This window comes from Balaenoptera physalus, assembly GCF_965194825.1.
Source record: "Balaenoptera physalus genome assembly, chromosome: 16".
Classification (NCBI taxonomy): domain Eukaryota; kingdom Metazoa; phylum Chordata; class Mammalia; order Artiodactyla; family Balaenopteridae; genus Balaenoptera; species Balaenoptera physalus.
Window position 1 is genome coordinate 85,928,955 of NC_138898.1, and position 113,441 is coordinate 86,042,395.

The 113,441-nt window shown below is 44.3% G+C and overlaps 5 protein-coding genes and 1 pseudogene across 19 annotated transcripts; 2 read left to right on the top strand and 4 right to left on the bottom strand.

The window, feature by feature from the left end:
- Positions 1–7,566: 7,566 nt before the first annotated feature.
- PPP1R35 (protein phosphatase 1 regulatory subunit 35) lies at positions 7,567–9,012 on the top strand. The gene is made up of 4 exons (XM_082430903.1): positions 7,567–8,106; positions 8,187–8,439; positions 8,520–8,656; positions 8,762–9,012. The coding sequence occupies exons 1-4, from the start codon at positions 7,579–7,581 to the stop codon at positions 8,933–8,935; spliced, it is 1,092 nt and encodes a 363-aa protein (XP_082287029.1). The 5' UTR covers positions 7,567–7,578; the 3' UTR covers positions 8,936–9,012.
- Positions 9,013–9,500: 488 nt separating this feature from the next.
- MEPCE (methylphosphate capping enzyme) lies at positions 9,501–14,251 on the bottom strand. Of its 2 annotated transcripts, none has more exons than XM_082431254.1 (4): positions 11,982–14,251; positions 10,521–10,739; positions 10,217–10,343; positions 9,501–9,944 (listed from the first exon to the last, which is right to left on the bottom strand). In XM_082431254.1, exons 1-4 carry the CDS (start codon positions 13,662–13,664, stop codon positions 9,868–9,870), a joined length of 2,106 nt encoding a protein of 701 aa, XP_082287380.1. In that variant the 5' UTR covers positions 13,665–14,251; the 3' UTR covers positions 9,501–9,867. The 2 variants fall into 2 exon arrangements, with proteins under 2 accessions (XP_082287380.1, XP_082287381.1); XM_082431255.1 differs by having other exon boundaries at positions 9,501–10,100; positions 11,982–14,249.
- Positions 14,252–14,448: 197 nt separating this feature from the next.
- ZCWPW1 (zinc finger CW-type and PWWP domain containing 1) lies at positions 14,449–45,279 on the top strand. 13 transcript variants are annotated; one of them, XM_082431266.1, is made up of 18 exons: positions 14,943–15,627; positions 18,030–18,139; positions 21,617–21,676; positions 22,491–22,744; positions 23,231–23,309; positions 24,426–24,516; positions 24,813–24,970; positions 25,181–25,303; positions 31,016–31,132; positions 31,862–31,982; positions 32,607–32,682; positions 33,091–33,195; positions 34,127–34,210; positions 34,818–34,884; positions 35,297–35,412; positions 43,570–43,630; positions 44,103–44,237; positions 44,778–45,279. In XM_082431266.1, the coding sequence occupies exons 3-18, from the start codon at positions 21,649–21,651 to the stop codon at positions 45,095–45,097; spliced, it is 1,935 nt and encodes a 644-aa protein (XP_082287392.1). In that variant the 5' UTR covers positions 14,943–15,627; positions 18,030–18,139; positions 21,617–21,648; the 3' UTR covers positions 45,098–45,279. The 13 variants fall into 13 exon arrangements, with proteins under 13 accessions (XP_082287383.1, XP_082287392.1, XP_082287387.1 ...); XM_082431261.1 differs by having other exon boundaries at positions 21,617–22,744; XM_082431262.1 differs by having other exon boundaries at positions 18,033–18,139; positions 21,617–22,744.
- Positions 45,280–45,816: 537 nt separating this feature from the next.
- Positions 45,817–62,109, bottom strand: LOC309645745 (paired immunoglobulin-like type 2 receptor alpha). Its single transcript, XM_082431270.1, has 7 exons — positions 60,268–62,109; positions 59,564–59,953; positions 49,875–50,096; positions 47,530–47,560; positions 46,569–46,618; positions 46,320–46,351; positions 45,817–46,147 (listed from the first exon to the last, which is right to left on the bottom strand). Exons 1-7 carry the CDS (start codon positions 60,320–60,322, stop codon positions 46,025–46,027), a joined length of 903 nt encoding a protein of 300 aa, XP_082287396.1. The 5' UTR covers positions 60,323–62,109; the 3' UTR covers positions 45,817–46,024.
- A 12,039-nt stretch (positions 62,110–74,148) lies between these two features.
- Positions 74,149–74,924, bottom strand: LOC309645775 (pancreatic progenitor cell differentiation and proliferation factor pseudogene; annotated as a pseudogene). Its single transcript has one exon. The product of its transcript is annotated as a pancreatic progenitor cell differentiation and proliferation factor pseudogene (transcript).
- A 22,735-nt stretch (positions 74,925–97,659) lies between these two features.
- Positions 97,660–100,514, bottom strand: PVRIG (PVR related immunoglobulin domain containing). Its single transcript, XM_082431338.1, has 5 exons — positions 100,228–100,514; positions 99,789–100,139; positions 99,578–99,701; positions 99,431–99,491; positions 97,660–99,326 (listed from the first exon to the last, which is right to left on the bottom strand). Exons 1-5 carry the CDS (start codon positions 100,286–100,288, stop codon positions 99,030–99,032), a joined length of 894 nt encoding a protein of 297 aa, XP_082287464.1. The 5' UTR covers positions 100,289–100,514; the 3' UTR covers positions 97,660–99,029.
- Positions 100,515–113,441: the final 12,927 nt, after the last annotated feature.

Genomic DNA, 113,441 nt, shown 5'->3' on the forward strand with positions numbered 1-113,441 from the left:
ACTAGGGATTGTGGGTAAGAGCCTGGGCAGTCACGCAGACCTGGGTGTAGACCGACACCTCACCCCTTACTAGCTGTGGTTCTCAAAGTGTGGACCAGGGGCCAGCAGCATCAGCGTCTCCTGGGAGTTTATTAGAGACACAATTACTAGGGCCCCACTCCAGACGTACTGAATTAGAAACGCTATGGTGGAGCCCATCAACAAGATCTCCAGGAGATTCTGATGCGTGCTGGAGTTTGAGGGCCACTGTCTTAGACTCCTCAAAAATGTGCATGACAGCACTCACAGCAAACACACAGTGTGATTGGTAGGATTAAACAAAGCTGTGTCCCCAGAGGACTTAACTGCAGCCCTAGATTTTCAGCGTAGGTGCTCAGTACATATTTGTGGGATGAATGAAAGAGCTTTACAATGAGTAATGGAATACAAGTGGTGTGGTTTTCATTCACTCAGCAAACAATTACTGAGTGCTAGGTCCTGCCTGGGGCAGTTTTGAAGGTGATTCACTCCAGCCCAGTACACAGCTGAGAGAAGGTAAATTGATAGTCTCAATGCGGGGTGAGAAATGCCCCAGCTGAGGGATGGTCAGATGTGCTGAGGGAGCCCAAGGATGGAAGGAAGGAAACCATTGTTGACTTAGGTGCTTTCACACATGCATTATCTTTTAGATCTACGAAAAGAGCCTTAGAGTGTAGTCCCATTTCCTATACCTACTTGCTGTGTGACTTTGAGCAAATCACTTGGCCTCTTTGTATGCGGATGTATTTCCCCATCTGCAAAATGGGGATGATAATACCACACAGGGTTTTGTTTCAAGCAGTTAGCGTAACCCCTAGCATATAGTGGGTTCTGAAAGATGTTAAATGTCTTCTTGTAATCCTCCCAGCAATCCTGTGATGTAGGTGTTACATTTACTTTTTAAAGTCTCAAAGGAGCTAAATGTGCAAGAAACCTAGGCCAATGTCAGTTACTGCAATCTGGCCCAACTTTAGCATTGAGCTCCCTGGCAGCCACAGAAAAGGAGGAAAGGTGATGGTTACCTGGAGAGCTGCTTAATTTACATAACAAAAGGAGACCACCTGGCTCCTTGGGGGACCCTCAGCAGGGCTACCCCCAGGCTGGCCGTCTCACCTGCCCTCCCTCCTGCTCCAGTTCCCAGCTAGTGCGGTGGTTGGCTTGTGGGAAGCAGGGTTGTTTCAGTGAAGGCGCACCTGAGTCACACTCAAGGGGAGGGGACGTACACTGCGCCTCTCAATGGAAGGAATGCCAAAGAATTTTGGGCCAAGTAAAAAAAAATCATCATATTAGTCAAATCCTAAATTGTCAGAATCAGGGATAGTGTTTAAATCCTGAAAAGAATACTTTTTTCTTATTTGGCAAATATTTATCTTCTCTCTCTGTGGTGGGCCTGTGCTGGGCTCTGGGGAACATGGCCACCGTCTTGCCTGAGCATAAATGGCGGGTGGGGAGAGGAAGGCTGGGCACCACACAGAGGAGGGTGCCTTGGGCTCAGGCCCTGGCTCTGCACCTACCAGCTGCTAGCCCTGGGTCAGTTTTCTCATAGACTCTAAGATCCCCTCTGCATTGCAGGTCCTGGGAGAGGGCTCAGTCTGTGCCTGGGCACCTCTTGGGGGCAGCTTAGGGGAGGTGGGGAGAGTGTGAGGGCAGAGACACAGGTTGAGATAAAGGGGAAGAGTTTGGGAAGCTGGCTCAGGCTTTGCCAAGGGAGGGTGGTGGTCTGCGGAGGCTGGGATCCCCCGTCCCAGTAGTTTTTGGGGAGGAGAGTCCTATTGCCCCACCCGAGCTTCCCATAGCCTCAGCAGCGGTGAACACCAGTGGGCTCTGAGCCAGGGTTCCTTCTCCACCATCTTGGAACCCCCTGCAGCCTCAGGACCAAGGCAGGACCTCAGAGCTTCAGTTCCCTCTCAGGCCTTCTCCCTTTTACCCCCGGCCCTGGTCCCTCCTCAAGTTTCTGCACAGCTGCCCAAGCTGAGGTTATTGCTGGGGAACGTGGCCCCCGCCTCTTGGTCACTTCGTGATGTCCCAGCCCCAAATACCTTGTCTCTGCCCCCCTTGACCCCCCGTCTCGCCTCTTCGCCTAGAGCACCTCTCATCCCTACCTGGAAACTTTCTGTTTCCCATCCCTTCCAGCATTCCCCCTCCTCTCCTTCCCCCACCCCACCCTGTCTTTTCCTGTTGTGTTGGCATTTGGCAGATGGTCCTGGGACCACTGCAGAGAGTGGAGTCAGAGGGACTCTGATCCTTCTCTTCCACCAGCCAGCCTCGGGCTGTGCAAAGACCTCACGCCAGCATCTCCCTGTTTGATCTAGAGGTTTCCGCGGAATCACCCTTCACCCTAGGGATCCCCCAGCACATCCTGTGTGCCCACCCTCATTGAGTAACAGACTGCCCCCATCCCATTTTTTTGAGGTGCCAACTCTCAGCCAGGCAGAGATCTGTTAGGACCTGTATCCCAGGGTAAGGCCAGCAGTTTACCATGTGTCCCTCTGCACAGTTAAATTTCCCCTACCCATGGCTCCATCTTCCTGGTTTATGGCCATATGTTTTGTGGCTCTAACCCCACCCACCTTGCTCATGGCCTCTATCCCCTTTCTTGTAGCTCCAGTGGTTTTTGACCAGCCTCTCCCCAGGCTCTTTTAGGCCCTAACCAATGGGCATCAACTTCTGTTCCCTATGTTGACATCAAGGACATCCCTTCCCCAGCAAGCCCAGGCTCGCAATCCAGTACTCTCCCCTTTGCCAAGCCCAGCTCCACTGAATTCTCCATACCTCCAACCCTGAAAACCTGTTTCTGTTTTCCTAGTTTCATCCAATTTCCCCTTCTTCATTCCCTACCCCGCCCAGACTGTGGACAGCTTCTTCCGAATGAGACCTTATTCCCTACCCTCAACTCTCCTTCATCCCAGAAGCTGGTCTCATCCCGTATCCCTGGAGACTCAGACATAAGGGGTGCCATCCTGGCCCTCCTGTTCCTTTCCCTGCTTCTGGAGGGGCCAGGCCGAGGGGCTCAGAGTCAGTGCGTTGGCGGGCAGCCGGATCTGTGCCCTCGCCTCCAGATGTCGGTCTGTTCCTTCTGGGTTGAGAGAAAGGAGTGGAGGGCTCAGGCCCTCTGCTGGGGGGTGGTTTACCCTGCCAACCTCTGAGATTAGGTAGGATGGGAAAGTACATTGGGGCTGGGAGCGTGGATGTGTGTGTGGCTGGGGGGTGGGTTACAGCTGTTGAAGTGCAAGGTCAGCCACTCCCATCCTCCAGCACCCCCTGTGTGACAGGGACACAGTGTGGAGGTGTCTCTGGGTTGACCCTTCGGCAGCAGCCAGTCTGGGAGTGGGAGATGGGAAGTGAGGGGTCCCTGCACATGGGGTTTGCAGAGGGTGGTGGCGGAGGGTTGCTGCCTCATCTCTTTGACGTGTCTGGGCCCTATTGGAGGCGCCTTCCTGGATGGAACCTTGGCTCTTCCCCTGCCTTCTCAGCTGGGGCGGGTCTTCCTAGCTGCCTGCTGCCATGGTCCCAGTCACACCACTGTGCTGGATGCATGCTGGTGCTACTCAACAGCATGGTCCCTTGAAGGACCTCTGACCCTGTCCTGTCTGCTGTCCCACCTTAGCCCACCTATAGTGTCTGGCCCAGCAGAACCTCAGGGATGACCCTGAATGACCCCTTCCAGCACCTAGCCTTGTCTTTCCCAAGCCAGGATCCGTGTCTGGGATTGCCTGTCCTAGATGAGTAAAGGGAGCACCACTGCCTGGTGAGTCTAACCCACCAAGACAAAACCCAAGAGCACGAAGCATGACCTCTTCCTGGGGGTCTTCTTGTGCTCCTTTCCCTCTTCCTTCAGCATTGTTTCTTCTCTCCTCTCCCACCCTTCCCAGGATGGGAAGTGATGCAGAGGTGGGACCTCCCCAGCCTGGAGAGTGGAGGGAGGGGCTCGTTGATGAGGGCTCGGGCAGGGCCCCCTCACTTGGCAATCTCAGTTAACGGGGTTCGGGGGAGCTTCTCTGTCTCTCCTCTCCTTTGCTTTGAGTAGGTGGTGGTGGTGGGGGGGTCAGTTCCTGGACCACATTTACGATCTCTCTCCTCACTCCCTCCTCCTGGGTTCCCCCTTCGCACCTTCTACTGCCCCCAGTCAGGGCTTGGTTTGGTGTGGTGTGTAACTGGAATCCATCTTTGCAGAAGAGGGTACAGCTCTAGAACATGCCGCCATGAGGGGACTCTGAAGTTCAGGATAGAGAAGGAATCTTCCTTGCTTATCAGTTCCCTCTTAAAGGGGGGACTTTTTTTTTTTTTTTAGAGAGGAAGAGCAACATCAAATTGTATTAACATAAATATGTACATGATAATTAAAAAAAAAAAAAAAAAGAGCACAAGCAATTCCAGCCAAAAAAATCCTAGGCAGAGTGGAGGTTGGACTGAGACCCCTCATTCCCTCACCTCCACTTACCCATCCTCATATTCATATTGTTTCTTTAAAGTTGTTCGGTGAACTTTGCACTTCTTGGAGGCCCATAACATAAGCTGGCAAACAGAATGGCTTGTTTTTTTTTTTGGCCCATGCTGCGTAGCTTGCGGGATTTTAGTTCCCCAACTAGGGATCAAACCTAGGACCCCGGCAATGAAAGTGCCAAGTCCTAACCACTGGACCGCCAGGGAATTCCCGGTAATGGCTTGTTTTAATCTCTGTATCCAGGCCTAAGAAGAGGTAGCGGCCAGATTTTTTTGTTGTTGTTGTTTAATTTTTATTTATTTATTTATGGCTCTGTTGGGTCTTCGTTTCTGTGCGAGGGCTTTCTCTAGTTGTGGCAAGTGGGGGCCACTCTTCATCGCGGTGCGCGGGCCTCTCATTATCGCGGCCTCTCTTGTTGCGGAGCACAGGCTCCAGATGCGCAGGCTCAGTAATTGTGGCTCACGGGCCTGGTTGCTCCGTGGCATGTGGGATCTTCCCAGACCAGGGCTCGAACCCGTGTCCCCTGCATTGGCAGGCAGATTCTCAACCACTGCGCCACCAGGGAAGCCCAGCGGCCAGATTTTTAAAAAATGTTTTATAGTTATTCTTTTTGCTTAAAACTTAATTATTTAATTAATTATTTTAAACAAAATACAGTTGATTTACAATGTTGTGTTAGTTCCAGGTATACAGAAAAGTGATTCAGTTATACGTACATTCATTGTCTTTACATTCTCCTCAATTATAGGTTATTGTAAGATACTGAGTATAGTTCCCTGTGCTATATAGGCTATACGGTAGGTCCTTATTGGTTACCTATTTTATACATAGTAGTGTGTATATATATATATATTTTTTAAGTCTTTTTTTTAAAATTTTATTTATTTATTTATGGCTGCGTTGGGTCTTCGTTTCTGCGCGAGGGCTATTCTCTAGTTGCGGCAAGTGGGGGCCACTCTTCATCACGGTGCGCAGGCCTCTCACCATCACGGCCTCTCTTGTTGCGGAGCACAGGCTCCAGATGCGCAGGCTCAGTAATTGTGGCTCACGGGCCCAGTTGCTCCACGGCACGTGGGATCTTCCCAGACCAGGGCTCGAACCCGTGTCCCCTGCATTGGCAGGCAGATTCTCAACCACTGCGCCACCAGGGAAGCCCAGTAGTGTGTATATTTTAATCCCCAACTCTTAATTTATCCACCTCCCTTTCCCCTTTGGTAACCATAAGTTTGTTTTCTGTGTCTGTGAGTCTATTTCTGTTTTGTAAATAAGTTTATTTGTATCATTTTTTTAAGATTCCACATATAAGGGATATCATATGATAGTTGTCTTTCTCTGTCTAGCTTATTTCACTTAGTATGATAACCTCTAGGTCCATCCATGTTGCTGCAGATGGCATTATTTCATTCTTTTTTATGGCTGAGTAATGTTCCATTCTGTATATATATATACACCACATCTTCTTTATCCATTCATCTGTTGATGGACACTTAGGTTGTTTCCATGTCTTGGCTGTTGTAAATATTACTGCTATGAACATTGGGGTGCATGAATCTTTTCCAATTATGGTTTTCTCCAGGTACATGCCCAGGAGTGGGATTGCTGGATTATATGGTAGTTCTATTTTTATTTTTTTAAGGAACCTCCATACTGTTCTCCATAGTGGCTGTATCAATTTACATTCCCACCAACAGTGTAGGAGGGTTCCTTTTTCTCCACACCCTCTCCAGCATTTACTGTTTGTAGACTTTTTGATGATGGCCATTCTGATTGATGTGAGGTGAAGTGGCTAGATTTTAAGACTGAGGAATTGAGTTTACTGAATTCATGGCTAGCGTTCCTGTAGGGCATTTATATCCATCATCACAGCCCAGGCCTGAGGGTTGGGGGATAGGGTGCAGTTTCAAGTTTCAGCTCCAACACTTCCTGGGTGCCAAAGCTATCTCAGCCTCCTTTAAAAAAAAAACCCAAAAACCCAAAGTTTTTTTTTTAATCATAGAAATGTTCTAATATATACAAAAGTAAAGAAAAATATTATGATAAACCCCCATGTACCCATCACCCAGCTTCAACAATCACCCACATTTGGCTGATCTTGTTTCCTCTATACACCCACCCTCATACACTGCCCTTCTTCCCAGCCCCAGCATTACTTTTAATTAAAATTTTTATTGAGATCACTGTAGATTCACATGCAGTTGTAAGAAATAATACAGAAACATCCCTCGTACACTTTCCACAGTTTTCCCCCATGGTAACTGCTATAGACTGAATATTTGTGTCCCCTGAAAGTTCCTATAATGAAACCTAATCCCCAAAGTGTTGGTATTTGGAGGTGGGGTCTTTGGGAGGTGATTAGGTGATTAGTGCCCTTACAAAAGAGACCCCAGAGAGCTCCCTTGCCCCTCTCACCATGTGAGGGCACAATGAGAAGATAGCCACCCATGAACCAAGAAGTGGTTCCTCACCAGACATGGAATCTGCCAGGACCTTGATCTTGGACTTCCCAGCCTCCAGAACTGTGAGAAATCAATTTCTGTTGTTTATAGCCACCCAGTCTGTGGTATTCTGTTAATAGCAGCATGAACCGACTAAAGCAGTAACATTTTGCACAACTATACTATACTGTGACAACCAGGATGTTGCCATTCACATAATCCACCAATCTCATTAACATTTACCAGTTTTGTACTCGTGTGTATGTGTATGTGTGTGTGTATGTATTAAGTTCTATATAGTTTTTAAAATTTTTTAAAAACTGTACTTATATGCAGATATTTATTTTTTATATAGATGAATATTTTAGTGGATCTTCGAAGGGGAAAAAGTCACAAAAGGCCGCAAGGCGGAATGAGGCTGCTGTCGCCCAGGCAACTACGGTCGCCTAGGAGGGAGCCCGAGGCTGGAGTCAGCGAGCCACGCCCCCACTCAAACTGGGGAGCTCCGGTCCGAGTTCGGAGGCGACGGAACACCCGGAGATGCTGTGGAGGCACGGAGTAGGGAGGTCCAGTATGGGGACGCTGGACCGTTAATAGGGAGGACTGACACACTCCGGATTCCAGCGGAGGCCAGGTGGTGACGATTGGATAGGGCAACGACGCCGTACCGCAAGTTTCTAAATGAAAATGGTCCTAATGAGGACCCGTAGAGCTTCCAAGGGCTTCAGCTCTAAAACCCAGGCCTGGGGGCGGGGCAAGGATTTGTGGGCGGAAGCCTGCCGGGAGACGGGGACCGGGGCAACGGAAGTGACGCTTAGGCGCACCAATAGAGCGGGGCGGGCGCTAACGGTTTTCGGTAGCCCGGTCTTAGAGGGGCGGGGGAGAGGAGGTGGCGAGTCCGTGTCCCGTGACCCTTGGCCCCTAGCGACCCCTCACCCCTGCAGACACCCCAAGATGATGGGCTGTGAGGAGTCAGAGCTGGAGTCGGTGGAAGGGGGAGAGGCCGTGGCTGACCCAGGGCCACCCCCAGAACCCCGAGCTCCCGAGCCCGGAGCCCCAGTGCCGGAGCCCGGCCTGGACCTGAGCCTGAGCCTGAGCCTGAGCCTGAGCCCTCTGTCCGAGAGCCCCGGGCGCGGGCGGTCCAACTGCAGCCCGGGACGGCGGAAGGGGCGGGCGGACCGGCGGGGCGGGGCCCGCAAGGGGCGACAGGTGAGCTAGGGGAAGGCCTGGCCGCCAGCCCGCCGACGACCCCGCGCCGACCTCTTCACCGCCCCGCTCTCTGCTTCCAGGTCCGCTTCCGCCTGGCGCCGCCCTCCCCGGTACGGTCCGAGCCGCCGCCGGCCGCCGCCGCACCGAGCGAGAAGCCCGCGGCGCCGCAGGACCTGGGGACGCCCGCGCAGCAGAGTAGCCTGGCCTTGAGCTTCGAGCTGCAGGCCGCGCGGGCCGCAGCCGTGGGCCAGTTCGATGCCGCGAAGGCCGTGGAAGAACAGCTGAGAAAGTCGTTCCAGACCCGCTGCAGCCTGGAAGAGAGCGTGGCCGAGGGTGAGGGGGGCAGGCGGCCGGCCGGGCGCGGGAGCGGGGGTGCGAGGCGCCGCTCACTTCCGCTCCTCCTGCGATCTCAGGGCTGAACGTGCCGCGCTCCAAGCGGCTCTTCCGAGACCTGGTGAGCCTGCAGGTGCCCGAGGAACAGGTTCTGAACGCCGCGCTGAGGGAGAAACTGGCGCTCCTGCCGCCGCAGGCCCGAGCCCCGCCTCCAAAGGTGAGGGACCTGGGCTTGAGTCTCCCCTACTCCGTCCCCCCTCCTCCCCAACTGCCAGGGGTTTTGTCCCCGCCCCGAAGGTAACCTTGCTTTGTGCTCCAACAGGAGCCACCTGGGCCAGGGCCAGACATGACCATTTTGTGTGATCCAGAAACATTATTTTATGAATCTCCACACCTGACCCTGGAAGGTCTGCCCCCTCTCCGGCTTCAACTCCGGCCCCGCCCTTCAGAGGATACCTTCCTTATGCATCGGACACTGAGGCGATGGGAAGCGTAGACTTGGAGGCTCCCTGGATTGCTAGTTCGTATTTTTTTGTTTTTAAACTATGAGAATAAAGTGGTTTTGCTAACAAATGGGACTCTTCTTGGGAGCCTTGAGATGGGGTCAAGCCTCAGGTTGGAAGCTGCCAGAAAGTCAAGGTTTTGGCCCTCCTTTAAAGGAACTTGGTAGTGATGAGAAGTAGAGCAGGCAGGTGGTCTGGTCCTAAAAGTGCCTTTTTCTAGTTCCACTTCGACTCCACGGTTAACTCTTCCAAAGTTAGCCTTGTGCCAAAAGCTTACGTAAAAAAATTCTGTCAGTGTGTTTTTGGGGGAGGATAGATGGATTCTTAAAGTTTCACATCAAAGTTCACATACCCCTTTTTCCTGGCCTAGGGTTCTGTACACTTGTGTGTGGGTTTCGTTAGCATTCAGCAACCTTCCCAACCATTGAAAAACCTTCCCTCTTCCTTAAGACTATAGTTTGGGCAGAGAGGAAGCACAGGTTCTACCAGGAGGCACCATCCCCACCCCACCACCCCCCTCCCCCATCCCCCCCCAAACTAGAATGTGCCAGACACAGGTGTGTGGGCCACTGCCCTAAACATCAAGTTTATTGTGCTGTTCTCACATTCCAAACCCAACCCCCTCTCCCAGTGAGGGACAGCAGAGGGAAGGATTTTCACAGTACCTGCATGCCTCCCCAGCAACGTCCCCCTCTTAACCCTCAGTCCATCTATCCGTGGTCCACTGAAACGCAGCTAGGGACAAGGGCCGAGGAGAAATAGGAATCTCTCCTTGGGAGAACAGGAGGAAGAGGCTAGAGAACTTGATACCCCCCACCTCCCATGCCCTCGGAGAACAGAGGGCAGCAAACAGTCCATGCCATCCAGCCCAGTGGGCTAGGGGAGAGGAAGATGATGGTGACTCCAGCACAGCTGGGCTTGCTGCTTAGGTGCCAGAGGTGGAGGGAAGAGGCTGGGGCAGCAACACAGGAAAAGCTTTCTCTGCAGATCCAGGAGAGGGAACTATTTTTGGAGGCAGAAAGAAAAGACCTTGGGATACTTTCCTTTCCCCCCCCAGGTCCTTTGGAGCAGCGGGCAGCTTCACACTTTCTGTTCAGGGGGCCACTTAGTGGCTGGGGGAATGGGCCTTGTGGAACAGGTACACAGGACGCTGGAAGCCTGAGGGAAGAGTGTGCAATCAGGAGGGGTTGGCAGGACCTTAAGACTCCACAGGGTCTGCACCCTGCACCAGGACTGGCCTCCCTTCCTCCCCCAACAAAATAAGCCAGCCTTACCTCTGGAGGTGTTGTGGGGTGTGGCCACAAGCTCATAGCTGGAGAAGCCCACCTCTGGGGATGTCAGGTAGGAACTGAACTGCTCTGGCTTCAGCTGAATTCGATAGTAGTTCTTGTAGATTGTTTCCTAGGGAGGAGGGCAAGGGATCACTTTAGCTCGTTGCCTTCTCTGCTGGTGGAGGCTGATGCCCACCCAGGGGGCCTTTTCACCTTGTTCAGAAAGTCCTCTTTCTGCTTCTTTGAGGCCTTCCTTGCCTCAACTAAAGGAAGGAGAGGCCCAACTTCCACAGAAACCCCAACTCACCGTGAGAGTCTTCCTCCTGCCGTAGGATGACCAAGGCTGAGGCTCCAGGACCAGGATGCCCCCAGGATGTAGGTGCCGGTAGATTCGGCGAAACATGCGCTTCAGCCCCTCGTCTCCCCAGTTGAGATGCACCCATTTGGTGAGGCTGAGGCAGAGCACCACATCATACTCAGGTTTTTGGGCCTCCACCAGCTCATCTCGATCCAGCACGTAGTTACCCTGAGGGCAAGAATTGGGGGTGAGGTCAACAGAGGCATAAAAGAACCACTGCCCCCTCACAACCCACTCTGCAGCCTCACTTTAGTCCTTGGCCACAATCTGCTCTGACACTCCTCAAAATAACTCCCAAATGGTGCCCTGTTTGAGTCTCATTTTCTTGCTTTCTATTGGTGGTAAGCCAATCAAACATAAAAAGGGAGCTTGGGTAACTTTAAATTGAGCAAATTATCCATGAGATCACAAAGGCGGGGGTCAAATTGCAGAGAAAGAATGGTGGGGTTCTCCCAAGACCCTGTCCCCTACTTATTCCCACCCCACAGTCATTAAGCTGAGAGATTCAACGTTATGCAAAGGGCCCCAACCCAGGTTTGAAAGGGGAGACCTGTGGGTTCCTTCCCTGTAGTTGGGACTGGCGAAGTTTCAGGCCTATTCTTTTTCTCCCAGAGAAATGGAAGAACCCCATCCCTCAGGAAACCTTTTCTAGATGATAAGATCATTACCACCCTCTGCAAAGTCCATTCTTCTAGGTTGTAACCCAACACACTGCCAACTATTTCTGTAGCTGGCCTAACTGGAGCATTTTATGGGAATCCACCTGCAGTCAGGGGACAGACACTGAAGACATGGTACTCTCTCCTGCTTCCCCACAGTACTCTTTCTGACGCTTCCCCATCCCACCATCTAGGGTCAGTATGGAGATGACCTAAGGCCAAGCCGCTTAGGTTCCTGGCCACTGACACTCAATCAACTCTGCATCTAATGCAAACAAGGTCCCTATCAAAGGACAGAAACTGTAATTAGTCAGCCACTACCCTAATTCTCCCCCCCCCCGCATCCCAAGACATTCCATGTCTGAAACCCATCCCTTCATGCACCTTCAGTAGGTTGGAGGACAAGTCTTCATCTGGACCACATCCTCTAACGGGGAAGGTCGACAGGTCTGGATTACAGTACTGGCCAAGAGCAGGGCAAGAGGAGTCTGCCCCAATTCTGGGGCTTGCAGTCATGAGAAAGGACTCCAAGTAGAGCCACCCCCCGCCATCCCCCCGACCCAGTTATAGGGGGGGAGACACACCCTGTGGAATCAATCGCAGATTCAGACCCTTCTCTCGAGGACTTGGTTTTCCTAGGGAGGGGTGCATGCACAGACACCCTCTGGGTCATAACCTTTCCCTGCCATGTTCCCATTTAATCTCATCTTTATTCCTGGCCCCTATCCCAAGAGCCTGTGAACCCTCTTACCGTGACGAAGACAACATTGTGGGGGAAGATGGATGTGTCTGCTCCATCCAAGGGCACTTGGGGTGCAGCAATGGGACCCCGGCTGGCTGTCAGTGAGGCTGGGAAGTAGCTTCTCTTTCGGACGGTTGTGGTTCCTTCCTCACTCTCTGCTCCTGGGGCCCCGTCAGAAGTCTGGGGTGGCAGACGCAGCTCTTCGGACAGGTAGTGTCGGATGTTTTGGCGGGCCGAGTGGATGAGCTGGGCATCAATATCCAGGCCCACCATGCGGGATGGGCCCCACTTACAGGCAATGCTCAGGGTCAAATGGCCCACATTGCAGCCCAGATCTAGGACGTCCCGACCCCGAAACCACTCAGGCTTCAACACCCGAAGGCGCCCATCCTCACAGGAAGGATTGCGGTACCCATAGTACTTGCAAAAATTCCCATACTGGAACTTGCACTGTTGCTTCTTGAAGCCCGCAGCAGGTAGTGGGTGGAGGTGGTGGCGGCCTCCCCCACTCCCTCGGCCCTTTTCCTTGGGACCCTGGCCTCCACCCCTAGCCCCTGCCTCTGACTTGCTGGAAGTCCTGCGACGTTTGCGATGTCGTGAGGAGGAAGACGGGGGTGCAGAGGTAACTGAGGCAGCTGGAGGGGCTGAAAGGGAGCCTGAGGGACCCTGTAGGGCAGATGGAAGGGGAGACACGACCTCATCCCTGCAGTTGATGGCTGTGTTGAGTTCATAGGGTTCGGGGGCGTCCCGGTTCTGGCCTCCATGCTGCTGCTGCTGCTGCTGCGGGGTGCCCTCCCCATGGAGTGAGGAAGCGAGGGGGGCTGTCGGCAGCACGGAGTGGCTATCATTCCCTCCAGCTGCCTGCTGCTGCTGCTGCTGCTGCTGGTGGTGCTGTCCCCGGTGTCTATGCCGCTTCCGACCAGTCTTGAGTGGCGAAGCAAGGACTACTTGGCCCTCATCAGTGCAAGTATTGAGACTGAGAGGGTCTGTAATATCTTTGGGGATGAGGATCTCCACTGGATCTCGCCCCTTGGCCGGAAGTGGGGATGACTTTGGGGTCTCCGCATTGAGTGCGCGGCTCACTTCCTCATCCAGGAGACTATTCAGGTTCAATGGATCAAAGATATTGCCCCCCAGGAGGAAGTTGGAGGGTAAGACAGAGTCACAGTCCGAATTGACCCGCCTGCGCCTCTTGAAGGCCGGATGTTTGAAGCCTCCACCGCCTCCCCCTACATTACAGCTATTTCTCCTCTTGCCCCCACCTCCCCCAGGGGGCCGGTGGGGCTGATAGCCATTACGGGGTCGAGGAGGAGCAGGGGGGCCCAGTTCTGTTCCGCCCCCTCCCCGTCGCTCCTCCCCCACGTCCGGGGGAGCGGCTCGCCCGGGGGTATCCGACAAGCGGGCCTCCCCGTGCGACTGCGCCTGGGGGCCGCCCCCTCGTTGCTGCTGCGACTGACCGCCCCGAGGGGTGGATGCAGCCCCGGGGCTCTCCTTGCCGGCCCCAGAAGCCGGGGATCCCGCCGAGTGTGCGCGCGGGCCCGGCCCACGCTGTGTTCCGCCGCGGAGCTCCCCGGAGGCTGCCTCTTGGTGCGATTGCACAGTGGGGCCGCCCCCTCCGCCCGACTCATCTTTGAGCGGCGGCGGCGGGGCCGGCACCAGAAACGGCTCCTTCTCCGCCGCCATCTCGATCATTTCCTCCCCTTATTCCGTCCCAGTCGAGGGCAACCGGGGGGACCGGGGGCTTAACCCCCCTTCCTAGACCCCGCTCGCTTCCCCCCCCCTTTCGCGAGTGCGCGCGCAGTTCTGCTTCTCTCCCCTAGTCTCGCGCCCAAGCGCCTCCCCCGAAGCGCGCCCTACTCGCCCGCGAGACCAAAACAAGATGCCCGCGAGACCCGAACTCGAGGAATCAACCGCGCGTGCGCCGACCCCTTTCTCCACTACCACTACCGCTTCGCCGCGAGCGCGCACTGCTGGGGCGCGTTCCTCTCTCCCTGGAATCACGCATGCGCACTCCGCCACCACCCTGGTTGCGCGCGCATCAGAGTACGAACCAACTTAACGGCTCCGGGAGTTTAAATATAGCCCCTCTCAGCCCCCACAAAAGCCCACCACCCCAAACTGACACCCTACTTCCCTTCGCAGCTATGTCCGTCCCTACTGATATCCTTTGTCTCTGCCGCGCGATCCCACCCACCGTAGGCGGGGGACGGGGAGCTGGTGTGAAAAGGTCTCCTTGACACCCGACCCTTGCTCCTGAGGAATGAGTCTCAGCGGTCTCCGCCCGGCTCTAAACCAGCAACCTCCCTACCCCGCCTCCTTCCTCCCCCTAGTGGGCAGCGCCTGCGCACACCCTTTTGGGCTTGCGCGGGTAGATGCAGCACGTGCTGGAGATGACGCCCCGCCCTCCGTGCTAGGGGCGGGGACTGTTACGTTGCTTCCTCAGGTTTGGTACACGCATCATGCGTCAGCACGACTCGGAGGGGCGTGGCTAAGGAACGGGGCGGCCCTCATGAATTATTCATTACCTGGTTGCCCCCTGTGTCCACCTATTTAGAAGGGCTTCCGAGGGAGCGGAGGGGTGCACCTAAAAGTAGGGGAGGGGAAAGAGCGGAGCGTACTGCCCGTCTTCCTACGAAGTGTTCTCAGTAAAATACGACAGGTCATTTTAACTCACCCCCTGGAAAATACTCTCTGCTGAACTGGAAAAAAAAAATACTAAAACAGGCAATGTTGTCCAACTTCCTCTTCCCCCGAAATGGCCGAGTAGTTCTCTCGCTCCTCCGCCTTTCCCCAATCGCAATCACCTGGGGACACTACGCCCTCCTCTCCGCCTCCCCACCCACCTCCCGGACACCAAAGCCTCCGCCCACCACCCGACGTCTGCGCACGAGCCCCCCAGCCCGCGGAGAGCGACCCCGACGCCCACCACAGCCACCAATAGCAGTACACCCACCACCACCGCCCCCTCGTACGCAGGCCTTCCCGAGCACACGCTGCGGCTTCGCGCCGCCTTATATAAAAACGAATGTGGGCGGAGAAGAGGCTTTGGCCTGCTTTGGGACCCCCTGCCTCAGTCAATGGGGAAGAAGCTACTCGACGGCCTTTCCAGAGGGTGCTTGGTGGCTCGTTCTCCTTGCCAACAGCGCTTGGGGTGCGGGTCCTGTGGCTGAGAAGAGGGAGGAAGAGGCGAGAATGGGGTTAAGGAGAGTCTCAAAATAAAATACCAAAATAAGGGCATGAAGGAGAGTAAGAGGAAGAATGGGAATCAGTGCACGATTCCCAGAGGAAGGAAAAGGCAGTCTGGGGCACAGAGAAAAGTTAGTAAAAGGAAGATGTGCATCTTGAACGATCAGGCGCTATTGCTGCCACCTAAAAAAAGTGAGGCCAACGAGGATTATGGGATTTGTAGTTTTACAGGGCGTTCTGTTGGAAGATGGCGGAAATAACTCAGCTGCGCAGACGCAGAAGCCGATTCCAGTTGCGCATGCGCCTTAGCCCTGCGAGCACGCCGCCGGTGGGGGTGGAGGTGGAGCTTGTGCGTGGCCTCGCGCCTTTCCCTGGTGGCGGGAAGAGTGGCTCGAGGTTCGAGGTGCTTGGAGAATCTCTGCCTTAGCCCACTGTGCTCCTCGCCCTTAGGTTCTCATCTCTCCAGAAGGTAGCTGGTGCTTCTCCGCTTGCAGCTGAAGGTGCTAGGCGTGGTCAATCCTGGCACCTGTCGCCTGAGAAGTTTTCTCTTCAGGGTGCCGTCCAACTCTTAACCCCTGTTCTCAGAATCTCTAACCGCAAACTTACTCCCAACAAACAAACAAAAGTAACTCAATATCACGGCGGGCGACGGCGGGCGACGACGGACCTGAGCGAGAATGCGGGTCCTGGTGCCTCCGCGGGTTGGGGGTGGGGAGGGGGAGCTGAGGGGAAATTCTCTCATGGTGGGGGAGTTGTTGATGGGGAAGAGAGGCTAGAAAGCCACTGTTTTACCCTTTGAGGGGAGTCAAGGAGTTTTGGTTCTGTGGTACCTCCGGTTTTAAATGCTGTGCTTAAGGCAGAATTGGTGAGGGAAGAGAGAGGGAAAAATGTGGGTCCGTCAAAGTTCTTCCCTCTGGTTTTAAGGTGGAATTAGGCCTTTTATTGTTACAGACGTCGCCTTGGTGCTCTGTGAGGCAAAATGCTGCCGGAGTCTGGGAGTCCATGGGCATGACCCCTGTAAGCGAAAACAACACAAAAGGCTAGTGGGAGGTCGGCAATAGTTTGGGGCAAGTATGGAAGCTTTTCGGGAGTTAGATAGCAAGGGTCTGAACCAGGATCAGGGTCCTAAAGAAAGAGTCTGTTCCGGTGATAAGTGCCCGTATCTCTGTGCTTCCTTGCACTCTCTGAACCGAGAAGCTTTAGTCACCATTAATTTATTTATAAGATTATGTAAAAGGTTTAGTTCAGTTAGTTATGACAGGAAATGTCTTGTTAGGTAGTCTGCTATGGGCAGTAAGCGTAGCGGGGATCATTTTTTCCTTCTGTCTTGTTAAAAGTTTTAAATCATGCTTGCTGAGTGCACATGAGAGAAAGAAGGAAGAAAGAAAGAAGGAGACAGGAAGGAAGGAAGAGAGAAAGAGAAAAAAACCTCTTACTGACGGAGGAATGATAATGAGCAGGGATCTACATGCCGTTAGACATTAAGACAAAAAGAAATCAAACTCCAGCTTAAAGGATATTTAAAATATAGTCCTTATTTATTTATTTATTTAAGAGTTATGTTTTATCTGGTGGCCATACTGAGGACTTCAAGCCTGGGAGGCAGCATCTCAAGTAACCCTGAGAAAACTGCTCCCAAAATATAGTCTTTATTTATTTTACAATATATATTTACTTATTTTTGTTTGTGTCTAACTACTCCCACTAGAATGTCAGCTCAGTGAGAACAGAAACTCGATCTTCCTTGTTCTCTGCTCAAAATATAGTCTTCTTGTTTTTTTTTTCAAAATATAGTCTTTAAATACAGTTTTTTGAGGCTCACGGAGTCTGTGTTAGAGGACAATTCTAAAGGGTTTCTTTTCTTTTAGACCAAGGATTCCAGGGACAATATAAAGAGGGAATAATTGGATACTTAAGAGGGGAGAAATTTGTGAACATATTCTAAATGGGGGGAAGGGGGAGGAGGATTAATGCTTTTTGAAAAATATTGACAAGACTGAATTTATTTAGCTAGATCAATTCTCAAACATTTTGGTCTCAGAATCCTTTTATACTCTTAAAAATTATGAAGGATTCCAAAGATTGGTTTATATCTATTTATGGATCTATTGATACTAGTATATTAGAAATTAAACTGAGAAAAAAATTAAACATTTATTTATTAATTTTAAAATAACGATAATAAACCCATTACATAATGTTAACATAGATAATATTTTAATGAAAAATGTATTTTCCTAAATGAAAGAAAATTTAGTATGAAGAATGGTGTTTTACATTTCTGCAAATCTCTTTCATGTCTGGCTTAATAGAAAACAGCTGGATTTTCATCTGTTTCTGAATTCAATCTGTTACGATATCTTGTTTTGGTTGAAAAGTATGAGAAAACCCAGCCTAACACAGATAAGTAGTTGAAAAAGGGAGGGGGCCCTCAGGGGTCTTTGGATCACACTTTGAGATCTGCTGAGCTAGGTGATTTCATTCTATAATCAGTGTCATGATTTTTAGTGTTCTAAATGAAAGAAAACTATTTTTTGGAACAGCTCATTCACCTTCTCTTGGTTCCCTTTATTATTTCTAAGTTATTTTCCCCTCCTTATTCACCCTTCTTTCTTATGTCAGTTCAGTAGTTAGGATCTGGTTATGGAACTTTCTGTTACTTTCACACTTAAAGCTTTATTGGATTTTTTGGTCTCTCTTTTTTCATCTAAGGTCAGAAAAAAGAAATTAGAACCTCAAATGTTATTCCTGGGTCTAGAGCCCCTATTCCTGGGTCTAGAGCCCCCAGTCATCTCATAGCTGGCCAGGTGAAAGTTGGTGGTATTTTGTATATTTATTAACTTCCTTAAAATTGTTTTTCTCTCTCTGAAGTAGATTTCAACATTCATTATTGTGGGAGAAAATACTTCACCTGAAACAGAGGAGCAGAGACTTGGCTTGTCAGACAGTGACTTCCAGACTTTCCCTTCTCTATTGATCAGGTTAGAGATTTTATTTAAAAGTAATGTTCTTCATCACACCCTCACTGTAGGTTAAGGAAAACCAGTATTCATTGCTGCTTGTATATTTACTACATCTTATTAACTCAACAGTGATCCACAATTTTATCTAGTTGGTTGGGGCTCCAGTAACACACTTTTGCCTAGAGAGGTCAGTATAGGTTTAGATAATGATTTGAACCTAAATATTGGAAAAATTTTGCCATTTTAGGTTGATTAAAATACTCTTTTTATTTTAAAAATAGAGTTTAAAAAATCACTTTGAAATGGTGGTATATGTATAAAATGCTAGAGTTACACAAGAGGGTACAGTAGAGAGCTCATTTCCACCCCCAGCCACCCGTTTCCAATCTGCTGAGACACTTTTGTCAGTTTCTTGTGTATTCTTCCAGAGATAGTTTATGGATACACAAGCATCTTATATAGATGAACATTTTAAAAAATCAAATTTTGTCATCTCAGGTACACTAATTTTCATTTTGTTTTTCTCATTTAGTATAGTTTTATAATTCTGATTGTCTTCATAGGGACTTCTCAGGATCATTTTTGGAATTCTAGAGTCTGGGAGAAGATATGTTTGTCATTTATTATTATTATTCCTTTTGCAGCCTAATTTTATCCAGTTTCTGGCTTCTGTTTAGGATTATCATAAAGAAGGGACCAGTTTGCTGCAGTGATTCTCCCCCAATGTCCCACTTGCTTTTTTTCCAGAGTCAAATAAGTTTGGGAGTTGGTGGTGAAAAGTTAAGATGGAAACAATGATAAAATGTGCTTCTTAATATATAGGAAAAGTAGTTACTGCAGAATAGCGCATATCAGTTATTCGCATTTATGGAATGAAGAAAAGGAACAGAAAAATACCAAAAAAAAAAAATTTAAAATACTTTATATTCAGCCATGCTGTGGCCACACTAAGTCAAGTCTCCAGTACCTTTTGAATTCATCTTGGGATCTGGAGGGAGGAATTCTACACCCTGAACAACTGAGTGTTTAGCTTGGCCATTTGAGGGTCGTAAAATTTTCAGCCCCTTTAGAGGGAAGACTGTATGAACCCAAAGATGCATTTTATGCTGCTTTTGGATCTCTTTATAGTGGCAGACGGCAGAGTTGGAAGATTGCGTTTCAGGTCCAGGGCCTTCAAAGCACTCAAAACCAACAGCCAGAAATAAGATCACTGAGAAGAACAAACATGTTATTAGAATTTAGAAGCCAAAACCTGGGTTCATCTTGACTCTACCATGTATTAACACTGAGGTTTTGGGCAAACCACAGCTGGGTAGAAATAATATTAATGGTGGAAAGTGAAAACTGGAAAAATGTACAAGTTCTTGGAACATCACAAGATGAGTCTTGGCACTGTGCTGGGTCACAAATGACTTATAGCTGTGTAGAGATGTTAACCTCTTCAGCCTTTAGTGTGGCTGGAGGCCCCCCACTCCCATCCCTCAGTTTTATATGGATGTGGGCAGCCTGGTCCTTTTACCCTGGAGTACCTAGAAATATTTTCTGTGTGTTTCAATGTGTACTTTTAATGTGTGCTTTACATGTGTGCTGTGATATTAAAATTATTGTGAAGCACTGAACCACTGAACTAGATGATTGGGATGTAGAGTAGCACAGTTCATAACACAAACTTATAAATCAGACAGATTCTAATCCTGATTTTTACCACTTTATCGATTACTTAATGTCTCTAAATCCCTCTAAGCGTCAATTTCCCCAATTGTAAAATGGTATCAATCTCATAGATGTATTGGGAGAATTAAATGAGATGACATATCCAAAGTTTATAGTGAGTTCTCAATAAGTGTTATTCATTATTATTAGTCACAATTTTGGTAGAAATAATGAAGCATGCTGATATTGTATAGAACATCTGTGAGTAGATAGCTACAGATAAACTATGGATATAGAGTGAATATGCTAGATTCTTATTACTAGCTTCTCTGGGGACCTCTGCTGATTACTAAATATTTCTGAGCCATGAATAGAAATTGCGAGAATCCAGCACATTCGGAAATTTATTAGACTAGAAGATCTAGGTAAAGGGAAGATATACATTATAGTGATGTTAATAAAGGGGGTTCTCTATGCATAGGGATGTCTGAATTAGGTAGGAGAATTTATAGGTTTTTTTTTTTTTTCTAAGTATTTAGGAGAACCTTGTGAAATGAGGTTATCCCTCTGAAGAAAACTCACTGTTTAACTCCCAGGACTGTCCACACCCTACTACCACTACTCTACTACTATTTATATTTCTGGCTGTTAAAAACGTGTCTTGTTTTAATAAGAGGCACCAAATGGGGTTGCTTATGCTAAGCTCCACGTCACTAAACCAAGACAACTTAATTACAATGTTAGGTCTCCCAGAAATGGAATCTTAAACCAGTCAATCAGGAATTGCCTGATCAGCACTAGTTGGGTAATCTGCCTGATAGACTCCAATAGTCCCTTAAAGGAAAATAACCTTGTATGACCAACCTGCTTTTTTTTTTTTTGCCTAGTATTACTTCCTTGTTCCTGCTCCCTTCTGCCTGTAAAAGTCTTTAATTTTGTATAGCTCCTTGGAGCTCCTGTCTATCTGGTAGATTGGATGCTGCCCAATTCGTGAATTGTTGAATAAAGCCAATAAGATCCTCAAAGTTTACTCAGTTGAATTTTTTTTTTAATTTTTTTTTTTTGGTTGCATTGGGTCTTCGTTGCTGCGCGCGGGCTTTCTCTAGTTGCGGTGAGCGAGGGCTACTCTTCGTTGCGGTGCGCGGGCTTCTCACTGCGGTGGCTTCTCTTATTGCCGAGCACGGGCTCTAGGCGCGCGGGCTCAGTAGTTGTGGCACGCAGGCTCTAGAGCACAGGCTCAGTAGTTGTGGTGCATGGGCTTAGTTGCTCCGCGGCATGTGGGATCTTCCCGGACCAGGGCTCGAACCCGTGTCCCCTGCATTAGCAGGCGGGTTCTTAACCACTGTGCCACCAGGGAAGCCCCTGAATTTTGTTTTTTAACAAATCACTACCACTATCATTTCTACCTACTTACAAGTGCCTACCTCATGTTGCACATGGTTCTAGAAACTTAAAACACTAAAGATTGTTGCTGATCTTTAAAACAGCAACTCTTATTATCCTCCAGCATGTAACTGGCACTGCTGAGGAGTAGAATTGTAGTCAAGAAGGCAGAAAATGTAGTTCAAGTGTCCCAGGCAAAGAGACCCTGAATCCAAGAAGACAGGGAGAGGAACAAGTTTAAAATCATGTTCGATCAGCACTGTATAGCACAGGGAACTATATTCAGTATCCTGTGATAAACCATAATGGTGAAGAATATGAAAAAGAATATATATAAGTTTAACTGACTCACTTTGCTGTGCAGCAGAAATTAACAGAACATTGTAAATCAGCTAGGCTTCAATAAAATTTAAAAAATCATGTTCAGAGTCATAGCAGTTCATTTCTTTTTTCTAACAGAGGCATAAAGAAAAGTGTAGCTTCTGAGCTGAATGATGACAACCTTGCAGAGTAAAGACGGTGAGTCAAGAGTCACTTTCCTCTTCTTTCTCAGCCCTTGGTCATCTGGACACCTTTACCTCCAAAGGGAAGCTCAATTCACATGTATTTCATGTCCACTTTGTTAAAGTTACTACTTTTCTAGACACTTTGAGTGAAATATATTTGACTTAGAAACAGTCTTATTCAAGAAATGTATGAACTCGTAGGGAAAGAAGAGACATTTAGATATTTAAAACATGAATTTAAATGTGGTAAATGCCACAGGACAGGTACAAAGTATTATGGAAGCTTAGAAGAAAGATACATTACTTATACCTGGGAGGATCAGTACAATTTTCATTGCATCGTTTGTAGATTTTGACTAGGTTTTTAAAAATTTCTCTAATTTCCCCTAAAATTTTGTGCAAAGTTAAAACAAGCAAATTAAAAAAAATTTTCACATTTGAATAATTCAGTTTCCTGCATACTTATATTTATCACCTTTGACTTACTCAGTGGTTCTTAAACCTGGTAGTGCATCAGAATCATCTAGATAGCCTTGTAAAATTACAGATTTTTGGGCCTCACTTCAAACTACTTCATCAGAATCTTAGGGCAGGGATGAGAGGGTCGGGGGCTGGGAGGGTTGGGGAAGGAAGGCCTAGGAATCTGAATTTGTTAAATAATTATTATTTTTTCATATCATAATATTTCATAATATAATATTATAATATTATAATCAATATTTCATATCCAGATAATTCTGATATGGTCAATCAGTGGCAGTGTTTGGCAATTTCTGTGTTAGATTCTATATTTCATAAATTCCATTTGATGATCACATTTCTTTCAGAATGCGGGAAGGGACCAAAGAAAACCTTTGCCCCACCTGCACAAAAACTGCATAGCCTGATGCCCTGTAACCTTAACTCATCGAAGGAGGAGATCCTGGGGATCAGTTCCCCAGAGGCAGAGACCAGGCCAAGCCTGCTAAAGGCCAGGTTAGAGAAGAAGAAGGAGAAAACAACCAAAGAGAATGGTACAGGCAGTGGCCAGGAGATAAAAGGAAGGGCTCAAGACAACAAGAAAGCAGAGAAGAAGGAAAAGGTAAAAATCACAATGATGGGCTCTAGTGGGACAGTTTCTCCTAGTCACCCAGCCTGGGCAAACAGGATCTTTTCATTTCAGAAGACATTTAAATATTTATAACATAAATTTGAATGTGGTAAATCCCACAGGGAAAATTCATCCTGTAGTTTCAGTTTTTGATTTCTTTTTGGGGCTTCTATTTTCTTCTCTAAGAGGTAAAAAGTGTTTTGATGAAAGCGTTTAGCAGGGCATACTGGGCAGGGAGGGGCTGAGGTGGGATGGAGGTGAGAGTAGAAGTAGACAGAAATTTTATAAACTTTTTCCTTTTCTTTGACTCCTTTACTCCCAGGAGATCTGGGATAGAATTTATGGAATCCTTAGGTTGACTTTATGCTCTCAGTCTTGTGAACTTACTGCCTCATCTAAAGGAGGCTTCCTTGACTAGTCACAGAGGAGGACTGGGGAAAGATGAGCAGTTTTTCTCCCCTACCCTTCTCTCTGCAGGGAAAATCAACTCTTACCAATGCAGAATTTGAGGAGATTGTCCAGATTGTGCTACAGAAGTCCCTCCAGGAGTGCTTGGGTATGGCTTTTAGTGAGAGAAAAAGAGTTTCAGTTTGGCAAAGAAATTGTTATCTGAGTGGTAGAGTAAGTCGATAGCTTCTCTCCTTCCTTCCATCTTTCTAAGTAAGGAAATACTAGATGAGACTTTGAAATATTTTTAAATACTTCATCTTCTATCAACAGGACTATAGCTAAACCACCTTAGACAGAGGGTACAGACTTTTAGAAAAGTAGATTACATTGACTTCAGAATATAAAAATAGTCTCATCTAGGTTTTTTAAATGTAATTTAAATTTATTTCTATATGTTTACAGTCTTCATAGAAAAGATAAATTATTTTTCCCAGATTTGAAGAACTTAGTCTCCATTTACCCTTGTATATTTCTGTTTCTAATACTGCTTTAACATATGCTCAGGAATTTGATTTTAGAATAAGGAACTCTATAGCATAGGTCGTGAGGCCTTCTCCATAAGGTCATGAGGCTAAGGACAGTGGTTTGACATTTTCAGCTATTCTTAGGTATACTTCCATTCCTAGAGAAAGTTTGAGGAACAAATGATATAAAACATGGCACATAAAATTTCTGTTATGTACACAAAATAAAATTAATATTACCTGGCTATCCTAGAATAGGCACATCAATCTGGAAAGGCTTGCAGAAGGATATAGATTTGTAGTTTTTCCTGAGAATTAAAAAACTTGAAAGTTGAAACTTCCCTGGTAGCACAGTGGTTGAGACTCCACGCTCCCAATGCAGGGGGCCCGGGTTCGATCCCTAGTTGGGGAACTAGATCCCACATGCATGCCGCAACTAAGAGTTCTCATGCCACAACTAAGGAGCCGGTGAGCTGCAACTAAGTAGACTGTGAACCACAGCTGAGGACCCCGCCTGCCGCAACTGAGACCTGGCACAACCAAATAAATAAATAAATAAATATTAAAAAAAAAAAAAACAAACTTGAAAGTTCTATGGTGTGGCAAAAGTCCAAAGGTAAGCTCTTCCAGGCAACTGACGGGAGATATTTTAATGAAAGTTTACAGTTGGAAATAATGGAGTAGTTGTTTTCTTTAATTGCTTCTCTGCTTATAGTATTTTGTTTTGGGAGGGATGGAATCTAGCCTTGATTTTGCAGAGACTTCCTGTGCCCAGCCTACAAGATGTACCCAGTTAGACAAGGAACCAGGAATTGCGTCTTCTACTACTGATAATAATAATGCTGATGGGTAAGTTTATCCCAGTGAGGCGAGTTGATCACAGGGTAGACTTAATATTGATAAATGGTTATCCATCTATCTATCTATCTAGTCATTTTTCATATCTCTGTAGATTTCTCTCATCTCAGGAAAGACACTTGAGTTGAGTTGGGAAAAATAGGCCAGTAGATGGATAAAATGACCTCAGGAGGCCATAGAGAGCTTACAATTCTTCTGTCCTCCTAACTTTTATCCTTGGGTTTTTTCAAAAGAGGGGTACTACAAATTGCCCTTTTATACCTTTTAATTAAAAATCTTATTTGCAGAGAGAGGGTAGTGGTACCGCATATTCTAGAGATTTCAGCCTCTCAGGAAGGTGGAGTAATCCCTGAGATAAAGACATCTAAGCCAGGCCAGCCAGATCCTGCACCCTCTGAGAAGAAGTTCAATAAACTCTCCTCAAGCAAAAGAAAGAAGGCCGCTCGTAAGTATAGTCAGATACACTTTGACACCTGGCTCAAGTACTTACTCCATGAAATTAGGGAATTGGACAGTGGGCATACTGAGAATTTTCAGCCCAAGACTTGAAACTGTTGAGCTATGATTCTTCTTCCTTCTTTAACTGGTCTTTACTATCTACAAAGATTCTCTTCTTCATCTCCCTACCCTACAATGTTTTCTTTTATCTTCCCAGAAGATGAGAAAATGGAGAAAGCCCAAAGTGGACATGAGCACAAACAGAAAGACCAACTGAAGAAAACAGTTCAGGATCATTCTCAGATCAGGGACCAACAAAAAGGAGAGGGAAGTGGTTTTGGTGAGTTCAGCCATGGTTTGAAAAACCTACTTGGGCTTGAAAATTGGAGGTGGAGGACAGAGGTAAGGGTTAGGATGTTAGAGGAAATTATGCAAAGACTATAATTTATCCTTCACAGCTGCTTGTTAGAGGATATGGTGCTGAGGAAGAGAGAGAACTATTTCATTCATTCAATTATTCAGTCATATAATCCACAGGTGTTTGGTGCTTGCTAAATTCTAGGCATTTTAGGAGGTACTGAGTAAATGCAGAGGAAACAAATATAAGCCTGTCGTGCGAGAGCGAAGCTTGTGAGGAAGGCCAACAAGAAAGCTACAAATTGGGAGTAGTCCTGGAAAAGTTTCCAAGAAAAAGATATCATTTGAGCCAGATCTTGAAGTATAATTTAGTCAGACGAACTAAGGTGGGGATGGGGGTCAGAGTGATAATTATTGGCAGAGTAATGGAGGAGAGCTAATGTTTGTAGCTTTTGGGTATTTTGGGGGGTAGGAGGTTGTAGGGATGGGAAAGATAAGGCTAGAGGCAAGTAAGCACCAGATGTTAAAGGACCTTACAAGTCAGGCTAAGGAAGTTGGATTTTATTTTAAAAGTAAAGAGGAACCATTGACATTAAGTAGGCAAAACTTGATAAGATTTGCATTTTAGAAAGCTTGCTCTGGCACTAGCATGGAAGATGGATTGGCAGGAGAAAAACTAGACCCATAGAAATAATTATCCAGGCAAGGAAGACAGACAATAGCGGTGAAGAGGAAGAGACAAAATTGAGATCTTTAGGATGCAAGATCAATATGATATGATTGCTGCTGGATATGAGAGCTGAGGAAGAGTGAGGCCTCTAGGATGGTCCTGTTTTCCGGCATGAGTGACTGAGTGGATGAAGAATCATGATCTGAAGTGGAAAATATAGAAGAAAGAGCAAGTTGAAGATGATGGATTGAGCTTTGCATGAGTTAGGGGGTCTGTGATGAGCTTTAGAGCTCAAGAAAGGGGTCTGGGCTCTCGGAGATACAGATTCGGGAGTCATCTGCATCAATAGGAATAGATGAAATTTTCCAAGAAGAGGGTGTAGAGTGAAAAGGGAACATTGGATAAAAACACTGGGGGAACATAATGTTTAGGGTTGAGCAGAGGAAGAGCTACCGAGGGAGAAAGCTAAGAAGAACTAAGAGAAAGCTCAGAAAGGTAGGAGGAAAACTAGGAGAGTGTGGTATCACAGATTCCAGGGGAGGAGAGAATGTCAAGAAAGAGGGAGTGTTTAGCCATGTTAAATGCTACTACAGAGATAACAAAAAGAATAAAGATTTGAAAATGAACAGATATCACAATTAGGAAATCATTAGGGTTGATTAGAGCAACCATAGGGGTTGGTGAGGGTGAATGGCAGGTTATTGTTGGTTGAAGAATAGATACTTTTTTCAATTAGTTTAGATGTGAAAACTAGGAGGGAAAAAATAGTAAATAAAGGGGAGTGGGTATAAAGTAGATGGGAGATTTTTCTTTCTTTTTTTTTAGCTTTCTTTTAAAAGAAAGACACTTGACCTCTTTATTGTCGGCATATTTATATGCTGAGGGAAAATTGTTTATAGAGAGGGAGAGATTAAAGAAGAGAATGAGAAGAGAACCAGAGGGTTTATTTTGAGTCAGAAAGGACACAGCCTTTCAGATTGGATGGAGGGAAATAAGGATGCATATAGATTTATTTATTCTTTTAACAATAGTTTTTAATGCCTTATATTATATGCCAGGCATTGTGCTGGGTACTAGAAATATATTAGTGAACAAAATAGATAATCCTTGCTGTCATAGAATTTACAGTTTTAGTGTGCTAGATAGATAACAAACAAATACATTGTGTGAAATAACCTTGGTAATATTGGGAAATTTTAGTATGATAAATAAAATAGATCATGCAATATATTAGTATGTTTAAAATTTTGAAAATAAGTAGACTTAATCTGGGGGAAAACAGGCTTGCACCAAAAAAGAAAAAAAACCAAAAACCAGAACCCGAAGATTAAGGAACAGTGGACTAAACAGTCAGCTGGTGTCTAATAAGCATGCGTATATATATAATTTGGATTATAGAAGAATAATATGGTTTGTACATACTTGAAAGAAAACTCTAGGAAGACTATGCAGGTACGAAACAAGGTAGTCTAGGGCAGTAAACCACTCCTTGTGTTGTAATGACATGGCAATCAGTATAAAGAGCTGGAGGTATAAGTCTAATGTGGGCAGTCGGCTGGTCTGGGTAGTAGTGTTCCCTCTCCTGTAACTCTCAGTATTAAGGCGAGGGATAGATTTTAGCCTGGGAGATGGAAGTTCACTCCTTTGGCAGTGCTCGTGAGTTGAATTGTGGTTGTAGTGACTGTGTAAGCCTCTTCCTATTAATGATCCACTCTTCCTGTTTTTCACAGTTGCCAAGGAGGGGTGGGTGCTCCTGGAGCAGGAAGTAGAAAGGGAGTATCCAGTAAATTTGCATTAAGTTCTGTGAAGGGTAGGAAAAGAATGTCACGAGAGGAAATGGTGGAGACCTAATTAAGATTGGGTCAGCTAGAGAAAGCATTTATGAGGAAATAACATTTAAGCTGAAACCTGGAACAAGACTAGAAGTTAGCCAAGTGAAGCGTAGGAGAAAGTTTTAGGTAAGGTGAAGATTGTCGTACTCCAGGTACTGAAAGAAAGCTGGTATAATTGGGATTCAGAGAGCAAGGGAAACAAGGCTGGAAAGTGGCTCTGGATAAATGTAAGGAGGTAGGCAGTGGCTAGATCAAAGACCATGTTACAAAGTGAGAATTTTATCTTAAGTTTAGTGGGAAGTCCCTGGTGGGTTTTAACCAGGGAAGTGACATCATCAAATTGATGTTTTAAAAGGATCCCTTTGGTGATTAATTGGAGAATGGAGTATGGGGAGACAAGAGTAGACCAGCTAGGAAGTGCTAGGATTAGATGTTTTGGTGGCTTGGATTAGGATGATGAAGGAGACAAGAAGTGAATGGTTTTAAGATATGTTTTAGAGGTAAAATTCTCAGAACTTGGTAATGAGCTGGATATTGGGAGGTGAGAGAGAGGAGAGGGTTTGTCAAAGATGATTGGCTTCTGGCTTGAGCAGTTATGTGAAAGGAGGTGGGACAAAACAGTTCTGTAGGATAAGATCAAGCATTTGGGTTTGGGCCCATTAGGTTTGAGATCGTTGTGAGACATCCAGATAGAGATATCAAAGAGCAAGATGGCTATAGGAACCGGGAGCTCAGAACAGAGGCTGTTAGCGTACATCTGTGTGTTGTCAGGTGTGAAAATGGATTTCAAAGCTGAGGGAGTGGATGAGCCGGCCTCAGGAGAAAGTGCAGCATGGGGAGTGAAGACCCATGATTAGGCTTTGGAACTCCAACTCAGAGATTTAGAGATTGGACAGAGAGCGAGGAGAACTCAGTAAAGGAGACTGAGGAGGGAGTTACCAGAAAGACGGGATGGGGAAACGGGAGAATGAGGGATCACGGAACCCAAGAAAGCTAGTGTTTCAAGAATGAGCGGTCAACTGAAATGCTCTTGACCTGTGTCTATGACATCAGCCTTCATTATCACAGAGCCACATCATGAGCCTCAAACACAGTTTTCAAACACCTCTTCTCTTCTTTGTAAGTTGCTTGAAAGGAAACTTTAAGGAACTCTATGTCTTTAAAAACTGTCATTGGAAAGTTCATCCTAAACCATAAATATCTAGTTTTATAGCATTAGGATGATTTTCCCGCACTCATTTCCTCATGAATATTCATTATTTTTACAACCACCATTTATTTGATTGATCTCTGTTCACTTTTATGGTCCCTGGCCCTTTCCCCCACTCTTTTTTTCTAGTCTTCCCAGGTCACCTCTGTAAACATCCAAAACTATCATTGGAAACTATCTTTTCAGACTAATATATCATTCTCAACCAGTACTTAATTCTTCAAAATAAAGCAGTTGAGAAGGTGATCCATAATATGAGATATTGTGAAGGGACCCAAATGTAAGCCAGCTGCTTCTCTGAGGGATGATTTTGGTGGGATGGAGGGCATCCCTTATGTTTCGGCATTCAAGGTAAAATTTGACAGTGGGAGAGTGAACTTACTAGAGAAACGTATTGGTTGATATTGTTAGCTGTGAATATATAGTATACCTATGTGGCTGGTCAGTGATTTTTCTCTAGCAATGCTCAGTCAAATGAGTATAGGCACAGAAAAAGTAGAGTGGGTTCATTCAGAATTGTGTTTGCTAGCTGGGTGGGAGGAAGGACAGAGGGAAAGGGAGTTGTTGATGTCTGCAAGAGAATCTAAGGAAATTAAACCTGCGTAAGTACAGAGTGAAGAAAAACAATTAATCTTAATTGCTACTAGATTGAGAGAAAGGTAGGGGCCAGTGGATTGGAGATCTAGATAAAGTGAAAGTTGCCACAGGGGTCTTGGAGCAAGTAAGGTGGAAGGATGGGGCATTTTTTATCAGACAGGGGTTTAGATAAGTGGTTCAGGGGAGTGCGTGGTCCCTGCAGATGACTGGGTGTGGCATGCAGGGTGGGAGTGGGTTCCTGAGGTGAGGGGGTTACCGAGGTGGCATGGAGGAGAACATATGGGGTGCCTTGTGAGTTACCCCTGTGACTGTAGTGGTCATCTACGAGGGCAGGAGGTAGAGAGGAGAAGACTGAACCAGATGCCAGCATCGTGACAAGGGTGATGAGAGGGCAGTGTAGTCCCATGGCATAGACCTCGAGTGAGGAAGGGTTTTATAGGAGGGAGGATAGTAATGGTCTGCACGTGTCAATGGGGAGTAAGGATGATGCTGACCCCACTTTCTGGCGTGGGGTATGTGAGAAGGACAGGCTCTTCTTAGAGGGCTTCAGCGGTGGGGTGGGGTCGGGTTGGGGCAGTGTCATTAGCGCATCACCAGATTTCAGAAAGGAGGCAGAATTTCAGAGAAGAGATTGAAGACATGTGGACTTCTGTTGCTTTTGTTTGGAATCCCAAAGACTATAGTGGAAGAGTTTGGGAGGGAGAGAGGAGAGGCTTTGTGGGACGTTGGGTCAACTTAGAAGATGTGGGGGTAGAGAAAGGTGGAGATGAGAGTTTGGAAGGTAATGGATAAAAGGAGTGTTTGGCCATTGAGCACAGCCTGAAGTAAATAGTTTGAGAAACGATAGGCTTAAACCTGTCTTTTGGAGAGGGGTGAACTCAGGGCTGTTGGTCCCAAAGGCTGCAACTTGGTGATTTGGTGTCTGGTTAATTTGTTGAGGTTGAAACAGGAACTCCGGATGCTGTGCACAAAAGAGGTGCTGGTTAGTCCTTCAGAAGAACTTTTTAGTAGAGACATGCCCTCAGAGAAATGAGGCACTAGCCAGAAATATGCCAGACATCCTTTTTAAGAACTGTCAATACAGGAAACACTGCTTTCTGCCTTGGGGGAGGAGAGATGACAGCATGGTATAGGAGAAAGATTGAGATGTGAGACCTGGGCTCTAAGTTCAGCTTTGCCACCAATTTAGACTGATCTTTAGCAGTCAGTTATCTCCTCTGAGCTTTTGGTTTTACCATTTATAAGTTAGGGATTGAATGAGTTGATCTCTAAGGCTATGTGATTCTGGCAGAGGTGGTGGTGGCAGGGAGTATATTGATTTTAATTAAATTGAAGAAGGAAGAACATATTTTTGAGTCTCTTATATCAGGCTTTTTCCTGTGACAGGTCAATGTCTAGTCTGGGTCCAGTGTTCCTCCGCAAACTGTGAGAAATGGAGGCGGCTACGTGGGAACATTGACCCCTCAGTCCTCCCAGATAATTGGTCCTGTGACCAGAATACAGGTAGAATGGAGTGGAAATTTTTTTTTTCAGTTTTGATTGTTTGTCCCTTTCTTTCCCTGCTTTCATCCTTTAGATTAAATATGACAAAAGTGTAGTTAGGACTCCAGGGGTCCTTATAGTTAGTGTTTGGGGAGAGGGAGGGATCTTGCTGTCATGTCAAGATGAATCTGGCATAAAGGGCTAGAGGAAGACACCATGAAGAGCTATGTTGTGAGGAGAGCCCTGGAATCTAAACGTATGTTCTGAGTGAATTCCATCTTCTTCAGCATTGGTTTGAGCCTGTCAATCTGATTAGATTGTTGGTATTGGGTTGGCAGATAGGAAGGGATATGGGATGTATGGGGAAAAGCCAGTGAGAGAGATTCAGTGGCTTAGAATTCTAGAATGTTTGAAACTACTTGAAAGAGATTATGAAGCTCTAGTCTAGCCCAACTATTTTACAGATGAGAAAACAGAATATCAGAGAAATTACCTTCATGATGTTACACTGATGGAAGCAGGGTCAGACACGTGGGATATAGGTAGAAGTTTGGAGTCTCTTTCTACAGAGCATAACGAGGCAGCGCTCCTACTTCTCCAGGCTCTGGCTGCATTTCCTTCATGGATCTCCCAGGTGTCCTTTTGGTCCTACCTGCTGCATATACCAATTTCTTCTTGTCCTCTCCTCTGCCCTCATCCAGATTTTCACCTTATGAGGCTCTTTCCATCCCTTCATTCCTCTTTTGGCAGATTTGGAGTATAATCACTGTGATATCCCTGAGGAGACCTGGACAGGGCATGAGAGTGAAGTGGCCTATGCCTCCTACATCCCAGGATCCATCATCTGGGCCAAGCAATACGGTTACCCCTGGTAGGGCGCTATGGCAGAGTCAGAGCATCCTTCATGAACTTGGGAGTGGTAGATTCAAGCAGGGAAGGAAGGAAATGGAAGGGATTTATAATGGAAATGGTACCTGCCTTAGAAAGAGCATGGGTGAGGGAGAATATAAAGTGCTAAGCTTGGAGGCTTTGAAAGAACCTGTTTTCTAGAGGTTTCACGATGGAGATGGTATCTCCCCGGAAAAAAGGGTTGGACAGTTCTACCCTGGATGGGTAGAAAGAGAAGAGTGGCTCTAAGATATTTTTTTAGACATTGGGAAATGAGAGCTATACAAAGTAAAGAGAACAAGGAAGGGTGGAATAGCTTCTTTTTTGGAGATGTCCTTAGTCAGAAGATTTTGTTCTCAGGGTTGCCAGAAGGCCTAGAAGGATAAGATATTTTTACTAGGAAGATTCTGAGCTTCTTTGTACATTGATGGAAGTCACTTCAATCATTTGGTAGTGACCACTGTGGAGGGTTGACAGAGGGGTGTATTTTGGGGGTCCTTTATTTGCGAAACATATTGCCCTTTTATGTACATGTATATTGATGAGTTTGTGTTCTGTTCACCTGACCCCTTCTCTTCCATCCCCTACACCCATCTGTCTTCTCCAGGTGGCCAGGCATGGTAGAATCTGATCCTGACCTGGGGGAATATTTTCTTTTTGCATCTCATCTTGATTCCCTGCCGGTGAGTTCTCCTGATTCAGGGTGGGTAGGTGCTCAGGCCAAAGTAATGAACAAATCCATCCTAACAGATGTACAGAGTTAGAAATATAGACATAGCCAGCAGACACAAGCAGAAACAGATTCTTAGCTAGAGTGACAAAAAGATATAGAAACAAACTTGTATCTAATTAAAATTTATTCATTACTAGGACATTTATGTTTTGATAAATATGCTTTGGTTAGGACTCCTGAGGTCAGGATGGAAGAACAATGGAATGAGGTGGGATATGTGGGTCAGGTTTAAAGGAACAGACAAGGCCCAGCCCCTCCTTCCTTGTGAATCCTCAGTTCTTCTCCTGCCTTTTCTGGCTAGAGGGCCAAAGCAAGAAGAAGGACAAGAGGCTATAACAGAACCATCTTTTTATTACAGTCCAAGTACCATGTGACATTTTTTGGAGAAACAGTCTCTCGTGCTTGGATCCCAGTCAACATGCTAAAGAACTTCCAGGAGCTATCCCTGGAGTTAGCTGGAGTGGTGAGCAACCCTCAGGGGTCAGTTGTGATACAGGGAACTTGAAAAACTAAATCTTCCCTTTATTAAACCTGATTTCTCCCAGGGGAAGCTGTGTCAGGAGAAAGTACATATCTGACCAAGTATGCAAGGGTGAGGTTATTCATGAGGTACACTTCTTTCTACCAGGATTGCAGCAGGATAATGATTTTTCTTAGTCTCCTTCCCTGTCTGCAGATAGAGGGCCTTCCTAAAGACCATGGTTTTCTACAGTTTAGCCAAAGCAGGTGTGATAGAAATGAAGGCACAGATTAACTTAGGGTTTCTCAGTCTCGACACTTGACATTTTGGGCCAGATAATTTTTTGTTGTGAGGGGATTCCTAGGCATTGTAGGAGTTTTAGCAGCATCCTTGGCATCCTACTGGCATCTAGCCGGTAGGACCCCTAATCCTAGCTGTGACAACCAAAAAATTGTCTCTAGACATTGCCAAATATATTCTGGGGGGGAAAATCTCCCCTGGTTGAGAACCACTGAATTAACTAAATAATATTTCTTCCCTATAATCACTTTGGGCTTCATGAGCCTTGCAAATGAGCAGAGGTTTAGGAGCTCAGGGACCTTAGAAAATCAGGCAGTGAGTACTAAATCAAGCAGCTGGATCTAAAGAAACTTGTGAGAAGCTTAGAAGTACAGTCATCTGAACTCCTTTAATTTTGCCTTTACAAATTTCCATGGGCTTTACTTTGGAGAGGACACCAAAATGTTGGTTGAAAATTTTGCTAGAAATTGATGAAAAGTTTGTTTGGGTATAAGATGGGATTGTGTCTCTGAGCTCAAAAGATTAAGAATAGGAGTATCATATCAATACCAGAAACTGGAAATAAATGTGAAGATAATGTCTGGTGAGTAGCAGTATGTTAGAGTCACTTTTCTGAAATCTTCTTTCATTTCAGAAAAAGTGCAGGAGTAAGGACTGCAGCCAGAAACTGGGGGCAGCCCTGATGATGGCTCAAGAGGCAGAGCAGATCAGTATTCAGGTGGGAACGTTTAGATCACATACCTGCTTCTCTTTGGGACTTGGGACACAAAGCAAGTTATACATTTCCTACTGTGGAAAACCGGCTGTCCTTCCCCATTACACAGTCTTAGTCCTAAAACTAGTCTTTCCTTCCCAGGCCAGCTTCCCTTGATGCCTTAAATCATCCATTCTTTTCCCTACCCTTGGACAAATGGGATCTTTTCTCAGTCCAAACAGGGACTGTTGGTAGGGGGAATCCCACCAACCTATTTAACTTCGAGTCTCAGGTGTATGCACCTTATCTTCTCTTTTATGTGGAGTCAGCTTTTACCCTCAAATTCTGCTTTTGGGTGGGGTAGAGAATGACAGTGAATCTCCCCTTCCCAGTTATTAACTGAATTATAAACAAACTGGAAAAAGAAGTTATAATAATATTGTATATTATAATATTATAACATATTATAATAGTTAAGCTCTACAAAAATGTAGATAGAAAGTATGAAATTTCAAGTGAAAATGGTATGGAATATGAATACAAATTCTATAACTAAAAACCTTGAAGACAGAGGACAAAAATAGCCCCTGGGAGAGTAGTAGATGATGCTTTTGTTTCTTGGTTCCCTCAGGAGCGGGTTAACCTGTTTGGTTTCTGGAGCCGATACAGTGGATCTGACAACAGTGGGGAAGGAAAAGGTAGGATGAGTAGGAGGTTAAAGACTAGAGAGAGATGGAAGGGATTCCTTCTTGAGGGCAGCAACTGAAGCTTTTATTTTATATCCAATATTATCAACCTAGTTCTGGATTCTATAATAGGAGGCTCTCCATGAATGCCATTGACCAAGTGTCCAGGATGGATGGATGCACAGATGGGTAGAGAGAGGAATGGAGAAAAAAAGGGAGTAGGGAGGGAGGGTGCATGTTGAATAGTGACAGGACTTTGAAAAGGGTGGAACCATGATAATCTAGGATCAGATTTCGTGGAGAAAATGTGACTTGGATCTGAAAGGCAGAATTAGAAGACTGATTCTCTGGGATCAGCTCCACTAACTCATCACCTATTTTATCAGATAAATTATTTAGCCTTTCCTTCCTATTCCTGTTCTAGACGTAATGCTCTCTGGGGCTAACAGCTTAGATTCCTGCTTGGAGAAAGAAGAGGAAGAGTCAGAGTTAGAGGAAGAGTCAGAGTTGGAGGAAGAGGAGGAAGAGCAACAGAAAAAAGTAAGATTGATCTTGGGGATTCCTTTTAGGAGATTGCTGTAGGGCGTCTGGTTAGCATGGATTTATATTTTCTAAGGAACCGTCCTGTCCCTGCGTCAGAGTAGCCCTGACTGGCTGGCTGGTTTTATCTCTTAGGGGGTCTTCAGGGAAGGAGAGTCTCCTCTCTCCTCAGTTATTCTCTCTAATATCTCATATCTCTAGGAACTTATTTTTTGATTATAATCTCAGTTCTTACTGTAGTTCTTTGGTTCCTACTGGAGCAATTTCAGAGAATAGCAGGTTGCCTCTCTTCACTCTCCTTTCTTCCCTGTGTGAACACTTAGGATATTCATTATTTTATTTCCTTAGTCTGTTTTCAGGCATATGAAATACGTATATTTTTCATATTTAAAGACTTTTTAAGAGCAGTTTTATGTTAACAGGAAAACTGAGAAGAAGGTACAGAGAGTCTCTATGTACCTCCTGCCCCCACACATGTATAGCCTCCTCTGTTATCAACATCCCACCGGAGTGGTGCATTTGTTTACAGTTGATGAACCTACATTGACACATCATAATCACACACAGTCCATAGTTTACATTAGGACTCACTCTTGGTGGTGTACATTCTCTGCGCCTGGACAAATGTATAATGACACATATCCATCATTACGGTATCATACAGAGTATTTTTACTGCCCTAAAAATTTTGTGTGTTCCATTTACTCATCCCTTTCCTCCCATACCCCTCAACCACTGACAACCACTGATTTTTTTTTACTGTCTCCGTAGTTTTGCCTTCTCTGAAATACCATATAGTGGGAATCATACAGTATGTGTAACCTTTTCAGACTAGCTTCTTTCGCTTACAACTATGCATTTACGATTTCTCCGTGTATTTTCATGGCTTGATAGCTCATTTATTAATTTTTTTTGGCTGAATAATATTGTATTTTTCTGGATATACCACAGTTTATTTATCCATTCACCTACAGAAGGACATCTTGGTTGCTTCCAAGTTTGCGCAATTATGGATAAAGCCACTATAACTATGGTTTTGTGGGAACGTAAGTTTTTAACTCCTTTGGAGTAAATATCAGGGAGCTTAATTGCTGGATTGTATGGTAGAGAATGTTTTGTTTTGTAAGAAACCATCAAACTATCTTCCAAAGTGGCTGTACCATTTTGCATTCCCACCAGCAATGAATGAAAGTTCCTATTGCTCCACATCCTTGCCAGCATTTGGTATTGTCAGTGTTCTGGATTTTGGCCATTTTAATAGGTGTGTAGTGGTATTTTGTGGTTTTAATTTACATTTTCCTGATGACATATGATGTGGAGCATCTTTTTATATTCTTATTGGCCACTTGTATATCTCCTTTGGTGAGATATCCATTAAGGTGTGTGGCCCATTTTTAAATTGAGTTGTTTATTTTCTTATTGTTGAGTTTTTTTTTTTTAATTAATTTATTTTATTTTTATTTTTTTGGCTGCCATTGGGTCTTGGTTGCTGCGCGCGGGCTTTCTCTAGTTGCGGCGAGCAGGGGCTACTCTTTGTTGCGGTGCTCAGGCTTCTCATTGTGGTAGCTTCTCTTGTTGTGGAGCACGGGCTCTAGACGTGTGGGCTTCATTAGTTGCAGCACGCAGGCTCAGTAGTTGTGGCTCACGGGCTCTAGAGTGCAGGCTCAGTAGTTATGGCGCACGGACTTAGTTGCTCTGTGGCATGTGGGATCTTCCCAGACCAGGGCTCCAACCCGTGTCCCCTGCATTGGCAGGCGGATTCTTAACCACTGTGCCACCAGGGAAGCCCTCTTATTGTTGAGTTTTATGAGTTCTTTGTATATTTTATTTTATTTTTTATTTTATTGAAGTATAGTTGATATATAATGTGCTCATTTCATATGTATAGCACAGTGATTCAGTGCCATATATATATATATATATATATATATATATTCTTTTTCAGATTCTTTTCCCTTATAGGTTATTACAAAATATTGTGATATATAGTAGGTCCTTGTTGGTTATCTATTTTATATATAGTAGTGTATATATGTTAATCCCAACCTCCTAATTTATTCCTCCCCCTTTTCCCCTTTGGTAACCATAAGTTTGTTTTCTATATCTGTGGGTCTATTTCTGTTTTGTAAATAAGTTCATTTGTCTTTGTTTATTTTAGATAATAGTCCTTTATCATGAGTCTTTTTTCCTTAGTCTGTGACTTGTCTTCTCACTCCCTTGACATTGTCGAGGACAGTGTCACAGAGCAGAAGTTTTTAATTTTAATGGAGTCCAGCCTATCAATTATTTCTTTTATGGATTGTGCCTTCAGTGTTATACATAAAAACTCATTGCCATACCCAAGGTTATCCAGATTTTCTCCTGTGTTATCTTCTAGCAGTTTTATAGCTTTACATTTTACACTGAGATCTATAATACATTTTGAGTTTATTTTTGTGAGGGGTGTAAGGTCTGTGCCTAGATTAATTTTTTTGTAGTTCCACCACTATTTGTTGAAAAGACTATCTTTGCTCCATTGTATTGCCTTTGCTTCGTTGTCAAAGATCAGCTGACTATATTTATCTGGGTCTATTTCTGGGCTCTCTAGTCTGTTCCATTGACCTATTTGTCTGTTCTTTTACCAATACCACACTGTCTTGATTACGGTAGCTTTACACTAAGTCTTGAAGTTAGATGGGGTCAGTCCCCCAACTTTGTCCTTCTTTTTCAATATTGTATTGGCTATTCTAGATCTATTGTTTTTCCATATAACTTTAGAATCAGTTTGTTGATATCCACAGAATAACTTGCTGGAATTTTGATTGACGTTACATTGATTCTATAGATCAAGCTGGGAAAAACTAACATCTTGACAATATTGAGTCTTCTTATCTACAAACATGGACTGTTTCTCCATTTACTTAGTTCTTCTTTGATTTCATTCACCGGAGTTTTGTAGTTTTCCTCATATAGATCTTGTATATATTTTGCTAGATTTATACCTAACTATTTAATTTTTTTGGTGCTAATATAAATGGTATATAAATGTGTTTTTAAATATCAAATTCCATTTGTATATTGCTGGTATGTAGAAAAGTGATGAACTTTTGTATATTAACCTTGTGTCCTGCAACCTTGCTATAATCACTTATTAGTTCCTAGAGTTTTTAGTTGATACTTTTGGATTTTCTACATAGATAATCATGTCACCTGCAAACACAATTTCATTTCTTCCTTCTCAGTCTCTATACCTTTTATTTCCTTTGTCTTATTGCATTAGCTGGAACTTCCACTGTGATGTTGAAAAGGAGTGGTGAGAGGGGACATCCTTGCCTTATTCTTGATCTTAGTGGGAAAGCTTCTAGTTTCTCACCATTAAGTGTGATGTTAGTTGTAGGTTTTGTGTATATATTCTTTATGAAGTTGAGGAAGTTCCTCTCTATTCCTTATTTACTGAGAGTTTTTATTATGAATGATTGTTGGATTTTGTCAAATGCTTTTTCTGCATCTATTGATAGGATCACATGATTTTTCTTTTTTAGCTGTTGATGTGATGGATTACATGAATTGATTTTCGAATGTTGAACCAGCCTTGCATGACTTGGATAAATCTCACTTGTTCATGGTGTATAATTCTTCTTATACATTGTTGGATTTGATTTCCTAATATGTTGTTGAGGATTTTTACATCTCTTTATCAGACATATTGATCTATAGTTTTCTTTTCTTGTAATGTCTTTGTCTGGTTTCGGTATTAGGGTAATGCTGGCCTCATAGAATCAGTTAGGAAATACTCTCTGCTTCTATCCTCTGAAAGAGATTATAGAGAATTGGTATAATCTGTTCACTAAATGTTTAGTAAAATTCACTGTTAACCCATCTGGACCTGGTGCTTTCTGTTTTAGAAGGATATTAATTACTGATTCAATTTATTTATTAGATATAGGCCTATTCAAGTTGTCTATTTCTTCTTGTGTGAGTTTTGGCAGATTGTGTCTTTTAAGGAAGTGGTCCGTTTCATCTTGGTTATCAAATTCGTGGGCATAACATTCTTTGTAGTATTCCTTTCTTAGTCTTTTAATATCCTTGGGATCTATAGTGATGTTGCCTCTTTAATTTCTGATATTAATTTATTTCCTCTCTCTTTTTTCTTAGTTAGCCTACCTAGAGGTTTATCAATTTTATTGATCTTTTCAAAGAACCAACTTTTAGTTTTGTTGATTTTTTCCTATGGATTTCCTGTTTTCAATTTCATTGATTTATGCTCTAATTATATTTTTTCTTCTGCTTGCTTTGGATTTAACTTGCTCTTTTTCTAGTTTTTCTGGTTTCCTAAGGTTGAATCCTACATCATTGATTTTAGATCTTTCTTTTTTTCTAATATATCATTCAATGCTATAAATTTCCCACTAAGCACTGCTTTCACTGCATCCTACAAATTTTGATAAGTTGTATTTTCATTTTATTTAGTTCAATATATTAAAAAATTTCTCTTAAGGTTTCTTCTTTGACCTATGTGTTATTCAGAAGTGTGTTGTTTAATATCCATGTGTTTTGGGATTTTTCCAGTTATCTTTCTGTTAATTCCATTGTGGTCTAAGAGCAGACATAGTATGATTTCTATTCTTTTTTTTGGGCGGATTTGGGTCTTCATTGCTGTACATGGGCTTTCTCTAGTTGTGGTGAGTGGAGGCTACTCATCATTGTGGTGCGCAGGCTTCTCATTGCAGTGGCTTCTCTTGTTGCAGAGCACAAGCTCTAGGCACGTGGGCTTCAGTAGTTGTGGCGAGTGGGCTCTAGAGCACAGGTGCAGTAGTTGTGGCGCACGGACTTAGTTGCTCCATGGCATGTGGGATCTTCCCGGACCAGGGCTCAAACCCGTGTCCCCTGCATTGGCAGGCGGGTTCTTAACCACTGCGCCACCAGGGAAGCCCCTGATTTCTCTTCTTTTAGAGTTGTTAATTTGTATTTTATGGCCCAGTGGTCAGTCTTGGTGAGTGCTCCATGTGAGCTTGAGAAGAATGTGTATTCTGCTGTTGTTGGATAAAGTAGTCTATAGATGCCAGTTATATCTAGTTGATTGATGGTGTTGTTGAGTTCAGCTGTGTCCTCACTGATTTTCTACCTGCTGAACCTGTTCATTTCTGATAGAGGGTTGTTGAAATTTCCAGCTATGATAGTGGAATCAACTATTTCTCTTTGCAGTTCTGTCAGTTTTTGCCTCATGTAGTTTGGTGTTCTCTTGTTAGGTGCATACACTTTAAGGATTGTTATGTGTTCTTGGAGAACTAACCCCTTTATCATTATGTAATGCCCTTTTTTTATCCCTGATAACTTTACTTGCTTTGAAGTCTGCTCTGTCTGAAATTAACATACAGCTACTCCTGCTTTCTTTTGATTAGTGTTAGCATGGTATATTTTTCCTCATCCATTTACTTTTACAATCTATATGTGTCTTTATATTTTAAGTGGGGTTCTTGTAGGCAATATATAGTTGGATCTTCTTTTTTGATCCATTCAGACAATCTGTGTCTTTTAATTGGTCATTTTAGACAGGCATTTAGACTGTTGATGTTCACAGTAATTATTAATACAGTTGGATTATTATCTACAATATTTGTTACTGTTTTTTATTTGTTGCCCTTGTTCTTTCTTCTTACTTTTGTCTTCCATTCTTTTTCTGCCTTTTGTGGTTTTGATTGAGCTTTTATATGATTCCATTTTCTCCCCTTCCTTAGCATATCAGGTAAGATTTTTTTTTTTCCTTTGGCTTCTTTCAGGACTTTAATTTTGTGTAGTTTGAAAATAATATGCCTTGGTGTGGCTGTTTGGCATTTATCCTTCTTGGTGTTCTCTGAGCTTCCTGGATCTGTGGTTTGGTGTCTGACATTAATTTGGGAAATTCTCAGTCATTATTGTTTTCAATATTTCTCTTTTTCTTCTCCTTCTGGTATTCCCATTACACATATCTATACATTCTGTAGTCATCCTACAATCTTTGGATATTGCATTCTTTTTTCCAGTCTTTGTTCTCTTTGCTTTTCAGTTTTGAAGGTTTCTTTTGAGATATCCTCAAGTTCAGAGATTCTTTCCTCAGCTGTGACCAGTCTACCAGTAAGCCCGTCAAAGGCATTCTTCATTTTAGTTACAGTGTTTTTGATCCCCAGCATTTCCTTTTGATTCTTTCTTAGGATTTCCATCTCTTTGCTTACATTGCTCATCTGTTCTTGAATGCTGTCTACTTTATCCTTTAGAGCCCTTTGCATGTTAATCATATTTGCTTTAAATTTCCAATCTGATAATTCTCTAGCATGTTTGGTTTTGATACTTTTTTAAAAAATTTATTTATTTAATTTTGGCTGCCTTGAGTCTTCATTGCTGCACGCGGGTTTTCTCTAGTTGCAGGGAGCGGGGGCTACTCTTTGTTGCAGTGTGCAGGCTTCTCATTGCAGTGGCTTCTCTTGTTGCGGAGCACAGGCTCTAGGCGCACGGGCTTCAGTAGTTGCGGAACGCAGGCTCAGTAGTTGTGGCTCGCGGACTCTAGAGCGCAGGCTCAGTAGTTGTGGCTCATGGGCTTAGTTGCTCTGTAGCATGTGGGATATTCCCGGACCAGGGCTTGAACCTGTGTTCCCTGCATTGGCAGGCGGATTCTTAACCACTGTGCCACCAGGGAAGCCCCTGGTTTTGATACTTGCTCTGTCTCTTCAGGTTGTGTTTTTGCCATTTGATATGCCTTGTAGTTTTTTTCTTGATTGCCAGATATGATGTTCCAGGTAAAAAGTACTGCTGTAAATATACCTTTAGTAATGTGGTGGTAAGGTGTCAGGGGAGGGGAAGTGTTCTATATCCTGTGATTGGGTCTAAGTCTATTAATGAACTTATGCCTCTGGACTGTAAACTTCGCAGTGTTTCTTAGTTTTTTCCCACCCCCTTAGGTGGGACAGGATGATTAGAGTGGGCTGAAGTTGGGTGTTTCGCTACCCCCAGGACAGTTAGGCTCTGTTAACACCCTAGTAGGTTAGGCTCTGGTTAACTGGTTTCTCCTGAGGGTAGGTTTTGTTAAGAAGAACAGAATGCTCTGGTATATTTCAAAATGGTTCTTTCCCCCTCTCCCTGCTGGAAGCATGAAGGAGTTTTTCTTTGATATTTTCTGTGAGAATCTGGTTGAGCTCCTGGATGTAAAACTCATAAAAAGTCTGGAAGTCCCCCATGACTGGGTATCCCTGGAGTTTTTAACTCTCAGACTTGTCCACACTGAGCAATTCCTTTATTACTGTTGAGGTTTTCCTATCCTGACACTAGTTCTCTTGGTGCTTTCTGCTTGTGAGTGTATGTTCTGATAAGCATGACTCCCTGTATTTGCCTGTGTATCTTCAGTTTTGAGGGCAGAGGTTTTCCCTGTGTCCTCACCGTTCTTATGGATTTAAGAAGAGTTATTGGTATTTCAGTCTGTTCAGCTTTTTAGTTGTTAGAACACAGTTACAGCTTCCAAGCTCCTTGTGTGTAGATCTGGAAACTAGAAGCTCTGAAATGTAGATTTTTCACTTTCTCTTTTAATTTTTAATTTACCAGTTTTTATCATGTTTGTGGCCTAATTTTATTTCCTTCTCTTGTGCATAAAGCCTTGCATTGACTAATAACAAATAGAATGGGAAGGATGAACATTTTTATCTCTGTTGTCATTTATTTATTTATTTTTAAACATTTAAACATTATTTATTTATTTATTTTCGGCTGCGTTGGGTCTTCATTGCTGTGTGGGGGCTTCTCTAGTTGCAGTGAGGGGGGCTACTCTTCATTGAGGTGCACGGGCTTCTCATTGCAGTGGCTTCTCTTGTTTTGGAGCACGGGCTCTAGGCGCGTGGGTTTCAGTAGTTGTGGCATGTGGGTTTTAGAGCACAGGCTCAGTAGTTGTGGCACACGGGCTTAGCTGCTCCGCAGCATGTGGGATCTTCCTGGACCAGGGCTCGAACCCGTGTCCCCTGCATTGGCAGGTGGATTCTTAACCACTGCGCCACCAGGGAAGTGCTGTCATTGATTTAAATTGTATCAGACTCACAGAACCTAATTTGAACTCCCTTAAGTGCACTCATCATTTCTGTAGCATCCCACTCTATTAAATCACAATTATGTGACTTCATTTATATTTTCTTATTTTTCTCTCCTTATTTTTCTCAGGATCCAACTTTGCCTGGTCCCAAGCCAGCCAAAATTCAGACCAAAAAACCCAAGGAAAGAGGTAAGCAAGTCAGCTGGAAATGAGGCATGTACTACAGTTAAGGCAAGGCAGAAGCAGAGTGGGAGAGTCTGCATGTGGCTGGGCCTTACTGACGTCTCAGCTCCAGAACCTGAGAAAATGAGCAAGACTCATGCTAATGTCGTCAGGGAAGCTGTAGCCTTCTCACTTCTGTGAGTTGAATTATAAAATCTTAGGTTAAAGGTGGAATGAATGTTTTCAATTCTTAGCCAAGAAGGATGACTTCTTGGAGGAGGCGGGTTCTGAGGTGAACTGTAAAGAGAAGAAGACCCGGGGGAAAAATAAAAGAAATATTTGGGGAAAAGAAAGGAACCAAGAGGACTTACTAGATTGAAAATGAGCAGAAGATGCAAGGCGGAGACCAAATGTGGGGAGTCTATGGACCCTAGCCATACTGTCACTCAGTGAGAAATAAACCAGTGTCCTTCACGGTTGGGGGTTGGGGGTGATGCAGGTGGAGCACATGGACGAGATGGGACCCTGCAAAGGAAGACAATGAAGAGATCTCTGGGAAATGAATCTGCACCTCCACCTTTACCCATAATGGGAGGGAAAAAAGGGCATGGGAATTCAGAACCTGAGCAGCCAGGTAAGGCTCAAGACTTGGGGAAAACTGGGGAAATGAGGTTCATGTCTGCATTTTCCCTCCTTTGATCATTTTTTAACAATTTCACAGCTTTTCATTACTTAAAAAAAAAAAGTTTGGCCAAAAGGGTGTCATCCAAATTGTAGAACACAGCACACACTGTAGAAACATTTGATGGTTATTATTTGATTTGATTCAGGGACATTCAGGGATAAGAGAATGGTAAGGAGGTGGGAATTAACATTTTTTGATATTTCTGTGGGCCGGCTAGATAGATACTTCTATACTTGTTCTCTTTAATTCTTTCAGTATCTCTGTGACTAGATAGTTGCCATTTTAAAGATAAGGAGACTGAGGTTTAAAGGGTTTAAAGTTTGCTCAAGACCCGTGTCTAGCCTGTGGATCCAAGTCTTTCTGACTCCAAACCCCATTTTCTTTCTATTAAGAAAGGTCATCTTTTCCAGAGATTGTTTTGGAATTAGAAATTTAGGGATTTGATATGTAAAACTTAAAGACTCTCAGTTTTGTCACTTTTTCATTTAGGCCCTAAGAAAAAATTTAAAGCTCCCCAAAGCAAGGCCCCAGTGAGTGACTCATCTGAGGAAAAAGAAGCTAGAATAGTGCCAGAGGTCCTGACCCCACCAGCTCCTCCCGGGGCCTGTCCCATGGTGGGGAAAGAAGGGCCTGCACCCCAGGAGCCACGGCCTCAGGAGGCTGGAAGTGTCCCCTCTGACGATGGAGCCTCCAGTGACCTGGACCTGGACCAACTCATGGCGGATGTTGGAGAAGAGCCGGAGCAGAGGGAGGAGCCACAGCACAGAGACGACGCAAGGGAGCTCGCCGTGGCCTCCTGTGAGGAATAGCTGTGGGCTCGCACCTCCTTCCTGCTCTCTCATCCCTTCTGTGGGAGCAGGAGGCAGAGCCTCTCAGAGGATCCCCGAGAAGCTGATAAATGTTGGGCTTGTTCATTGGCTGTGAGGTTGGTTGGCTAAGGTCAGAGTTGTGCAGTTTATGTTAATAAACCAGGTTACTGGTTTAGTTGGTTTGGTTCGTCTCAACCACTTGCTTTCTTTTGGCTTCTCTCCCTCCTCCTCCGTGTCACTGTGGCCCAGGAGGCCTGTCAGTATAGGGATCTGGGAAGGTGATGACACCCGAGTCCTAGGAGAAGGACACTGAGAAGGGCAGGTCTGGGTTCAAATCTTGCCTCAGCCTCCTATTAGCTACATGACCTTGGGAAAAGCACCGTAACCATTCTGGGTCTTGTTATCCTGCCTCAGATGGTACCTCCAGTGCCATGTAGGGTGCTTGATGATGCTGAAATGAGGTGATGCACGTAAGGCACTGACACAATGCATGCTAGTTATCTTCCTAAGGAAAGTAGAATGGTTAAAGTAGGGGGACAAACCTTCACTTCTGGACTGACTACCAGTGTTTGGGGATTTATTGGTCCCTGGCCTGAGGCAGTCACTGAACAAAAGGACTAGGGGAGGGATCTGGGTGTGAGCTATCTATTATGGTTCATTTATGGCAAGAAGGACAGAAATTGAAAGTGATGTCAGCTTTCTCCTTAGATGCATTCAGGCAAATTGTACAGGGACTTTTATTTTTGTGGTCAAGGGCTAGGAAGTTGAAGAGGGAACTGGAGCAGGTGGCTATGTGTCTCTCAGGTCCTTGGTGGCCTTCAACACCTGCTGGCTTCTGAGTCGTCTGTGTCTGTCCAGGGTGATTATGAGGAACTGAGATCCCTGTGTGCAGCTGACTCTAAGCAGGTCCTCACTCAGTCCCACTCCTTAGGCCTTTAAGACAGAGTATAGCGTCTCTTCCTGGGGGCCCCCTTGGGGAGGTGGGTGGGGAGGCGCTGCTGGTGAGGTCAAGCTGGAGAGGGCGAGGGAGGCATAGAAGATGTCATCATCCTGGGGGAGAATGGAAAGGGGAGGGGGTTAGGCAGCAGAGGGGGAGCTGTCCCATCTCAGAGCCGCAATCCCACAGCTGATGCCCTGCCGAAACCACAGTCCCTCTGTTCTTCCACCCCACCTTCTCCAAACTTCCCTTTAATTCTTTCAGGACCTAATCTGAGCCGCTTACCTTGGTGTCCAGCTTGGGGCCTGTATGTTGTCCTAGAAAAAATCAAGATGTGCCAGGGTTAGGTGGCCTGGCAGCAAGGGTAGAGAAGTGGGCAGGGGGCTCCAGTAGTGAGGTCATCTTTAGGGTCTGGGGGAGGGTGGGTGAGGCAGGGGAGAGAGGAGGATGCTGAGGGCACGTGTGTGGGGAGGGGGTGTGTGGGGAGGAAGGAAGGCCCAGGTGGAGAGCGGGGATGATGGCGGCAGGACCTACCTTTATTCCCAGTGTTCTCGTATTTCTCCTCCGGGTTTTGGAAGGATCCCCTGTGTGGGAACAGGAGGGGGACGATGTGTCAGAGGCTGGACAGAAAAGAGTTACCACTTGCATCGGGCTGGTTCTCTTGGTGGGGGCTCTGTGACCTGCCCGGACACACTTGGAAGATGAAGGCAGAGGTTTGAGGCTCTCAGAAGGAGGCCGCCTGGATGGGGTTGAGGGGTCATTTGCGGTGTAGCCCTGTCCCTGAGTGCTGACTGAGGTGGATTGTTCTGGAGAAGCGGCTTTACTGCAGGGGCACAGGGAGGAGAAGCAGGAGGGGGAGCTCCTGTCCTCTCTGCCGCAGCACCTCAGTTAAAACTGGAGCATGAGAACCAGGAAGCTAATCTCAGGTCCCCTGGGCGGTGCTCAGGCCTTGGTCCCTAGAGGAGACGCCATCTCCATGGGGAGGGGTCAGAGGAGGGCAGCTGTCAAGAGTCAGGAGGGAGAGAAAGGAGGGAGGGGCTGCGAGAAGGAAGAGCCTGGAAGTGGAAGGAAAGATGGAGAAAGGAAAGGGGGGCCATGAGGAGGGTAAGAGCTCAGGAAAGGAAGAGGAGCTGGGGCCCGAGGAGAGGGAGCCAGGCTGGGAGGCGGGAGGGAAGTTGCTCTGAGAAAAGACAGAGGGCGGAGCAGCTGGAGGTCGCACGTCACAGGGGAAAAGGACAGATTGGATGAGGAGCAAGAAAGAGGACAGAACGTGGAGGTGGTAGGTGTGTTCAGGAAGGATGAGGTGGAGAGAAACCAGGATGAACTGGGGATGAAGGAGGAAAGGGGGAGCCAGAGAAAGAGGGAGATGTGAGGGTGTGGATGGAGAGTCCAGTCGGGGAGGGGCTGTGAAAGGCTCCCTAGTGCTGTTCCCAGAAGGAAACTTCCTGCTTCACAAAACAGCAACCCCCTCCCCCCTTGGAGGAGAAGCGCTCACCTGGCTGGGGTTCTGGCTTTAGTCTGCAGACCTGTAGGGGGACCAACAGTGTGTCAGTGTGTCATCCATGGAGGCCTGTCTCCTGCCTGCCTTCTCTGCCCCGTCCCACCCTGAGCTCATCCTTGGAGAGACCAGAGCAGCGAAGCAGCTCGGCTGAAACCCGCCTGGGAAGGGCCTGGGACCTGAGCCTGCACCCAGCAGGCACCCTGAGGCTGCCCACACCTGTCCTGCCTTGTCCTCAACACCCATCAGGAGAGCAGCTCTTCCCTGCACCCTGCGCCCCTTCACCTTCTGAACACATTGGACTTGCCCACTTCCCCCAACTCCAGTGACCTCTGCTCCACTCAGCCACACCCTGGGCCTTTTTTTTTTTTTTAATCACTCGAGCTGAGACCTCTGACCTAGTAAATGCTAGTATCATTTTTATGCTACTACTGTCTTTCCTTCCAGCTCTCTTTTGTCATCATCCCTCTGTACCTGTGCTTAACCTCACTAACTCTTGTCTCGTGATGATCCACTTTCTTTCAGGTTATCCAGGCTCCCTGCTGAGCCCTCTACTCTCCATCTCTGCCCTCTCACTGGCTCCTTGACCTCCTTCCCCTGCCCTTCTGCCACACTTGCTGACACATCTTCAGTCCTGGATGTGTCCTAAGGCAGGGAATGCTATTTGCTTCTCTCAATATCCACTTGCTTCTTCTTATTCAGTTACAGAACTTTGATTTTATTTGGAGTGGCAGTGTGCCTCCCTACAGATAGATGTGGGACCTATGACTAAATATAGCCAGTGAGATATAAGGGGAAGTTGTAGGTAGGACTTTCAGGAAGGCTCTTTAAAAGGAAGCCAGACAGCTGGGTCATAGTCTTTTTGTCCTTTCCTCCTACATCCTGTTTCCTGTTTAGATTCACAAATAATGCCTGGAGTCCTAGCAGCCATCTTGCACCATAAAGCAGCCTTCAGGATAGAAGTCAGTATCCAGCACAGTGAGCAGAAAGGTGGGAGCCTGAGAGCCTAAGGACGGTGTCCTCTGCTTTCTGGCTCCAGATCCTTTTAGATGAGGCAAAAAATAACCCTCTGTGTTACTTAACCCACTGTTACTTCTGTTCTCTGATGCTAGCAGCTAAACACAACTTCTTTTTTTTGGCCGTGGCACGGCTTGCGGGATCTTGGTTCCCCAACCAGGGATCGAACCCAGGCCCTCGGCAGTGAAAGTACAGGGTCCAACCACTGGACCGCCAGGGAATTCCCTGAACAGAACTTTTAATCAGCAATTCCTAAAGGTTTCTAAACCTGCATGGTTGAATACTGCTGAAAAAAACCATAGTCATGTGCAATGATGCTTGTACAGATTTATGGCTTCTCATCTGAGTTGATCCTCAAATACCATCTTGCATTTCCTCAGTGACTATGTCACATTTTCTCTACATCTTGAAACTTCATCCTCACTCTCAGGACACAACCACTGTGGTTTTTGCTCTGCAGAGCTAAAATAACAATTTTAGAGTGACCCCAGCCTGGCCCACCTCTGGCCCTTCCACTGCAGACTCTGTATGTGCAAGGCCAAGCTGAGGTTGCCACATTGCTTTATCACATTGCTGCTGGGATCAGAGGCTCTGGGGTGTGATTTCCAAGGTCTTCTTCTCTCATTTCCTGCCTCCTCCACAGCTGTGAGCTACTTAGAGTTGCCAGCATGGTTTCCTTCCTCTGGAAGGACAGTGACCTCTACAGCACCCTCACCACCTGCCTAATTCTTTTTCATTCTTTGAGACTTTTTGCAGGTGTCATTTCTTCTGGGAAGTCCTCCTTGATTACCCCTCCTTCCTCCCAACCTACCATAGCTCTTTGCAAATGAGGCCATTAGCCCTTGAGGCAACTGTCTTCCCCATATCCTCCTATCCCCCAGTTCCTTGAAAGCAGGGCCTATGCTTTATTTACTTTTGCATCTCCAATTATAACCCAGACCCTGGAAAATGGGTGTCCAACCAGTGCTTGCTGAGTGGAGCCACCTTCCTGTCCCTTCTGTTCTCTCCTTAAATTTCCCAGGGTAGACCATCCCTACCCTTGCACCAAAAGGTGGGGACAAATGAGAAATGATTAAGTCAAATAAAAAGAACTGGAAATGATCAGATTTGTGGAGAGGGATTGGTCTTGAGCCGTGGTTCCCAAACTTGACATACAAATACCACCTGAGGAGGCCATTAAAAATGCAGATTCCCAATTTCAGATCTCAAGCCCAGCAGGAATCTGCATTTTTAATGGGCACCTGTGGTCATTCTGATGCAGGAGGGTTCTGAGAAACACCCAGCTGGGAATCTTGGGGAGAGATTGGGGGTCCCAGACCACTTACCTTTGCTTCTCTTCCACCTGAGGTACACAATCAGTCCCACAATTGCAGTTATGAGCACAGCGCTGGCCAGTGCCAACCCGACTGTAGCTTCAGTACTCAAGGGCCAAGACCATGAACTCCTTTTGCTCTCTGGGACACTGAGGCCAGCTGTGGTGGTGATGGTGGTGGTGGGGCCTTGAATGGTTGTGTTGGTGGTGGTGGGGCCTTGAATTGTTGTCTTGGCTGGGAAGACATGAGAAATATGCAAATTCTTCACTAAAGGGCTGGAGGTATCTGGGTGAAGCTGTCACATCTTGTTCCCTAGTTTGGGGAATGTGGGGGGGTGGGGAGCAAGTCTCTGAAGCTCTCCCACAGGGAGGGGAGTAGCAAAGGCAGATGCTGGAAGCTTTGAATCCTCATCACTGTTTAAATCCTGACCCTACCACTGATCAGTGCTGTGAGCTCAGAACCTCATTTCATCACCTACAAATAGGGACAACTAAGTCACAGGATCAAAAAAAAATTACTGTGGTAAAATACATGTAACACAGATTTACCATTTTAACCATATTTAAGTGTATAGTTCAGTGACGTCAAGTGCATTCACATTATCATGCAACCATCACCACCATCCATCTTCCGAAATTTTTCATCTTTCCAAACTGAAACTCTGTCCCCATTAAACACCAACTCCCCATTCCCCCTTTCCCCAGCCCCTGGCACTCACCATTCTACTTTCTGACCCTAAGCATTTGACTACTCTAGGTACCTCATAGAAGTGGATTCAAACAGTATTTGTCATTTTACATGATTGTCTTAATAAGTGAGAAAACATCTGTAAAGCACCTAATGTATATTGGAAATATATTATTACAGTTAAATTAATATGTATTGAACTTTAGTTCCTACACACAAGGATATACAATGGAGAAAAGACAGTCTCTTCAATAAGTGGTGCTGGGAAAACTGGACAGCTACATGTAAAAGAATGAAATTAGAACACTCCCTAACACCATACAAAAAAATAAACTCAAAATGGATTAAAGACCTAAATGTAAGGCCAGGCACTATAAAATTCTTAGAGGAAAACATAGGCAGAACACTCCATGACATCAATCACAGCAAGATCCTTTTTGATCCACCTCCTAGAGAAATGGAAATAAAAACAAAAATAAACAAATGGGACCTAATTAAACTTAAAAGCTTTTGCACAGCAAAGGAAACCATAAACGAGACGAAAAGACAACCCTCAGAATGGGAGAAAATATTTGCAAATGAAGCAACTGACGAAGGATTAATCTCCAAAATATACAAGCAGCTCATGCAGATCAATATCAAAAAAACAACCCAATCCAAAAATGGGCAGGAGACCTAAATAGACATTTCTCCAAAGAAGATATATAGATTGTCAACAAACACATGAAAGGATGCTCAACATCACTAATTGTTAGAGAAATGCAAGTCAAAACTACAATGAGGTATCACCTCACACCAGTCAGAATGGCCATCATCAAAAAATCTACAAACAATAAATGCTGGAGGGGGTGTGGAGAAAAGGGAACCCTCTTGCACTGTTGGTGGGAATGTAAATTGATACAGCCACTATGGAGAACAGTATGGAGGTTCCTCTAAAAACTAAAAATAGAACTCCCATATGTCCCAGCAATCCCACTACTGGACATATACCCTGAGAAAACCATAATTCAAAAAGAGTCATGTACCACAATGTTCATTGCAGCTCTATTTACAATAGCCAGGACATGGAAGCAACCTAAACGTCCATCGACAGATGAATGGATAAAGAAGATGTGGCACATACATACAATGGAATATTACTCAGCCATAAAAAGAAATGAAACTGAGTTATTTGTAGTGAGGTGGATGGACCTAGAGACGGTCATATAGAGTGAAGTAAGTCAGAGAAAAACAAATACCATATGCTAACACATATATATGGAATCTAAAAAAAAAAAAAAAGGTTCTGAAGAACCTAGGGGCAGGACAGGAATAAAGATGCAGACATAGAGAATGGACTGGAGGACATGGGGAGGGGGAAGGGTAAGCTGGGACTAAGAGAGTGGCATGGACATATATACACTACCAAATGTAAAACAGATAGCTAGTGGGAAGCAGCAGCATAGCACAGGGAGATCAGCTTGGTGCTTTGTGTCCACCTAGAGGGGTGGGATAGGGAGGGTGGGAGGGAGACACGAGAGGGAGGAGATACGGGGATATATGTAAATGTATAGCTGATTCACTTTGTTATACAGCAGAAACTAACACACCGTTGTAAAGCAATTATACTCCAATGAAGATGTTTAAAAAAATAAATAAAAAAAATAAAAAGATAGGTGTAGATGTATATGTGTTGAAGTGGAAAGATACTTGAGGTCCATGAAGTAAACATAGCAAGCTGAAGAGCAGAAAAGTATGCAGTTTGATTCTATTGTGTTCCATCTCTATATATCTGTAACTATATCTACATCTGTAGAGAGAACATTTCTGCAGAAAGAGGTAATGGCTGAGACATAAAGTGGAGAGAGGAACTTGTTTTTCATTTGATTCCCTCTGTGTGACCATTTTTAAAACTATTCACAAGTATGTATTTCCAGTACTTTTATTATTTTTAAAACGTAATATTTATTTTTATATAAGTTGTATAGGCGCATAATTTAAAGAATCAACAAATTCCCTACAGGTTTTAAAAACAGCACCCTCTGCATAAGCCTTCTCACTCCTTTCCCACTCCCCAGATGGAACCACTTTCAGCAACTTTAGCTATTTTTTGGCATTAACCTCATATTTCTAAGTCACTGGCTTTTACTGCTATTGTTTGATCTTTTTGTTTTAGGTAGTATCTAGTCCTTCCTACTATTGAAATCCAGGATTTAGATCTCTTACACCCCCTTTTCTTCAACTTACTCAACATCTCAGCGTTTGATATTCTCCCTTTCATGAAACATGTTCTTCACGTGGCATCTGGGACACCATCTCTCTTTGTTCTTCTCCTCCCTCGCTAGCAGCTCCATCTCAGTTTTCTTTGTTGATTCCTCCTTGTCTTCCCACCTGTAACCATCAGGGTTCAGTGCTGGGACCTCCTCTCTCTACACTCACTTCCCAGATAATCTCATCCTGCCCTATGGCATTAACCACCAGCCATACGCAGAAAACTCCAGAACTTACACATCCAGCCATCTCTCCCCCTGCACTTGGAGTCATATATATCTCACTGCCTCCTCACACCTCTTGTTTGTCTGGTAACATCTCAAATTTAAGATGTTCAAAACAGAGCTCTTCATTTCTTCTCAAACCTGTTCTTCCCTCAGCTCCCCCTCTCAGTAAATGGAACGCCATCCTTCAAGATGCTCAGGCCAAAGGCCATAGAGTCATCCTTACTTCTTTCTTTCTCTTCTCCCATCATCTGCAAATCCTGTCTGCTCTGTCTTCAGAATATAACCAGCATCTGGCAACTTCTCACCTGCCCTGGCTGTCACCCTAATCAAGCCTCACCATCTCTCACCTTTTCCCTCTTTGACCTTGGTCATCTGTGCAGTCTTATTCTCCACACAACAGCCGGAGGGACACTTCTACATTGTAAATCCAATCACGGTGCTCCTTTGCAGGAAACCCTCACCTGCTCCCATCGCTCTTGGAGTCAAAGCTCTTTCCTTGGGCTTCCCTGGTGGCGCAGTGGTTGAGAATCCAGCTGCCAATGCAGGGGACACGGGTTCGAGCCCTGGTCTGGGAGGATCCCACACGCCGCGGAGCAGCTGGGCCCGTGAGCCACAACTACTGAGCCTGCGCGTCTGGAGCCTGTGCTCCGCAACAAGAGAGGCCTCGATAGTAAGAGGCCCGCGCACCGCGATGAAGAGTGGCCCCCGCTTGCCGCATAGAGAAAGCCCTCGTGCGGAAACGAAGACCCAACACAGCCAAAAATAAATAAATAAGTAAATATTAAAAAAAAATAAAAAGCTCTCTCCTTGGCTTTCAAAGCCACCCGAAACCTGCCTGTTCTGCCCTCACCTCCTGCCACCCTCAACCTCTTCCTCTGCTGCAGACACGCTTGTCCCACCTCACGGCCTTTGCCCTTGTTGCTCCCTCTTGACTGGAACCTTCTTCTCCAGACCTCTCCCTCACTTCCTGCACATCTGTGCTTAGGCTGGATTTTTTTGCTCATTTCTCCAGATCCCTCCCCAGCTCTTCTCCACCCTGCTTGGTGCCTTTGGAGGCTGGTCTTAGTGGACTCCAGCCGTGGGCTCAGGGGGAGAGGGGAGTGAGTCAGGGCATAGCCCTTGGGTCCCTCCCTAATGGGCACTGTATTAGTCAGTGTTCTCCAGAGAAACAGGAACCAATAGGATATACAGAGAGAAATAGTTTTAATATGAGGGATTGCCTCTTCAATTATGATGGCTGAGAAGTCCCACACTCTGCCATCTGCAAGGTGTAAGATTCAGAAAGCTGGTGGTGTCGTTCCAGTCCAAACCCAAAAGCCTGAGAACTACGGGGGCAATCGTGTAAGTCCCAGTCTGATTCCAAAAGCCCGAGACCACGAATTCTGATCTCTGGGTGCAGAAGAAGATGGATGCCCCAGCTCAAGTGGAGAGCAAGCTGGTCCTTCCCCTACTTTTTTGTTCTACTCAGGCCCTCAAGGGATTGTCTGGTGCCCACCCACTGCTAATCTCCTCTGGAAACACCCTCACAGACACACGCAGAAATAATGTCTTAGTAGGTATCCAGTCAAGTGGACACAGAACTTACCATCACGGGCATGTGGACTCTCTCTCCCCAGAGGCCACAGCTCCTCTCTGGGTCCCAGTACCTACTTCCTCCCCTGCTTCTTAGGCCTGTGGCTGGTCCCAGGTGTCTCACTGTCCCTGACTGGTTCCCTACCCTGTGCCCCCCTTAAAACTCTCCTCAGTTACCCTGTTTGAGCAGCTGCCTCCTGCCGAGACTCTGGCTAATATCCCCACGGCCTTCCCTGTCCCATCTGAATAAAGCAGCACCCCCAGCCCCTCTATCCACAGATTCTGCTCCATTTTCCTGCTTTTCTCTTCTCACCACCACCTGACACACAGAATTAATTTGTTTGCTTTTTTTGTTGTATTCTCAAGCGTAAGTTCCATTGTTAAGGACATTTTCATTTTGTTTTGTCTTAACTGCTTTATCCCAGTGCCCAGATTAGGACCTGACATATAATAGGGACTCAGTCAGTACTTGTTATTTCATTTGTTAAATGAATAAATGAAATAATTTTCCCTTGGAATTTCACAACATTCAACCACTGTCTTCCAGCTTCCTCTATTGCTATTGAGAGAGTCAAGCCACTCTGATTCCTGAATCTCTTTAAGTGGCCAGTTTATTTCCTCCTTGGAAATGTATTGGATCTTCCTTTATCCCTGGTGCTTTGAAATTTCATGTTGCAGTGCCCCAGGGTTGGTCTCTTTATTTTTATCCATTTTGCTGGGTTCTTTCATTCTGGAAAATTTCTAGAGTAATTTTGTTGATAATTTCTTCCCCACGGGCTTCTTTTTTCTCTGTTTTTAAAACTCCTATTATTCAGGGGTTGGAACTCTTGGACCAATTCTCAATTTTTCTTATCCTTCCTTATAACTCCTATATTATATTTCTATGGCTGCTATGACAAAGTGCCACAAACTAGGTGACTCTAAACAACAGAAGTTTACTCTCACAGATCTGGAGGCCGGAAGTCAGGAATCAAGGTGTCAGCCATGCTGCGCTCACTCAGGAGGCCCTGAAGGGGAACCTGTTCCTTGCTTCTTCCAGCTTCTGGTGGCTGCTTCATTACAGTCTCTGCCTCTGTGGTCACACTGCCTTCTCTTCCATCTGTGTCAAATCTCCCACTGCCCCTCTCTTATGAGGACACTTTTATTAGTATTTAGAGCCCACTCAGATAATCCCAGATAATCTCATCTCAAATTCCTCAACTGAATCACATCTCCAACAGTATAAGGCATTATTCACATTATTCAGTATAAAGTTCTGGGGATTAGGATGTGGACATGACCTTTGGGGGGCTGCTGTTCAACCCACTACAATATCCAAATCTTTGAATTTTTTTCTACCTTCTGAGATATTTCCACAAACTTCATCTTTCAATCATTTATTGAGTTTTCCATCTTTGCTAGTATACCTCTAATTTCCGAGACTTCTTTTTTTGTTTCAGAAGCTCCTTTGTAAAGCACCCTTTTGTGTTATATACATGAAATTCCTTAACTTTCTGAGGATGATAGTTGTTTGAAAATTTTAATCTCCTTTCATTATTTTGGATTCTTCCAGATGCCCTTCCCCCCCCCCCCCGATTGTTCTGTTCTCTGCATTTCATGGGAAAAGCATTCTTTAAATGTTTAGTTCAATCATTTTTAAAACAGCATCTCTAGCCTCAAGCAACCTGGGCACAGCTGAGGTGAGGGTACAATCCTTAGTGCAGGGGATTTGGTGCAAGGCCGAGACCCCAATCACCTTACCCCCTTGGCTCCCAGCATGCAGGAAGCTGTGTGTGTTATAGCAGAAAAGGCATGTCAGTTAGTGGGCTGTAGAGTGATCTGTTAGATTTCTAGATCTTTTCAGGCCCATCAGATAGATATCCCAGAGAAGAGTCTCCTAATATTCTGCCCTTGGTGGATGGGTTGTGGGTACCAGCCTGGCTACCTGCATCCTGGGAGGCTCCCACAGGGGTCAAGTTGTTTAAGGTCTCATCAGTTCACCAAATCTCCAGATTTAAGAACTAAATCCTTGTCACCAGTTAGGGCCCAGGGTACACCCCCCAGACTCCTTGTGGATTATCGTAGAAAGCAAATATCCACTCTTTGGCTGGGGTGGTGGGTGGGGGTATGGAGGTGTCTCTGCTTCTTAAATACATTTCAACTAGTCCTCTAGTTTTCAGACCCCCTTCCATCCCCAGTTTCACGAGTACTAGGAGCTGCCATTCCGGACCCTTTAAAGGGTTTTGCAGTGTAAATCGCCTTCCTTCTGGGTGTCCCTGCTGGTGGCTTAGGGTTTAACTCCTCTGGTCTCCTGAGCCAGTTACATTAGTCTATCTGTTTCCAGCGTCCCAAATTTTGTTTTTGTTCACCTGGATTGCAAATACTTTGTCCTTGTGGGTTTTTGTCTTAAAAAATTCCCTTTGCTGTCATTTTAGTAGATTTTGGGAGGGAGTGGAGGTAAACATGGGCATATAACCCAGCATCTTGGCCAGAATTTATGCATTACTTTTAAAATGAAAATTATAACAAGTATATATTTTTTCAAATGTTGCACATTAATAATAAAAGTAGAGACTAGGAAAAAGTCTTGTGAGGCATTTACATGATCTTTGGAAGAACATTACAAAGGTTTACTGAGGGATATAAAATAGGACCCGTTCCTCAGTGAGAAGATTGCACATCGTACTGATTTCAGTTTCTGTCAATTGCTTTATAGGTTTAATGCAATTCTTATTTAAAAAATCAACATAAGCGTTTTCCTAGGTACTTGGCAAACTTATTCTAACATTTATGTGGAAGAATAGGCAGGCAACAATAATAAAGTTTTTGAGGAAGAAATATGTGGTTGTGATGGAAAAAGTCTTAAGAGTCATTGAAACATGATAAAGTTATAAGACTAAAACAGTGTCGTACTAATATAAGAAAACACAGACTAGTGAAACAGAATAGACAGACCAGAAATGGATGCTATTCTACAAAAGAACTTAAAAGCTAGGCCTATGAATCAATGGAAAAAAGAAAAAATATTCAATAAATGAAGTAAGGACAACTGATTTGTTTCTTGGTATAAAGATCAACTTAGTTCTTTATCTCACACCATATACCAAAATAAATTCTCACTATGTTGAAGAATTTTATTGTGAGAAGTAATCAAATCTTACAAAAATTAGGAAAAAATATTTTCACCCCTAGTAGGATGTGGGGTTTTCGGCTTAGAAATAAAAGAGAAAAACTACAAATGAGATTAGATAATTAGATTTGGCTAGAAAAGTAAACCGTTTGTAAAAAAAAATTAATAAGCCAATCTCAAACTTATGAGTTATGTTTGCTACAGATATTCCTTTGGTGTGATTTTTTGCATGGTGGTACTTCACTGGGATTAAAACATTTCTTTTTATTACTTTCTTGTATCTTTTAAAAAGTAATGAGCATGACCATCCAATTAATTGAATTAATTGAAAAAAATTAACTTACTGATGAAAAAACTCAGAGTAAATGTGACTGAAACACAGAAATGAGAAAAAGAAGGAAGAATTAGGAAAGGAAGAAGAGGGATTTAAGGAGAGACGAAGTCCCTCAAAAAAGGCCATTTAAGGAAATATGGAGGAGGTGCAGGAAATATTAATCCAAGGCTGTCTTGCTTAATTCAGGTTGTCAGTCACTATCTATTTGCTTTAAAACCAGCATAGTGGTCAAGAAGGGGCAATGGTTTTCCGAGGGGGAGACACGGGGAGTGTCCATCCCGGCTGGGAGCAGAAATTCATCACTGATACTGCTTAGAATTGCCAGCACAAGTGATTATAAAAAGCAAACAAATGTAGACGATTTTCAAAAAAATAATCTACAGACAACACACCCCTTTATTGCCTGTGCCTGGGAGAGAACCCCTCACCTCTGCCCTGGAGTCAGATACACTGAGGTTCAAGTTCCAACGCCCCACTGAATGAGAGAGGGAGATCCGTCGATGTTACACGTCCATTATTAGGTGAAAAATAGTCAAAACGAGATGATCAGGTCAGTAGCTGAGGCCAAGCGGCTCATGGTTAAGAGAAGAGGCTCTGGGGTTAAACTGGGGTCAAACCCCACCTGCACCAGGAGTGACTTCGGGCAGGTGTTTGCTGTGCGAGCCTCGTCTCCCTTACTGTAACAGGAGGATGGCAGCAGGGCCGACTGTTACCGGGGTCGTGGGGAAGGTTAGCTGGGGTTTAGCTGGGCTGATGCTGCCAAGGTGTCCAGCCGGGACGCAGGGCACAGTCAGCGGGAGCTGCCGTTACCGCTGCTGCTGCCTCGTCATGACCAGGACAGAGGAGGGAGATCAGGGTGGACAACGGGGACAGTGTGACGAGAAGCACACAGGGAGAGGTGGGGGGCGGCAAGGAGGTAAAGAGGATGGAAGCGGGGGAAGAGGAGATGGGAAAGAGATGGGGTGGGGGTGGGAGCGTTGAGGGCCGTGTTCTGGGGAGCAGAGCAGCAGAAGGAAGGGGGAGATGGGAAACAGGTGATGGGGACACGGGACGCCTCGGGCCACCATTGGTGGCCACCACACACCTACTGTGTGTGTGTGGGCTGAGCTCATGGCCGTGGGGAGACAGACATGGGGTAGCTGAGCCTCCACACATGGACACATGACAAAGGGGAGGCGGCCGCATCCCAAAGATGTCAAGTCACCTGGAGGACATGGGGTGAGGACAGGGGAGGGTGCAGCCCCAGCTTGGAGCAAGAAAGGAGAATAGCTGGGAGCCCAGAGGGCGGAGGCCTGAGGATGAGGGAGGGGGCTGGATCTGGAGGGCAGAGAGGAGGATGGGCAAGGGAGGCAGCCCAGGGCTGGGAAGATTAAGGTGAAAAGGGTTTGATAGAGGCCTGGGGAGGAGTAGAGGGGGCAGGGAGAGGAGTTTGAGAGAAGAGAGGAAGAGGGGGCCTGGGCCAGGCCTGGGAGACAAGACCGCAGTGGCCTCCAAGAGCCTCAGGCAGGACAGCTGGACTCACTGGGGATGACGGTGAGTGTGGTTCCCTCGATGGACTGCCACGTCTGCTTGCCTTTTCTCAGCGTGTCCACCTCTACCCGGCAGAAGTACCTAGACTCATCCTCCCACCGCAGTTTCGAGATCTGGAGGGAGCCGCTCTGCCCACCTTTTGTCCAGTTCAGGAGGAGCCGGTCCTTGAAATGCTTGTGGATGAACGGCGGGGTTGTGTTGTAGATGAACTCCCAATGGAAGTGTTTCCATCTCCAGAATATTCTCACGTTGGGAACCTTGGCTGATTCCCAGGAGTAATAGAAGGAGAAGGGAATGTGGATGGAGCCACCCTTGGGGGCTGAGAGTTTCTTTGGTTGGTTCATCCCAAAGTCAACGTTTGGATTGGGTTCTGCCCAGTGACCTAGAGGAGGGAGGGAGAGGGAGAGACTTTGAAGGTGACCCCAGACCGTCAGCCACCCTCACCTACAAGGGGATGTGTGACAGGTGGTAGGACTGGCCCTCTGGCCTGGGTGAGCCCCTCTCCAGGCTTGGGGCGGGGAGGAGGGTGAGAGGTTGGGGGGACCCGGCACTGTGGGACCAGCTCTTTGTTTGTTAGGGGTGGGAGGCCTGGCCGGCTACCCCAGGGGACACTTCTACGGACACGCAGCCATAGCCCCTCCCTGGGGGGGTGGTCCCTGCGGCCCTGGGCAGGGCAGGACAGTCCCGGCCTCTCACCTGCCTGCAGAGATGCCAGGGACAGCAGCAGGGACAGCAGCAAGGGCAGACCCATGGCCTTGCCCTCCTCCCGGGATGAGAAGACAAGCAGAGCCTTCAAGGCCAGAGGGGAGGCCTGTGGAGGGGCCGCCTGCGGGGAATCTCAGCACCAGGAGAGCGACGACCAGGCTCCTTCAGAGGACTGAGGAGGGTAGGGGCCTTCCTGAAACCCGCCCACCCCTGCCGTGACTGGCACTTCCTTTATCAATGTGGCTTCTTTTCCTATATTGCAAAAGGGCCTCTCTGTGGTCAGTGCAAAGGGAACCATGATCTAGGGCTCCCTGCCCCCCTCTGCACACTGAGGGGCTGGTCCTGACCTGGGCCAGCTGGGGCCTCGCCTCTCTCCCTCAGCTCCCTGCCTCTGCCACCCCCTTGGCATCTCCTTAGGAGTCAGTCTCTGTGTCTCTGTGTGTCTCTCTCTCCTTTTCCCTGCTTCTCGGAGTGTCTCTCTCCTCCCAGGGAAAGGGGCGACAGCAGGACCAGTTCAGGCTCCTTCAGGGAGAGGTCCACGGCCCTGAGTCCCTGCCCAGCTACAGCCCCTTAGAGAGGAGGAGGAGGAGGAGGGAGCTGCTGGTGGTCAAGCCTCAGCCCCCAGCCCAGGCACCAGGGGCACCCAGCATGCTAGTGGTCTCTCTCTCTCCAGGTAGGGGACACTGCAGTGCCCCCCTTCAGTCCCCAGGTAGAACCAAGGCCCACCAGGCCCCTCCCGCCCTGCTCCGCTCCCTGTGTGCAGTCTCACACCCTCCCTGAGGTGAGGAGGTGAGGGTGGGCGCAGGTTCCCACCTACCCAGAGGGTGGGCCTTCTGGAGGCCGCGCCTCCACCCACAGAGGCAAGACTGGATCTGCAGGGCCCTCTGTCCTCACACTCTACAAGCAGGACACCGGGGCTCCGACACGCCCTGCACCACGTCCAGGACTCTGAGGTGGCGGGTCCAGGACCTGAACTCCAGTCTTGCTGAGCCCACAGGGCCTTCTGCTCCTTCTGGACGCGTCCTCCTGGCTGCACCACAGAATCTCTGGGCCTCACCCTGTGAGTGCGGAGCTCTGGGGGTGAGCCCGGAGGCTGTATTTAATAACGCTTCTCAGGGGGTTCCATCTGCAGCTGTGCGACCCCGGCTCATCCAGAGCCTTCGCTGGACAGAGGGGATGAAGGTCAGAGCAGTCATGAGCCATCCTGGTGACAGTCCCTGGGACCCTCTCTGATGGAGGCCCTGCCTGCCTGTGACTGGTGGTGGGCGGGGTGAGAGATTGGGAGCTGGGAACTTTGGTGACCCCCCAGGGCTGGCTGGGATGGAGGCTCTGCTCACCCCCTCCCCAGGATGACGTTGGCATTGGTACTGGGTAGAAGGAGGGCAGGGGAAGACATGATTTCATTAGGAAGTGGCATTAGTTCTCTGGAGGTGGAAAAAAACAGACCAGCTTCCCTTCTCCTTTTCTTAGTTTTCCCCCAATTCTAATAGTTTTTTCCATAATTTTCCCATAGCCAGCCAAGCAGCCTCCACCCTGCCTTTGCATCTATTTTTCTTACCTCTCCTCCCAGGCCCGAGAAGAGTGATTCTGCACTTTCATGGAACCCTCTTATCTGAGTCAGGCCTTGAACATCCATTTTCTCTTTTTCAGCTTTACAACATTCTGTGATGAATGTATTCCTATCTCCATTTTACCCAGGGGGAAAATGAGGCACAGAGTCTTAATATCATGGAGTCCTCTGGGCTGTGAAAGATGCTTGGGCTGAATTGGTAACAGCTGGAAAGGGGGGCAGAAGAGAGGAAAAGGGACCCACTGGCTTCTTGGCAGTGCCTTCAGAGGTACCTGCCCTGTGTGTGGGGAGACATCTGGGTTCTATTCCTGCCTCACCCCACTAGCTTGGGACCTGGAATGTCTCCTCCTTGCCTGGCCTCCGGAGGAGGGGGCTGGACCCCGCCAGGGGGCGGCACTGCCCATTCTCTTAGGCAGCACAGAACTTTTACAAAACAGGCTCTGGGGAACCTTTGCAAACACCCACTGTCCAGGTGCCCTCAGGCCCCGCTGCTTCCACAGAAGTTCTCCCTAGATGCAAGTTGCACATTTCACATCATGTTCAGGCCCCTGGACCCAGTTGGAGTCCCATGAGGGTAGGATTTGTGAGGTGTGGTTTCTGCTCAGGGATGGCACGTGGTCTCTAGGTTTGTTCATCTTCCCTTCCCCAGTAGGCATGGGAGGGCCTGGGATGCAGCCTGGTGCTGTGGCTCTACTCACAGAGGAGGCTTGTGGGAGGAGGAGGGCCTGGAGTTTTGTGATTCAAAGATGGGCAGAGCCTAAATGCAGCCCTTTAGCCCAGGTGGACATGAGGGAGACATGAGGGAGAGGTCAGAAACTGTGTGATAGCAGCAGGGACAGGTGAGGGCTATGAGCCATGGACCACACGAGAGAGAGAACCACTGCCTTAGATCTTCCCCACTTTCTCCCAAGTTTCCATCCTCCCTTCCTCATTGGCCACGTCCGTCACTGCCCCAGCCTCTTCCCCTTCCATGGCACCTCACCCTCCTCTTGCTTTCCCCCCAAGATTAGTGATAAGGCAAAGATGTGCATTCTCACTATCTCCATTCGTTGTGCTGGAAGGTTCTAGCCCGTATAATAAGGCAAGAAACAGAAATAAAAATTTTCTAGCTGTATTTTCTTAGATTCTGTATTTATCTGTTTGGCATCCATTTATGACAGGGCTAATTGTACTAACTCTGTTTTCTTACTTTCTGTATTCTTGATGCTCTGACATCTGGGAGACCAGGAGTTACTGCCCATGGACCGGGGAGTTACTGCTCCTTCCAGATCTAGCTAATTCTTAGAGATAGATAGCAAAGGGCTTTCTTGGGAACACGCCTTTCATATACAAACTATCCACTCCCGGCCCCATACTCTAAACCATCTCCTTTATCTAACTCTCACACAGCAACCCAATATTTCCCCTGCCCTAAATCAACACAGGGCCAGGTGCCAGACAACTAAGGAAAGCACCTATAGCCCAACACCCACCAGAATTATTCAAACTAGCCAATCTTAAACTGTTTTTTGTCCTGCCTTGTTTTTCCTGCAGAAAGCGTAAAAGACTGTTTTCTTTATCCTCATTCTTTTTTTAAAAAAATATTTATTTGGTTGCAGTGGGTCTTAACTGCTGCAGGTGGGCTCCTTAGTTTGGGCATTCGAACTCTTAGTTGTGGCATGCATATGGGTGGGATCTAGTTCCCGGAACGGGGATTGAACCCGGGCCCCCTGCATTGGGAGCGCAGAGTCTTAACCACTGCATCACCAGGGAAGTCCCTATCCTCAATCCTTTTTCTGCCTCCTGAATGACTCTGGTGCTTCCCCACCTATAAGGGGGTGGTGTACACCCTCCCCTTGGGAAATATAAGTAATGAAAATCTTCTTTCGGGACTTCCCTGGGGGGACAGTGGTAAAGAATCCACCTTACAAAGCATGGGATGCGGGTTCGATCCCTGGTCAGGGAAATAAGATCCCACATGCCGCGGGGCAACTAAGCCCACACGCCACAACTACTAGCTCCTGCGCCTCAACTAGAGAGCCTGCGTGCCACAAACTATAGAGCCCATGCACTCTGGAGCCTGCGCGCCACAACTAGAGAGAGAAAACACGCATGCCACAACTAGAGAGAAACCTGCGCGCTGCAATGAAAGATCCCACATGCCTCAGTGAAGATCCCGCATGCTGCAACTACGACCCGACGCAGCCAAAAATAAATAAAATAAATAAATAAATAATAAATAAATCTTTAAAAAAAAATCTTCTTTCAATGACCTCTCTGAGTTGTCAGTCAGTCACCTCCATAATTTAAAATCCTGCAGGTATAGTAATTGAGACAAAAGCCACCCAGATTGAAAAGGAAGAAGTAACACTGTCTTTATTCACAGATGACTTGGTTATTTATGTAGAAGATCCAATGGAATCTACAAAAAAACTACCAGAACCATTAGTGAGTTAAGCAGGTTTACAAGATCAATATACAGAAATCAATTTTATTTATATATACTAACAACAAAGAATTGGAAATTGAGATGAAAACGATGCTATATACAATATTATCAACAATGCCAGATACTTAGGAATAAATATGATGGAAGATGTGCAAAATCTGAACAGTGAAAACTACAAAGTATCGCTGAGAGAAATTAAAGAAGACAAATAAATGGAGATTTCACACATGAGAGGACTAAATACTGTTATACGTCAATTCTCCCCGGATAATATGTAGATTTAACACAATCTCAGTCAAAATCCCAGTAGGTTTGGGTTTTTTTTGTAGAAATTGACAAGCCAATTCTAAAATTCCTGTAGAAAATTAACTACCTAGAACAGCCAAAAAAACTTTGCAATTGAAGAACAAATTTGGAGGATTTATACTACCTGACTTCAAGACTTATTATTACAAGGCTACTGTAATCAAGATGTATTGGCATCAAGGAAGACAAATAGATTACTGGAACAGAACAGAGGGTACATAAATAGACCCACACATTTATGATTAATTAATTTCCAACAAAGATGCAAAAGCAATTCAGTGAAGAAATGATAGTCTTTTAAACAAATTGTACTGGAACAATTTGATATTTATATACAAAAAAAAAACCAACACAAAAAACAACAGAACTTACACTATGTTCAAAAATGCACTAAAAATGAATTGTAGGCCTAAATATAAGTCCTAAAATTATATAACTGAAGAAAAAAACATAGGAGAGAATCTTTGTGACCTTGGGTTAGGCAAAGATTTCTTAGATTCAGCACCAAAAGCATGATCCATAAAAGAAAATATTGAAAAATTGGAGTTCATCAAAATTAACAACTTCTGTTCTTCAAAAGAAACTGTCAAGGAGGTGAAAGACAAGATACAGATAGGGAGAAAATATTTGCAAATCATGTAACTAACAACAGACTTGTATCCAGAATATATAACGAACTCTCAAAGATTAATAAGAAAACAAAATTCCAATTAAATGAGCTAGGGCTTCCCTGGTGGCGCAGGGTTAAGAATCTGCCTGCCAATGCAGGGGACACGGGTTCGAGCCCTGGTCCGGGAAGATCCCACATGCCATGGAGCAACTAAGCTCGTGTGCCACAACTACTGAGCCTGAGCTCTAGAGCCCGTGAGCCACAACTTCTGAGCCTGCGTGCCACAACTACTGAAGCCCACGTGCCTACAGCCTGTGCTCTGCAACAAGAGAAGCCACCGCAATGAGAAGCCTGCACACCGCAACGAAGAGTAGCCCCACTCGCTGCAACTAGAGAAAGCCCGCACGCAGCAATGAAGACGCAACACAGCCAAAAATAAAAATAAATAAATTTATTTTTAAAAAGAACATGAGCTAAAGATGTGAATAGATACGTCATCAAAGAAGATACATAGGTAACAAATAAGCACATGAAAAGACGTGTAACATCATAAGTCATTAGGGAAGTGCAAATGAAAACCACAATGAGATACCACCATACATCTATTAAATGGCTAAAATTAATAGACCAACCATACTAACTGTTGGCAAGGACATGGAGCAACCAGAGCTCTCATCCACAGCAGGTGGGAATGTGAAATGGTGCAACTACTTTGGCCATTCCTTAAAAAGTTGAACATACATCTACCGTTTGACATAGTCATACCATTCACAGGTATCACAGTGTTGACCAGCAGCATCAACCTGGGACTTGTGGGAAATGCCAATTCTCAGGCCCCAGCCTGACCTGCTGAAGTTTGAGAACCACTGCCCTGGGGCAAGGACTGATGCTGGGAACCTGCTTTGTGTGTTACATTTACTTTTCACAGCAATCCTGTGAGATAAAGGAATTTGATTCCCATCTGACAGAGGAAGGCACTGAGGCTCAGAGAGGTGACCTCACTTACTCTGGTTCCCTCCAGGTCTGGATCTGGACCACACTCACGTCTGTCTGCCTCGTGAGCTTGGCGCTTACCCAAGATTGCCCCGATTGCCCCTGCACCACCAACCACCCCCGTTAACCTCCCCCACTTCCCCTTCCTTCCACAGCCCATCCTGAAGGGTCATTCATTGTACTTCATTCAGCTGGACACTTCTCAGGGTCTGGGGAAACAAAGGCAGGAGGGATGTGAGTGTGGCCCCTGAGGTGAGGCAGGACACACGAGGCAAAGAAAGAGCACAGGGAAGGGGGAGGGACGAAGGGCAAGGTCTTGGTCTCTGCTCTTTCCCATGGGCTGTCCACGGGCCTCTGCTGACATCAGCACTCTGTTTACTTCCTCTTGTTTTGCAGGCAGGGAGGGGCCCAGAGAAGGCTTCTCCTGCCCTGGTTGGGTGCAGGCGTGCAGTGAGCCCTCCAGAAACTAGAGTCCAGCTGGGAAGGGAAGACTCTCAGCTTGCTTCACTATGTGAAGCAAGTAGAGGGAGACCCAGGCCCCACAAAGTTGAAACAGGCAGGGGTGACATCTCCCACTTCCTGTGTGTAGGGTGCTTTGCACTCATGTTGGCTATGTTTCCTTATTTGCTGTATTCTTTTTTTTTTATTTTTATAAATTTATTTATTTATTTATATTTATTTTTGGCTGTGTTGGGTCTTCGTTTCTGTGCGAGGGCTTTCTCCAGTTGCGGTGAGCGGGGGCCACTCTTCATCGCGGTGCGCGGGCCTCTCACTATCGCGGCCTCTCTTGTTGCGGAGCACAGGCTCCAGACGCGCAGGCTCAGTAGTTGTGGCTCACGGGCCCAGCTGCTCCGCGGCATGTGGGATCCTCCCAGACCAGGGCTCAAACCCGTGTCCCCTGCATTGGCAGGCAGATTCTTAACCACTGTGCCACAAGGGAAGCCCGAGAAGTTTGCAACCATTGTTTGTTCAAATATTGTTTTCTGCATTGATCTCTATCTCCTCTTCTTCCAGAATTCCGATGACACGTATGTTAGACCTTTTTATTTTGTCCCCTGGGTCTCTAAGGCTCTGTTCATTTTTATAAATCTTATTTTTCCTGGCTGTTCAAGTTGGATAGTTTCTTTTGATCTGTTTTTAAGTTTACTGACTCTTTCCTCTGTCATCTCAATTCTGCTACTGAACTCTTCCAGTTAGCTTTTTGTTTCAGCAAGATCATGTTTGTCAGCTTTAAAGTTTTCATTTGGCTCTTTCTTATGGGTTATATTTTCTGCTAAGATGTTTGTCTTTCCATCCATTTCAAGACTGTTCACCTTTATTTCATGGAGCAAGGTTGTCATTGCTGTGTTAAAGTCTTTGTCTAACAATTCCAACATTTGTGTCATCTCGAGGTGTGCGTCTTTTGCCTTGTGGGTTGTTGAGATTTTCCTGTTTCTTTCTGTCTCAAGTAATTTTGGATTACATCCTGGACATTTTAACTATTGCTCTATGAGATGCTAGGTCCTGTTACAATCTTCGGAGAATGTGGATTTCTCTGTTTTGGCAGCAAGTTGAGCTGACTAACTTCAGCCCAAAGTCCCAACATGCCTTCTATGGGCTGTGATTCCAAAGCCATTTCCATTTTCAAAAACTTGGCTGTGGAGTTTGTATCTGTCCTGTGTGTGCATCCCACCCCCGCTTCCTCTCCTTCTCCCCCTGCCCCTCCACTGCTCATGGGCCACCCTGGGACTAAGTGGGGATCTACAGCACAGTTTAGTTCTCGAAGCCTTTAGTATGTTTTTAGGATCAGTTCCATGTATGTCTTGGACATGGGCTCCATATGCAGCTGATGGAATTCCTCTTTCAAGCTTCCTCCTCTTAAAGATAGAAAGCGGAGGTTTTAGCTTCCTCATCACTTCTTGCATGCCCTTCCTGTAACTGCATCTGCCTTTAGGAGAAGCAGTGAGAGGGAGGGGAGAGAGAAAAGCAAGGGCGGTGCCTCCCAGGCTCTTTCAACAACAAGGGCTCTCTTTCCTAGTTTCTGTGGTCAGGGAGAAGGATTTTTTTCTCTCTCATAGTTTCTGTCAGTGTGAGCATGGCTGCTCTGCAGCTGGGTTGCCACTACTGCCGTGAGGGTGCATCTTTGGGTCTTACCTCAGGGCAGAGCTGGGTAGGATTACAAAATAAAACCAAGGTTCTCCTCCTTGTCTCTCTGTAGTAGTCCTCTGATCGGAGAAGGAGGGTTTTTGTTGGAGCTTTTTCTTCCTGTACCTGCTATGCAGTTCTGGGATTCAGGATGCGCTGAGTCTGAGCTGAGAGATATGGGAGGAAATCAAACCAAACCAAACCATAAACTCACTGCCATACCCTTCCATGAGTTTTGTTTTCTCTCTCCAATCTGTCTGCTAGTCCTTACTTTTCAGGGTCCTCCAATTGTTGCTTCATGTATTCGTCCAGGGTTTTATTTGTAATCAGTGGGGGAGATATAGGGTGGAGTGTATTTACGCATCTAAACCAGACCTGGAACTCCTACCTTGATATTTTCTTTTTTTTTTTTTAACATCTTTATTGGAGTATAATTGCTTTACTACCTTGATATTTTCAATTCCACAAATTAGACATCGTTGTTACTGTCTTATAAGCTCAGTATTACTTTTTTTTTTTGAATTTTATTTTATATTTTTTTAATTTAATTTAATTTTTTTTATACAGGTATTTTTTTATATTGCCACCACTACCCCCCCCACACACCGTTTTCCCCCCTTGGTGTCCGTACATTTGTTCTCTACATCTGTGTATCTATTTCTGCCTTGCAAACTGGTTCATCTGTACCATTTTTCTAGATTCCACATATATGCATTAATATACGATATTTGTTTTTCCCTTTCTGACTTACTTCACTCTGTATGACAGTCTCTAGGTCCATCCTCATCTGTACAAATGACACAATTTCGTTCCTTTTTATGGCTGAGTAATGTTCCACTGTATATGTGTACCACATCTTCTTTATCCATTCTTCTGTCGATGGGCATTTAGGTTGTTGCCATGTCCTGGCTATTGTAAATAGTGCTGCAATGAACATTGGGGTGCATGTGTCTTTTTGAATTATGGTTTTGTCTGGGTATATGCCCAGTAGTGGGATTGCTGGGTCATATGGTAATTCTATTTTTAGTTCTTTAAGGAACCTCCATACTGTTCTCCATAGTGGCTGTATCAATTTACATTCCCACCAACAGTGCAAGAGGGTTCCCTTTTCTCCACACCCTCTCCAGCATTTGTTGTTCGTAGATTTTCTGATGATGCCCATTCTAACTGGTGTGAGGTGATACCTCATGGTAGTTTTGATTTGCATTCCTCTAATGATTAGTGATGTTGAGCAGCTCTTCTTGTGCCTCTTGGCCATCAATGGAACAGGATAGAAAGCCCAGAGATAAACCCACACACCTATGGTCAATTAATCTATGACAAAGGAGGCAAGGATATACAAAGGAGAAAAGACAGTCTCTTCAATAAGTGGTGCTGGGAAAACTGGACAGCTGCATGTAAAAGAATGAAATTAGAACACTCCCTAACACCATACACAAAAATAAACTCAAAATGGATTAAAGACATAAATGTAAGACTGGACACTATAAAACTCTTAGAGGAAAACATAGGCAGAACACTCTTTGACATAAATCACAGCAAGATCTTTTTTGACCCACCTCCTAGAGTAATGGAAATAAAAACAAAAATAAACAAATGGGACCTAATGAAACTTAAAAGTTTTTGCACAGCAAAGGAAACTATAAACAAGATGAAAAGACAACCCTCAGAATGGGAGAAAATATTTGCAAATGAATCACCAGAACAAGGATTAATCTCCAAAATATATAAACAGCTCATGCAGCTCAATATTAAAAAAACAAACAACCCAATCAAAAAATGGGCAGAAGACCTAAATAGACATTTCTCCAAAGCTCTGTATTACTTCTGATTTACCTACATCCTTGCTTCTTTTGTCTCACCATTCCCTTTTGCACCTCAGACCTTACTTCTTTCTGTTATTTTTATTTTGTCTGGAAATGTGTTTATTTTGCTAGTGTTCTTGAAAATAATTTATCTGTGTAAATAATTCTAGGTTGACTTATTTTTCTTAACAGTTTAGAGATAACACTGCACTGTCTTTTGGGTTCCAGTGAGGAGGTAGCTGGCTCATTCTGTAGATACTGATTTTTCATTTTGCCTGCTATTAACATCTCCTCTTTGTCATTGGTATTTTACAGTTAGACTAGAATGTTTATAGTTGTGGACTTCTTTTTATTTATTATGCTTGCTTGGTGAATTTATTGGGCTTCCTGAAAATTCATTGTCTTGTCAAATAGTGCTTATTTCCTATTTTCTCTAATCTCTCTTTCTGAAGTCGTATTATTAGACACAGCAGAATTTTTAAAAAAATTTTATTGGAGTATAGTTGATTTACAATGTTGTGTTAGTTTCAGGTGTACAGCAAAGTGAATCAGTTATACATATACATATATCCACTCTTCTTTAGATTCTTTTCCCATATAGGCCATTACAGAGTATTGAGTAGTGTTCCCTGTGCTATACAGTAGTTAGACACATCAGACTTTTTTACTCTTTTATGTTTGACTTTTTTTTCCTTCATATTTTCCCTCCCTGTGCATCCATGCTGCATTCTGACAGTGTCTTTGGACCTATCTTAAGCCAACCCACAAATTTTGTCTCCAGCTGCATTTAATTTGCTGTTTAATGTACCCATTTACTCTTTTTTTTTTTTTTTTTTTAATTTATTTATTTATTTTTGGCTGTGTTGGCTCTTCGTTTCTGTGCAAGGGCTTTCTCTAGTTGTGGCAAGCGGGGGCCACTCTTCATCGCGGTGCGCGGGCCTCTCACTATCGCGGCCTCTCTTGTTGCGGAGCACAGGCTCCAGACGCGCAGGCTCAGTAGTTGTGGCTCACGGGCCCAGTTGCTCCGTGGCATGTGGGATCTCCCCAGACCAGGGCTCGAACCCGTGTGCCCTGCATTGGCAGGCAGACTCTCAACCACTGCACCACCAGGGAAGCCCCCCATTTACTCTTTTATTTCAATTTTTATATTTTACATTTGTAGAGTTTCTATTTGTGATTTTTTTCCCCCAAATCTGCCTGGTCAGTTTTACATTCTCTTGTTTCATCATACTTCCAATATCTTCTTTTATTTCTTTAAACCTATTGATTTATGAACGATGCCATCTAATACTAATATCAGCAGTCTTTGAAGACAACTTTGCAGTTGTTTCTGTAGTTCTTTTGCTCATGATCACTTGTTTTGTTGTGTTTGATGGTTTTTAAATTGATATTTCATCTTACTTGGAACCTAACCTGTGGGAATTCTTTGAGACCTAGATGTAAGTGCCTTCCTCCAGAGGGGATCTGTGTTTACATCTGCTGGGTGCAGGTATACTACCTATCGAGGGTCACTTTAAATGAAAATTTCAGCTTTGTATTTTTTAAGGCTCACAGGCATTGTGAATTCTGGCCTAAACCCTTGAGAGTGTGAGTGAGGGTTAGGGATGCTCTGAGGGAAGATATTTTTCATGCTTTTCTCTAAAGCTATGGCTGAAGAATCAGTCTCCACTAGCTCCCCCTTCATGGCAGTTCTTTTTCTTCTGGCTCACTGTCAGAGGGTCAGTGATTTAGGGGTCCTGGCTTTATGCAGAGGTCTCATCTGATCTCCATCCTGCTCTGGCCCAGGCTTTGTCTCTTGTCACCAGAGATTTGGAGGCTGGCTAAAGCCCAGGCTTTACCTTTGGGCCCCTGGGGACTGGATGATTGATGCAAGGTATCTTCCAGGATACATTCATTTGCAACTTGCCTCTTATTCTTGCAATATTGTGATTGATAAGAAATATATATATTTGGTCATTTGGATGACCAAAACATATTTCTCATATATATGTGGTTTTCCTCCACACTTCCTGACTCACAGCTCCCAAAACCCTTGGAAATTCCTGAGCCGTAAGAGCAATAGGAGCACTTTTTGTTATAATATTTGGTCTCTTATCCTCAGTTCTTGAAATTGTTTCAGAGCCATAAAGGTGAAATGGGCATCTTGTTATTCATAACAAGCACCTTTTCACCACAGCTGGGTTTATATTAATGAGGTGACTTTTAGAAAGCACCTCAGGATGGGGGCTGGTTGCCAGGGGAACGAATCATGACCTCACCCCCTGATTTCTGTGGCGACCAGAGGGGTTGGAGTTTGAATTAATCACCAATAACCAAAATTTACTCAATCATACCTATGTAATGATTGCTCCATAAAACCCCAAAAGGATGGGGTTTGTAGGGCTTCTGGGTTGGTGAACATGTGGAGGTGGATGGGAGAGTGCTCCAAGAGCGCATGGGAGATACCTGCCCTTTCCCCTACCTTGCCCTAGCATCTTCTCCATCTGGCCATTCCTGAGTTATATATCCTTTTGTAATAAACTGGTGATCTAGGAAGCAAAATGTTTCTCTGAGTTCTGTGAGCCGATCTAGCAAATTAATCAAACCTGAGGATGTTGGCGCCTCTGATCTATAGCTGATGGGTCAGGAGCCCAGGTGACAACCTGAACTTGTGATTGGCATCTGAAGTGGTGGTATGGTGGGATTCCTTACCCTGTGGAATCTGACCCTGTCTCGAAGTAGTGTCAGAATTGAGTTATTCTCAGCTGGTGTCTGAGCATTGCTTGGTGTGTGGGGAAAACCCTCACACCACACTCATTGGAATTGGGGTCAGAACCGTTTTTAACTTTACACCATGATTTTGAGAGGTTTATCCAGTGTTGATAGATGAACTGGAGTTCATTCATTTTAAATGCTGTTAAATATTTCAATGTGAATATTTACCATGATCCACTTATTCATTCTCCTATTGATGGACATTTACGTTATTCTCAGTCTTTGACTATTGTAAATAATGCTGTAATAAACATTTTTTTCCCATGTTTCTTTGGGTACATGTGCAAGAGTTTCTCTAGTGTATATACCTAAAAGTGGAATTTCTGGGTCACAGAGTATGTGCACTTCGAAATTTTGGAGATTATATTTAATTGTTCTCCAAGCAGTACCAAGACACGCTCCCACCACTGTTCACTTTGCCTCCAACATTTAAATTTTTACCAGTCTGATGTGTGTGAAAATGACTGTTTTCATTGGCATGTCCTTGATTGCTAGAGAGAAGAGCATGTCTCATGTTTCGCCCATTTTGGTTTTCTCTTCTGTGAACTGCCTCTTTGTATTTATCTTGTGAATATTGGAAACCAAGGGTAATCATTAGTTAGATCCATTACACCTGTAACCTGCGCTCACTGATCAAGTTCACTTTAACTGTTGCTGCAGAAGGTTTGCATGTCTTCCAAGCTTCATGCAGCCTAAATAATAACGATATTTGCCCAAGTTGTTTTTTTGGTAACTTGGAGTCAGCTGTGTCCAGTTCGAGCTTGAGCCAGATGAGACTGACTACTGACCCTCCAACTGGGCATGCGTGAGTGTCTACTCAGGGACCTTTAGGTGCCAGAAGGCCCAAAACTCCACCATCAGAGCATGGTAACACCATCATTTTCTGGACATGTGTCCCATGAAGAAGCCACAGCTTAGTTGCACCTGTGCAGAAGGACAATTGCCTCACTTTTTCTTTTCTCCGATCACCTTATCACCTTTCCCTGTGCCCTCCATGCCTCAGCTTTATCCCATCAATATGCTGTGCCCCTCCCCTTCCGGGAGACAGATTTGAGATCCATTCTCCCCTCTCCTGGCTTGGCCGCCTCGTGAATATAGTTTTTCTCTGCTGCAAACGTTAGCGTCTCAGTGTTTGGCCTGTTGCCTGTCCAGCGAATGAACCAGGTTTGGTAACATAGTTTCCTATTTCTAAATTGGTTTGCCATTCATTAGATATTTGAAATTCGAATTCTTTGTCAATCACATATGTTACAAATGTCCTCTTTCTGTCAGTGGCTTGTTATTTCTCTTTACTTTTTTTTTGTTTGTTTGTTTTTGTTTTTTTGCTGGCTGCTTGGAGTTTATTTTCTACTTGGTGCAAGGCACAGGTTAGGGGGTGCCGGGAAGGCTCTCATGTGGCTTGGATAGTAAAGAGTGGCGTTCTCTCAACTTCCTTTTTGGTGTTTTGCTGTTTTGATATTAAAAACCCAACTGCTTCTGTTGGCTGCAGCCTGCTGACTCTCAGGGAGGGGAAGGAGGGGGGGCTCTGATGAGCCTAGTGCCTTGGGAGGAAGCCCGGCAGCTGGTGGTGGCCACTCAGGACGGGGGCCTGTAGTTGGTTTGGCCAGGCTGGCCGCCAGGCCGCTGCTTCCCCACGGCTTTCCGAGCCAGGTCACAGGTGATCATGCCGGTGGAGGCCTGGGCTGGTTTGCTCTGGGGACCCCAACACTGTGGCCATGAATGGGAGAGTGGACTTCCCGAAAAAGAAGCTAGCCCACCAGCGTCCCGGGTCAGCTCTGGGGAGACCGGGGTGGCGGGGGATGCCTTCCCCAGGGTACTCGGCACTTCCGCAGGAGCTGTTACTGGAAGTGGAGCCCAGGCGGCGCCGGTAGTAGTCGTGGGTGGCCACGAGCGAGCCGCTGGAGGGGATGGCTGCCATGCTCTTGCTTGTGGGCTGGTGGAAACCTCGGCGGCGACCCCTCGCGGGCCTCGGCGCTCGATCAGTGACGGCGGGGACCGGGGCGCTAGGCCACCGAGCCCATCTACGCAGGAGACCGCGGCCGACGGCTCCACGACCCAGACACGCGGGACTCGCCCCCTTCTCCCTTTACTTTTGAACTATAGAAATTTAAATCTGATCTCAGATTCATCAAACTCTTTGTGTCTTTTTAAGAAATCCTGTCCTACTCTTAAGGTCATAAAGACAGCCTCCTGTATTTTGTGTTAAAAACTAAAAGTTTGCTTTTCATATTTGTTTTTCATCCAGTTAGAACTGGTTTTTGTGTAAGGTGTAAAGTTGGAATTTAACTTTTTCCAGATGGATAGCCACTTGTCCTTGCCATCCTTCCCCACTGAATTATAATGCCATCTCTCTAATATATAAAGTTTCCATTCCTAGGCTCTCTTCTCATTGCTCTATTTGTGCCAAAGCCACATTTTCTTAATTTCAATAACTTTTTAATTTGTATCAATATGTGAGACCTGGTATGTGAGACCCTCATCTAATTTTGGTTCTTCAAAATCTCATTTAGTCTCAGAATCTCATTGCATTTTAGAATCTGCTTGCTGATTTCCATGACAAAACCTGTTGGGATTTTTATTGGAATGGTATGCATTCATGGACTAATTTGAGGAGAATTGGCATATTTATGATATTAAGTCTCTATCCATGACCATGATGTAAAATTAAATAAATTTCAATAGTTATATAAATTTTTCAAGAAGGTCTTACATATCTTTTGTTAGATTTATTCATTTTATTCCTATTAGCATATTGCTTGTTTTGTTAGATAATTGTACTTTAATTAATTCAGATCTATTGTGGTATGATTTACATACAGTAGAATTTATCTTTTTTAGGTATTACAGTTCAACGAGCTTTTAAAAGGTATAAGGTTCTGTAGCCACCATCACAATCAAGACACAGTATTCCACTACCCCGAGTTCCTTCATGTCCCTTTATAGTCAATACTCTCCTCCCATTTCTAGCCTTTGGCAATCACTGCTCTGAATTCTGTCCCTATACTTTTGCTTTTTCCAGAACGTCATATAAATGGAATCATACAGTATGTAGCCTTAGTTTGGCTTCTTTCACTTAGCAAAATACTTTCGAGGTTTGTCCACATCATTCTGTGTATTGGTAGTTGATTCCTTTTTACTGTTGAGTCGTTTTCATTGTATGGATGTACCATAACTTGTTGACCCACTCACCAGTTGATCAGCTGATGGACAATTTCTTCCCTCCGTTTTGGATGATTATGAACAAAGTTGCTATGAACACTGGCATACAGATTTGCATGAGAACATGTTTTCATTTCCTGGGGTAAATACCTAGCAGTGGGATTGTTGGGTCATATGGTAATATGTATTTACATTTATAAGAAATTATCAGAATGTTTTTCAAACTGGTTATGCCATTTTTCATCCCCATCAGCGAAGTGTGAGAGTTTTACTTCCTCTGCATCCTCACTTCTTGGTATTGTAGTGGTATCTCACTGTGGTTTTATTCTGCATTTTCCTGATGAATAATAATTTTGAACTTCGTTTCATGTGATTATTTGTCATCTGTGTCTCTTCTTTGATGAAATATCTGTTCAAATCTTTTTCCAATTTTTAAAACTTGGGATTTTTGTTACTGAGTATTGAGACGTCTTTACATGTTGTGTTGCAAGTTCTTTATCAGATGTGTGTTTTACAAGTGTTTTCTCCAGTCAGTAGGTGATTTTTTTATTTTCTTAATAATATCTTTTGAAAAGCAGAAGTTGTTAATTTTGATAAAGTCCTGTTTGTCAATATTTTTCTTTTATGGATCATGGTTTTGGTGTTGAATCTAAGAAATCTTTGCCTAATTCAAGGTCACAAAGATTTTCTATTTTTCCCTCTAGAAGTTTAATAGTCTAAGTTTTTACATTGTCTATAATCTATCTTAAGTTTTAAAAATATATAATGGAAACTATGGGTCAAGGTTCATTTTTTATTTTTTTTGCACATGGATACCCAATTGTTTTAGCAGCACTTGTTAAAAAGATTATTTTTAACTTATTTAATTACCTTGGCTCCTTTGTGGAAAATCAACTGAACATACAGTCCCTTGGTATCTGTGAAGGGGATTGGTTCCAGGACCCTCTGTGAATACAAAAATCCCAGGATACTCAAGTCCCTTACATAAAATGGCATAGTATTTGCATATAAGCTACACAACCTTCTCATACAATTTAATTTTTAATTATTTATCTTTTATTGAAATATAACTGACATACAATATTAGTTTCCGGTGTACTGCATAATGGTTTGACATTTGCATACATTATGAAATGATCACCATATGTCTAGTAACCATTTATCTCCATGCAAAATTATTACAATATTATTGACATATTCCTTATGCTGTATATTACATGCCCATGACTTATTTATTTTATAAGTGGAGGTTTGTACCTCTTAATCCCCTTCACCTATTTTGCCCCCACTCCCAACCTTCTCTTCTCTGGTAACCACCAATTTGTTTTTGTTTTTTTTTAAATTTTATTTATTTATTTATTTATTTATTTATTTATTTATGGCTGTGTTGGGTCTTCGTTTCTGTGCGAGGGCTTTCTCTAATTGCGGCAAGTGGGGGCCACTCTTCATCGCGGTGCGCGGGCCTCTCACTATCGCGGCCTCTCTTGTTGCGGAGCACAGGCTCCAGACGCACAGGCTCAGCAATTGTGGCTCACGGGCCTAGTCGCTCCGCGGCATGTGGGATCTTCCCAGACCAGGGCTCGAACCCATGTCCCCTGCATTGGCAGGCAGATTCTCAACCACTGCGCCACCAGGGAAGCCCCCACCAATTTGTTTTTTGTACTGATGAGTCTTTCATTTTGTTGTTTTTTAGATTCCACATATAAGTGAGTTCATATGATATTAGTCTTTCTCTGTCTGACATATTTCACTTAGCATAATACCCTCTTCATACACCCATATTGCCAAAAATGGCAAGATTTCATTTTGTTATGGCAGAGTAACATCCATTGTTTAAATATACCACATCTTCTTTATTCATTCATCTATTGATGGGCACTTAGGTTACTTCCGTATCTTGGCTACTGTAAATAATGCTGCAGAGAATATGGGGTTGCAGATATCGTTTCCAATTTGTGTTTTTGTTTTCCTCAGATAAATATCCAGAAGTGAAATTGCTGTGTCATATCCAGTTCTATTTTTAATATTTTGAGGAACCTCCACACTGTTTTCCACAGTGGCTGCACCAACTTACATTCTCACCAACAGTGCACGAGTGTTCCCTTTTCTCCATGTCCTCCTCAACACTTTTTTTTTTTTTTTGGTCTTCTTGATGACAGTCGTTCTGGCAGATGTGACGTGTTATTTCATTGTGGTTTTGATTTGCATTTCCCTGATTATTAGTGATGGTAAGCATTTTTTCATGTGTCTGGAGGCCATCTGTAGGTCTTTTTTGGAAAAATGTTTATTCAGGTCTCCTGCCAATTAAAAAATTTTTTTAATTGGGTTGTTTGATTTTTGATGTTGAGTTGCATGAGTTCTTTGTGTATTTGGATATTAACCCCTTATCAGATGTATCATTTGCAATTATCTTCTCCCCATTCAGTAGGATATCTTTTTGTTTTATTGATAGTTTCCTTCACTGTGAAAAAGCTTTTTAGTTCAATGTAGTCCATTTGTTTGTTTTTGCTTTTGTTTCCTTTGCCTGAGGAGACAGATCCAAAATATATATATATATATTGCTAAGACTGATGTCAAAGAGTCTAATGTCTATGTTTTCTTCTAGAAGTTTTATGGTCTCAGGTCTTTCATTTAAGTCTCGAATCCACTTTGTGTTTATTTTTGTATATGGTGTGAGAAAGTAGTCCAGTTTGATTCTTTAGCATGTTGCTGACCAGTTTTCCCATTACCATTTCCCATTACCATGAAAAGGTTGTCTTTTCCCCATTATAGTCTTGCCTCCTTTGTTATAGATTTATTGCCCATATAAGCGTGGGTTCATTTTGTGATCTCTGTTCTCTTCCATTGATCTAGGTATCTGTTTTTGTGCCAGTACCATACTGTTTTGGTTACTGTAGCTTTGTTTTACAGTTCGAAATCAGGAAGTGTGATACCTCCAGGTTTGTTCTTACTCAAAATTGCTTTGACTATTCGAGGGGTGTTGTGTTTCCATACACATTTTAAAGTTATTTGTTCTAGTTCTGTGAAAAGTGTCCTGGGTATTTTGATAGGGATTGCACTGAATCTGTAGATTGCCTTGGGTAGTATGGTCATTTTAACAATATTAATTCTTCCATTCCGTGAGCACAGTATGTCTTTATATTTGTTTGTGTCATCTTAAATTTCTTTCATCAGTGTCTTAGAGCTTTCAGAGTACAAGTCTTTTACCTCTTTAGTTAAATTTATTCCTAGGTACTTTATTCTTTTTAATGCAATTGTAAATAGGATTGTTTTAATGTATTTTTCTGTTAGTTCATTTTTAGTATATAGAAATGCTATATTTCTTTATATTAATTTGGTATACTACACTTCACTGAATTCATTTATTCTAGTAGGTTTTTTTGCTATCATCTTTGGGATTTTCTATATATAGTTTCATATCATCTGAAAACAGTGACAGTTTTACTATTTTCTTTCCAATTTGGATTTTTTGTTTTTCTCTACTGGCTCCTGTGGCCAGGATTTCCAATATATTGAGTTGGCTAAAAAGTCCGCTTGGGTTTTTGTAACATCTAATGGAAAAATCTGAACGAACTTTTTGGCCAACCCAATACTATGTTGAAAAAAAGTGGTAAGAGTGGGCATACTTGTCATTTCTGATCTTAGAGGAAATGCTTTTAGCTTTTCACCACTAAGTGAAAAAATTGGCTGTGGGTTTGTCATATATGGCTTTTATTTTACTGAGGTATATTCCCTCTGTAACTCACTCTGGAGACTTTTTATCATAAATGAATGTTGAATTTTGTCAAAATATTTTCCTGCATCTATTGAGGTTAGCATATGATTTTTATTCTTCAATTTGTTAATGTGGTATAACACATTGATTTGCTGGTATTGAATCATCCTTACATCCCTGGAATAAATCCCACTTGATTTTTGTGTATGATCCTTTTAATGTATCATTGTGTTTGGTTTGCTAATATTTTGAGGACTTTGCATCTATGTTCATCAGGGATATTGCTCTGGAATTTTCTTTTTTGTGGTTCATTTGTCTGGTTTTGGTCTCAGGGTGATGCTGGGCTTCTAGAATGAGTTCAGAAGCATTTCTTCCTCTTCAATTTTTGGGAATAATTTGAGAAAGATAGGTTTAACTCTTCCTAAATGTTTGGCAGAATCCACTTATGAAGCCATCTAGTCCTGGACTTGTGTTTGTTGGGAGGGTTTTTTTGCTTTTATTACTTATTCAGTTTCACTACTGGTAATCTATTCATGTTTTCTATTTCTTCCTGATTTACTTTCTAGGAATTTATCCATTTCCTCTAGGTAGTCCATTTTATTGACATAAGTTGTTCATAGTAATCTCTTTTATGATCCTTTTTACTTTGTGGTGTCAGTTGTAACTTCTCTTTTATTTATGACTTTATTTATTTGGGCCTTCTTTTTTCCTTAATGAGACTGGCTAATGGCTTATCAATTTTTTATCTTTTCAAAAAACTAGCTCTTTTTGGTTCTTTTTTATTTTTTTAAAGTCTCAATTTCATTTACTTCTGCTCTGATCTTTATTTCTTTTATTCTACTAACTTTGAGTTTTGATGTTCTTCTTTTTTTAGTTCCTTTAGGTGTAAGGTTAAATTGTTTATTTGAGCTTTTTCTTGTTTTCTGAGGTAGGCTTGTATTGCTATAAACTTCCCTCTTAGAAGTGCTTTTGCTGTGTCCTGCGTATTTTGGATTGCTGTGTTTCCATTTTTATTTGTCTCCAGGTATTTTGTGATTACTCTTTGATATCATCAGTGACCTACTGTTTCGTAGCCTATTGTTTACCCTCCATGTGTTTGTTTTCTGTAGTTTTTTTCTTATAGTTGATTTCTAGTTTCATACCCTTGTGTTCAGAAAAGATGCTTGATATGATTTCAATCTTCTTAAATTTATTGAGACTTCTTTTGTGGCCTATATATCCTGGAGAATGTTTCATGTGCACTTTAAAAAAATGTGTATTCTGCTGCTTTGGATGAAATGTTCTGTATGTATTAATTCCATCTAAAATCTACTGTGTTCTTTAAGGCCAGTGTTGCCTTCTTGTTTTTCTGTCTGGATGATCCGTCCATTGATGTAAGTGTAATGTTAAAGTCCCCTACTATTTTTATGTTACTGTCAGTTTCTCCCTTTATGTTTGTTTATATAGAATTTTTTTTGTTTTTTTATTTTTATTTTTAAAATTTTTGGCGGCACCATGCAGCATGTGGGATCTTAGTTCCCCCACCAGGTATCGAACCTGTGCCCCCTGTAGTGGAAGTGTGGAGTCTTAACCACTGGACCACCAGGGAAGTACCATATGTTTGTTTATATTTTTATTAAAATTTTTAAATTGAAGTTGATTTATAAAGTTATATTAGTTTCAGTCGTATAACAGTGGTTCAGTATTTTTATAGATTATACTGCATTTAAGGTTATTACAAAATAATGGTTATACTTCCCTGTGCTGTATAATATCCTTTTTGCTCATTTATTTTATACATAGTAGTTTATATCTTTTAATCCCTTAGCCCTATCTTGCACTCCCCTTCCCCCTCCCCACTGGTAACCACTAGTTTGTTCTCTATATCTGTGAGTCTATTTCTGTTTTGTTATATTTATTTGTTTTATTTTTTTAGATTCCTCATATAAGTGCTAACATACAGTATTTGTCTTTCTCTGTCTGACTTATTTCACTAAGCATAATACCCTCTATTTCCATCCACGTTGTTGCAAATTGCAGAATTTCATTCCTTTTTATGGATGAGTAATATTCTGTGGTATATATATACCACATCTTTATTCATTCATCAGTTGATGGACACTTAAGTTGCTTCCATATCTTGGCTATTGTAAATAATGCTGCTATCAACATTGGGATGCATGTATCTCTTCAAACTAGTGTTTTCATTTTCTATGGATATATACCCAGGAGTGGAATTGCTGGATCATATGACAGTTCTATTTTTGTTTTTTGAGGAATTTCCATACTGTTTTCCATAGTGGCTGCACCAATTTACATTCCCACCAGCAGTGTAGGAGGGTTTTCTTTTCTCCACATCCTCTCCAACATTTGTTATATGTAGACTTTTTGATGATAGCCGTTTTGACAGGTGTGAGGTGATATCTCATTGTGGTTTTTATTGCATTTCTCTGATTAGCTACGTTGAGCATCTTTTCATGTTCCTATGGGCCAGTGTATGTCTTCTTTGGAAATATGTCTGTTCAGGTCTTCTGCCCATTATTTAACAAACAACCTTCTGGCCAGGTTGCTTGTTTTTTTGATACTGAGTTGTATGAGCTGTTGATATATTTTAGATATTAACCCCTTATCAGTCATGCCATTTGCAAATATTTTCTCCCATTCAGTAAGCTGTCTTTTTTTGTTGATGGTGGTTTCCTTTAGTGTGCAAAAGCTTTTAAATTTAATTAGTCCCATTTGTTTATTTTTGTTTTTATTTCCTTTGCCTCAGGAGACTGATCCAAAAAATATTGCTAAAATTTATGTCAAAAAGTGTCCTACCTATGTTTTCTTCTAGGAGTTTTATAGTTTCAGGTCTTACATATAGGTCTTTAGTCCATTTTGAGTTTATTTTTGTAAATGGTATGATAAATTGTTCTAGTTTTATTCTTTTGCGTGCAGCTGTCCAGTTTTTCCAGTACAACATATTGAACAGACTGTCTTTTCTCCATTGTATATTCTTGCCTCCTTTGTCATAGATTAGTTGACCATAATTGCATGGGTTTACTTATGGGCTCTCTATTCTGTTCCATTGATCAATGTGTATGTTTTGGGGCCAGTACCATGCTGTTTTGACTACTTTAGCTTTGAAGTATAGTCTGAAGTCAGAGGGTGTGATACATCCAGCTTTCTTCTTTTTCTTCAAGATTGCTTTAGCAATTTGGGTTCTTTTGTGGTTCCATATAAATTTTAGGATTCTTTTTTCTAGTTCTGTGGAAAATGTCATGGGTATTTTGATAGGGATTGCATTAAATCTGTAGATTGCCTTGCTAGTATGGACATATTAACAATATTCTTCCAGTATATGAACATGGGATATCTTCCCATTTCTTTGTATCACCCTCTATATCCTTTATCAGTGTTTTATAGTTTTCAGAGTATAGGTCTTTCCCCTCCTTGGTTAATTTTATTCCACCTATTCTTTTTGATGTGATTTTAAACAGACTTGTTTTCTTGCTTTCTCTTTCTGATAGTTCATTATCAGTGTATAGGAAAGCAACAGATTTCTGAATATTAATATTGTGTTCCACAACCTTATTGAATTTATTTATTAGTTCTAATAGTTTTTTGGAGACTTTAGGATTTTCTATATATAGTATCATGTCATATGCAAATAAGTGACAGTTTTATTTCTCCCCTTGCAATTTGGATGCCTTTAAAAAAATTTTTATTGAAGTATAGTTGAATTGCAGTGTTGTGTTAATTACTGCTGTAGAGCAAAGTGACTCAGTTATACATATATATACATTCTTTTTCATGTTTTTTCCATTATGTTTTATCAGAGGATAGTGAATATAGTTCCCTGTGCTATACGGTAGGACCTTGTTTACCCATTCTATATATACCAGTTTGCATCTGCTAATTCCACTGCCAATCCAACCCTTTCCTACCCCTTGGCAACCACCAGTCTATTCTCTATGTCCCTGACTCTATTTCTGTTTCATAAATAGGTTCATTTGTGTCATATTTTAGATTCCACATGTAAGTGATATCATACGGTATTTGTCTTTCTCTTTCCGACTTACTTCACTTAGTATGATAATCTCTAGTTGTGGATGCCTTTTCTTTTTCTTGTCTGATTACTATGGCTAGGATTTCCAACATTATGTTAAATATAAGTGGCAAATGTGGGCATCCTCCTCTTTTCTTAATTTTGAAAGAAAAGCTTTCAGCTTTTTACCACTGAGTAGGATGTTAGCTGTCGTTTTCTCATAAATGGCCTTTATTATGTTGAGATATGTTCCCTCTATACCAACTTTGAGAGATTTTATATGAAAGGATGTTGAATTTTGTCAAAGTTTTTTCTTCATCTATTGAGATGATCATGTAATTTTTATCCTGCCCTTTTAAAAAAAAATAATGTAATGTATCACACTGATTTTTTTGTAGGTATTGAGCCACCTTTGCATCCCTGGCATAAATCCCACTTGATCATGGTGTATCCTTTTTATATATTGTTGAATTTGGTTTGCTATTTTGTTGAGGATTTTTGCAACTATATCAATCAGAGATATTGTCCTGTAATTTTCTTTTGTAGTGTCTTTTTCTGAGTTTGGTATCAGGGAATAGTGGCCTCATAGAATGAATTTAGGAGTGTTACCTCCTCTTCAATTTTTGGGAATAGTTTGAGAAGGATAAGAATTAACTCTTCTTTATATGTCTGGTAGAATTTCCCTGTGAAGCCGTCTGGTCCTGGACTTTTGTTTGATGGGATTTTTTTTTTTTTAATTACAAACTCAATTTCACTACAAACTCAATTTCATTACTAGTGATTGTTCTGTTCAGATTGTCTATTTCTTCCTGATTCAGTCTTGGGAGGTTGTATGTTTCTAGAAATTTGTCCATTTCTTCTAGGTTGTCCAATTTGTGGGCATATAACTGTTCATAGTATTCACTTATGATATTTTTTGTATCTCTGTGATATTGGTTGTTATTTCTCCTCTTTCATTTCTTATTTTGTTTATTAGGTCCTCTCTTTTTCTTGATGAGCCTGGGTAAAGGCTTATCAATTTTGTTTGTCTTTCAAAAAAAAAACAGCTCTTGGTTTCATCTTTTCTTTTTTTTTTTTTTGGTCTCTATTTCCTCTCTGGTCTTTATTTCCTTCTTTCTGCTGACTTTGGGCTATGTTTGTTCTTATAATTCCTTTAGATGGTAAGTTAGGTTGTTTGAGAGTTTGCTTGTTTCTTGAGGTAGGCCTGCAGAGCTATAAACTTCCCTTTTAGAACTGCTTTTGCTGCAACCCATAGATTATGGAAAGTTGTGTTTCCCTTTTCATTTGTCTGGAGGTATTTTCTGATTTCCCCTTTGATTTCTTCATCAACCCATTTTTTTGTTTTGTTTTTTTTTTGTGGCATGTTGTTTAGTCTCCATGTGTTTGTGCTTTTCCCATTTTTCTTCCTGTAGTTGTTTTCTAGTTTCATACCTTTGTGGTTGGAAAAAATGCTTGATGTAATTTCTATCCTCTTAAATTTGTTGACACTTTTCTGTGGCCTAGAGTGTGATTTACCCTGGAGAATGTTTCATGTGCACTTGAATAGAATGTGTATTCTGCTGTTTGGGGATGGAATGTCCTATAGATATCTATGAAGTCTAACTGGTGTAAGGTGTCATTTAAGACCATTGTTTCCTTATTGATTTTTCTGTGTGGACACAATGTCCATTGATGTGAGGTGTTAAAGTCTCCTACTATTATTGTATTTTCAATTTCTCCCCTTATGTTTGTTAATATTTGCATTATATAATTAGGTGCTCTTGTATTATGTGGATATATGTTAATGAGTGTTATATTCTCTTGTATTGATCCCTTTATCACTATATAATACCCTTCTTTGTCTTTTGTTATAGACTTTGTTTTAAAATTTATTTTATCTGAGGTGAGTATTGCTACCCTACTTTCATGTCATTTCCATTTGCTTGCAATATACTTTTTCCATTCCCTCACTCTCAGTCTGTGTGTTTTCAGCTCTGAAGTGTGTCTCTTGTAAAGAGCATATAGATGAGTCTTTTTTAATCTAATCAGCCACTCTGTCTTTTGATTGGAGCATTTAGTCCATTGATATTTAAAGTGATTTTTGATATGTATGTACTTATTGCCTTTTGTTACTTGTTTTCTGGTTGTTTTTGTAGTTCTTCTCTGTTCTTCTTTTCGTTTCTTCCCCCTTTGGTTTGGTTTTCTTTAGCGGTGTGGTTGTGTTACTTTCTCTCTAGTTTTATATATCTATTGTAGATTTTTGACTTGTGGTTACTGCAGGGTTCATATATGTTGACCTATAACTATATTTACTTGTTTTAAACTGGTAGTCATTTAAGTTCAAATGAATTCTAAAAGATCTACATTTTAAAAATCCCCCCACCCACATTTTGTTTTTGGTGTCATATTTTATATCTTCATGTTTAACCCTTTACTGTTTATTGTACTTATAGTTGATTTTACAATGTTTTTTCCTTTAATCTTTGTACTAGCTTATGTAAGTGATTGATTCTCAGCCTTTACTATATATTTGCCTTTACTAGCTAGGTTTTTCCGTTTCTATAGATACTTCTTGTTATAGCCTTTTCTTTTCCACTTAGAGAAGATCCTTTAACATTTCTTCTAGGGTAGGTTTACTATCAATGAACTCTTTTAGTTTTTTGCTGTCTGAGACTTTTTTAAAATCTCTCCTTCAATTCTAAATGATAATCTTTCTGCATAGAGTATCCTAGTTAGCAGGTTTTTTCCTTTCAGCACTTTAAATGTATCATGCTACTTCCTTCTAGCCTGCAAAATGTCTGCAGAAAAATCAGCGGAGAGCCTTATAGGGATTCCTTGTATTTTAGACTTTGTTTTTCCTCTTGCTGCCTTTAGAGTTCTCTCTTTAATTTTGCCATTTTAATTATGATATATCGTGGTATGCGTCTGTTTAGGTTCATCTTGTTTGGGACCATTTGTTCTTCCTGTACCTTGTTCTCTATTTCCTTCTTCAAGTTTGGGAAGTTTTCAGCCATAATTTCATCAAATATATTTTTGACCTCTTTGTCTCTTCTCCTTCTGGGACCCCTATAATGTGAATGTTGGTACACTTGTTGTTGTCCCATAGGTCCTTTAACTGTTCTCATTTTTTAATTTTGTTTTCCTTTTTGCTGTTCTGATTGGGTGGTTTCCATTATTCTATCTTCCAGGTCACTTATGCGTTCTTCTGTATCACCTAATATGTGTTAATTCCTTCTCGTGTGTTTTTCATTTCAATTATTCCTCAATTCTGACTGGTTCTTTTTTATATTTTCTAGTTCCTTGTTAAAATTCTCACTGTTTTCATCTATTCTTTTCCCTAATTCAGTTAGCATTCTTATTAATAATGCTTTGAACTCTTTATCTGGTAAATTGTTTCATTAGTTGTCTTTTCAGGGTTTCTCTCTCTCTCTTTTTTATTTGAAACAAATTCCTCTGTCTTATTTTGCTTAACTTTCTCTGTCTCTGTGAACTTGCTTGAAACAGTTATTGCAATCTTGAAGGAGTGTCCTTGTGTTGGAATATTCCTATACAGTCTGCATGTACCCAGTGGCTTTGGTGGGAGAGCTGCATCTGACATGAGCACGAGTCACATTTTCACCAGGGTGTGCTTGCAACTATCACCTTGGTAGAAAGTGGGGCTGAAGATAGAGGGGCTAGAGCCTGATCCAGATGTGAGCCAGGGCTTCTTTTTTGCTCATTGTCTAACACCACCCTATTAGGGGCAGGAGTGTGCCCCAAGTTGATGGAGCAGAAGCCCTGAGGGTTGGTACGAGCTGGCCCTGTTCCCTCTGAGTGTGTGCTCGCTCTCCTCCCAGCACTAGCACCCTTGCCCAGAGTGTGGCAGTACTGGAGCAAGAGGGCCTGGAGCAGGTGCTCAGAATGGATCTGGGCATGAGCTGTGGCAACCCTGGCCCCAGTCATAGTCCCAGTCTGATTCTGATGTGCTGCCTCTGTAAGCCCCAGTAATGGCTGCCCTTGACCCGTTCAGATGCTGTCCTGGTTCTGGGTTGGCTCTGCCTCTCACAACTGAGCACTCCCCTCGGCCACTGCAGCCTTCACTCTAGTGTGGAGCTGCACCATGTTGCAAACAGGACTGGTGCAGACATTCACCTCAGGCTGGAGCCCACTCTGGGGTGGCCATGGGAAACTGGCTAGAGTCCCATGTATTGATAGTCTCAATGTGCTTTCTCTGCCTTGTTTTGGGAGCAAGCAAGTGTGTATGAATTCTTCACAAGAGGAGTCTAAGTTCCTTACAGCCCTCCTGTAGTCACACTGATTTTCTAAGTAGCTAAGAAGACTTGTTTTCCCAGTGTTGGTCCGCAGGGCTGGGGTGCCCAATATGTGGCTTGAACCATTCACTCCCCTGCATGGATCCCCCTCCTCTTTTGTGTCCCCTCCCAGGGACACAGGTCCTGACCTGATAGCTTCTCTTCCCTTCCTACCCAATTCTGTGTGGATGTTTCTTACAGCTTTGGTTATGTAAGAGTCTTTCTGCCTATCTCCAGTTAGTTTTTGGTGAGAATTTCTCGCCATGTAGATGTAGTTTTGACGTGTTTGTGGAAGGTGAGTTCTGCATCCTACTCCACCATCTTGATCTTAGTCTTCCCTTTTATGTTTACTAATGTTTGCTTTATGTATTTAGATGCTTCTGTGTTGGGTGCATATGTATGTACAACTGTTATGTATTCTTGTTGGATTGATCCCTTTATCATGATGTAATATTATCTCTTGTTACAGTTTTTGTTTTAAAGTTTATTTTGCCTGATACAAGTATTGCTACCCTAGCTTTCTTTTTGTTTCCATTTGCATGGAATACCTTTTCCCATCCCCTTACTTTCAATCTGTTTGTGTCTTTAGATCTGAAGCGCGTCTCTTGTAGGTGACATATATATGGGTCTTGGCTTTTATCCATTCAGCCACTCTTGATTAGAGCATTTAGTACATTGACATTTAAAGTAAATGTTGATAGGTATGCACTTATTGCCATTTTGTTAATTGTTTTCTGGTTATTTTTGTAGTTCTTTTTTGTTCCTTTCTTCTTTTGCTCTCTTCCTTTGTGATTTTATGACTCTCTTTCGTGTTTATGTTTGGATTCCTTTATCTTTTTGTGTGTGTTATCTATTATTGATTTTTGGTTTGTGGTTACCTTGAGGTTCATATATAACAACATAGGTATGTATGATTTATTTTAATTTGATCTCTTAAGTTTGAGTGTATTCTAACAATCCTGCATTTTTTACTCCCCCCCCCAATGTTTAATATTGTCAACATCATATCTTACACTTTTTGTATATCCCTTAACTACTTATTGTGGATATAAATGATTTTACTACTTCTGTTTTTAACCTTCCTTCTAGCTTTGTAAGTGGTTTACCTACTTCCTTTACTGTATGTTTGCCTTTACCAGTAAGATATTATAATTTTCATCTTTCTAATTGTGACTTTTTTTCTTTTTTTTCTTTTTTTTTTTGCTTAGAGAAGTCCCTTTTAACATTGGTAAAGTTGGTTTCATGGCGCTGAACTCTTTTATCAATAGCTTTTGCTTGTCTGTAAGACTCTTATCTCTCCTTCAAATCTGAATGATAACCTTGCTGGGTAGAGTATTCTTGGTTGTAGAATTTTTCCTTTCATCCTTTTGAATGTATCATGCCACTCCCTTCTGGCCTGCAAAGTTTCTGCTGAAAAGTCAGCTGATAGCCTTATGAGAGTTCCCTTGTATGTAACTAGCTGCTTTTCTCTTGCCATTCTTTTTTTTTTTTTTAATAAATTTATTTATTTTATTTACTTATTTTTGGCTGCTTGGGTCTTCATTCCTGCATGCGGGCTTTCTCTAGTTGCAGCGAGCGGGGGCTACTCTTCATTGTGGTGTGCGGGCTTCTCATTGCAGTGACTTCTCTTGTTGCAGAGCACGGGCTCTAGGTGCATGGGCTTCAGCAGTTGTGGCTTGCGGGCTCTAGAGCACAGGCTCAGTAGTTGTGGTGCACAGGCTTAGTTGCTCCACGGCATGTGGGATCTTCCCAGACCAGGGCTCGGACCCATGTCCCCTGCACTGGCAGGCGGATTCTTAACCACTGCGCCACCAGGGAAGCCCCATCTCTTGCCATTCTTAAGATCCTCTCTTTAATTTTTGCCATTTTCATCATAATGTGTCTCGGTGTGGACCTCTTTGGTCTTGTTTGGGACTCTGTGCTTCCTGGGCCTGGATGTCTGTTTCCTTTACCACATTATGAAAGTTTTCAGCTATTATGTCTTCAAATAAGTTCTCTGCCCTGATCTCTCTCTCTTCTCCTGGGACCCCCTATAATGGGAATTTAGTGTACTTGACATTGTTCTAGAGGTCTCTTAAACTGTCTTCATTTAAAATGTTTTTTTCTGGGGATTCCCTGGCAGTCCAGTGTTAGGATTCCACACTTCCACTGCAGGGGGGCATGGGTTCCATCCCTGGTCAGAGAACTAAGATCCTGCAAGCCTCACAGTGAGAGAGAGAGAAAGAAAGAGAGAGAGAGAGAGGAAAAGAAAGAGAGGAAAAGGAAGAAAGGAAAAGGAAGAGAGGAAAAGGAAGAGAGGAAAAGAAAAGTTTTTTCTTCCTTTTCTTTTTTGTTCATCTTGGGTGATTTCCACTACTCTGTCTTCTAGATTGCTGACTCATTCCTCTGTATCATAAAATCTATTGATTCCTTCTAGTGTATTCTTTATTTCAGTTATTGTATTCTTCAGCTCTGTTTGGTTCTTTTTTTTTTTAATGTATTTTATTTTATTTTTGGCTGCACTGGGTCTTCATTGTTGCATGTGGGCTTTCTCTAGTTGCAGCGAGTGGGGGCTACTCTTCCTTGTGATGCGTGGGGTTTTCATTGTGGTGGCTTCTCTTGTTGCAGAGCATGGGCTCTAGGTGCTCGGGCTTCAGTAGTTGCGGCTCAGGCTCAGTAGTTGTGGCTCACGGGCTTAGTTGCTCCGCAGCATGTGGGATCTTCCCACACCAGGGATCGAACCCATGTCCCCCACATTGGCAGGCGGATTCTTAACCACTGTGCCACCAGGGAATCCCTGTTTGGTTCTTTATATTTTCTAACTCTTGTTGAAATTCTCATGGTGTTCATCCATTCTTCTCCCAAGTTCAGTAAACATCTTTATGATCATTACCATGAATGCTTTCAGGTAGATTGCTTATCTCCACTTCATTTAGTTCTTTTTCTGAGGTTAAGTCTTGTTCCTTCATTTGTAACACTTTATCTCCTCATTTTGCCCAATTCTCTGTGTTTATTTCTGTGTATTAGGTAGGTCAGTTACCATTCCCAATCTTGGAGAAGTGGCCCTATGTAGGAGATGTTCTATGGGGCCCAGCAGCATGCTCCCCTCTGGTCACCAGAGCTGTATGCTCTAGGGGTGCCTCCTATGTGTGCTGCATGGGCACTCCCACTACAGCAGGACTGACTACTATGGGTGTGCCGGTAGGTGGGGTTGGCCCCTGGCCCAGTTGGCTACAAGGCCATGCCCTGTGTGGTGGCTGTGGGCCCACTGGAGGGTGGGGTAGACTTCCACTCTGGTTGGCTGTGCAGCCTGGGGTGGGGCATGAGGCTGCTGCTGGCCTATTCCTATTGGTGGGCAGGGCCTTGTCCCCAGTGCTACTAGGCTAGAGGGAGGATTCCAAAATGGTGCTTGCCAGTGCAGGTGTTATCATGGCAGAATGAGCTCCAAAAATGGCTGTTGCCAACATCTCTGTCCCCAGGGGGAGTCCCAGTTGCCTTCTGCCTCTCTAGGCTGCTCTCCAATATCAGCAAGTGAGACCGACCCAGGTTCCTCTCAAGCTACTGCCTCTCTGCTGGGACGCAGAGTGTGTGAGGTTTTGCATTTGCCCTCTAATAGTGGAGCCTGTTTCCTCTAGCCCTCTTGCTCTCCTGAACATAAGCCCCACTGGTTTTCAAAGCCAGATGTTCTGGGGTCTTGTCTTCCCAGTGCAGGACCTCTGGGATTGGGAAGCTTGATGTGGGGCTTGGACCTCTTACTCCTTGGAGAGAATCTCTAGGATTGTGATATTCCTCCCGTTTGTGGGTTGCCAACCTGGGGGAGTGGGTCCTGACTATACTGTGTTTCTGCCCCTCCTATCCATCTCATTGTGGTTCCTTCTTTGTCTTTAGTTGTGGGAAATCTTTTCTGCTAGTCTTCAGGTCATTCTCATAGATAGTGGCTCGGTAGGTACTTTTAATGTTGGTGTATTTGTGGGAAGAGGTGAGTTCAGGGTTTTCCTTCTCCACTGTCTTGGCCACCTCCCCCCATATACATTTTTTTTTTAACATCTTTATTGGAGTATAATTGCTTTACAATGGTGTGTTAGTTTCTGCTTTATAACAAAGTGAATCAGCTATACATATACATATATCCCCATATCTCTTCCCTCTTGTATCTCCCTCCCTATCCCACCCCTCTAGGTGGTCACAAAGCACTGAGCTGATCTCCCTGTGCTATGCAGCTGCTTCCCACTAGCTATCGGTTTTACATTTGGTAGTGTATATATGTCCATGCCACTCTCTCACTTTGTCCCAGCTTACCCTTCCCCCTCCCCGTGTCCTCAAGTCCATTCTCTAGTAGGTCTGTGTCTTTATTCCTGTCCTGCCCCTAGGTTCTTCATGACCTTTTTTTTTTTTTTTCAGATTCCATATATATGTGTTAGCATACGGTATTTGTTTTTCTCTTTCTGACTTACTTCACTCTGTATGACAGACTCTAGGTCCATCCACCTCACTACAAATAACTCAATTTTGTTTCTTTTTATGGCTGAGTAATATTCCATTGTATATATGTGCCACATCTTTATCCATTCATCTGTTGACGGACACTTAGGTTGCTTCCATGTCCTGGCCATTGTAAATAGAGCTGCAATGAACATTGTGGTACATGACTCTTTTTGAATTATGGTTTTCTCAGGGTATATGCCCAGTAGTGGGATTGCTGGGTCGTATGGTAGTTCTATCTTTAGTTTTTTAAGGAACAACATTAAATTCACCAACATTCTAATTTTAGGGGTCCCAGAAGAAGAAGAGAAAAAGAAAGGGACTAAGAAAATATTTGAAGAGATTATAGTGGAAAACTTCCCTAATATGGGAAAGGAAATTGTTAATCAAGTTCAGGAGGCGCAGAGAGTCCCATACAGAAAACTCCAAGGAGAAACACGCCAAGACACATATTAATCAAGCTATCAAAAATTAAATACAAAGAAAAAATATTAAAAGCAGCAAGGGAAAAATAACAAATAACATACAAAGGAATCCCCATAAGGTTAACAGCTGATCTTTCAGCAGAAACTCTGCAAGCCAGAAGGGAGTGGCAGGACATATTTAAAGTGATGAAAGGGAAAAACCTACAACCAAGATTACTCTACCCAGCAAGGATCTCATTTAGATTCAACGGAGAAATTAAAACCTTTACAGACAAGCAAAAGCTAAGAGAATTCAGCATCACCAAACCAGCTTTACAACAAATGCTAAAGGAACTTCTCTAGGCAGGAAACACAAGAGAAGGAAAAGACCTACAATAACAAACCCTCCTGTATACTTTAAATCATCTCTAGATTACTTATAATACCTCATACAATGTAAATGCTATATAAATTGTTGCCGGCATGTAGCTAATTCAACTTTTGCTTTTTGGAATTTTCTGAAAATTTTTTTCCAAGTATCTTTGATCCACGGTTAGTTGAATCTGCAGATGCAGAGGGCTGACTGTATATATGTGTGTGTGTGTGTGTGTGTGTGTGTGTGTGTGTGTGTGTGTATACACACACACACGTGTGGGGCTCTATTTCCAGACTCTATTCTTTTCCATTGATCTACATCTATTCTTCACCCCTATACCTCACTGGCTTGATTACTTTAGCTTTATATAAGTTCTGAATTCAATAGTATGAGTCTCCAACTTTGTTCTTTTTCAAAATTGTTTTGACTTTTCCAAGTCCTTTTGTTTTTCCATATAAGTTTTAAAATCAGCTGGGCAGTTTCTACAATGCAGCCTGCTGGCATATCAATTAAGAATGCTTTGATTCTTTTGATCCATTTGGTAGAATTAATCTCTCAACAATGAGCCTTCTGATCTATAAACATGGTCTATCTCTCCATTTACTTAGAACTTTGATTTCTCTTTTCAATGTTTTGCATATAGCTCTTGTCCCTTTCTAAGGTGCTGCCTGGGCTCTAAGGAGGCACTGACATGCCTGCACCTCATTTGTTCTCAGGCATCTCAACTTAAGCTTTTATTGGCCCCTTGTCACCCCTTCCTTGGAACATGCTGCTGTCAATCTTCCATCTCAGTGAATGGCATCTCCCCCTACTTAGTTGTTCAAGCTGGATAACTGGGCTTCACCACTGAGACCATCCTGATCCCATCTCCCCACAGCCAGAAACAACTCTGCCTCCAAAACACATTTTGAATCCATCCGCTTCTTTCCATCTACATTTTACCATCCTTGACTCAGACACCCCATCTCCCGCCTGGATTAAGCAGTAGCTCCCTAATTGTTCTTACTTCTACTCTTACTCCCTCCCTCTCATGCAAGTGTTCTCTACCCAGAACCAGACTGATGTTTTTATAATGTAAATCTGATCATCTTACTGCTCTGCTTAAAACCCAACAAGGGTGACTACTACCCTTACAATAAAACCCAAATCCCTTTTTATGGGCTTTGCCTACTGCTCTCACTCAACTTGTTTCTTGACCTTCCTTGGGCCTTGCCAACACCAAGCTCTTTTTAACATTGGGGGCTTTGTACATATCTTTTCCTGCCTGGAATGGTCTCCCCACAATCTTTGCCTAGAGAACTCCCACTCATGTTCGGGTTTTATTTTAAATGTCATCTTGCAAATCAAAACCACGATGAGATACCACCTTACGCCTGTCCAAATGACTGTCACCAAAAAGACAACGAATAACAAGTGTTGTTAAAAATGTGGGGAAAAGGGAACACTTGTGCACTGTTGGTAGAAATGTAAATCGGTGCAGCCACTGTGGAAACATTATGGAGGTTCCTCAAAAAATTAAAAATATAACTGCCATATGATATAGGAATTTTTTACTTCTCGGTATTTACCCAAAGAAAATAAAAACATTAATTTGAAAAAATATACCCACCCCAATGTTCACTGCAGCATTATTTACAGTAGCCAAGATCTGGAAGCAACCTAAATGCTCATCAATAGATGAATGGATAAGGAAGATATGATATATATATATATATACACACACATACATACATACAATGGACTATTACTCAGCCATTTCAAAAAAAATGAAAATTTTCTATTTGTGACAAATGGGTGGATCTAGATGGTATTATGCTAAGTGAAATAAGTCAGAAAAAGTCAAATACTGTATGATCCCCTTTATATGGGGAATCTTAAAAAAAAAAGAAAGAAAACAGATTCATAGACAGAGAACAAATGGGTGATTACCAGAAGGGGATGGTGGGGGCAAAATAGGTGAAGGGGATTAAGAGGTACAAACGTACAGTTATAAAATAAGTCATGGGATGTAATACACAGCATAAGGAATAGGGTCAATAATATTGTAACAACTTTGGAGACAGATGGCTACTAGACTTAATCATGGTGATCATTTCATAATGTATGCAAATGTCAAATCACTATGCAGTACACCTGGAATTACCATAATATTGTTCCTCAAATGTATTTCAATTTTTGTCCCCTAAAATTTACCACCTTAACTATTTTTATGTGTATTTTGCCACAATAAAAAAAATTGGGGAAAAAAAGGTCATCTCAGAGAGGCCTACTACTCCTCAGGGTACCCTGATCTTTTTCTTTTAAAGTCTGTAATGTCTGTTTATTTACTTTTATCCAAATAGCTTTCTGACCCACTTCATGGATGCTGAAATGAAGCTGTTTGAGGGCCCAGTTATGGAAATTCCAGGTGTCACTGCTCCCCCACCCCCACCAGGGTTTGAGTGGAACCTGAGGTCGAGAGCTCCCGCCCATGGCTGGGCCAACAGACCTAGCATCCTGTGCTTTCTTGTGTCCCCGTGTTGGGAAGGGAGGCAAGAGGCTCTCCTGGCTCCTCAACTCTGGCCCCTTCCAGCCCCCAGCTCATCCTGCCCAGCCCTTCCTTCTGCGTCCTGCTGGCGGAGCCCTCAGACACCCCTGGGACCGATTTCTTCTCCCTAGGTCCCAGCCGCCTCCGTTCACTGTTAAGGTCAGCCCCAGCTGGTGGGCGCCCCGACTGTGGGCGAGGCCGTGACGTTGCCCCACCTCTGCAGCCAACCCAGCAAGGGTGTGAGGCTCCCCGGACGCACAGGCGGCCCGAGGTCACACACCCGGCAGGTGGTCGTGATGCTCAGGGCCCCGCACTCCGTGTGGGCGCGCATCACGACTGGGCAGTGGCAGCCGAGAGTCCTAAGCCTAGAAAAGCCGACCGTCGCGGGCTACCGTGGGAGCGGGCGCTGGTCTGCGGAGGCCGGGCGGGGGCGCAGATGGGGAGCTTCAGGCCATGGGGACAGGCGGCGGGACCCGGGTGGGGCGGAGGGCTCCGGCGGGCTGGGAATGGGGACTGTGTCAGGGTCGGGCCAGGGGGCGAGCCCGAGGGTGGGTGCGGGCTGGACTGCAGAAGGAGGGCTCCGGGGCCGCAGAGGGGCAGAAGACTGGGGTGGGCGCGTTCTCAGGGACCCCCTGCTGGACCCGCAATGGGGTGGGGAGGGGGAGGAGCAGCTGACCGGGGCTGGGGGGTAGTCACGGGGAGGGAGGGTCCTGAGGGTGGTCTGGGGAGCGTCGAGCTCGGGTCCGGGCTCCGGGGTGGGCTCCCGGGCCAGCTGCGGTGGGACCCTTTAGAGGGGGTGGGGGGCGGGTTGGTGGCGCCACGCCTCCCCTCCTCCCCACTAAACATCTCTGCCTCCCAGCTGCGTGACCTTGGGCTCTGTTAAATGGGCTTCTAACACCCCGAAGTGGTAGGTGTTTTCAAAGTAGTAAATAAGATACTTCGTGCCAAGCTGCTTAGTACTTGGTCCTGGTTTACAATCTCCACACTCCCCTCAGGCCTTACCTCCCCTTATGTGAGGAGCAAAGAGAGCCTCTTAGAGACTAAGTAAACCACTCGGGGTCCCACAGCTGGGGAGTGGCCCCTGGGATTCCAAGCCAGGTCAGCTCAGAGCACAAGCCTTTTGCGGGATTCTGGCTGAGGGCGTGTCCTGGATGCCTGGTGGAGGTGCTGGGGCTGGTTCAGTCCTGTCCCCTTGGGCCAGTTCTCTCCCTCTTGGGCCTCGGTTTCCCCATGTGTTGAATGAAGGAACAGCAGAGCATGATCGCCACGACTGGGTTCTGAGGGGGGGGGCCTGGATGCTGCTCTTGGGGGCCGTGTGCAGCCACACCTCCAGGGGCAGGGCCACAACTCGGCTCTCTCAGCTGGTCCCTTCACTGCTGCTGGTTCTGGCACTTGGGACTGGGCAGTGGGGGGCAGGCCAGCTGCAGAGACTTCCTGGGTCCCGAGGATTTTGGTTTCATGTAGTGCAGGACCAGGCTGAGCTGTGGCCTCCTGAGCTTGTGGAAGGCGGGCTCAGGCTGGGGTGGGGTTGGGGAGGATGGAGTGGGGCCTCTCCCCTGACTCTCTGATGGGCAAGTGGCCAGGCTGAGGGCCTGGGAGCCCTAGAGCCGCCCCCTCTGTCCCATGAATAGTCTCTTCCTAGGGAAGTGAGGCTTCCTCCAAGGCCTCCCCTGAGCCCTGTTGCCCACACACCCCTGTGCTTGGTCTTGACGTGGTCCCAAGGCTGCCTGCCCTTGAGCTACCCCCTTCCTTACATCTCTCTACCTTCCTCGGGGACTTCTGCAGCAGTCCCACCTCTCTCCCTTGAACCCCCAGCCCTGCAGGGACCACTGAGCTGCCCAGGCCAGTGCTGAGGGCTCCTCAGAAGATGACGATGACCACGGGCTGAGGAAGGCAGGCCTGATGACCCTTAGCCACCCCCTCGCCCTGTCTGGTTCATCCTCTCCCCTGCGTGGTGTAGAGCTGGTGGCTTGATGGGGATGGGTTCTGGGAGCACCATGTCAGAGCAATGCCTGCAATAGTAAGCTGGGTTCCTGGAAGATTCTGTGGTTGAACATAGCCTCTGGGCAAGCCCTCCCTGAGCCAGGCAGAAGGAATGGTTCCTGGGATAGCAGGTGGTACTGCCTGGGGCTTTCCACATGCAGGACCAAGGAAGGGGCCGAGCGACAGCTGTCTACCCCGACATCCCCGACCCCCCAGTATTCACCCTGGTTGGGTGCTGCCTTAGCCTGGTTCCAGGCCCAGGCCTCGCCCTGTCACCGGAATCCATCACGTTCTGTGGAGCCTTGCAGCTTACAGAGCTCTCTCACCATGTTGTCTCATGTGGCAAAGGTGCGATGAGGCCCAGGCTGCTGGGCCTGTTTACAGAAGGAGGGCTGCTCCCGGATGGGAAGATGAGTGGGCGGGGGAGCGTGGGCTCAGTCCCTGTGTCTGAGAGGGCCTCTGCCTCCCCCCTGACTGGCCAGCGGGCAGTAGTCCTGGTGCCCTAGTAACAGGAGAGGAACCAGAGGAAGCCACTGTGGGCAGATCTGAGGTGGGTCCCCTGCCTCTGAATGTCCACTCTGCGGAGGGAGGGCATCAGGGCCCCACCCCCAGGCCATCTCAGGGAGCCCCTGTCCCAGGGACTTTTCTGGGTTGAAGCTCCGGAAGCCCTTGCTGCTGTCCTAGGACATAGTGCGATTTGAATATGGGCCATCCTGTCTGGGGGCCACCAGACCCCCAATCCTGTCTTCCCACCTGGCATCCCTTAGCAAGGTCTGCAGGGCCAGGAACCCCCCTGTCCCCTGTCAGGCAGAGGAGAGATCCCTATGCTGAGGCCCCCTCCCCCTCCGGGTCTAACCTGGCCCCTGCCTCCCAGGGGGTTGAAACCCCTCTAACCTCTTAACCCCCCCGCGCCAAAGAAGAAAAGGCCCAGCCAAAGCCCAGGTTAGAGAAACCATTCTTGTTGGTGTAGTTATCAACCTCATCTGGGAGGGTTGGGGACTTGAAAACAGGAAACGACCTGGGATGGGGTTTTGTCACTTCACATACATACACGTGCGCCCACACGTGCACACGTGCTGACCACATCCACAGCAAGTGGCCCCTGGAGGGGTATGTGTGGAGACACTTACTGGAAGCCTGAGAACAAAACAAGCTGTGCAAAGACAGTGGGCCACCAGGACACACATCCAACAAAAGGGGGTCCCAGGGGCCCAGGAGAGGAGAAAGGCAGAGTGGACTTGGGGTCCCTCTCATCGAACTCCTAACGCCCCTCCATGGCTCTGCGCCCCAGACAGTCCGGGAGCGGGATGAGGTCGGTGCCGGCGTGGAGAGGCCCCTTTTCTGCTTGAGCGTAGAGTCGGTTCTCAACAGAGATGAAGCTGCTGCGAGCGGAGGCCGGCAGGGGTGCCCAGGGGACAGGGCTCTGGCTGGGGAGCGGCGCCCACCCGGGCAGGGGCTGGGGTGGGAGGACCCGGTGCAGAGTTGCCGGGCTGAAGTAGCTGGTGTTGATGGTGGCGTAGGGGATGTGGAGAGAGGTCAGGGAGGCTTGGCCGGCTGCCTGCAGGGGAGACGGGGAAGGAGGCTCAAGTGAGGCTCCACCTCGTGTCCCCCCACCTCCAGCCCCTCCATTCCCCTCTCCAAAGCCATCCCCCCTATCCTCACACTTGCTCTCCTCTGTGTCTGGGGGCTGCTGTGTCTGGGTGGCTGAAGCTTCATGACAGACCTGGGAGAGAGTTAGGAGGGTCAGAGGCAAAGCACGTGGCTGGCCCAGTGCCGTGGGGATTTGGATCAGCAAGGGCTGGGTCTCACCAGTGCCTTTGCCGACGCAGGAGGTAGAGGAGGTAGACGCAGCCAAAAAGAAGGACCCCTGCGACCCCCAAGATCCCAGCCAGGTCAGCTCGCAGCATGGTGGCTGGAGTAGGAGCAGGGAGCCCTGTGCACAGAGACATACCGGTTAGGTGCCTGGCACCCCCGAGTCCCTCCCTGTCCTCCCGGGGCCCCCTCTCCTCGTCAGCCCCACCTTGGTCTGGGTTGAGGGAGAGGTTCCCACAGGCCTCCTGGGAGCCCTCGGGGAAGGAAGTAAACTTGCAGCAGAAGGTGGTGTTGGGACTGGAGCTTCTCCCCTCGGACCCTTCCAAGGTGAGGGAGATGCTGGTTCTGGTTTCCCAGTGCGCCCGGCAGGCAGGGTTCCAGTGTTGGGTGCCGAATTTTGGGTGCAACACAGCCAGCGTGGTCCCTCCGGCACCATCGGGGCCCCCGTAGCTCACAGTCACCAGGGAGATAGAGCCAGATCCCAGGAATCCACAGCGGACAGTGAAGGATGGGGACCCAGTGGCCTCCATCTGAACCTGCACCCACACCTCAGGAGTCCCTGTGGGATACAGGCACAGGAGCTAGGACCCGGGCCTGGGTCTCTGCCCCGTCCCCATCGCCTCTGCATCTCTCTGGCCCCCACTCACCAGCAGTGATGCAGAGAGTCAGCAGCGCCAAGAGCAGGCCCAGGGCCCGGGGCCTGTCCATGGCTCCCCTCTGGCCCTGGCTCTGGGGGCTGCCGTGGTGGGGACAGCACCTGTGTTTCCGGTCTCATCGCAGGAAGTTTTTACGTGTGAGCGGGCCCTAGGAGCGCTGCTTGGTGCTCTCCGCAAACCTGCCCCACTTCCTTCTCTGTCTTCCTCAGGGTGGTGAATCCAGGGTTGAGGACCCCCTCCCTCAGGAGACTTAAAGTGACAGTGACAAGGTTTTCCCTGTCCCCAGGCGGTGCTTTAGTGTGAGCAGGTCGGTGGCTCTGGTTCCCTTCCCAGCCCTGCCTGTGGATACCAACCCTGGGCAGACTCTGGGGAAGGGCGGGAGGGGGAAGGGAAGAGACGCCACAGGGGGACCTGAGATGTCCTTTCCATGGGAGGGAGGGCCCCCCCGGTTTCTCCTTAGGAAGAAGGCTCTGACACCCCCCCCCTCACCCCCAGCTAAGGGGTAGGGAAGTGGTGGAACTTGGGGAGAGGAAGACCTGTAAGCAGGAGAACCAGTAGGGGAGCTACCTAAGAGGCAGGCACAGCTTGACCGGTGGCTTGCCTACGGAACTCTGCCCCATCTGCAGCCTTCCTCCCCACAGCTGAGGGCAACTGGTTTCCAGCTGCGAAGGCCAAAGGCACATAGTCACCTGTGACTCTTCACGCATCTCCAGCCCATCACGAAATTCTGAAGGCTTCCCATCCTGACCACCTGAACTCTTCTTACCACTCCCACCTCTCCCCACAAAGTGTTGCTGTAAATTGCTTTCCTGTGTATGTTCGTTTACAGAATGAAAATTGACCAGCATGCTGCTGTAAGCAGTGACAAGTGATCAGAAGGATTTGTGTCCTGTCTTATCCTGTGCTGAGCTTGCATCTGGAGTGAGAGTAGCTTGGTGAGCTCAAGCTTAGAGCCACGGGTCTGTGTTGAGGACTCCTGTCCAGGGTGTGGTGAGAACTGAGAGGTGGCCCCACCTCAGGGCTGTGGTCCCCTGAGGCCTGCCCTGCACACATGCCCCTGACTCAGCATCTCTTCTAATCCTGTGGTGTTGTTAGCCAGTCAGCCTCTTAAGTAAACTCTACCACCCCATCCACACCTGAGAGGCTGCATAAGCAGGGCCTCCAGGCCAGTCACTTCACTGTTCCCAGCCCAGGTAGCATTCATTTTCTCAACCCTTTGAACTTCTCTCAGGCTCGGTGTGCCAGTCTCCAAACCTGACTCTGACCCACTCTCACCACTTCCTCCACTACTGTTCCTGACACAGGGGAGGCCTGTGCAAAACTCACCCACTTCAAGGAGGCCCAGCCCAGCGTGGGTGCCGAGCAGCTGGGCATGTGGGGCTGCCGACCTCAGTCTCCCTAGCCTGGAAGACCTTTATCTTCTCCCCAGTTTGCAAGGGCCATATCAAATCCCACCCACTCCAGGAAGCTGAACTGAGTGAGCTTTTCCTTCTTGGACAACCATTGCACAGATAGCGGGCCCTAGGTGGTGGCTCTTTTATTAACCTCCACACGGTCCAAGTACACATAGAGGAGCTCAATACTGGGTGATCAATGGATGAATGAAAAGCCATGGCATGAAGTTAACTACTCACAGAACTTTCCATTTTTTTCAGTCTTGTAAGCCACGTTGTCCCCAGTAAGTTCTCATTGTATAAGATTCAAAAAACACAGAGTAGAAAACATTACTGTTCTTCACCAGCCTGCCCATTCCCTTTTCCCTCCCCATTTTAATTTTCAATAAGGCTAAAATTATCAATCTTTTATTGTTTCTGGATTTTGTGTATTGCTTAGGAGGGCCAAATTATAAAAATAACTTAATAGTTTTCTTTTTATGCTTAACTCTTATGAGAGTTTATTTTTAGCCCATGAATAATTTTAATTTGGAGGTGGTGCTATTTTACAATTTAGGTGGACAGCCAGATGCCTTCAAACCACTTGTTGAATAGTCACTTGCCATCTTTTTAATTTATTATTATTATTGATGTATAGTTGAGTTACTAGTTTCAGGTGTACAACACAGTGATTCAAATTTTTAAGTAGATTATACTCCACTTAAAATTATAAAATATTGGCTGTATTCCCTGTGCTGTACAATCCTTGTAGGCTTCTTCTTCTTTTTTTAAACTGAGGTATAATTAAGGTACAAAATTATACAAGTTTCAGATGTACAACACAGTGATTCACAATTTTACAGGTTATATTCCATTTATAATTATTATAAAATATTGGCTATATTCCCTGTATTGCACACTAGATTGTTGTAGCTTATTTATTTTATACATAGTAGTTTGTACCTCTTAATCCCCCACCCCTATCTTGCCCCTTCACACTTCCCTCTCCCACTTGGAACCACTAGTTTGTTCTCTGTATCTGTGAGTGCTTCTTTTCTATTATATTCACTAGTTGTATTTTTTAGACTCCACATATAAGTAATAACATAGAGTATTTGTCTTTCTCTTTGTTTGTTTGTTTATTTTTGGCTGTGTTGGGTCTTCATTGCTGCGCACGGGCTTTCTCTAGTTGCGGCGAGCGGGGGCTACTCTTCGTTGGGGTTTGCGGGTTTCTCATTGCAGTGGCTTCTCTTGTTGGGAGCACGGGCTCTAGGCGGGTGGGCTTCAGTAGTTGTGGCATGTGGGCTCAGTAGTTGTGGCTCACGGGGTCCAAAGTGCAGGCTCAGTAGTTGTGGCGCATGGGCTTAGTTGCTCTGCAGCATCTGGGATCTTCCCGGACCAGGGCTTGAACCCATGTCCCCTGCACTGGCAGGCGGATTCTTAACCACTGCACCAGCAGGGAAGTCCGTCTGACTTATTTCACTAAACATAATACCCTCCAGGTCCATCCACGCTGTTGCAAATGGCAAAATTTCATTCTTTTTTATGGTTGAGTAGTTTTCCATTGTATGTATGTACACCACACTTCTTTATCCATTCATCTGTTGATGGACACTTAGGTTGCTTCCATATCTTGGCTATTGTAAATAATGGTGCTATGAACATTGGGGCGCTTGCATCTTTTCAAATTAGTGTTTCATTTTCTTTGGATATATGCCCAGGAGTGGAATTGCTGGATCATATGGTGGTTTTATTTTCAGTTTTTTTGAGGAACCTCCACACTGTTTCCACCAATTGGCTGCACTAATTTACCTTCCCAACAACAGCGTACAATGGTTCCCTTTTCTCCACCTCCTCACCAACATTTGTTATTTGTGGTCTTCTTGATGCTAGCCATTCTGAAAAGTGTGCGGTGATAACTCATCATGGTTTTTATTTGAATTTCTCTGATGATTAGTGATGTTGAGCATCTCTTCATGTGCCTGTTGGCCAATATTTGTCTTCTTTGGAAAAATGTCTATTCAGGTCTTCTGCTCATTTTTAAATTGTTTTTTTAAAAAATATTGAGTTATGGGACTTCCCTAGTGGTCCAGTGGTTAAGACTCCATGCTCCCAACGCAGGAGGCCTGGGGTCGATCCCTGGTTAGGGAACTAGATCCAGGATGCCGCAACTGAAAGATCCCGCATGCCACAACAAAGATCTTGCACGTGGCAATGAAGATCCCACGTGCTGCAACTGAGACCTGGCACAGCCAAATAAATAAATATATTTTTTAAAGTATTGAGTTATACAAGCTGTTTATAAATTTTGGATATAAACCCCTTATCAATCATATCATTTGCAAATATTTTCTCCCATTTAGTAAGTTGTTTTTCTGTTTTGTCAATGGTATTTTTTGCGGTGCAAAAGCTTTTAAATTTAAGTAAGTCCCACTTGTTTATTTTTACTTTTATTTCCTTGGCCCTTGGCAAAAGACTTAAAAAATACATTGCTATGATTTATATCAAAGACTGTTCTATGTTTCCTTCTAGGAGCTTTATGGTTTCCAGTCTTACATTTAGATCTTTAATCCATTTTGAGTTTGTTTTTGTATGGTGTGAGAAAGTGGTCTAATTTCATTCTTTTACATATAGCTGTCCAGTTTTCCCAGAACCACTTATTGAAGAGACTGTTTTTTCCCCACTGTATATTCTTGCCTCCTTTGTCATAGATTGACTGTAAATGCATGGGTCTATTTCTGAGTTCTCTCTTCTTTTCTATTGATCAATGTGTCTGTTTTTGTGCCAGTACCATACCGTTTTGATTACTGTAGCTTTGTAGTATAGTCTGAAGTCACAGAGCATGATACGTCCAGCTTTGTTCTTCTTTCTCAAGATTGTTTTGGCTATTTGGGGTCTTTGTGTTTCCACACAGATTTTAGAATTATTTGTTCTAGTTCTGTGAAAAAAATGCCATTAGTATTTTGATTGGGATTGCACTGACCTTATAGATTGCCTTGGGTAGTATGATCATTTTAACAGTATTATTCTAACCCATGAACACGGTATATCTTTCCATCTGTGTTGGCTTCAATTTCTTTCAGCAGTGTCTTAGTTTTCCAAGTACAGGTTTTTTATCTCCTTAGGTAGATTTATTCCTAGGAATTTTATTCTTTTGATATGACTACAAATGGGATTATTTCCTTAATTTCTCTTTCTGATAGTTTGTTGCTAGTGTAGAGAAATGCAGCAGATTTCTGTATTTTAATTTTGTATCCTGCAACTTTACTGAATTTATTGACGAGTTCTAGTAGTTTTTTGGTGGCATCTGTAGGATTTTCTACATATAGAAAATCATTTATCATGCCATCTGCAAACGGTGACAATTTTACTTCTTCCTTTCCAATTTTGGTGTTTTTATTTATTTTTCTTTTCTGATTATTGTGGCAAGGACTTCCAATACTATTGTTGAATAAAAGTGGTGACAGTGGGCATCCTTGTCTTGTTTCTGATCTTAGAGGAAGTGCTTTCAGCTTTTCACTGTTGACTATGATGTTATTTGTGGGCTTATCATATATGGCATTATATCAAAGTATATTCTTATACCCACTGTGGAGAGTTTTTATCATAAATGGATGTTGAATTTTTTCAAAAGCTTTTTCTGCATCTATTAAGATGATTATATGATTTTTATGCTTTAATTTGTTAATGTGGTATAACACATTGATTTATAGATACTGACCCATCCTTGCATCCCTGGGATAAACCCCATTTGATCATGGTGTATAATCCTTTTAATGTATTGTTGGATTTGATTTGCTAGTATTTTGTTGAGGATCTTTGTATCTATGTTCATCAGTGATATTGGCCTATAATTTTCTTTCTTTTTTTGTGATATCTTTGCTTTTGGTATCAGGGTGATGCTGGCTTCATAGAATGAGTTCAGAAGCATTGCTTTCTCTGCAATTGTTTTGGAATAGTTTGAGAAGGATAGGTGTTAACTCTTCTCTAAATGTTTGGTAGAAGTAACCTGTGAAGTCACCTGGTCCTGGTCTTTTGTTTGTTGGGAGTTTTTAAAATTACTGATTCAATTTCATTAGTGATCATTGGTTTGTTCATATTTTCTATTTCTTCCTGGTTCAGTCTTGAGAGATTGTACATTTCTAGGAACTTGTCCATTTCTTTTAGGTTGTCCATTTTATTGGCATGTAGCTGTCTAGTAACTTCTTATAATCCTTTGTACTTCTGTGGTGTTGGTTGTAACTTTTCCATTTTTGTTTCTGATTTTATTGATTTGAGCCCTCTTTTTTCCTTGATGAGTCAGGTTAAAGGTTTATCAATTTTATCTTTTCAAAGAACCAGGTTTTAACTTCGCTGATCTTTTCTATTTATTTTAAAATCTCATTTCATTTATTTCTGCTCTTTATGATTTCTTTCCTTCTACCAACTTTGGGTTTTGTTTATTCTCCTTTTTGTAGTTTTAGGTGTTAGGTCAGGTTGTTTGATATTTGTTTCCTGAGGTAGGCTTACACCACTATAAACTTCCCGCTAAGAACTGCTTTTGCCATGTCCCATAGATTTTGGATTGTTGTGTTTTCATTTCCATTTGTCTCCAGGTACTTTTTAATTTTCTCTTTGATTTTTTTTCATTGACCTATTGGTTATTTAGTAGCATTTGTTTAGCCTCCATGTGTTTGTGCTTTTTGCAGGTTTTTTTTTTTTCCTGTAGTTGATTTCTAGTCTCATAGCATTGTGGTTGGAAAAAATACTTGATAAGACTTCAATTTTCAAAAATTTGCTGAGACTTGTCTTGTGGCCTAGCATGTGATCTAACCAGGTGAATGTTCCATGTGCACTTGAAAAGAATGTGTATTCTCCTGCTTTTGGATGGAATGTAATATATATATAAAGTCCACTTGGTCCAGTGATTCCTTGATTTTCTCTCTAGATGATCTGTCCATTGATATAAGTGGAGTGTTAAAGTCCCATACTATTACTGTTACTGTCAATTTTCCCCTTTATGTCTGTTAATATTTGCTTTATGTATTTAGGTGTTCTATGTTGTGTGCATATATATTTTTATTCATTGTTCTTGGATTGATCCCTTGATCATTATGTAATGTTCTTGTCTCTTGTTCAGCCTTTGTTGTAAAGCCTGTTTTGTCTGATACAAGTATTGCTACCCCAGCTTTCTTCTGATTTTCATTTGCATGGAATACTTCTTTCCATTCCCTCACTTTGTGTGTCTTTAGATCTGAAGTGAGTCTCTTATAGGCAGCATATATATGGGTATTATTTTTGTATCCATTCAGCCACTGTATGTCTTTTGATTAGAGCATTTAGTCCATTTACATTTAAAGTAATTACTGATAGGTATGCACTTATTGCCACTTTCTTAATCGTTTTCTGGTTGTTTTTGTAGTTCTTTTGTTCCTTTCTTCTTCTTTTGTCCTATTCCTTTGTGAATTGATGACTATCTTTAGTGTTACATTTGAATTCCTTTCTATTTTTTGTGTATCTATTACAGATTTTTGGTTTGTTATTACCATGAGGTTTACATATAGCAATTATATATGTGTGATTAAGTTGCTGATCTCTTGATTTCAAATGCATTTTAATATCTTTTTGTTGTGTACCCTTTACTCATCGTGAGCATAGATGATTGTACTACTTTTGCCTTTTAACCTTCCTAATAGCTTGTATGTGGTTAACTTACTACCTTTCCTGTGTATTTGCCTTTACCAACGAGCTTTTTCTTTTTGTAATTTTCATGTCTCTAGTAGTGGCTTTTTTTTTTTTTTTTTTTTTTGCTTAGTGAAGTCCCTTTAACATTTCTTGTAATGCTGGTTTGGTGGTGCTGAACTCTTTCAGCTTTTGCTTGTCTATAAAACTTTTGATCTCTCCATCAAATCTGAATGAAAACCTTGCCGGGTAGATTATTCTTAGTTGTAGGTTATTCCCTTTCATCACCATATCATGCCACTCCCTTCTGGCCTGCAAAGTTTCTGCTGAAAAGTCAGCTGATAGCCTTATGGGAGTTCCCTTGTATGTACCTTGTTCCTTTTCCCTTACTGCTTTTAACATTCTCTAATTTTTGCCATTTTAATTACAATGTGTCTTGGTGTAGTCCTCTTTGGGTTGATCCTGTTTGGGACTCTGTGCTTCCTGGACCTGAATGTCTGTTTTCTTTCCCAGATTATGCAAGTTTTCCACCGTTATCTCTTCAAATATGTTTCCTGCCCCTTTCTCTCTCTCTTCTCCTTCTGTTCTGGGACCTCTATACAGTGAGTGTTAGTGTGCTCCAGTTGTACCGTCCCCACTTCTTTTTATTCTTCTGCAGCAACTGCCACTACTGTCTTCCAGCTCACTGATCCATTCCTCTGTATCACTTTAATCTACTGTTCTTTCTGGTGTATTTTTCATTTCAGTTATTAAATTCTTCATCTCTATTTCATTCCTCTTTGTATATGCTTTCTTAAAAACTTCTAACTCCTCCCTCTGTTCATCCATTCTTCTCTGAATTTCTTTGATCATCTTTACAATTGTTACCTTCAACTTTTTATTGAATAAATTGCCTATCACCTCCACTTCACTTAGTTCTTCTTCTGGGGCTTTATCTTTTTCCTTCATTTAAAACATGTTCCTCTGTCATCTCATTCTGCCTGATTTGCTGTTTTTATTTCTGTGTAACTGCTAGATTGGTTACATTTCCTGACCTTGGAAAAGTGGCGTTTTGTAGCAGATGTCCTATACATCCCAGCAGTGCACTCCCCTCTGGTCACCAGGGCTGTATGCTCTAGGGTTGCCCCTTATGTGGGCTGTTGTGGCTAGCTAATTACTATGGGCAGTCTGGTAGGCAGAGCTGGCCCCCAGTCCAGTCGGCTTCTAGACCCTGCCTTGTGCAGAGCCCACCAACTAGTTGGGGCCGGGTCACAAGGCAGCTGCTTGCAGAACCCCAGGGGGCCCCAGGAATCCTGATGTTGGTGTCAGCAGGCTAGCTGGGTGGTGCTAGATCCTGGGTTCTCTGGCTAAGAGGCCCAAGGTGTCCCAGAGCTGAAGTTGACCTGCTTGTGGGCAGGGCCAGGGCCTGGGGGATGCTAGGGCTGGTGCCCACCTGCCTGCTGATGGGTGGCCTAGGTCCTGCCATGGCATGCTGTGGTCTGCGGCTAATATCTACCTGCTGGTGGGTGGGGCTAGTGCCTGCTCACTGGTGTGAGGTTGGTCCTCAGCCTAGTGCCAGCTCACTAGTACGTGGACCCAGGGCCTAGGGTGTCTTGGGACTGGTACTTGCCAACTGGTGGGTGGAGCTGGGTCCTGGGTTTAGTGTGTGAGGTGAAGTCAGGTCACGTGCCCTCCAGTGGACACTGGCTGTGAGTTCAGAGGGTCTTAAGGCAGTCTGCCTGCTGGTGGGTGGGGCTACCCTGGACCCCAATCTGGCCCACCAGTGGGCAGACACCAACCCCAGGACCACTGCAGCCCTGCAGTTTGCTATGTCAGGACCCAGCCAACATACCAGCAGCAGACGGGTACCAGCCCCAGGACCCCCTGAGCCCTGGCTAGTTGCTTGGCCTGAGACATCCCCGAACTGGTGCCTACGGGCTGTTGGGTGTGAGCAGTGGTGGGGCTAGGTCCCAAGGCTAACGAACTGGAGGGAGGATTCCAAAATGGTACTTACCAGCACCAGCGTCCTTGTGGCAGAACAGGCTCCCCAAAATGGCTGCTGCCAGCGTCTATGTCCCCAGGGTGAACTCCAGTTGTGTTGCCTCCTGCCTCTCCGGGAGACTCTCCAAGATCGCGGGTGGCTCTGACTCAGGCTCTTTTCAAATTACTGCTTCTGCCCTGAGTCCCTGAGCGTGTGGATTTTGGGTGTGTCCCTTAAGAGTGGAGTCTCTCTTTTCCACAGCCCTCTGGCTCTCCCCAAAGTAAGCCCCGCCAGCCTTCCAAGCCGTTCTGGGGGACTCATTTTCCCAATGGCTGGGGAGCCTGATGTGGGCCTCCGAGCCCTTGCTCCTTGGGGACAACCTCTGCAACTGTAATTACTTTCGTGTTTGAGGGTTGCCTGCTCCGGCGGTATGGGTCTTGACTATACCCCAACTCTAACCCCTCTTACCCATCTTGTGGTTCCTTTTTAATATCTTTAGTTGTAGAAGATCTTTTCTGGTAGATTCCAGTCTTTTTCACCAACAATTGTTCTGTAAATAGTTGTAATTTTGGTGTGCCCATGAGAGCATCTTCCTACTCCATCTTGGTCAAATTCCCTCAGTCCCTTGGTGTCTTAATCATAAGTTCTCACAAATGGGTCTACTTCTGGATTCTCCTTCCTAATCTATCCATTGATTTATTTGATTATTCCTGTCTCACTATCACATGGTCCTAAGTAGAATGCTTTTACATTTTGATATTGAAGGTACTCATCCTTTCTCAGAATTTTCTTGGCTATTCCTGAACAGTATCCAGAATTTTGAGCTCTGGAGACACAAAAGGTCATTAAATCTAACTACATGAGCCCTGTATTCATCATTGTTGGCCTCTTTCCTCTTTTGCCTGGAGGTACAGGTTAGACAACACAGGTCTGGTTAATGGCCACCTCCTGCTCTAACATTTCTTGGTGAAATCCCTGCAGCCACAGCCCAAGTCCTGCTGCAGAGAAAATGGCCCTTGTGGTCAGTCTCTAGAATTAGGCCCTTGAGGGTTTGAACTGGTGCCAGAATTTCACAGCTCTTCAAGATTAGGTAAAGCAGGAATAGCCCAACAGGGGACCACACTCTGCTTGAATGTAACTGAGAGGATTTTACCATAGGTGCAGCACTCTGCTCATGACTGGCTCAAGCCCTCTCTCAGTGAATCCTGGTGACCATTCTTTTATATGAGACATTCCTCCTTGGAGTTTGTAGCGTGAGACTCATTTATTTTTACATCTATTTTAAATGTGTGTAATAGGCCACTTAAGTTCCTGCATCAAAACAATATAAATAAAAGATAATATCTGAGTATACACTACATGCTAAATTTGTAACTATGAAGCTAATATATGTGAATCACTCACAACAATCACCTTAAGAGAAAACACTCTGTCCAGCATCACAAGGCTAGTAGTACACAGTGAACAAAAATTGTATCTCCAGAACCCACACTATTAACAACCACGCTGAGCTGCTTCTCCCAATGGAAAATTTAAATTGAATTACAAGGTTTTTGTCACAAAAGCAGCAGCCCCTGCCACATCAGCAGAGAACCTGCGCCGAGTTCCCAGCTCGGGATGCCTCCCCCTCCTGATGTGAGCGGCTACAGCACCAACACAAGATGCTTTACTTTTCAGCTTCTACTGCACACTCAGCCCCATCACTGGGTCTAATCTGCTGAATTAAATATATTTTCCTTCAGGTTTCCCCAGGATTCTGGGCTCCTGTTCTCTAGTTTCCTGAGGTTCATAGGTTCATCTTTGGTGAGTTTGCTGGTTTTCTCACTATTTCTCTGCTTCTTCCTGACCGCACTCTTCAGTGCCTATTTCTCAGCCATCCCAACTCAACACACAGGGTTTTCAGTGAATCTGTGCTAAAGAGTGACGTTCTGTGGACCCTTTCCAGGATCGCAATGTTCCACCCTATCCCCTGGGAAGGAACTACAGAGCTCAAGACTTCAAAATGTTTTCATGTGAAAATACCTCACCCCCACAACCTCTCATGTCATCCAAGCACAAATTCTTCTTTCATCCTGTAACCCCCAGAGTCAGTGTTGACTGGAGTTCAAAGGACAAAGTGAAGGCTTTAAGTGTCACTTAGCTGAAGACTTTTCTCAGCAATCTGGAAAAACCCTGTTCACTTTATAATTTAGGAGAGAACAACAACTCACCTTCTGGCAGAGCTCATGGTCACAAGGGAAGAAAAAGTCTTACTGAAAAATATTTTAAATGATTTAAAAGCAATGATTCAACAGTAAGATTAACAGGCCATGCACAGCAATGCCAGTTCCCTGAAAAGCATTCCTTGCTGTCACTTATCAACATGGGGAAAGTTCAGCCCGTGCGGAGGCCTCCACCTCTCCTGCCGGAACTGGCCTCAGCTATGGTTCCATCCTGGCCTGGGCCTTACCAGTTGGAGTTGCTGCTCATGAAGCCCACAGCCCTGCCTCTGCCAGCACAGGGCTTACTGGCACAAACCCCTTCAGAGCTGTAGTTGTCAAGATGGGGCATTTGCACCGCATATGGTACAAAATATCCACTGGCGTCATGCAGGAAAAATTAATATTTCTAATTTTAAAAGATAACAGTAATAAAAAGTTAACTTCATTGTATTTTTAAGTGACACTGGTACCCTCACTGGGATCCTCATGCCATGGTTCACCTCTAACAAGATCAGTATCCTAAGGTCACAGAGGCAAATTCAAGATTATGACCAACTACAACTTACGTGCTACAGGATGTAGTGGTTTTGTGGTCCCAAACAGTAGGTACCCCCTTTAAGAATGCTGTTATTTGAACTTGGAAATCATTTTCTGACCTGCTGACAAGTCTTCCAAATGAAGAATCTCAGTGGGTTTTGACTCATTTATTTAAAAAGTAATAAATGCAGCCAAAGAAGCACCTATTCCACTTGGATTTACATATGTTTGAGACATACTCTTTTCAGTTATGACGGTCAGTTTATCTTGATAGTTTTTAATGAACTTTCAACTAGAACTTCAGAAAATGTTAAGCCATGACTTTAAAATTGTTTCTCGAAATAGGCGGAGGAGAAGGACATGAGCTCACCTCTTCTTACGAAAACACCAAAATCACAACTAACTGCGAAACAACCACTGACAAAAAAATGCTGGAACCTACCAAAAAAGATATCCTACATCCAAAGACAAAGAAGAAGCCATAACAAGACGGTAGGAGGGGTGCAATCGCGATAAAAATATTTCTCACTTTGCTCAGTACAACGTTTCTTTTAGAGCAGGAAAGTGTTTTTTGTACTGTTAACCAATAAAATATTTAAAAATATTTATTTCACCATAAATTCATCCATTACATCTTAATGTGTATAATAAATAAGTGGTAAATTTTTATTTAATATATAAATAATTTTTAAACTGATAAATATGTCCAAACTTCTGGCATCTTATGACTCTAAGGTTCTGTTTCAGTTACTAGTGCTACGTAACAAACCACGCAAAACTAGTGGTGTAAACACCATTGTTTTATCATGCTCATGGATTCTATGGGTCAGGAATCTGGAAAAGGTACAGGAAAGATGGCTTGTCTCTGCTCTCTGATGCCTGGGACCTCAGCTGGAAGACTCAAAGGCTGGGTGTTGGAATCATCTGATTCACATCTGAACCACGTCTTGTGGCTGATGCTCAACATAGGCTGGGACCTCAGCTAGGTCTGCTGGAGGGACACTTACATGTGGCCTTTCCATGTGGCTGCTTAGGCTTTCTCACAGCATGGCGCCTGGGTGCCAAGAGTGAACATCTCAAGAAACAGGACGTGGAAGCTGCCAGTTTCTTCAAGGTCTGGGCTTGGAAACTGGCCCAGCATCACTCCACCATATTCTGTTGTTAATCTAGCACTCACAGAGCCCATATTCAAGGGGAAAGGACTTAGACCCAAACTCTCAAATAATTAAGAGTGGCAAAGAATTTGGGGAACACGTTATAAAACTTGCACAGATTCTAAGGTTGGGGCTCAATCTACCACACTGGTCTGTCAGCTGCATAAAGATCTCCAAATTTACAGAGCTTCCAACATTCTCTTTTGATCTTGTGAAGTACCAGCTTGGCAGGCATTTAAATAACTTGGGACTCCTCTTCCCCCTCCTGGATCCCTAGTGACCTCTGCCTCTGTATCTTTACCTTAGTTTTCCCACTCTG

What these genes read in the sequence shown, in the direction of transcription:
- PPP1R35 (XM_082430903.1), top strand. Translation starts at nt 7,579, where the DNA reads ATGAAAATGGTCCTAATGAGGACCCGTAGAGCTTCCAAGGGCTTCAGC. An exon ending in GGGCCCGCAAGGGGCGACAG is followed by an intron (nt 8,107 to 8,186) that starts GTGAGCTAGGGG and finishes CTCTGCTTCCAG; the next exon opens with GTCCGCTTCCGCCTGGCGCC. An exon ending in CCCGAGCCCCGCCTCCAAAG is followed by an intron (nt 8,657 to 8,761) that starts GTGAGGGACCTG and finishes GTGCTCCAACAG; the next exon opens with GAGCCACCTGGGCCAGGGCC.
- MEPCE (XM_082431254.1), bottom strand. Translation starts at nt 13,664, where the DNA reads ATGATCGAGATGGCGGCGGAGAAGGAGCCGTTTCTGGTGCCGGCCCCG. An exon ending in GCAGGAGGAAGACTCTCACG is followed by an intron (nt 10,344 to 10,520) that starts GTGAGTTGGGGT and finishes CCTCCTCCCTAG; the next exon opens with GAAACAATCTACAAGAACTA. An exon ending in ACCCCACAACACCTCCAGAG is followed by an intron (nt 9,945 to 10,216) that starts GTAAGGCTGGCT and finishes CTCCAAAAATAG; the next exon opens with TTCCCTCTCCTGGATCTGCA.
- ZCWPW1 (XM_082431261.1), top strand. Translation starts at nt 22,406, where the DNA reads ATGGTCAATCAGTGGCAGTGTTTGGCAATTTCTGTGTTAGATTCTATA. An exon ending in AAGCAGAGAAGAAGGAAAAG is followed by an intron (nt 22,745 to 23,230) that starts GTAAAAATCACA and finishes TTCTCTCTGCAG; the next exon opens with GGAAAATCAACTCTTACCAA. An exon ending in CAAAAAACCCAAGGAAAGAG is followed by an intron (nt 43,631 to 44,102) that starts GTAAGCAAGTCA and finishes GGGGTGATGCAG; the next exon opens with GTGGAGCACATGGACGAGAT.
- LOC309645745 (XM_082431270.1), bottom strand. Translation starts at nt 60,322, where the DNA reads ATGGGTCTGCCCTTGCTGCTGTCCCTGCTGCTGTCCCTGGCATCTCTG. An exon ending in CAGGTGGAAGAGAAGCAAAG is followed by an intron (nt 47,561 to 49,874) that starts GTAAGTGGTCTG and finishes GTCCCCCTACAG; the next exon opens with GTCTGCAGACTAAAGCCAGA. An exon ending in AAAGCCAGAACCCCAGCCAG is followed by an intron (nt 46,619 to 47,529) that starts GTGAGCGCTTCT and finishes GTTCCCACACAG; the next exon opens with GGGATCCTTCCAAAACCCGG.
- PVRIG (XM_082431338.1), bottom strand. Translation starts at nt 100,288, where the DNA reads ATGGACAGGCCCCGGGCCCTGGGCCTGCTCTTGGCGCTGCTGACTCTC. An exon ending in GACTCTCTGCATCACTGCTG is followed by an intron (nt 100,140 to 100,227) that starts GTGAGTGGGGGC and finishes TGTATCCCACAG; the next exon opens with GGACTCCTGAGGTGTGGGTG. An exon ending in AGACACAGAGGAGAGCAAGT is followed by an intron (nt 99,327 to 99,430) that starts GTGAGGATAGGG and finishes TCTCCCCTGCAG; the next exon opens with GCAGCCGGCCAAGCCTCCCT.